The sequence below is a fragment of the Aptenodytes patagonicus genome, chromosome 1 (genome assembly GCF_965638725.1).
Source record: "Aptenodytes patagonicus chromosome 1, bAptPat1.pri.cur, whole genome shotgun sequence".
NCBI lineage: Eukaryota > Metazoa > Chordata > Aves > Sphenisciformes > Spheniscidae > Aptenodytes > Aptenodytes patagonicus.
The window spans coordinates 53288939-53410834 of record NC_134949.1 but is presented as its reverse complement, the minus strand read 5'-3'; the positions used below and the strand labels follow the sequence as shown (position 1 = coordinate 53410834).

General features: G+C 40.2%; 4 protein-coding genes, 1 long non-coding RNA gene and 4 other non-coding genes across 20 annotated transcripts; 2 read left to right on the top strand and 7 right to left on the bottom strand.

The window, feature by feature from the left end:
• Positions 1-311: 311 nt before the first annotated feature.
• Positions 312-42938, bottom strand: APAF1 (apoptotic peptidase activating factor 1). 3 transcript variants are annotated; one of them, XM_076335242.1, is made up of 28 exons: positions 42893-42938; positions 42602-42641; positions 40853-40994; positions 40373-40562; positions 38897-39094; positions 37683-37866; positions 33727-33839; positions 33059-33190; positions 32411-32649; positions 31692-31859; positions 30710-30841; positions 27080-27193; positions 26309-26487; positions 24286-24412; positions 22045-22170; positions 21288-21419; positions 19233-19358; positions 17969-18130; positions 17530-17658; positions 16624-16749; positions 15923-16042; positions 13360-13485; positions 12866-12991; positions 11091-11210; positions 10632-10757; positions 9722-9847; positions 9142-9288; positions 312-1946 (listed from the first exon to the last, which is right to left on the bottom strand). In XM_076335242.1, exons 3-28 carry the CDS (start codon positions 40988-40990, stop codon positions 1803-1805), a joined length of 3750 nt encoding a protein of 1249 aa, XP_076191357.1. In that variant the 5' UTR covers positions 40991-40994; positions 42602-42641; positions 42893-42938; the 3' UTR covers positions 312-1802. The 3 variants fall into 3 exon arrangements, with proteins under 3 accessions (XP_076191357.1, XP_076191365.1, XP_076191373.1); XM_076335250.1 differs by lacking the exon at positions 42602-42641 and having other exon boundaries at positions 42893-42931; XM_076335258.1 differs by lacking the exons at positions 312-1946; positions 9142-9288; positions 9722-9847; ... (7 more) ...; positions 17969-18130; positions 19233-19358 and having other exon boundaries at positions 21365-21419; positions 22045-22088.
• Positions 42939-43190: 252 nt separating this feature from the next.
• On the top strand, positions 43191-52873 carry IKBIP (IKBKB interacting protein). 4 transcript variants are annotated; one of them, XM_076335198.1, is made up of 4 exons: positions 43191-43257; positions 44956-45184; positions 46835-46952; positions 51511-52873. In XM_076335198.1, exons 2-4 carry the CDS (start codon positions 44991-44993, stop codon positions 52264-52266), a joined length of 1068 nt encoding a protein of 355 aa, XP_076191313.1. In that variant the 5' UTR covers positions 43191-43257; positions 44956-44990; the 3' UTR covers positions 52267-52873. The 4 variants fall into 4 exon arrangements, with proteins under 4 accessions (XP_076191313.1, XP_076191294.1, XP_076191304.1 ...); XM_076335179.1 differs by lacking the exon at positions 51511-52873 and adding an exon at positions 47878-51157; XM_076335189.1 differs by lacking the exons at positions 43191-43257; positions 51511-52873 and adding exons at positions 43313-43340; positions 47878-51157.
• Positions 52874-56938: 4065 nt separating this feature from the next.
• On the bottom strand, positions 56939-68044 carry SLC25A3 (solute carrier family 25 member 3). Of its 2 annotated transcripts, none has more exons than XM_076335230.1 (8): positions 67956-68044; positions 67638-67791; positions 63875-63996; positions 60741-60920; positions 60442-60623; positions 59533-59705; positions 58858-58968; positions 56939-58749 (listed from the first exon to the last, which is right to left on the bottom strand). In XM_076335230.1, exons 2-8 carry the CDS (start codon positions 67783-67785, stop codon positions 58589-58591), a joined length of 1077 nt encoding a protein of 358 aa, XP_076191345.1. In that variant the 5' UTR covers positions 67786-67791; positions 67956-68044; the 3' UTR covers positions 56939-58588. The 2 variants fall into 2 exon arrangements, with proteins under 2 accessions (XP_076191345.1, XP_076191335.1); XM_076335220.1 differs by lacking the exon at positions 63875-63996 and adding an exon at positions 63589-63710.
• Positions 60020-60259, bottom strand: LOC143155999 (small nucleolar RNA SNORA53). Its single transcript, XR_012994552.1, has one exon. It is a non-coding gene; the product is annotated as a small nucleolar RNA SNORA53 (small nucleolar RNA).
• A 5202-nt stretch (positions 68045-73246) lies between the features above and the next one.
• Positions 73247-97809, bottom strand: TMPO (thymopoietin). Of its 5 annotated transcripts, XM_076335141.1 has the most exons (11): positions 97457-97809; positions 87145-87271; positions 85292-85450; positions 83630-83730; positions 78677-78796; positions 78477-78572; positions 77805-77915; positions 76838-76927; positions 76691-76756; positions 76436-76530; positions 73247-75144 (listed from the first exon to the last, which is right to left on the bottom strand). In XM_076335141.1, exons 1-11 carry the CDS (start codon positions 97694-97696, stop codon positions 74853-74855), a joined length of 1497 nt encoding a protein of 498 aa, XP_076191256.1. In that variant the 5' UTR covers positions 97697-97809; the 3' UTR covers positions 73247-74852. The 5 variants fall into 5 exon arrangements, with proteins under 5 accessions (XP_076191256.1, XP_076191246.1, XP_076191273.1 ...); XM_076335131.1 differs by having other exon boundaries at positions 76691-76927; XM_076335158.1 differs by lacking the exons at positions 76691-76756; positions 76838-76927.
• A 3786-nt stretch (positions 97810-101595) lies between these two features.
• Positions 101596-104847, bottom strand: LOC143158750 (uncharacterized). 2 transcript variants are annotated; one of them, XR_012995057.1, is made up of 5 exons: positions 104727-104847; positions 103925-103983; positions 103545-103677; positions 102713-102793; positions 101596-101788 (listed from the first exon to the last, which is right to left on the bottom strand). It is a non-coding gene; the product is annotated as an uncharacterized LOC143158750 (long non-coding RNA). The 2 variants fall into 2 exon arrangements; XR_012995056.1 differs by having other exon boundaries at positions 103545-103983.
• Positions 104848-105307: 460 nt separating this feature from the next.
• On the bottom strand, positions 105308-105379 carry TRNAW-CCA (transfer RNA tryptophan (anticodon CCA)). The gene has a single exon. It is a non-coding gene; the product is annotated as a tRNA-Trp (tRNA).
• Positions 105380-105839: 460 nt separating this feature from the next.
• Positions 105840-105911, top strand: TRNAD-GUC (transfer RNA aspartic acid (anticodon GUC)). Its single transcript has one exon. It is a non-coding gene; the product is annotated as a tRNA-Asp (tRNA).
• Positions 105912-106094: 183 nt separating this feature from the next.
• On the bottom strand, positions 106095-106166 carry TRNAD-GUC (transfer RNA aspartic acid (anticodon GUC)). Its single transcript has one exon. It is a non-coding gene; the product is annotated as a tRNA-Asp (tRNA).
• Between the last annotated feature and the right edge of the window lie 15730 nt (positions 106167-121896).

The window sequence follows — 121896 nt, the reverse complement described above, 5'->3', positions numbered from 1 at the left end:
TCCTGCTCCTTGAATCTTCAGCTACTCAGGGAGGGTACCGATGAGGTCTGCACAAACTGGACAGTAGAAGCAACTCTGTCCTGAACATTGCAGGACATGTTCCAAGACTTCAGTTTCCCTTTGTTCACTTTTTCCTCCATCCTCATATTTAATGCTGTTGCTTACCTGTCAAAGTATTTTTGGTGTAGTTTGTAAAGCAGCATTATGTTTAGATTGAAAATAAAACCACAATAAAAGACAATAAAGGAGGCAGCACTCCCCCCCTCCCTCCTACCCTGTAAAACAAACCACTCAAGAATTCAAATTCATTTACAACTTTGGCCAATATTGCCTGGATTATCTTTATTGAATGCTGTACATACTTAGAATACAAAACATCACAGTTTTTTCTATTGATTTTCTTCTCTCTACATTTCTGCCAGCAGTACTGACCCGTATTCAATAGCACCTTAGAAATGGCGGAATTTCAAGTTAAAAAAGAGGAGAAACTGGTGATTGTCAAAAACAGGAAAATACTAAGAATGTATATCAAATCTTCTGAACTGCACACAAAAAAATACTAAAAGTGAGAATTTCATTATTCAGTATCAGTTGAGACACTTGCTAATGTACTTTTTACAATCAAGTACTTAGATGGAGTGTTCTACCGCCAACTACAAAAACATGAAAACCATGATATTAATGTTTGTGCAGTTGCTCATAGCAGTTGAGAGGCAATTTACTAGAACAAGACTTACTAGGTACCTAAGAAAAACTGTTATCTGATTATTCACAAAAGATATGTCAAGTATAATTAGTACAAAATGTCAAAAGTTCAACCTTATACTGAATCTATAAATATATTGTAAAAAAACCCCAAAAAAACAAACAGAAAATCACATATTACCAGGCAAGAGATCCCTGTGCATAGAATCCCATGTAAACAAAGCTGATGACAATAAAATGTCTCCATAGGATAAACTGAATGTTAATTCCAAAAGGAAAAATAACTAAAATTCACCCCTCCTTATAGTTTTCAATATATAGCTTTTAAACTATTTCCATTCTCAGTTTAGCTGGTTAGCTCTACTCATCCTTTGAAATGTGGCACAATCTCTTCCACTTCAATTGCAATATCCTTTCAGATCTTGCCTTGAGAAAACAAGACTCAAGATGTTCCCCTTCATAAGAATAGCTCATACGTGTCACAATGCACTTTATCTCCACAAGGTTAGAAGCATGAAGGTTCTTACCGTGAGCGGGACGCGCTGCTGCTGTAAACTAAACAGCTACTTGATTTGTTTTGAACGTCAAGCACCAAGATAGCTAGTTTCATTTTTCAAATTAACGATGTCCCTGACTCTTTCCATTCTGTACTAAATGAAAATCCTTGCATCGCAGTACAAAAAAAAATTTTTTTGCATCTTACACAGTTGAGTTCACGGCTAGAGAGCATTTAGCCATCAGCCTTAGCACAAAATACAATTTCAAAGTATTATATTCCTATTATTTCTTCACTGCTATTAATATTAATTTCAACTAATTTGAATAAATCTTAATATGATTTCCTTACAAAACTGGAAGCAACATACTTAAGATGCAAATCAAGACTTAAGGATTATAATAATGCTTATTAAAAACAAGATTAAATGCAAGTTCATTTGAAAAAACATGCATAAATGTACATAAATATACACGAAAACATCATGAATACAACAATGAAATATAATTCACAGCTTAATGAGTGTCAAACATTTAGCAAAATTTTGTTTCCAGCAGGAAAAAAAAAAAAAGAATTATCTTTGCAGTGTTCAGCACATTAATCACAACTTCTGTAATACATAAAGAATACCAAGATTATCAACAGTCACATACACTTTGAAATTAGGGGACACGTGTATTGACTTGAGGTTTGTTCCGTTTGTGTAGAAGGTTTGTAAGGATTCTCCAGTAGTTACATTCCACCACTATGAAAAAATAACAACACGCTTACGGTTAGTTGAAGGAAGCTTAGAATAAATTCTATAAACAGGCTTAGCATGGCAAGCCCAGTTGACTGCTTTCCCCAAAGAGGAAGAATTAAAAATAAAAATACAAGCAATCTTAAGTAGAAAAAGTTTAGGACCAGTTACTAGAGGTACAAGACTTCCAGATGAAAAGAAAATCTAAAAAGACTGAAGCTGTTCAATTTCAGGAAAGCATACAAAATAATAAAATTCAAGTACTGCCCCCTACCCCATCACAAAATGCAATCAATAGACATAAACTGTAACATGTCCTAAATTTAAAAGATTGTTTATTTTTATCTAACCAAATGAATACATGAAACACATTGCCAGTCAATATAATTGAAACTATAGCTGGATTAAGAAACTTAGGTGGACTCACAAGAGGATCAATCATGTACACAGTTGAAACCATTTGCAGTGTTGTTAGCAGGACAGACTTTTTTTCAGTGAGATTAGAATTTTTTTTTTTTAGAGAAACCTTCGACCATCAGTTTAGTCCATGACTGTAGACTGAAATCTCACATTTCTCAGAAAAACTGTAGACCAATGCAAAATTGAACCAAACGCAACCCAGCACAAAGCTGTTAATTGATTGTTCCAATAAGAAGTCTATCCTCTATTCTTGCAACATTGGAGTGCAGTAGCAGAATATCGAAACAGATTCAGCTTTCATCATCTATAAAAGCAAGTGGTATTACTATTTTTTAGCTTACTCATCTCATGAAATATGTAACATTATAGTTGTGTGCATAATACAGATTTGCAACTACACAACTATTATGTTCTGATTAAAAACACCTTTCCTAAAGTGTCTGTTATTTGATGGAGACCCAGGGGGGAAAAAAAAACAAAAAACCCACCCAGATCTTAACTAGCTCTTGAACCTTTGTTGGTGGATAAATGATCAGGTGCTGGGCCAGTGGGTAGCACTCACACAGCAAGTTCAACAGTACATAGATGGATGCACCTCATCTATGAATAAGATGACTCATTTGTTTAAAGGTATCTTCCATGTAACTCTACAATCCAACTCAGTCCAGTTTTTAGAGCTCCAAACTCCCAAAATGTTTTAGACTTTCACTGACTAGTATCCCTACAAAAAGGGTGCGTGTGTGCTTTCATAGACATCCATCTGTAGATCTTGAAAGAAAAGTAAAAATACAATACTTTGAGAAGACACGGTGATTGAATCTGGTCCCAATGACTGGAAAAAGGCAAATGCCATACCCATTTTCACAAAGGACAAACAAGATGCTGGGAACTACAGGCCAGTAATCTTCACTCCAGTGTCTGGGATTATTATGGAACAAGTTTTCTGGAAGCCGTTTCAAGTCATGTGAAGGACAAGAAGGTGATCATGAACAACTAGCACAGATTTATCAAAGGTAAATGACGCTGAACCACCCAATTGACTTCTACTGACAATAATGGCGGCTCTGCAAACAGCATGGCAAGAGCGGTGGATGTGATTAACCTTGACTTTAGCCAAGCCTTCAACATGGTCTCCCAGCGGCACAAAGGAACTGCCAGTAAGACAGCATCATCGAGGGCCCAACTTAAATGCCTCTATGCAAACGCACATAGCATGGGGAATAAACAAGAGGAGTTATAGATGTGCGCACACCTGCAGGGCTACGCCCTTACTGGCATCACGGAGTTGTGGTGGGATGGCTCCTATGACTGGAGTGTTGGGATGGAGGGATACAGGCTCTTTAGGAAGGACAGGCAGGGGAGACGAGGAGGGGGTGTTGCCCTCTATGTCAATGACCAGCTGGAGTGCATGGAGCTCTGCTGGGGATGGATGAGGAGCCGACCGAGAGCTTATGGGTCAGGATTAAAGGGAAGGCAGGGACAGGTGACATTATGGTGGGGGTCTGCTACAGGCCACCTGACCAGGAAGACCAAGCGGATGAGGCCCTCTGTAGACAGATAGGAGCAGCCTCACGCTCACAAGCCCTGGTCCTCATGGGGGACTTCAACCACCCCAATATCTGTTGGAGGGACAACACAACAGGGCACAAGCAATCCGGGAGGTTCCTGGAATGCGTCGGTGATAACTTCCTTCTCCAAGTGGTAGAGGAGCCAACGAGGAGAGGTGCTATGCTGGACCTTGTTCTCACCAACAAGGAGGGGCTGCTGGGGAATGTGAAGCTCAAGGGCAGCCTGGGCTGCAGGGACCACGAAATGGTGGAGTTCAAGATCCTGAGGGCACCGAGGAGGGCGCACAGCAAGCTCACTACCCTGGACTTCAGGAGAGCAGACTTTGGCCTCTTCAGGGATCTGCTTGGCAGAGTGCCGTGGGACAAAGCCCTGGAGGGAAGAAGGGCCCAAGAAAGCTGGGTAATATTCAAGGATCACCTCCTTCAAGCTCAGGAGCGATGCATCCCAGCAAAGAGGAAGTCAGGCAAAAACGCCAGGAGGCCTGCATGAATGAACAAGGAGCTCCTGGACAAACTCAAACACAAAAAGGAAGCCTACAGAGGGTGGAAGCAAGGACAGGTAGCCTGGGAGGAATACAGAGCAATTGTCCGAGCAGCCAGGGATCAGGTTAGGAAAGCTAAAACCCTGATAGAATTAAATCTGGCCAGGGACGTCAAGGGCAACAAGAGAAGATTCTATAGGTACGTCAGGGATAAAAGGAAGATGAGGGAAAATGTGGGCCCTCTCTGGAACGAAACGGGAGACCTGGTTACCCAGGACACGGAGAATGCGGAGGTACTCAATGACTTTTTTGCCTCGGTCTTCACCGGCAAGTGCTCGAGCCTCACCGCCCAAGCCACAGAAGGCAAAGGTGGGGACTGGGAGAATGAAGAGCCACCCACTGTGGGAGAACATCAGGTTCGAGACCATCTAAGGCACCTGAAGGTGCACAAGTCCATGGGACCCGATGAGATCCATCCGCGGGTCCTGAAGGAACTGGCAGATGAAGTTGCTAAGCCACTATCCATCGTATTTGAGATGTCGTGGCAGTCCGGTGAAGTTCCCACTGACTGGAAAAGGGGAAACATAACCCCCATTTTTAAAAAGGGAAAAAAGGAAGACCCGTGGAACTACAGGCCAGTCAGTCTCACCTCTGTGCCTGGGAAGATCATGGAACAGATCCTCCTGGAAGCTATGCTAAGGCACATGGAGGACAGCGAGGTGATTCGAGACAGCCAGCATGGCTTCACCAAGGGCAAGTCCTGCCTGACCAACCTAGTGGCCTTCTATGATGGAGTGACTACATCAGCGGACATGGGAAGGGCTACCGATGTCATCTATCTGGACCTCTGTAAGGCCTTTGACACGGTTCCCCCACAGCATCCTTCTCTCTAAACTGGAGAGGTATGGGTTTGATGGGTGGACTGTCCGGTGGGTGAGGAATTGGTTAGATGGTCGCACCCAGAGGGTAGTGGTCAATGGCTCAATGTCCAGATGGAGACTGGTGACGAGTGGCGTCCCACAGGGGTCCGTATTGGGACCGGTACTGTTTAATATCTTCATCAATGACATAGACAGAGGGATCGAGTGCACCCTCAGCAAGTTTGCAGATGACACCAAGCTGAGTGGTGCGGTCGACACACCAGAGGGACAGGATGCCATCCAGAGGGACCCGGACAAGCTCGAGAAGTGGGCCTGTGTGAACCTCATGAGGTTCAACAAGGCCAAGGGCAAGGTCCTACACCTGGGTCGGGGCAACCCCCGGTATCAATACAGGCTGGAGGATGAAGGGATTGAGAGCAGCCCTGCCAAGGAGGACTTGGGGTACTGGTGGATGAAAAGCTGGACATGAGCCAGCAACGTGCGCTCACAGCCCAGAAGGCCAATCGTATCCTGGGCTGCATCAAAAGAAGCGTGGCCAGCAGGTCGAGGGAGGCGATTCTGCCCCTCTACTCTGCCCTGGTGAGACCCCACCTGGAGTACTGCGTCCAGCTCTGGAGCCCTCAGCATAAGAAAGACACAGACCTGTTGGAGCAGGTCCAGAAGAGGGCCACGAAAATGATCAGGGGGGTGGAACACCTCTCCTATGGAGAAAGCCTGAGAGAGTTGGGGTTGTTCAGCCTAGAGAAGAGAAGGCCTTGGGGAGACCTTATTGCAGCCTCTCAGTACTTAAAGGGGGCTTATAGAAATGATGGTGGCAAACTTTTTAGCAGGGCCTGTTGTGACAGGACAAGGGGGAATGGCTTTAAACTAAAGGTTTTTTGGGGGTTCATTAGAGGCAGGTCCTGCTTGACCAACCTGATATCCTTCTATGACCAGGTGACCCGCCTAGTGGATAAGGGAAAGGCTGTGGATGTGGTCTACCTGGACTTCAGCAAGGCCTTTGACACTGTCTCCCACAGCATTCTCCTAGAGAAGCTGGCGGCTCACGGCTTAGACAGGTGGACTCTGCGCTGGGTAAAAAACTGGATGGACAGCCGGGCCCAGAGAGTTGTGGTGAATGGAGTCAAATCCAGTTGGCGGCCGGTCACGAGCGGTGTTCCCCAGGGCTCAGTTTTGGGGCCGGTCTTGTTCAATATCTTTGTCGATGATCTGGATGAGGGGATTGAGTGCTCCCTCAGTAAGTTTGCAGATGACACCAAGTTGGGTGGGAGTGTTGATCTGCTCGAGGGTAGGAAGGCTCTGCAGAGGGACCTGGACAGGCTGGATCGATGGGCCGAGGCCAACTGTATGAGGTTCAACAAGGCCAAGTGCCGGGTCCTGCATTTCGGCCACAACAACCCCATGCAGCGCTACAGGCTTGGGGAAGAGTGGCTGGAAAGCTGCCTGTCGGAAAAGGACCTGGGGGTGTTGGTTGACAGCCGGCTGAACATGAGCCGGCAGTGCGCCCAGGTGGCCAAGAAGGCCAATGGCATCCTGGCCTGTATCAGAAATAGTGTGGCCAGCAGGAGGAGGGAAGTGATCGTGCCCCTGTACTCGGCCCTGGTGAGGCCGCACCTCGAATACTGTGTTCAGTTTTGGGCCCCTCACTACAAGAAGGACATCGAGGTGCTGGAGCGTGTCCAGAGAAGGGCAACGAGGCTGGTGAGGGGTCTGGAGAACAAGTCTTATGAGGAGCGGCTGAGGGAACTGGGGTTGTTTAGCCTGCAGAAAAGGAGGCTCAGGGGAGACCTCATCGCTCTCTACAACTACCTGAAAGGAGGCTGTAGCGAGGTGGGTGTCGGTCTCTTCTCCCAAGTAACTAGTGATAGGACGAGAGGAAATGGCCTCAAGTTGCACCAGGGGAAGTTTAGGTTGGACGTGAGGAAAAACTTCTTTACTGCAAGAGTGGTTAAACATTATTCTATGAACAGGCTGCCCAGGGAAGTGGTTGAGTCACCATCCCTGGAAGTATTTAAAAGATGTGTAGATGTGGCGCTTAAGGACATGGTTTAGTGGGCATGGTGGTGTGGGTTGACGGTTGGACTCGATGATCTTAGAGGTCTCTTCCAACCTTAATGATTCTATGATTCTAAAGTGGGGTAGATATAGACTAGATATAAGGAAGAATTTTTTTTATGCTGAGGGTGGTGAAACACTGGCACAGGTTGCCCAGAGAGGTGGTGGATGCCCCATCCCTGGAAACATTCAAGGTCAGGTTGGACGGGGCTCTGAGCAACCTGATCTAGTTGAAGATGTCCCTGCCCACGGCAGGGGGGTTGGACTAGATGGCCTTTAGAGGTCCCTTCCAACCCAAACTATTCTATGATTCTATAGTGTCCCTATCGTCAAACTGGAGAGATAAAGACTGGATGGGTGGAATACAAGTTGGGCGATGAACTGGGTGGACTGCTAGATTCAAAAAGTAGTAGTCAGCAGTTCAGTCACTGTGTGTTGAGCCCCATCCTAGTACAAGAAAGCCACTAACAAACTAGAGCAAGTCCAGCACATGGTCATTGAGACGGCTGGATACCTAGAACAGGTGTCATAGAAGAGAGACAGAGTACTGAATTTGTTTAGCCTGAAGAGAAGGCGGCTAACTGCTGTCTTCAACTACCAAAAAGAGGGTTACAGATAACAGACTCTCCTCTCAGGGCCCAGAGGCACCCCTGTTGGGGTGGAGGACAAAATTTGATGGGGCAAGGCCCTAAGCAACTTTACCTAACTCTGCAAACTGCTTCTAGCAAGGGGCTGGACTAGATGAGTTCCAGAAGTCCCTAACATCCTAAACCATTCTATGACTCTAAGCAGCATCACAACACCATACTGCGCAACCACAAGACAAAATGGGAAGGAAGCTAGAAACAGGATGCATGTCTTGTTCTTTAATGTGAAATAAACATCAGAAAATATTTTCAATGCTAAATTACACAATTCAACGGTCTTTGTTAAATGGTTACTAACTGACTTCAAAGAATTAGTCTGGTAGCATGGTCAACAGCTAAACACTGACCAACAATCAACTAACCTCCAGCACTCTGCGAGATGAGAACTCCACAACCTGTCATTTCACATACACACACAGTTTCTACTAACAGGTATTAGCTATCGCATGGGGGGGGGGGGGGTGGAAAACAAACCCAAAAAACCAAACCTCATGAGAAATTTACAATTATGAAGAACTAATTCACAGACTGAAAGAAGGACCACCTCTTCTCCTTGCCATGCCCACTAGATGTCTGAACCAATGAAAGACTGATGAAAAGACCGATTCCCTCAGTTTCAACATGCCCTCTTCCAAAGATTACTTATAGAAAGTGTTTCAAGGCAGAAAATTATCACTTGAAATTCCTTCTGAATTTCTATTTATGAAAAAATTTAAAACTCAGTATCTTTGAGAAAAAAAAAAAAAAAGCCTGACATAGACCATTTTTCTGCTCATCATAAAGAACACAATTGCTGCTGAAATTGAGTGGATATTAAGGCAGACAAAAATTACTGGGACCTTTAATATTAAAGATGTTAATGAAGGATGTTGCTAATAAACATCTGAAGCTAATAGAAATGGAATATATGGAGTTCGAAAACAAACTCCAAGTCTGAAGTCTAAATTCTTAAGAGACCTTTTCAGGGAGCTTTCAGATTTGAGAAGAAAAGTAGTGAAAAGTGCTAGACAGTCATGAAAATGGAGCAGCTTTGCGTTAAGTAAAAACGTTTCAGGTTTCTTTGAATTAGTCTGCATTTTCCTCTAAATGGCAATACTCTGATAATTCTAATTAGGTATGTTAGGATATTTTATTATTTCAAGCCTTACCTTAAGATAGCCTCCAGATGACACAAGCATTTTACTGTCAGGAGAAAATGAGAGGTCTGTTACCCAACCACCATGCGTTGGTTCTCCTTCGTCTACAGTAACTGGGGAGCAGGAGTGAAGTAATGCACCTGTTAAAATGTGCCAAATCTAAAAGAGAGAGAAGATTATGTATATAAGTAAACTTAATGGGGAAAAAAACTCTCCAGTAAGGAAAGCTGAAATGTATTTTTCTATATTAGAGAAAAAAAAACCTTGTAAATAAGCATTCTACTTGAAGTGACAGAATGATCCAAAAAATGAATTCTCCTCTTAGAACTGTATCATATATGGAGGATTTAATCACACGTGCAATTCACAGTAGAATTGTTAGTAAATCATGTGAATCAGTTCCTCAGCATTCACAGAGCATAAATCTATCAATATGGTTACAAACTGTCTCGTGGCAAACTTTGCTATTTTCAACTCCCCAACGTTAACCACAATGCTAGTGAATTAGACATGCAGAACCAAACTATGAGAACTCTTCTGTCTGTGAACTATCAATTGAATTATAAAATAAACAGCAAGGTTAAAGCAGTACCCTTATTTCTCCTTTGTCATCTCCAGTGGCCAATAATTTGTTATTAGGAGAGAAAGTACAGCACCGCACACAGGCTTCATGACCTTTCAGCTCATGAAGAACAGATGAACTTTCAAAGCTCCATATCTAAATGGAAAACATTACAGTAGAGTGAAAAAGGTAAGTTAAAAAACAATTATGACTTCTTTCTAAAAAGGCATTAGTATTCAAAAGTACATAAGACTTTTTGTACATATGCATATGTGTGCGTGTTTATGTATGTATTACACTGTAGTCTGTTTTTATTATCTGAATCACACAAGAATGCATTTGCTACAAATTACTGAACTGACTGCGAGTGTATTTTTTTCCTTGGAATATACTCTTTAATGAAACTGATTCATTTACAAGAAAGTTTAAAGCTGTTCATAGAAAAAGGATTCATCAATCAATTTAAAGCTGTATTTTAAAAATCTAATGGGACACTTTAAAAATCTGATGGGACAGCCCCAGAATACTAAACAGTTCACTTCTTTTTGCACCTTGCTTCTGACCAGGAATACCAGAAACTATGGACAGCACTTTCACTGGAAGTTCCACAAATTTTTCTTAACTTAGGTTTCCAAATTAAGAATATTAGGCTATTAACAAATCAATACAGAGAACTAAACAAAGTGTTCTGCACAAACTTGTGCATTAAACATGCATTTTATTTGTACAGAAGCCACCAGGACAGCCTCAAATTATATTCAAGATTAATTGTGAATGACTGTAACAGCTTTAGAAACATGTTCACAGATATGGGAAATTTAATACTAGAAATACAACAGGATACCTTAAATAAACACTAGTTACCTCATAATAAAAAAATATAGCATAATTTCAGGACAAATAAGATACCATTTTTATCTTTGTACAGAAAGTTACCAACCTTTGCAGTTTTGTCAGCAGAAGTAGATGAAAATTTACTACCATCAGGTGAAACAGCACAGGAAAGGACAGCACCTCCATGGCAAGCAAAATCTTTTTCTGTGTTTCCAGTAGTGATATTCCAAACCTACCAAATATACAGGAAAAACGGGTTACTTTTGTAACACCGTAAAAAGGTTAAAAACCCTGCGTCTTACACAACAATATGTAGGAGATAAAAACTCAGCTACATGGTTCTAATACGGCCAACATTTTGCTATACTTACTGGTATAGTTAAAATACAACAAGAGTGTAAATCTTACAAGAAAAAAATGCAAAATTGTGTCTTAAAAGTCAGCTTACGCTTTAGGATCATTTCAATAAAATGTATGTCAACACAAAGTGCAGGAAATACCAAATGTTAGAAGAGACAGTAAAATGTATTTTATGCAATTTGTCAATACACGGCCTTTTATTTACCTTAACGGTTCCATCAAATGACCAAGAAAGAAGTTTTGAATTTTCCAGAAGTCTAAAATCCTTGATTGCTTCCTTGTGCCCTCTTAGAAACACACATTCGCTCAACTGCCAATTCCATACCTAATCATAAACATGAAATACTTTTTAAAAAAAATTGTAATGGCAAACAGTCACAGGAATAATAAAAAGTTCTTATGGCGGTGGCAACTAATTAAAAGGTTAGATATTGAAGATATCCATAGTAGAGATGCTGAAGATTGAGGATGCCGTAGTATTTAATAGTCAGCCTGTGAGAGAGTTCCCTATAATACACACATAATCTGATTTTCAAAGTGAATTTGATGCTTAAAACTCACTGGTAATTTAAAAAGAAAAAGCAAAACAATAATTTTCTATGCACCCCAGAGGTTTTGGGTTTTAAACCTTTGATTATTGCAAGAAACAGACTTCCGTCATCTGGCAGACCTCCTATTTTCCATACTTAAATTAACTTTTTTTGTATTTTTAAAGTGTATTTTTAATGAAATGCCATTTTGGTTTGCATTTTTATCACAAAATGATACTTTTATTTTTAATTCAACTATTCACTGAAAACTGAAGAAATGTAATTTTATTTTACAGAAGCTATTAAGCATCAATTTAAATGACAATGATTTAATAGTTTTCAAATTAATAGTTTTTCTGCTTCAGAGAAAGAACAGAAAGCAGGGGTGTTCAGATGACAATCCTGGAGGCTTAACTGAGGCACTGTCCACTACAGGGAGCTGAGGACCCAGAAGAATAACTAAGCACATTACACCTGAAAGAAGGATCCAAAAGCCGATAAACCGGCGAGCTGCCTGTACTGCTTAACTGACCACAGTGATGGCACTCAAGCTAGCTTCAGATCCACAAGTTCAATGCAGAGTTAGAGCAAAACAAACACCAAAGTGGGATGCAGCATAGGTTACATGTATATCAGCAAGTAGGTAGAACACTGAAGTTGGAACAGATTTGGTGGGCAAAACAGTGCTGAGGACCAGCACCCACATGTGCTTTGGAGGTTTTACTTCAAACCAGCTCAGGTTTGGTTGTGTGAACTGAATGCTTATTAGTAGCTGGAGCATAGTTAAGGAATCCTGTCAGCATGCCTGCAACTGCTCTGCAGTGCAAACTAAAGCACAGTAAGCATAAATGACCAGGACATTCACTTCAAAAGTGCATCCCTGAGGTGAGCTAAAATGCTAATACAGAGACACCAGAATGCTCCTCGGGAGCCAATCTACCTTGCTGAGAGGCAGAGCTTATTAATTTGAGACTACATTAGTGCAGCCATTCTATTTCTAGCTATTATCTGTATCCAGCACTGTACTGGACTAGGTGGACGCACCAGTCCGCTCAGAGACAGGTCTTTTTGCCTCATTCCTTCAGACAGTGTAAGCAAGCCCACTGACAGACCTACCACATATAGCCAGTTCTGGGTCGCATCCCAAACCCTTCACTTACACAATCAGAACTGTTGAGTTATCTTGTTTGAAAATTAATGTTCCTTTCACTCATCTTAAAGGAGTTGGTGCCTTTCTATCATCCACAGCATTAAAAACAGAAATTGTGTAATATTCATTATCACATAAGGTACAAATAGAGGCTACAGTTTCTACAGTCCCTTGCCCCAAGATGGAGCAATACAGAATACAGTAGTCATTTACTGAGTTCACATTATCTATAGTATAAAAGGTCTTTTAAAATAAATTGTAAGTAAGTTACAACATAATCTTTTTAAGTATCTTCCAAACCTGTATAACTGAATCATGAGCACTTGAAATGAGAGTCTGACAATCAGAGGTAAATCGACAATGCTGCACGGATGTCCTGTAAGCCTCCCGGGACTTCAGAACTTTCCCATCCAACAACTGTAATACCTTTACAATGAAGAATGCAATAATTATATTTTTTTTTACATACTTGAGGAAAAGGAGGAAAAGAACATGCAAATCCTTTTTTAAATAACACAAGATTGTAAATACATGATTCTCATCAGTCAATGGATTGGAACAACCAAAAATTCATATTAGCTTAGTCCTTGGTAAAACGAAATTCAGAGCTACGTTATTAGCATTACCTTTAAATTATTGTCATTTAGGCATCACTCACAAATGTAAAAACCTTAACGTACAACATTGAAGAATATTATTGTACAAAGTCATTCAAATGACATTTCTTTAAAAAGAAAAAGCACCAAGAAGAGTTTTTTCCTACTATTTTAAAAATCAAATCTAGGATTTAATACCTTTATTGTTCCACTTTCCTGTCCAAAAGCTGCAAATTTAAGATCTTCACTTAAGCAACAGCAGGAAATGGGGGATTCCTGAGCTGCTGTCTGCATATTAACATTGTCTGTATTTCCATTGATAAGCTGCAAGATAGGAAGTTAATTATTACAAGATTTTTAAATTTAAACTTAAATAAACTACAATACAGAGCTAAGAATGCTAAAGAGAACGGTGTACCAGTTTCAAACTTTGCATTATAAGGATCAGTTACTTTCATAAACCACTTGCTTTGAAGGTCAGTGTAGCTATCTTCAAAGAATGCACTCTGAACAGAACAACTTTGCAGAAGGAAACATATCTCAATATTAGAAGTTGGACTTTGAAGTTTGTCTGACTGTAGAAAACAGTAACTCAAAATGCTACTCCAAAATTTCAAAAGCCATTTAGTAAGCTCCACACTCAAATTTACCTTGCCAGCCAGATTCTACAGCTCATGCCAAATGGAGCATAAAATACTTCAAATGCATCCTGTAAGCATGACTTTAAACTTATTAGCACACACAATACACCGAATCTCAACTCAGTATCGCCCCAAAAATCAATTCCCCGGGTGGGGGGGGGATCTTTAGAATACAATGGTTTACAAAGTTTAAGTTTAGAAAGCTACCAGTGTGAAGTGTTTAAAAATGAGCATGCTACACATCAAAAGGTGACTAGGACCCCAATTCCGAGAGATTACAAATTACAAAGGGTAAAACATCATGGTTGCAAGAAAAACTACTTTTAGAGATGTGATAGCAGAGATAGACTGTTAAATTACAGTACACATGCTTAACTGTCTTTTCAGTCAATTTCTCTTCTTGCGCGACAGAAAAATCTTTTCTGTTTCTACAATGGAGTCTTCTCTCATGACTGCACCTTTACAGGATGTCAGAATATTGTATTTAGGGCAGAAAATCTAAGCACCATCCTTCTCTAGGAAATGGTTCAAGTAAAGTTACAATAGAAACATACTAAATCACAAATAAATAGATCAGGTCTACTAATTCAAATGAGAGCCAGACTACACCATTACATAGTAGTCGCTACAGATTTTACAAAAAGTAGTGATTATCCTAAACTGCTCCCCACACATAAAATAGGCATAACTCCATTCGCTGTGGTTTCTCCCATCTCTTCACTAAAACAGATGCAGCTTCTCTTTTCTCACATATTATTTGTTCACATAAATTTTAGTTTCAGCTTTGACCACTTTCTGTTGTCTCAAAGTCTGAAATCTTTTTATTGCCAAGGCCCCACTGGAGACACCTATTTCCACATCTATATTCCCCACTATTCAATTATCATCACCATTCCACTTAAGGTTTTTTTAATAGGATTTTTAGGTAGAATAAGGATGGGCTAATTTGTTGAGAAGACAGACAAATAACCAGGAAGAGACAAACACGAAGTACCGGGCAAACAAGAAGAAAAGTTTCTGCAAAGGAAGCTCTCATTCTAGTAGCAGCCTAGGAAAAGCTGAGCATCTCTTAGGACCAGAAGTAAAGGCAATGGTCATGCTGATTAGCCAGGATTACATAGCCTACATGTTTGCCTTCAGCCAAATTAGGAGAAAGGACATGACTCTACACAAAAAGATTATCTGCACAGTGTCCCTTAGCGCAGGGCAGCAGAATCTATTCCAACACTCACCTACCTATACATCCAGCAATAAGAATTCATTGCTTTCACAGTCCAGAACAAAGGTTCATTCCTGTTGAGATGCTGCTTTAGGCTAAACATCTGAAATAGCTACCTCATGGCCAAAGATATGGCGTTGCCCATTTTGTGGGTTAACACGCAATCGTTTTGTGTAAGCAGCATTCTGCAACAAATATGAAAGTGCTTCCGCTTTTAAACAGTTACAATCAAGTAGAAGCATAATCTGAATGAACTGTATTGCCTTCACTTCAAAGAAAATCCTACCAACTGACTTTATTTGATGTACTAAAGAATCATGATAAAAAAACGATAGCATGGAATGGAAAAATGTATTTTGGATGTTGGTGTACTTACTACTTGGTGGAGCAGTCCACAGTAATAAGAGTGTATTCACTACTAATATTTTCTTTAGGACATAAAAGATGCTTTCCTAAGGCTATAGGCAGACCTGGGCTCACACCTTTAATTCCCCAAATTTGAGATGATTCCTTCAGCTATTACACAGTAGTTCTGATGCATTACGTACATGTGCTGTGGAACACCCAGTCTATATGTGCTGCACACATTACACGTTGCTGTGCACAGCTAAGCCGCTTGGAGGGCCCACAGCCTCCCCAGTAGTGAAAAGAGTTTTGTTCCTCTGCATCCAGCTTCACTTTTGACATCAGTGTGGAGATCTCCCCTCAAACTTCATTTTTTGCTTACTAAACTAGGCAGAGTTTCTAGATATAAAAGTGTTATCATACATTAAGAGTCACCTGCTACAGGTTCAACTGTTGAAAGCCATGAACAAGCAGTTCTTTCAGTGCTTCCTCCGTTTCCTACTGAGATTTGCAGGTAACATTCAAATGTACTAACGTATTCAGAAATACAGCTTACTTGTAAATGCTTCTGATTGTAAATTGCTAAAATCATCACTTCACCATTGTGAAATACAACATCCAGTTCACTTTTTAGCACAGCATCAGAAGACTTGCACACCTTCTTTGTTTCCCAAATCTGTTAAAGAACATAGTATTTCATTAGTTTTATTAAAGGACAAGATATAAAACTTGCTGAGTAAGAGTACCTGTAAACCAAAGTCTCGCAAACTTGCAAGTAACACTGATTTTTTAAAATCAGTGAAAATTATGCTTGTGCTATTTTTATTTACTCAGGGAGGCTGTGCAATTACATGCAGATATATCTAACAATGAAAGTAATATCAAGTCTGCTAGGATCCTCAAAAAACTTCACAATTCCTGATTCAGATAAAATCTAAAACAAAATAGAAGGTTACAATTACTCTTGAACAGCCACTGGACTTAAAAAAGTCATATAGATAAACAGTATATTTAGATATACAGTAAACAAAGTAAAAAAGCCAGCTCATTTTACTGTATATCTAAATAACTTTATAATTTTATAAAAAATATTTAAATTTATATTGGCTATAAACACACATAAATACTAAATATATATCATATATAATATAAACATTATATATTATATAATTTTATAATAAACAATTCCTTAAATGAATAATTTGATAATACATATATAAATTCACATTTTTTCAAAAAAGAAAGATGTCATCTTACGCGTATTGTCTGGTCATCAGATGATGTCAGAAATAAAGATCCATCTGGCGAAAATGCCACACAGTGAACCCAGCTCATGTGTCCCCTGCAATATGCTACTTTTGATAAAGATTTAATATTCCATAACTACAACAAAAATATGAAAGAAGAACTCAAATGGATTTAGATTGCATTTACAGGGAAAATAGTGCAAAACAAGTAGTATACTTAATTACTATTTCTTCTAGTATTTTCTTACTTCTCACTCTGAAATCAGATGTAACAAGAATTGTGCCTGCTTATCACATTTTGATGGTCAGGGAAATTGAATCAGCAGCCTCTTTGACTGCTATAATTTTAAAAGATGAGGGGGAAAGAAAAAAGAAAAAACACACTCACAGTATATATATTAAAAAAACCATACAAGTTCAACTGACCATGTAGATTGCAAAACCAAAAAAACCCCCCAAACAACAAAAAAAAACTCAGCCCCAAAACTGATACTTGTACAGGCTTACTCTAGCTGTGCTAGTCCCAAAGTCATTCCAGCTGTTTTACTCCTTTTTAGTGAGTTGCCATGTTCTGTAGCAGCATATAGGAGAGGGGGTTTTGTTTGAGTTAGGCAATGGGAAGGCCTATACTCCTGAGTGACAACAGTAACTTTAAAGAAATTTAGGAGCCTAGTCTTTTTATATAAACGTGAGTTCTGTTGTCCAAAATGAACATATATCTTTAAAACGTTGTTTCCCAATTGATGTTTTACACTTCAGAAGCAAGCAAAGATTAAAAAGAATGAAGCACATTGAAAGCCTGCTAAAATAGCTACATTTGTTTTACCTCTGCATACAAGAACCTATTAAGACAAATGTAACATTTTATATTACAAGTAGTCTTCCCTGGTATACTGTAGCAAAGACAATCACTTACCTCAACAGAACAGTGAGACAAAGCAACTGCTACTAACTCATCACCAGGACAGAAGTCACAGTATTGGATTGTACTGTGATGACTTACAATGACTTGCGTTAACAAATCACACGTTTTAACATCAAAAAGCTGTGAACACATAATTACAACAGTTAGGACCCAGTTTGTATGACTTCACTATAGACAAATAGCTTATATGGTCAACAGTGTATCTTCTTGAATTTAGAAGGTATTTCTCTCAGTCAACAAGTTTGTTGCCCACATATTTTTACTTTACACACGCTTGAAACCATGCACCTTATATCTGAAACATCTTAATGACCTAGAATTTTATCTTTAATCATAATTTCTATCTAGATGATCTTTAAGGTCCCTTGCAACCCAAAACATTCTATGATTCTATACTACTTCAAGAAAATTATTAAAGTGAGGTACTTACCAAAAGCTTATTTTTGGCTACTACCAAAATCATGTCACCATTTCTGGACCAAGAGCAACATTTTACTAAAACCTCCACATCATCTGGTTGGTCATCTGCATTTTTGAAGAAATCTTTTATCTCGATACTTTTCAGTTCATTTGCTGAGCATGCTTCCCAAAGCTGCAAGAAAAAGTAAAGGAAACACACGAAACTTCTTTTTACTGATGTGGATACAGAATACAGCAGGGGAGAGCTAACTCCTAATCACTTCTAGGGAAGAAGGGAGGCAGGGGTAGAATACAAAAAAGCCTTTGCTACTTTCCCTGGTCAAGAAATAGCATTAGACTATTCACAAGCCCAGACAGCTTAGAACAAAACAAAAAACAAAACAAAACCAAAGAAAAAAAGACCCCCAAACAAAAAAAAAAACCAACAAAAAAAGAGGATTACACTGTAGCAGAACCCTCTCCCTGGGTTTTTTCCCCTCATCATTCCAACTACAAGACTGTCTCCTAACAAAAGAATAAAAACAAAAATATTATCTGCTCTGCAACTCTATTAAAAGTCACCCACCATGAGAAATCTGGTATACATCTAACTTTGCACCCTAATTTTATCGAGGCACCTGCCAAAAGTCTACTGAATATTTCTGTTCCCTCCACCACAATTTTACTTCTGAATGACAACAGCTACAGCGACCCTTCTTTCCTGATTTAGCAACTCTACAGAAAGATAACTGTTTTAAGAATTGCAATTCTGAAATAGCATAGTTCTGTTGCAACCAAAGGCAATAAAAAGAATACTTACATTCTGAGGAAAAGCAAAACATAAACCTCTCAATTCTCTTCTAGTGCATACATGAAAAATGGCACATAGAAATTCTTTTAACTTTTATGTCTACTGATACTCATTTTCAGAGATGACAGAACTTTCAATTAATTTAATAATTTATTACTTCTTTTTTAAAAAAAAAGTTTCACCTACCCCAAGTTTTCTTAAAGTACATTACGGAAAGAAAAAAAAAGATGATAAGTAAAGGATTCAAAATGAGGCTAGCTAGGATTTATTTACAACTACAGGCACCCAACTTTTTTTCCCCTGGTAGTGGACAAGCCATTTCAAAACCTTGCATTAAAAATGGGACCAATAATGAACTGCTTCAGGATTTAATTCATTAAAGCTGACCATGCAGACAAAAAGTTTTCTTATACATATTTTGCGTTTTATTAAAAAAAAAATCCATCATCAAAACAAACAGTTGATTTAAAAATACGCTGTGTACCTTTACTGTTCCATCTGTTGAGCAGCTAGCAACATATTCATCATTTGGTGAAAATCTACAGTGATTGACGGAATTTACATGACCCATCATCGTATTTCTACAATACTTTTTGTTCAAATCCCAAAGCTGCATTAGAAATAAACATATAAAAATAATAACATTCACGAATTATTCAAAGACAAATTGTTCATGTTCTTCTCAAAATCATGCACTGGCAACCAAAACCTCAATTTTTTTTTTCTTAGTTTTACCCCCATGCTCATGGACTTGATGCTATGCCCTGGGCTACCCCACAATTTACCTCCATCTGCTAACGTGCATGAAAACCATTAACATCAGAATTACATAGAACTAGTGAAACTTTCTGTACAGTGCAGACAAGGCCCTTGAACAGCATAAAGTTACTGAAAGTTTCCTCAGACTGAGGAAGAAGCTTCCTCTTGTCTCTCTCCCTTTCAACTTCGAAGTCCAGAATTATGTAGCTTACACATAATAACAAAAATGAAATCTCTCAGGTTAGTCGTGGACGTTCTGAATATCATCCTTGCCACATCACTACTAACAAAGTTCAAAGAACGTTCCATATGTTTTTTTGTTTAGGGCTCCTCCTCTCCACCCCTCTCACACTGTTTTCCAAGCCTATAGCCCACAATTCCTTTCTCCATTTCCAAATTTCTTCCCTTTCTCCTACATAAAAAAAACAAAACAAAAAAACCCCCCAAAAAACCCCCACATTTGACTGTTCAAGTGAGAGCTCAAAACAAGAACAGTCACTTCTATGGTGTTCTCTGAAAAAAAATCAGGCCCTTTTGATTATTGTGCATACTTCAGTTCTGTTATTCATTACTCAAGAAAGTGTCAAACTGTCTAAAATCTTAACCATATTTACAGTATAAAAATTGTCATTTTAAACAAGTCCCTTCTAAATCTATCTGTTCCAAGGTGTCAGTCTCAGACGGCAAATGTATCTCCTGAGACATCTTCTTTCCACCTTGATGTCAGATCGTAACTGTATTTTACCTCCAGTTTACACAAACAAGCTCTTGCAAGAACTCTTCAGATGAGGCTTCACATTATAATTAAAATACCTCACATCCTGCTAGCTGCAGCTGGAAGAGAGAGTTGTCCCCCCCACTAACAATCTCACTCCTGCTGTCTACTCCCAACAGTTCTCTTGCACTGGAACTGGGCAATGGAGCCACTACAGGGAACTAAACGAGCAGAAAACCAATCCCACCAAAAAGAGGTTTTTGCTGAGTTGGCTCCTTGAACCATACCACTGCAGAGTAAGATCAGCACATGCACTGCAACAAAGGCAAGAATATACAGCCAGGGCAGTAGGACCATCATCTTCAGTGCCAGTTAACTATATGATTTGCTTAGTTGTACTGTGAAATTGCACTCTTATTTGCCACAGTCTAGGTCTTACTTGATTCTTCCGTTTTCCCCCTTTCCTCAGATGCAGACTTCAGTTGCCCGGTTTCTGCTCTTCCTGTGTATACATACTGCCTCCCAATCTGAACAGTGCCAGCTGGTTAACCTGACAAACCTCTTGCTTTGATTACTGTCATTTTGTTGGCTTCTACCTTCATTTCTTTACTATGCCCAATCAATTTAATCAAAAAATGTACCTGCTACACTTCCATAATGCTTTTTTTTCCCCCCAATCTTTCAGCATCCAGTTTTTTTACATTATTAATGTTTTCAATCCTAAATTTCTGCCTTCATTTTTCTTATGCTGTTTGTAATCAGGTATTTCACTCCCATACTCTCCCATTCCCATCCCACACTTTAAAAGTCTTGCCAAAGCCCTCACCTTCATGCCCTACCAACAGAGGACTTGCCCATTCTCCTTCGCTGAACATAAACACTCCTGTTCTGCCTTGTTGAAATCAGTTTACAGAGCTGTAGTCAGTACTCTTAATCTGTCGCCATCTCTCTTCTACCACGCCCATTAAAAAAACCTTAATTTATAGTGTTTAAATGTATTTGTACATCAATGATTATCTTGTTATGATAAGCAGCATGAGAATAGTCTCAACCTTTTCCACTTACTTTGATGAAAGTGTCATTTGAGCAGGTAGCTAAGAGATACTGACCACTTCTGTTACTGAACTGGCAGCAATTGACCTGCTCCGAGTGTTCTTCATATACACACCTACACTGGCCTGTTCTTGAATTCCAGATCTAGACAGAATTGAAGGATGAAAAAGACTTTTAAATATATTTAAAGTACTTCATTTAAAAAAATCTGTAAACTATGCTGAAATACAGATAAAGCCCTAAAAGCCCTATTAAGAATTTAGTAACACCTCAAAAATGTTTTGAAGATAAAGGGAAAGCATATATATTTACAATTAGAAACAAGAAGTTATGGGGGAAAGGTCATAATTCAGATTAGCATCTGATAAATACTGGAATCTCACATAGGTTTTGCTACAATACTGAGGAATTAAAAATTCCAAATAATTCACATGTAACAAAAAAAAAACAGGAAAAAAAAATTATGGATACATTCATCTCATGTTATGGATAGGATAGGACTCACACATTATGTTCTACTTAAAAAGAATCATCTGATAATACAAATAAGGTAAGAGACAATTCTGTAAGTATGATGTTAACATTAAGCACCTTTTACGTTATGTAACAAGTGGGGCTTTTCTGTTTGTTAAGTAGTGAATTATCCATATAAGATTTAAGGCAGTTAAAAAAAACCTTTAGTCTTAAGAATCTGCTCTGCCCGAGTTGGTTAAAACTTAAATTAGAATTATTAATTTGAAAAAAAATTGCCTGCTCTCCATTTCCTTACCTTCACTTTTTTATCAGCTGAACAAGTTGCTACAAATTCACCATCTGCAGAGAAAGTGCAACAAAGTATTTCATCATCATGGGCACTTATCTCCACGAGTCTCTCTCCACTTTCTGCTTTAAACACCTAAAACAATAAACAATAAAATCTTAGAACTCGCATACAATTTTAAAACACAAATATAAGTTTGTTTTCTTTCAAACTGCTCTCTCTATATAAGCTCTTCATAAAATTGGTTTACTTTTGAAAGCATTTATAATTTCAGGTAAATTAACATAATAATTATAAAAATATTTAATTTGAGCTTCAATTTTGTAAAGATGATAGAAATTGTTAGGGAGAGAAATAGTGGAAACTGATTTTAAAAAAGATTTCTGTATGCAATGTGTGTTTCGTTAATGACTTTTCCCACCCTCACTCTTTAAGCCTCAATCCATGTCCTTTCTCAGTATTTTTTATAGTAATTGCAAAACACTGTATCTATTAACAAAATCTCAACTATTCATACAACTACACATTCCAGGTTTGGGTTTTTTTTTAATATATAGATATGATATCCTTCTGTGGAAAGTAAGAATTTCAGCAGCAATTGACAATTTGGGGAACAAACAAGAAAATAGTAGTAGTGAAAAGTCATACAGGATGACAAAAGTCTCAGTCTTGAGCTAGTCATAGGCAATAAAAGGAGAGTTGGGCAAAAGTGCCACATGTGAAACAATTTCCCAAAATTCTGGGATTTAACTTTACGGGGGGAGGGCGGAGGGGGAGGAGCCGGGGGCAGAAATCAGGTCTCCCTTTCCTCCTTAGGTTACATATTCTTCATTATTAAAACAAATCACAAGGTGTTCTTTACAGCAGCGTTCAGGATACTACAATTGTGAAGTCCCCGTTTTTTCCTTCACTTTTTCATTGAATGGGAATATCAATGACAATGAAATAGCTGGTATTTGTTCAAATAAGAACATAAATACTGAAGTAACAGGAAATCTACATTTACAGTAAATACTGCAGAGTATCTGTTCCTAATCTAGCAATCATTGTTTTTTTTATTTTACAGAACCAGTAGAAGTAGCCTTGAAAACTGAAAAGCTTAGGCCACTATTAGAATAAACATGAATAAGTTCAAAGTTAAACAATGAAAAAAATATTATTGCTAATTTTCCTATTACTTCTTCAACAAAAGTTTAGTTTAAATGCAACTGCAATCCACAGATCTTACTTTTTTGGGGTGGAAAATGAAGAGGAAAAATAAGCAATCTGCAGTCTCAATAATGAGGCCATTAAGTACAGAAGCCCAGCACAGTAACTTCAGCACAGCGTAAAAGGAGTACATCCACCAGGCATCTCCTTAAGTGGATGCCATGATCATAATATTGTAGAAGCCAGCAAATAAAATAAATAAATAAAAACACAATAACAACACATTAAGTAGCCAAATGAACAGCAACTAAGCACCACTAATATTATTACTTTAGTACTCAACTTATCAAGCATCCAAAACAATACCAAAGGCTTGCAGAAAAGTTGTTCTTTTCCCTTACCTTTGGCTGTCTGGAATATGGATACTTTACCAGGTTACTGGCTGGCTGATTGCTAGTTTTCTTGAGAGCTGGCTGGCTCCCCTCCAGGCAGACTGCTGGCAAATTTATATTAGTCACTTTCCTCTCTGTCTCCCCTAATCCACTTCCTAAGCACTTTGGGCCCATTTCCAATCTAATACTGTCCTCAACTTCAGGGGTTCATTTTTCTCCCCAGATTTATTTCTTTTGCATAAGACAATTTACTAATTAAGCACCAAAAGTAGCATAATGTCCATTACCATCCCATGGAAATAGTAAAGCTATAACTAAAATGTTTTACTGTTTCTCAGTTCTGTAGAAGGTCTACTGTGACTGGAAATAACATTTTTGCAAGCAAGTATTAAATATGCTGGGGTACATTACTTAGGCTGTGAGCTTTTCCATATCATCAAAAGGCATCTCACATTCATGTATTACACCGGTGAGGGTATAAACCCTAAAATCACACAGTTTAGCTTTTGAACTAGAAGATAATACTTACTATTCTAAACATGCAACTTGATGTTTGCGTGATAATACATCCTTCTAAATCATTTGTCTCCAATATGTTCTAGATCCCTAATATCTCCATATAACAGCAAAAGAAAAGCAACAGGACTATTAACAAATGTTATGAAAACAGTACACAGCATCTCTTTTCACTCATGCGTAGGTATCTTACCTGAAGCGTTTTATCAGCTCCACACGATGCTATTCTTTGTCTATCCTTAGAAAAGCAGGCATGGTAAACTGCGTCTCTATGTGGACGAACAACCAGACGGTAGAGGTTTTTCAAGGATTTTTTATTTCTACAGGGTAAGACAGTTGATTTTAGATGAGTAGCATTTCCTAGTGCCTTCTTATTATTCAAAATCCTCTATAAAAGATAACACTTTTTCACACATCTTGAGCAGCAAGCTTTATAACAAGCCAACCAACCAACCCACTATACCTCACCTCAGCCTTTACACTGAAGTAGTAAGGGAAACACAAATTCCAACATTCACTTTGAGATTTTTTCGCCCTCCAATATTACAGCTTAGAGATCAAGAAAGATAATATGTGCATGAGAAATTAACGTGATACTTCATGGGCAAGGCTGTTGCACTGCAAGACGCAGCCCTCCTCATGACATTTTTATGATCTGATACGCGCTATTTCCAAATACGAATTTCTTCCTGAGAATTCTTGTTCTCCTGCAGGCTCCTTTTCAAGCTTACTCAAAAACATTTGTAAATTTATTTAGATCTTAGTAACTTTACTTAATTTTTCCACAGCAATGACTCAACTCTTATCACTAGATATTTAAATAAAATCTATGACTATCACTGCATTTCAATCAGAGATTAAGTACAGAATCTAACACCTTAGATGACTCTTGCCTCACTTTAACAAAAACTTAGAATTAGTAGCAATCATAATCATCCTGTTTAGCCAGATCTTAATACAGAAAGCTGTCACTGTAATAAGATGATTTTTGGTGATGAATAGATTGTTACAAGATCAATTTTTTTCTAGAATCAAAATGAATCAATGTACTTCAAATTTTTATCATTAGCAGTTTCAATCTTCAGGCTTAGCATTTAAATAATGGGTAAAACATCTCAAACAAAGCAGCTACGCTTTTGCAGTGAAAAATTGCTTTCATTCTAAATACTGACTCATCTAAGCTAACATTAGGGTTTTTTTGCATATTTTAAGTAAGCTAAAATTGCTGGTCAAGAGAGCAGTGTATTCACCTACATATCCTACAAACCGTTTTTAGAACCTTGCCCTAGGATGGGAGACAAAAACATCTGTGTCTGTTCCGTTGATTTCAGTCGTGTTCTTCAGCATAAGTCTCCCACATCCAAGGTGAAAGTCCTGAACTACCGGAAGATTGACTATTCTGAATTGTGCAACTTCCAAGCGTTTTTGTTAGAATTCTGTTAGCTATGCAAAATGAAATAACCAAATATTCAAAGAGAAGACCTGAATTCAAGTATGCCTGGATTAACCTGCCTGTTTATTACCATAACTACCTGACATAGAGTGATTCTGGTTTTTAACTACCAAGTACTGCAGAACAGAAACATCAAACAGAAGAATCTAACAGAGACAGTTACATGGTCAGATGACTACTGGACTACACTGGAGAAATGTTTAGATATGTATACGTTTTCCTTAAACAACTTCCAAAAATATGAAAACCGCAACAAATTATTTAAATAGGAGAAATTTCAAGATTGGGTAGAGATCACAAAGCCTTTTAGGATTTCCCATCTCGCTACTTTCAAAAACTTTGCAACTTAACACAAATGCTCTCCTTTTTGAAGCGTACATTTTACTAGAAAACCTAAAAACATACTGTAACATACCCAATATTTGCACTAGAATTCTAACTTCTTTTTTTAAAAAAAGTATTTAGAGAAGTTTCAAAGTATCTTATTTTAATCTTTGTATAGTTATTTAAAAGGAATAGTCGTGTACAGAGGTAAATATATTCCTCTATTTATTTCTATGTAATTATTACTAATTTGTGGCCTTACATATCCAGAGTTCCCCTCCTCCCACAAGTTCTTGAAAATTATTTCACTTTCTTTCCCCAGAAAAAACAGAGCAGTTCTTAAACAGGTCCTTATATCAGACATACATTGTATTGTACATTAAATTATTTTCTTAGATCAAGGGATCAGCCTATCAGCAGATGGACTGCAGCTACTTACATCCATTCCAAATAAAATGCTCCTGTTTCTCTTTGAGCATGTAGCTTGGCTTGTTGATACACCTCTGATGTCTCTGGTTGGCAAAGACCCAGCTGTATAATGTCAGGAAATGGTTGCCGTCCAAGAAGGTGCCCATTTAAAGACAGAAATTCCTGGAAGTTCTCACGTACTGTGCCATTCTATGTACAGAGCAGATAATATTTGATAAGAAATAAATCCACTTTTTATGTTAAGTGCCCTTTGCTTTTTAAAATTTCTATACAGCTAACATTCTTACAGAAACACTTAGTTCTATTTTGCTATTTAGTTCTATTAGCAAGTACATACGATAGCCTGAAATATTTCATTATCCTATTCAGAAAAGCATATTATCCTTAATTTTCAAATAAAGGATACTGGCAACAGTGATTTACTTAATAAGCAGTCAGTGTAGAATATCAGAAAGACTATTCCAAGCGGCCAACAAAATTCTACTCCTCCTCAAAAGCAGAGTACCATAGGTACCCACCATTAGTTATTGTTGTTCACCTCAGTTAATTGAGTTCCATGGTCAATTACTTGGGCACACACTGAAGTTACAACTAAAACTGAAACTGAAAACTAAGTTTTCTTCATTTTTCTCTTCTTCAAGTTAAACTTAGTACTGTTTTTATGTTTCAGTTTTCTAAGCTTTCTACATATCTCTCATATATGCATACATCCAACAAAATGCAATTAAACATGGAAAAATATATTTGGAACGGACTGATCGTTTACCTTTTAGTATCATACCTTTTGATCCAGGATTGAACTATATTCTACATATTCATGAATCAGATGAGCAGGCCCTACCAATTCTGTTTTAGCTTTAATCCAATCTAGAGAAAACATAAGATCATGGAGTTCCTACAAGAAATACAAATTTAAGTTCAGAGCATGAGTTCCACAACAGAGTCTACTTAAGGGGAAAAAGAAAAGCACAGGAAATACATTAGGTGTTTAATATGCTTCGGTACAATTGTCTCCAGTTAAAAACTTAGGCAATTTCCTGCTTCCTGCATCTTACTCGATCAGGTATGAAAATTCTGGGTATAGAAGGCTAAGCTTGTTGTTTTAATGCAAAGGACTGCTCTTTGATACAGCTAGTCAGAGAAGGGATGGGGGTACAAAGCAAATCTTGACTTTTGTAGCACACAAGACCTGGTTTAAGATATAATTCTGAAAAAGCTTCTTCTAGTCCAGTCTGGCAAAGATCACTCTGCTAATAGTGATCTGTTGTTCTTCCTAAGAGATGCTGAATTTGACTGAAAGAAAAATAGTCTGTTATAGTTGCATTTAACTTAAAAATGAGAAAGCTGCTTAAAAGGCAATCAGAAACTGCAAATAGAATTATTAGAATAGAAGACACTATTTCAGTTGGAAGGGACCTACAACGATCATCTAGTCCAATTGCCTGACCACTTCAGGGCTGACCAAAAGCTAAAGCATGTTATAAAGGGCATTGTCCAAATACCTCACTGACAGGCTTGGGGCATCGATGACCTCTGTAGGAAGCCCATTCCAGTGTTTGACCACCCTCTCGGTAAAGAAACGCTTCCTAATGTCCAGTCTAAACCTCCCCTGGCGCAGCTTTGAACCATTGCCACACGTCCTATCACTGGATACCAGGGAGAAGAGATCAGCACCTCCCTCTCCAGTTCTCCTCCTCAGGAAGCTGTAGAGAGCAATGAGGTCACCCCTCAGCCTCCTTTTCTCCAGACTAGACAAACCCACAGTCCTTAGTCACTCCTCATAGGACATGCCTTCCAGCTCTTTCACCAGCTTTGTTGCCCTCCTCTGAACGCATTCAAGGACCTTCACATCCATCTTAAATTGTGGGGCCCAGAACTGCACACCGCACTCAAGGTGAGGCCGCACCAATGCTGAACACAGCGGGATAATCACCTCTTTTGACCGGCTGGTTATACTGTGCTTGATGCACCCCAGGATGCGGTTTGCCATCCTGGCTGCCAGGGCACGCTGCTGACTCATACTGAGCCTGCTGTCAACCAGCACCCCCAGGTCCCTTTCTGCAGGGCTGCTCTCGTCAGTCACTCGTCTCCCAGTTTCTACTTGTGCCCAGTGTTACCCCGTCCTAGGTACAGAATCTGGCATTTGGACTTAGAATCATAGAATCATAGAATCATTGAGGTTGGAAAAGACTTGTTAAATTTCATCCCATTAATCATTGCCCAATGCTCCAATCTATCTAGATCCCTCTGCAAGGCCTCTTGTCCCTCAAGAGGGTTGACAGCATCTCCCAGTTTGGTATCATCAGCAAACTTGCTAATGGTGCATTCAACTCCTGTATCCAAATCGTTGATAAATATATTGAACAGAACTGGCCCTAGAATTGAACCCTGAGGAACACCGCTTGTGACTGGTCACCAGCCAGATGTAGCCCCCTTTGCTACAACCCCTTGAGCCCTGCTGTTCAGCCAGTTCTTCACCCTGCGCACCATGTACCTGCTCATCTCACAGTTGGACAACTTGTCCAGAAGGATGCTGTGAGGGACAGTATCAAAAGCCTTACTAAAATCCAGAAAAACTACATCCGCCGCCTTCCCTTCATCCACTAGGCGGGTGAACTTATCATGGAAGGGTATCAAATTAGTTAAATGGGACTTGCCCTTTGGGACCCCATGTTGACTGTGCCTGATGATTGCATTATTCTTTAAATGACTTTCAGTAGTACCCACTATAACCTTCTCCATAATTTTTCCAGGAACTGAGGTTAGACTAACAGGTCTGTAGTTCCCTGGGTCTTCCCTCACACCCTTCTTGTAAATTGTAATAACATTGGCTAGTTTCCAGTCAGCAGGGACCTCCCCAGACTCCCAAGACCTTTGGTAGATGATCGAGAGGGGTCCTGCCATAACATCCACTAGCTCCTTCAGTACTCTGGGATGAATCCCATTAGGCCCCATGAACTTGTGAACATTTAGCTGATACAGCTGGTCCCTTACAATTTCAGTGTCCACAGTTCCCACACTCGTGGTCCTCTGACTCAGGGGACCGGGCAGCCCAAGGTCCATCGGTATTATTAAAGACTGAGGCAAAAAAAAGCATTGAATGCCTCTGCTTTTTCTTCATCCCTGTTAGACAGGTGGCCATCTTCAACAAGTATCGGTCCAATGTTTTCTTTAGACTGCCTCTTGCTATTAACGTACTTAAAAAAGCTCTTCTTCTTAAAAAAAACATACTTGCTAGGATCAGAAAAACTGCTTAGAGACAACACTGCACAGGCTCAAAGTACATTCCAATTTAAAATCAGTAAATACCACAAGGATTAAAAGATTACATGGTTAAACAAAGAAAAAGAATACCTCCTATCTTTATTAGCCTTCCAACAAACAGAAATCATGTCTAAATAATGAGAAATAAGTAATATAAAGCATCTAAACTCTGGAAGCATACAGTCATAATGAGACAGGCTAAAGAATTCTGAGAAGCTAATTCTATAAAATGTAGAAAGGCTAATAATAAAAACATTTTTTCAATACGTTGAAATTAAAGGGATTGAGATAATGAAATAAGTATGATCCAAAAGACCATAGATTTGTAGCCCACATTAATTATGAAGGTTCCTATAAGATATAAATACACAAAGTGTATTTTGTACGATGAGTCAGATGAACCATCTCAAAAGAGGTTCAACTGAAAAGGTTTGAGTACATGTGAAATAAAGCAATTAGCAGCCAGGACCAAATGCTATTCAAGGCAAGAATTCTAAAGACGTTCAAGTGAAACTACTGCAGTATTAATCTTGCTGCATGATTTGCATCTTATACTAGCTCAGTACCTAAAGAACAGTAGGTGGCAAAAATGACAGCAATTTTTTAAAGGTGCCAAGGCAATCCTGGGAACAAGAGGTTTGCCCATCTAACTCTTACTAGATTTTTTTATGGCTGTTGAAATCTGGTAATACAGAGAATGAACTTTTACACATAAATCAGTATGACATAAGAGGGAAAAACTAACAAGACTTCTGTAGAAAAAAGTAACTAATCCAACCAAATTCTCTGAAGAAATCAACTTACCTGTATTATCATACAATAAAGTGAGCCTGGGTTTTCAAAAAAGTTTAGAGAAGATTTCTTATCAAAAACTTCTTCAAAAGGAAAAGAAAAAACACAAGCTATTATGATACAAAATAAGAAAACTTCTCAAGAACTGGTTGAAAAGACAAGACACAAAGGATAGAAATAAAGTAGTTTTCATAACAGTGATTATCAGTGGAGTCCCTAAAGGACTCTATGTTGAGTGTTTACCTATCTGCACAAAAGCCTGGGAGAAGAGAAGTTCAAGTGGGAAAAAGCCTGGGGAAAGGCAGGGGTAAGGGCGGATCGAGAAGGGAAATGGAGGACACTAATCAGAACTCACCTTCTGCATGTTGGCACCAGCCATGTGGTAAGCTAGAAAGTTATACCAGTACATGCAATCCTCTTGAGATGGAACAGGCGTATTAAGTTTGTAATATTTCTTGTATTGATTTACTATGTTTTTATGTAGCTCCTGCAATGTGAATCAAAACACACTTTCAGTTAATACTATACCAAGGTATGGACTGGTTTCAGTTTTGAGGAATTATAATTATTAACAATATTATATTTTATATAGTATTGAAGAATATTATTATTAATTATCATTATTATTTCTCAATCATTGTATGTCAACAAATTAAATAAGAAAAGCTTACCTTCCAAAACTGCACACTTAACCTAATTTATTGCTTAAAACTTCCCCAGAAATATTCTCTGGATATTAAAAGACAGAAAAGCAAGCTGTTAACCTTCCTTCTTAGGTTGAGAACAGCTATCAAATCACTCTTCACATTAAATGTGGGTAGCCAACAAAAAAAGACCCTTACATAGGTAGATCTAAAGCAAGTCTAAAAACTTGCCTTTTCTTCCTATCTACTCTTTCTGCCCGGTCCTTCAGAACTGATAAATTTATTGGGCCCAACTTACAGGTCTTCTCCCTCCAAGTATTGCCTTAAATTGAAAAAAAGGAGTAAAAAGCACTCCTCTGTATTAAAGAAGAAACTTCCTATTCTGGTAGGGTCTTGATGCCTTTGGAATCATTGGTGAAACATTCCATCTCCTGCTGGAAATGTCTTTGACAGAGACATAATGGATACAGTCTTCTCTCAGTTTAGTTTTTCAGCTCCAAATGGAACCATCATGAAAATCACTCCACAGTTTCAAGTTGAAAATAAATGTTTTTAATTAGTCAGCATTAACTTTAACAGCATTGTGGACCTATTTTATGAAGCTACTCTGGATACTATTTAACAGAGGAGTATTTTCTGAAGAATGCCCAGCTTTGGAGAGTAAAATTAAAAGTATATTAGTCAATGCCATACCTGAAGCTGGTTGCGATTCTTCTCTGTAAGGAAGTCAAGTTGAAGATCATGTAAATAATAATGGAATGACTTCCCATTACGATCACAGAACAATAGCGATTTGTTAACAAATTCCTGTAGTATATCTTCAACTTCTTCAGTTTCCATATCCCAAAGAATACAGAGAACCTAAAAAAGCACATTAAGACAAAAAAGAATCAGAACTAAGGGGTAATATGACTTGTATAAATATCATAAAAGGCTACCAATTAACTGACAACAAAATACATGCTAACAAATATACACATATTACAAATGGTAATAAATTCAGTAAGTTACCAATTCTTCCATACCAAACTATAGGACAGATAATATAAGTTATCCCATCTTTTGTCTACTTGGGCTGATTTATGGTGATCGTATCTTTTTCTTAAAGGAGACAAATTTCACATAACAGTTTTTAAGCCTTCAGAGAGCTCAATTACAATCTAATTAAAGAACTATATACGGAATGCATATTAAACTAACATGAATACATTTATTCAGTTACAATTTTTTAGTTTCACTACTGGCCATAAAAGTGATGATACAATAATGGACCTGACCTACCCAATCTAGCAATTACTATTAAGTTACATGCAGCATAAGTTATACACAACAGTTATAACTTTTATGAATTCTTCAAAGTTATTGTTTGTATCTCACTAAAAACTATGAGATTTCTGCATTGCTGTTATTACCTTAGTAGGTACTTTAACATCTTTTGGGAGGATAGAGAGGTCTTTGTAGTAGTCTTTATAATTGTCATTCAGTTGCTCAACACTTATGGACATTGCTTCATCAAGGGCTTCATAATCATAAGAAGAAGATTTTCTTATTCTTTTAAACTGCTTATTCTGCAGCTGTTTGAGATAGTATTCCCAACGACTAGGGAAGTCCCGTAATAATGCACCTATCAAGGATATCACAAGAGGAGAACCTGAAGGAAAAGATTAATTTAATGTTAGAGGTTTTCAAGGAACACAATCCAATAGTTTAGTCAAGTGGTTGAATAAACCAGGTAATTTTCCCAATACATTGATTAAATTCTTGAGGTGTGGAGAACAGACAAACAAAACATGTCATCCATGTAAACATCTGCAAACTCACCAAATTTAAGTGTAATAGGGGGGCAGGGGGAAGATACACTGAAGAAAACTACTCAAAAATCAACATGAGACACTTATTTAGTTTAAAAAAAAAAAACAAAAAGCATTTAACAAACACTTGTGTTTTACTTAAGGCATACAGTATTAAAGAATGTTCCCTCCTCTTTCTAGGTCAAAACCTAGAAGAAAAAAAAAAATACATTCGGTGATAAATGGTATGTTAAAGAGCAGCAAGTATACCTTTGCATTCCCTTACAAGGCAGTTAGCTTGTTCTGGCAGTTCTGATATTTTCATATTCACAAACAGGGATAAAATCTCCAGTCCTTTCTCATGTGCTAGTCCACTTTCCACATGAACCTCATATTTATTGCCTAGACATAGAAACATGGAAAAAATTTAAAAGAATGTAAAAAATCCTATGGAAATTGAGAGTATTTTTGAAGCAGAATCTGGAGCAAAGGACCTGGCTCATGATTTTATGCGTAGCATTTTATATGCTTAGTACTAAGAAGAGTATAAATTCTACTTATCAGAATCAAGTTTGCATTAGAGAGACAAAAAAATTAGACTATAACCTAATAATTACAAATGCATTATGGGCATGTCGTAGCAGTGACTGCTTAATAGCGTAGAGATGATCAGTCTAACAGCAGCGGTGTCACACAGGTTAATTTATCCTGTTGAGAATCATTGCACTCTTCAGTGTAGACATGTAACTTTCAGGATAACATATAACATCTATTTCATGAAGAGCATAAAGTCTTACAGAGCAGAATTCTAAAACTTTGCCACTTGTGCACAAGTTAATAGACATAGATACTATCAAGTTCTTTTAAAAGTTCACAAAAACAAATTGCATACATATACACACACAATCTGTGGTGCAGGAGAGGAAACTGTTCCTTACCAGCCACAGCATCTGTTACACTCCTGTCCCTGCTGGTGATAAGAACCTGACATTGATTATCAAATGCTTTTAATACCCAGGAATCCCAAATGTCATCCAGGATCAAAAGAGATCTAGTGCAAGAAGAAATATTGCAGATTTCAGATCAACTATTAATGCTAAGATACAGTATTTCATTTTAATAATGAAAGAACATTTTCAGAATTTACAACGTATCACTGCATAATTTTTATATTAATATGTAAAATATCTTAAGAGGGCATTAAATACTGTGCAAGAAAGCTGAACGCAAGTACCTAAAAAAATAAGTTTTTAACATTTACTGCTGTATAGCTACAATTGAAGTGTAAACAATTAAGTTTTGAGCAATATTTCCATTAGTAGATGCCAGAAAAAACAGAAATATTTATTCTGTTTTTCATGTCATCAGATACCATAAATGAAGAAAAAAGTTGTATAGGACTAGATAACAACTCTGCTTGACACAGGCTAGTGATAAGCTTTGTGGGAGAAACCATTTCAGTTTCCTTTTGACTGGAGAGTTTTCAGTTTTGTTCTTGTGTCTTTGGAAAGCTGTATGAGACTAATCCTCTTGTGAAGGAATTGTCTTGGATGATGAGGCTTTTTTTACATAAACAACATTTTATAGTGACTACCTATTCAAATCCTATGGCTAGTCACATTTGTAGGTTACTACATGGAATCTCACCAGAATAATGTATAGTAGACTTCCCTACACCTGCCTATATCTGACAAACAAGTTACTGAAAACTGTTTTTAATAGGTTGGTTCCAAGGGAGCAAGAAGACAAAAAGATTGGCTGGCAAGTAGATTTATGAAAAGAAATACGAGTTGTTTGCATTCTGTGTGTTTTGTGGAGGAAAGTAAGTTATTGAAACCCAATCCTGTAGATTGTTTACATTTACTGCCTTTTTTTTAAAGGGATAGCGTTTTCAGCTACACTAATCAATTCCCACTGAAGCATGCCAAGACTTCCCGCATTTTTCTTCAGCTAAATGACACTTATGCTATCAATGCCTAAAATAAGGATTTTATCCTTCATAAACAAGTGCATACACATTATACCACATTTTCAAAGTTGCATATAAGTATTGGATACCCATATTTCATTTTTATACAATTCCTCTGTTAACACTCCTTTGATAAATCAGAACGTTTACAAGAATACTATCATAGCCATAAATAATTAATTTTGTGGTACTTTCACATTTGAAAATATGTTGGACAGTATGAATTACAACCTGCTTTTATGTTTTTAATTAATCTGAGAACTTCAAAGTCCTCCCAATCTTTTGGTACCAGTGACTTTCTTCTCCAACCACACCAACAAATCTTAATACTAATTAGGACTACTAAAAAAACCAACCAACCAAAGAAAAAAGCCCAAAACACTGTGATAACAATCACAGGAGATTCAAATCTGAAATTTCTTACTTTAAAGAATATCATAGCTTCAATTTCTTCAACTATAATCCAACAAAATACATTATGCCATTTTGCTCTGAAAGTTTTCATTTGACTAATACTTTAATCCCAAGAAATGTGCTGGATTCACAATTGGAATCCTTTGACTAATACTTTATGCCCAAGAAATGTACTGGGTTGACTATCTGAATCCAAAAATAGCTGAAATGACTTTTTGTCACCAAAGAGAATTCCAGTACAGAACAAGCTCCACAAGCTGCAGAATTTGCGAAGCTTGGTTTCCAATACACTTGCACCATATGAACCTCACTCTCCAGTACATTCCCCTCTACCTCATCCCACGCCCACTATGATTTCCCAGATAACCCATCATTGGCAAGACTTTCAGTTTGTTCTTACAACATTCTCACATATACCTAAGTGGGCAGGATGCAGCACAGGTTGTAGCCTGTTCCCAGCTCATGTATTCAAGCTGGCCAATTAGCAAGACAACAAAGTACGTTTCCCTTCAATTCATTCTGTGTACTCCTTTTCGCCACTGAAGGCACCTACTTGGATTTCTCTTCTTTATCCAACTGTCAATTTTCTTAAACTTACAGAATTTTCAAAGATACAAAGTTCCTACCTTTACAGTCAATTTTGGCAATATGCTCAAAGCATTTAGGATAGAGGAGGAGAAGGGAAAGGATAAACAGGACTAAGATGAACAGTGTGATCATGTTAATATGGTTTTGAAATGATGAAAAGCAGTCAGACTAGTAAAGTTTTACAATAAATTCTTGTCCCTTTCCTTGAGATGCAGTCATTCTCTGCAATGCTCCTATCTAACATCTGTTACTTTATCTTGAAACAGATTAATGAACATTGCCAGGTCAACAGCATCCTACATGAGATATCTGGCAGTCTATAAGGAAGACACTGCCACAGCTGGCATTGAAATGCCCTCAAATAAAACCAAGTGCCTAATTGTTTCCAAAGCTGGTATTTTCTCTTTTCCCCTTAGTTTCCTCGGCATACAGGTGCTCTTTTGACAAAACACAAGTAGTACCTCTTAAATTACTCACTTTGCGCACTACAAACAATATAGCATAGCACAGTATATTAACCATGTTAGGTTGTCATGTTACTTGGCTATACAGTAGCTGCCAACTTCTGGAACAGTTCATGATGCCATAGGGATACATCTTAAAAGAAAATAGCACACAGTTCTCCCTTCTACTCAGAAGAGACTGTAAGGTTGTGCATGAATTAAACATCCAAATTCTTCTGTATTGAAGAGTTTTGTTAATGAACAAAAAATAACAAGAATTGTGTCAATGAAGACAACCACTCAACATACTTCAGGGAAACCTGCAATTTCAGTTGAAAGTGTTTTGTTTGCACTTTTCATATAAGACTTCCACAAAAAATGAGATTTCTTGTGAAGGACCTGGCAGTGTTTTTCAAATCTTTTCTTTGCAAGAAAGATTTCCCCCACCACCACGCCGTACAAAAATGCCAGTATTCCTCTACTCTATGTCATCTATAAAGATCACAAGGTTGGAGTATTATTCCTGAGATATCTCGCTCAGGTGCAGGCTTGTTTAGTTTAGTACAGATTTTACCAGAGAGTAATGAAATCCTCAACAAATAACAAAAACTATTGCTCAAAGATGAAAAAAGCCATGCAGTGACTGAGATGCTGCTTGATTAAATCAAGTCACTTTTCCTGAAGTTTGAAAGCAATTGGTTTCTTGGCGATAATTGATCATATCACGAAAACCTGCTTTCACTTTGATAACTCTAGACCAAACACTTTAAAAAGACATCACCTGTTCCGGAAAGGAAAATTTTTCTGCAGTGATACACATCCTTTTACTGCTGTATGATCCTCACACATCAGTGAAGCATTCTACGTACACAATGAGAACACTGAAAGTTAGAGCAATTCTTATTTCCAGCTGTTTGTTCCCAACCTTCAACAACTAATAATTTTTCAAGCGAATATGACTCCTGCACAGATGGTTAACATATTTTGTTAGCAGAAGCCTTACTAGCCTACTAAATATATTCATATCCAGGATAAGCCTACAACGTGTCCCTTAAGTTACTCCATTAAAAAACCCCAACTAAACAGGGACAGAGTTATACTATGTATATTACACACCTGCCTCTAGCAACTGTTTACCCTTCAGCTTTGGTACACTTATCTGAACTTATTTATTCTTTTATCATATGCAAGTCAGTAATTTAGAAAATTTTACCAGGAATCCCTACACAAGAATCAAAATTCTAGAAGTATTGTTAACTTCACCTTGAATAACACTTCCCAATTATCTACAGTAAAACAGGAAAAGGGAAAGCAAAAAGTGGAAGAGTTAGGAAGTTGGTTTAAAAAAAACCAAACAAACCAACACAAACACACCACAGAGACATATAACCACAACACAGACACCGTAGCCGATTAGACCAAAGTTACTCTGCGAAGTTTTATCAGTTAAAAGAACAGTGTTTCATTTTACTGACATCACCTGGGATATTTGCGTAGCATCAGCAAACGAAGACGATCTTTAGCCTCCTCAATGTTAAGTGGTGGCCTTTGTGAAATAGTAGAGTCATTTTCTAATCTACTCCAGAGATTCTGAAGTTTTATTAGGAGCCCTGCTTTGTCCTGTTTTCCCACAGAGACCCAGTGAACTCCTCCTGGAAAGTAATCTAACAAGAAAAGCAATATTATGCCATACATTTTAAATCAGAAATATTTAATAGCAGCTTACAATAGCAATCAATAACTCAATTTCAAATAAATATGAAACTTTAAAGTCTATTGCAAGTCAACCTTGCAACTCTACCATTAACACAGAAGGATGGTTCTACAAGACCACTATTTTTTTTTTATTTTTAAAGGAACAGGCTCTGTAGGGCAAGTTCCCACAGAGAATTCATACTGCCACTGATGCTGTCGTCCCTCCCCTCTATGTGCCTTCCTGCCTGTCCCTCGACAACCCCTTCTGCGTCCATCTTCCTGCTAGTCTGACTTGGCACTTACTTTTTTCACCCTGTACTACTGCAGGAGTTCAGAGGCTGGAATGTGAAAATTATCCCAAAACAGTGAACAAGAAGGCATCTAGAAGCGTCAGCTGCAGCAGAGGATGCTGTAGTTTCTATCCCTACATCATGTTTTCTAATGCCTAAGTCCCACTTTCGCCTCCAAGTGTCTTATGTGGGGAGGGGGGGGAAATAATTAAATGGTTTCATTTATGGTCTGCTTTAAGCTAAAGTGATACTAGTGTAAATCACTCCACAAATGCCTGCCTTTATTATAATACATGCAAAAGTTAGAGCAAGATTTTTTTAAACTCACATAGCAAGGGGAAGAGTCTGAGCATTTAACAAGAAATGACCAAAAGAAATATAAACTAAATATTATTATTTTGCACTAACAGAAGTAACAATTTCAAGTTAATTAAGGATGTATCTACTTTCATAAACCGAAGCAGATTCCAAAGTGAAAAGCTATTCAGAATCTTTTCCCGTAAATTAGTAAGATATTTAGTGGTCCTAGAGCACTAAATGGTTATGAAAGCTGTAAGTTGCAAGCAAATATTTCAGAAGCACCTAAGGAATTTAGAAACCTAAATCCTAAATTACTTTCAAGATGACATAAGATACTTGGCCACGTATGTCCAATATGCGTATACCTGTAGTGATTTTTATAAAAATATAGATGTTTTTCTAAGAGTACCTTCCAAGAGCTGATGATCCCTTAAAGCTTCTGCTGTTAAAACAGTCTTCCCACAACCTGCCATTCCATAAACTGTGACCCAGCCTGGATCGCTTCCCAAGCAGCACAGTTTCTGTTTAATAGCATCTACCAGTTTTGGCCGAGTGACAAACACAACCGGTCTCTGTGGTACGCCTCCTTCGCAGAGAATTGTCTTAACTAAAGTTAAAAACAAGAAATGTGAAAATAAAAAGTAATTTCTAAACGTGATGCCTCTTCAAACCAAACAAGTCCCCACCCCAAATAACTAGTGGGCTCCCCCCCCAAACTTGTGTCCCATACAAATGCTCTAAAAACTACTGGGCTCACAATACCAAATACTGAAAAAAGATGGCTTTTTGGAAATAAATTACTTAACAGGTAACTAGCTTCCCACCTAAAATAGTGTCCCAATTAATAACTACATTATCTGCAAGCTAGTTACATCAATTCCTAGAAGTGAAAAGATAATTTACAGCTCCAGTAGAAACTGTGGCAAACAAACAAACACAGGAGCTCAACATTACTATACCCAACTGCCAAGTCACTTTCTCAGCCAGAAGTTACTGCCCCATTGGATGCAGCAGAAAAGAAAACCACAAAATAAAAGCCTTACACAGCATGCTAACCGCACAGCACTGTGGTCCAAGCAAGACTTCCTTTGATTTAAGCTAAGATAGCACGACTTGCAATAGAGCAGGTAAAGCATAGCAGGAAAGGAAATATGCGCTTTATCTGTTCACTGCTGGCCACAAAGTGGCCATATGCAGTGCCATATTATACTGATAAGCTTTAGGAAATCTTAGTCAAGTAATCAAAATTCCACGTGTCTAGGACATTTCTTAAAATGTAGAGTGACAGTAAACATGGCATTTAGTCATATGCAGTTAGAAGGTATTGCCCATTAGAAACTACCAGTTTATTTCATGTCAATCAAAAATGATACTGATGACAATGTATGTAAAAGTTAGGAACTCTGTAGGGTAACTGAAAGATCTGGTGGAGAGAATTAAGCAACCTAGATCAGCTATTAGAATGTAGGCTGAGAGATTACAGATCACTGTTCAAGAGAAATGTCAGAATTTTGGAGGCTACAACTTTTTATGTTAGATTCAACTTCTTTAATATATACAAACAAGAGTCTTTCTTTCACATACAACAAAAACGTTACAATTTAGAGAAATCTGTGAGAGCTTCAGGTTTCCTGTCTTTTAAAATAAACATTACTAAATATGAACATTTTCAAGATGACCTACAAAAGTCATAATTGTTGTAACTCTCCTGCCATATTAAATACATGAAATACAGAAATACTGACTACTACACTACCAAAACAAGTGAATGCACCAACTACTCCTTTTCCATTGGAACAGCTATTATAGATAGTCACTTAGCAAGGAATAAAAAATACAATTTCTCTTTACTTTCAAGCACAGGGATTGCTCAAGTTATACTGACCGTACGAAGTCATTCCATCCATTGAACTCTTTCTATTACCAGAGGAGATGGCAGGGATGCCATCCTGAAGAAGCGCAGCAAGATCTCTGTACCCTTCATGAAGTAGTGCATTATAAAAGGATCTATATGAATTATTATCTTTTGTAAGAATAATGTTTATTAGCATAGCTGCTCGCTCCTTCTGTGTATTCTAGAAAAAACATTAAAAGAGATGTTATAAAAAACTAAGAGACCTTAGAAATTATCTAATCTATGACTGTCAATCATAGACTGTGTTTATAGCCTTCAACTATGAAATAGCCTTCAACTTAACCAAGCTCTTAACTCAACCTTATGAAGTGTGATAAAAACTGCATGCTAGGCATATGCTTAAGAATTTGCTGAATCCAGGAATGAGATAGACAGAAAGTATTATTATTAAAAAGAAAGATAAAACATGCGAGCAGACTAGGAAGATAAAAAACAGTGAGACAATTCTACCTGTTGTTTCACTTTCTCCTCCTCCTGTAACGTCAGTACTTCATCAGAAATCATGCGATCCATAATATAAGAGGTCTTGATATCTTTTTCCAGTGCTTGGCGATTCATAAGTAAGTAATTTCTACTCTTCACATCCATATTTCTTCAGCGTTTAAAAAAAAAAAAAAGTCAAGGCAGAATCAGAACATAACTTACAAGTACAAGGAAAAGAGTTTTAAAATGGCTTATGAATTTTGGTTTTAAAGTCAGAAAAAGTAGCAGAGCAGCTGCATTAGTGCAAAATACAGTGAAGTTTCAGGCAAGTTCATACTACAAACTGCAGAAAGCTAAAAAATTTAGGTGTCTTTTTTGTTTGGGTTTTTTTTTCTTTCTGTCTTGATAAAGAGACTTTCATACTATTGTTATATGAATTTAATTACACTGTTTATGACCCACTAGTCCAGCTTGGCTGGACGGTACAGCATCATCAAGAAAACACTGGGAAAATCTAATATCATTCCTTTTCAACAGAGTAAAAAAAGGCATATTAATAGCACACAAGCTACTGTGAATATGCATAGTATTTTTAAATATTATTTAGATGCCATATGCTATTATGTTTAATAAAAACATCCAGCTGAGCATTATTGCAATTAATCTGACTACAGTATTTCTCTGACTCCTCCACTTGGAGGCATATAAAGCAGGTATAAAAAGAATTTCAAACTCTAACAACTAATTAGACTCATAGTAAAACTCTTGTGCTCACTACGTGATTGGAAGTTTTCATTAAAAAAGCAGATATGTACCGCTGATTTGTGGAGGGAAAAAAAAAATCTGAGTCTTTTCCACATTTCTATTAATTTCTGCTTATGAACACTTGCAGAACTAAAGAATCACAGTCTGTACAAGCTTCTCACATACTAGGAACTTGCTAAATGTCTCTGTGAAAAGTTTTCTCCCCTCCCAGTACACCCCTCAAATTTTTGAAACCCTTGGATCATGTGATTGGGACAACAGGATGCGAAAGAGGGCTCATCTTGTGGCTGAGAGCACTGGACAGAATTACAACAGAAAATAAACTCCCTGTGTACCAAATCCGATGAGATAAACTCAATTTTGTCTCCAACTCCAGGACTCCATACAAGTACACTTGGATCTCGACACACAATGGAAGATGGAGCACCCAACAGAGCCAATGACTGAGCTATACCTTCCTTTGTCAGCATCTGATACACAACTATAAATTTTCATTCTTCCTCTGCCATAAAAAAAAAATTGCCTGAAGATGATATAAGGTGAAAACTGTTGTCTACCATGCAAAGGCTTTTCAGTACTGATCAGCTGCCCCTGAGACCCCCTAATGATCAAAACGATCTCCCTGATCACACTCCTGCGCAACAACCAAAGATTGCAAGCTCCTTCACAGAGCAACTCTGCAGCTGCCTGCAGAAGTGTTCACCTTTTCCTTCACCTCCTTCAGGAGCCAGGCAGATGCAGAACAGCTGCCTTTGGATAAGCCCGCGATGGAGTGCCTCTTCCACCGCACTGACAGAATTTCCTGTTTTCACTGAAAATTACGTGGTTAGGAAAGTCTTCTATCCTACCTTTACCCCACCGCACCGCTTACGAAGGGGACGTGAAAGCTCTTTGCTACTCCCAGTGGAAAACCGTCCACGTTAAAAATAATAAATAAATAATAACGCTACTACACAGGTAAAGCAACTGCAAAAGGAAAACAAGCCCCAAACACACAAAACAAAGGATTACCTCACACCCAGACACGCCTCACCGGAGCCGCCGTTACCAGCTGCAGGGAAAACGAAACAGAAACCGGAGGGCTCAGACCAGGCGCCCGCCGCCGACCCCCACCCCGCCGGGCCGGGGGGGTCTGCCCGGCCACCACCGCAACTTTCCCCCCAAGGCGGGGGATGCAAGCCGCCTCCGCTGCGGAGGGCTCCGGAGCCCCGGGCTGGAGTCAGCCTCAGGGGAGCCGCGGCGAAACCGCCCGGGCACGGCCCTTCCTCGTCCCCTGCCCCCGTCTCCGCCACGGCCGCTCACCTGGCGGGCAGCGCGGGGCCGTCAGGAGCCGCCGGCAACAAGTTCTCGCCTCGCCCCGAGGAGAAGTCGCTACCCCTCACTGGGGAAGCAGCGCACCGCGAGCACTTCCTCCTTCCGGGCCCGGGGGTGGGAGAAGGGCCGGCCCGGCCCGCTGCCCTCCCCGTTGGCCGGCAGCAGCCCGGCCCCCGCCTGCCCCGCGCGGAACAAAGCCCGGCACTCCCGCGCCGGCGCAGAGCCGCGGAGGCTCGGCTGCCTCGGCGGAGCGGCGGCAGCGCGCCTGACGTGGCGCGCGGCGAGCTGAGGGAGCGGCAGCGGCTGCCAACGGCTGCAGCGGGCGAGGCGCTAGGCGCTGGCCCGGGCCAGAGGTGGGGCTCCGGGGCGTGTAAACGTGGTAACAGCCCTCCCCGCCCCCTCCGCCTTGCAGCTGAGGCCGGAGGAAGCGCCGAGGGTACGGAGGGTGGCCCGGCGGAGGAGCGTGGCAGCAGCTGGAAGGGGTGCCGGGCTGCCGAGGGAGGGGGAAAGGCGGCCCGAAGCGCTGGGGCTCGGCGGCACCGCGGGCGGCCGCTGGAGCGGAGCGACGGGGCCGCGGGAGAAAGGGTGTCGCCAGGACCGGGTGGCGTCCCGCAGGCCTGCTCCGAGGGCGGGCGGGGGGCTCCTGGGCTGGGGGAGTTTCCTGGGAGCCCCGAGGGCGGAGGGGGTGTGGAAGTGCCCCGGAGGGGAGGGGGCGGTCGGTCACTTTCGGTGCCCCGGGCCGAGCGCAGGCAGGGCTGTCCCGGGGGCGAGGAAGGGCGTGGGAGGCTCGGGAGGGTCTCTGTGGGGGGCTGCAGCTCGTTCCTCTGTACTGCGCGGCGTTGCGCTCCGAAGTTGTCCGTGTTAAAGCTGAGTCGTTGTTCCTGTATTAAACCATTTCCCTACCATTCAGGCCAATTTTTTTAATTTTAACTTCATAATATACGCTCTCAATCATAAAGGTGTTTTAAAAGTTACAAAATAGCATTTTTGCCTTTTTTTTTTTGAGTGTTTTTTTCCTACGTGCTTCAGACTCAGAGCATGCTTCCTAATACTGTGACTCACAAGCAGCTCTAAGCTTCATGCTCGTGACAGATTTAGATTTTAAACAATGCCTTTTATGCATGTATGTGACTATGTAAGTATCTCAAATATTTAAATATTAATATTTTTGACATGTGACTAAGCAGCAATACTGCAAAATGAATCCAGAAAGAAGCACAACATTTTTGTCTCAAATTGTGCTAAACTGAATCCGTCAAGGATCTGGTCTATTTTGAGGAGTATGGTGGAAAATTTTAGGCTTAAAAATTCCACTCTGTACTTCCGCTTGGTTAGAATATGAGCTTTTGTAGTCTTCAAAACCGGAGAGTCATATTGCCTGAGTCTATTTGGCAAATTTTAGCAAAGAGGAAATTACAGCTTTTTCTTTTACCTAGATGCATTATTTCATTAATCTTCTGTATTTTTCTATTAATGGCTTTCTATTAACTGATGTCTGTGGCTTTACAGATGACATGAAATCATTACAACAGAACTATTTCTAAATTAAATCTTGATCTGCAATCCCATTTTTAAAAAAGAGAAAATTAATTTTCCCCTTTAATGTGGAATAGGTAATAATTTTTTAAAAATAAATCTACCAGTAAAACAGGATAGTGAAATTGCTGATGAAATTGTGACAGTAATCAATTATAAAAAGAAATATCATGCTTTCAAGTCCTTGTGATTTTAAATATATCTTCAAAATGACCTATTATACAACAGATGAAATATTTCTGGGAAGGTGAAATTAGCTAAAGTTTGAAAAGTCAGTTCAGTTTGAGAAAATACGAAAGCAGTGCTCTATAGTAAACAAATTTTCACAAAGTCTTATGAAAGTATTATGATACTTTACAAAAGTTCACATAACTAGAAAACATAGTAAACACTGAAGGAAACATTTTTGGGCGTGTATTTCTGTAACTAAAGGGCAAAAGGTTATATTTGGGGATGCTTAGAAATAACTAGTCCTTTTTCGTTTGTGTTTGTTGTGGTTTTTTTTTTCCCCCTAGCTCTCTCCTTTGCTTCTGCTTATTAAAAACACAAAATGTCTGAAGTTAAGCAGAGGAAAAAAGGTATTTCTTCATCCAAGACCAGTGAAAGTTCACAAAAGGTTGAGAAGCACAGTAATTGTGGGAAGCTGCCAAGTCCCGGGACCAGCAATGATCGGAGTTCCTTTTGGATGGACTCAAGGACCAGCTTGAGCATAATTTCCCTCGCTGTTTGCTTGGTGCTGACCTGGTAGGTAAGCCTCTAAAGTGGATTTTAATATTTTCTTTTGTAGTCTATACTGTATTCAGTCACGGGCAATATGATTAGTTACGCTTGAATATAGTGTTTGGGTTAAGTGACTGTAGAAACTTGTTAAAGCTAGAAGGATCAAGAAAAGAATAGCAGTACTCACACGTGTGGAAACATTGGCATATAGTGAGGGATTATAGAAGCTCGATCTGTTCTATCATGTTGAAACTTTAAAAGGTGCCTTGCTCATGAATTGTAAATACCTGCTTTGGAGACTACATCTAACTGTGAAGAGCAATTTAATCTGACAATAAGTACAACAAGGCTCATTTGGCAGGTAATAAATAAATCAACAGTAGAAGTGAAGTAGAGTTTTCTGTAAATAATTTGCTCAGCAGTGTGGTAAATTGTTCATTATGTGGAGTCTTCAAGTAAAGGTCAAATATCTTTGTAAAAGATGTTTTAGAATATCTTAGCAGCATCAGTACCTTAGTTCCATCAGAAACTGAGCTTCTTGCAGAAATGATACGATGAAATTCTCAGAACTCTAGTGCAAGAAATTAGTCTGGATTATTACACTCCAGACATCAATCTGAAAATTGAGGTAAAATTTGTTCTTATTTTAACATCACCCAGATTTCATTATCTAAATCTTTGAGAAACAGAACGACATAGTAGAATAAAACGATTAGTGATGCTTCCGCTTACTGTTTTATGTATATGTTTCTCTCTGATTTGCATGTATCTATCTATAGCTAGCATTTTAGTTTTTATTGCCTGACTTAATCTGTATAGACTATTATAGATCTTTTGAAACTTCTAATTGCTATGCAATATACTAATAAATATCAATTTATGAAAGCACAAGTATTTTAAATAAACTCTGTTCTAGATAAAATTGTTCTTACTACTGGGAGGACCCCTGCTTAGTCTACAATAAACCTTGTTTTAGGATTAATAAACATCCAGCAAAATTTAGGGTTCTTGCTTGGTTGTCTCATTTCCTTTTTAACTGTATAAAGTGCTTACAGTTCAGAAAGCTCCCAAGTTCACAGTAAATGAATCTAGAATGTATATAAAGTACAGGATTGACATCTCCACTGTTTGTTCACAAAGCTAGCATCATCACAACAGTAGCTATACAAGCTTTGCCACAATGCACCATATGTTCTTGAATGGTTACAATTAAACAACATTAGAGTTGACCAGCCTTTCTAAATCCAAAGGCTTCTACGCATGATTTTGTGATGCTTTGCAAGAAAGTACAATTTTTTTGTGTGTTTTATTTCCACTGGTTAAATACTTTATCCATAAAATATATCGTAAGGCAATGCATTACAAGCATATAATGGCTTCCCTATGTCAGCAGTCTTATCAGACATTTTTCCTGTTTGAATGGCATACAATGTAAAAACAAAGCACATCTATGGATGTTTCCTTATTTTTCCAGCTCTGTTGGAAGATAACTCCAGTATGAAGACAGAGCAACTTCATTAAATCCTGATTTTTTTTTTCTTTCATGTATTGATCTAGCAAATTCTGTGAACACAAATCCCTGCCGTAACAGATTGCTGTGAATCAGGTCCCAGAACACTTAATATATGCTAATTATCTCATTATGTTTACTATTTATTTACTTGCAATTTGTAGGTTCCTATTTCAGCAGTCAGGTCAATTTGCTGATATGGAAAAAAAGTACAATTTCTTACAGCAAGAAGCTGAAAAATTCCTGGACATGGAAAATAAAGTTAACTTAATTTCTGAAAAGGTAATCATTAACATCTTAATTGGATAATCTCTGGTGAACATGTGCCATTGTTTTACTTTGTTGTCATTTAGTAAAATTTAACTGACTGTTTTAAAATAAATTTTCATAATGTATTCTACTTGCCTGTGAATAGGCCTTTGGAGAATATTTCATGTGACTAAACGTGTCAATCCATACCATTGTTCGAGTATGTGAATATAGTGGTTGTATCTCAGTATTATTTTTTAGACACTAAACTATTTTTAAAAACTTACAATTACGCACATACTTCATTCTACCAGTATTGTTCTGTGTGTAAGTCTAATATACATTGATTTGAAGAAAATTTGTAGGCATTTTTATGTAGTAGATCTGTTCTAATAATATGAACGACATAATGAAGTGATAGTAAAAATTTTTCATTGCTATTTTATTTTCTTATCTATGTGTGACATTATCAAGTAGAAAACTTGGGCTGGCTGCCGAATTATCCCTTATATTTTACAGATAATGATGGGAGTACAGCATGGCTTATGCCAGTGATGTCATTTTAGCACTGATCTCATAATGATGTCATTTATACATGATGTAATTTGGATATTTATATACTACACTTCAGATTGCAAAATATTGCATGGCATTCAGGTAGTGTGATATATTTTACAAAAAAAACCAAACAAACCCACCATGGAAAATAAGGAATTGACAACAAAGAAAATTGCATGCATGCTCTAGAAACTCAACAACAAACATACCCTTTTCTGTGACTTTTTCATGCTAGCTTAATCAACAATATTTTAAAGATGAAATATGGAAACAAATCATTTAGGAGCTTTGTAACAAGTGGCTTCTAAGGGACTTTATTCTCTGTTAAATAAATGCAAGTGGTCTTCTATTCTTACTTTTGTTAAGTAGACATGGACATTGTTTTGTGTTATAAATGCAGCTTGAGTCTTCTGAAAGTATCCTACAAGAAGCTGCCTCATCCACCTCTGTGATGACTGAGTTTGAGCAGGAAATATCTTCTCTTCATAACATCATAAATGATATTCAGAACAATGAACAGACTCTCTCTGTAAAGATGCAGAGCATTAATGAGAAGTTCCAAAATGTTACAGATTCCTGGAGAAGAAGCTTGGATGAAATGAACACAAACACTAGTGGTTTAAAATCTGAAGCGAAGTTCATACATACAGAAGTTACTTCCCAAATTAATGAAGTTGACCAAAGAATTAAATCCCTTTCAGAAAAAGTAAGAGATTTGGAAGACAGTACAGCCAGAAATATTAAAACACTAAAAAGGCAAGAAGATGATGAGTTCTCTAGAGTTGAACAAAAGTTGGACTTAAATGCAAAGGCAGTTGAAAAGCTAGAAGAACAACAGAATAGTTTGGTAGCCAAGGACACGGACCTGAATCAGAAACTTGCGAACTATGAACCTAAAATTGAGGAGTGCAAGACCCATTTGCCAACAATTGAAAATGCTATTCACTCTATTCTTAGATTATCAAGTGAATTGCTAAGTATGGAGAAAAAGATAGAGGACTTGACAACACAGCTATATACTGTGGAGAATGATATGTTGAAAACTGTTTCTGATACAGTGGCAATGCGAAAGGTTCTTGAAGGCATGCAGTACAATGACAGCATATTGAAAGTGCAAAATGAAGTAGTGGTTTTAGAAGAAGTAGTGCATGACATAGAAGTATCTTCGAAAGTAAAAGACATAACTTCAGAAAGCTATAATTTAGAAAATGACCAGAATGGGGATAAGTGAATTTGGACTTAGGGTTTTCATTGATGAAAGAGCACTTTAATTTTTAATACAATAATGTGACCTCAACATATGTTAAGGATAGCTGAAATACTGTCATCAATTTAAAGAGGCATTGGATCAGCCTGAAAGGCAAACTTGTAATAAAGAGGACAGAGAGCAAGAAATATTGTGTTGGAGGGAGCAAGGAGTAATTTCTTAAATTTAGGATTATTTTCAGCTTATTTATTAAAAGATCGTTTTTATTAAAATGGAATTTGAAGCAAAGTATTTAGATTTAAGAAAAAAAATGAAAACCGGAGATGACAGATTAAAATTTATATTTAGTTCTCACTGCTTTTTTATATTTTCACTTTTTGTATTATATTCTATGGACTTGTAACACAATGAACAATTAAGTTCATACTTCTAGGCAGATATACATGTACCTCACTTTTAACGTATTATATACCACAATGTTTTTGTGCTTACAGTACAGACTTCTTAATGTCAGAGTTGTTAGTGGGATCTACATATTTTATTATGTGCAGGAAAGCCAAAGTACATTTTTAACAGCTGAAGCTTATATACAACAGCATTACAGAAAACACTAGTAAAGCACCCCTTACCAAGAACCTTCCCTTCTACTGGTATTTATATGCAGGGGGTTTCACAGCAGCTGGTGTCATCTTTTATTTCTTTGATCCCATGCAAATAGCCTCCTTAGACCTCATTTCCAGCCTTTTCAAACTTTCTAAAATCACTGGCATAGTTTTGTTGTGCCATTGACGTCATTGGACTACATATAGACTGACGTTCTTCTTCACAGATATTCCTGTTAGATTCTTCCATCATTTAATTTGCAAGTTTGGTGTGATCAGTCACTGTATTAGTTTGGGGGTTTTTTTGGTGGGTTTTTTCGTTTGTTTGTTATGGTGCTGACAGAAACAAGTTTTTACCTTTTCTTCTGTAGAATGTTCTCTGTTAGGCATTACATGACACGTCTGGTATTGCTTTGCATTTCAAAGTGAAAAAAACTTAACAGTGTCACTGACATTGTTTCCTAAAGTTTGGTGAAGCAAGAGCTACAAAAGTAATCAATGAAAGCTATGGAGATACGTACTTGGGGCCAGGGAATATCTAATTTATCCATAGACTTAATAGATCTACTTGCACAGGATGTAGTACTACCTAATAGGCCTGGTAGCTGCTCATTGAAATCTGGGTCTCGGGACCACCATAAATTTGTGGCTACAGACTCATGTCTTGATAATTTCCCATTCCTGATTTCTGAACTCAGGAAAGGAGATTGCTTAGTAGACAGTATGAACCCACCACACTTATGACTTAATCAGGCTTAAGTTAAATTATTCTGGTTTTGTACATTCATTTATCTAGAACTCTACTGAAATCTTCACTAAACAGTTAATGCTGCCCATTCAAGAGACTATTTAACCAGCATTTCTCAATGTTATGAAGTCTTTCATATATTTATTACTTATGTATAGATTTGTATCTGTTTACAGTCATATTCAATAAAAATATATTATAGTGGATTGCCCTGTCCTGGTGCATGATCTAGTTCAAAATAAATTGCTCTTCCAGAAAGGGTACAGAATAAATACTGTAGTGTTCCATTAAGAAATACTATTCTATACGGAAATGTTTTTTAAATACTTTTCACAAGCATGTTCCAGTGTGTTTCTAACTTCATATATTTTTGGGGAAAGGTGGCTAAATTACCAGTGGTATGCTCCCCAATTTAATGTCTTTCATCAACCTCAGCCCTATTGAAAGCTGAACATACACGAGATTGAACAGGAAATCCTCATCCTTAGAGGGCATTACCTAGGAAACCAGCACAGCTCTCCACGACCTAAATTTTGGTATTTTGTTTTTAAGCGAACAGTGCTAGTGAGGAATGACCAACACTATCAAAAAGTTAAAAATATTTGTTTCTTTGGTGATATTTTTACTACTAGCATCAAGAAAAGGATTAGTATGAAACTAATTATAGGCTCTTAGAATGTGTTTCAGTTTGCCCATTTGGTGTTTTTTTTCTCTCCAAGTTTTACACTGACTTATTGGGGATTGAACAGGATAGTATCACTTAGGTATTTTCCTTTCTTCCTCTCAAATTTGAAAACCAAGAACCAACCATTAAAACCCCCCCAAAAAAAGTAAACTAGCAAATTCCACCAGAAATCCAACAGTAGCATGAGTGTTCCCTCATTAACGTAGCTTTTATGGAGGCAGGCTGTTTTAAGTAATGTTTTTCCTGTGAAGTATTTTGGTGGCTATTTAAACCATGCCTAATTCCTTTGGCTTTTTCTTCTGTGAACACCGTGTTCAAAATATGTATTATGATTACCAAAATAAAAATGCATCAGTTAATTATGGTCCATGATTTTTGGATAAGAGAATTTTAAAGTAGGCATCTTTCTAAAATGTTTCTGAGTATCTTTCTACATGTGTCTTTCTGGATCACGCAGGTTAGAGGCTTAATACAAACATTTCTGTAAATCAGAAGAAGATTGCATTTGATGACTTGTGTTTTCAGAGGTCACGCTGGAAAGTCATATAGCACCTTCCTGTAATTTTTGTTACAATAGAAAAAGTAGTAACATTTGAATTTGTTATGTATACTGAAAGGAAAAAACTGAAATTTTTGGTTCTGTTGCAACAGAAGTTTATTTCCTAAAGACAGGGTTTGTGCTCAATTTCAGTATCAGTATAGTAAGATATTTCATTAGAATATAGCTTTAATTTTTATGTGAGGTGTTAAACTAGAAATCTTGTCAAATATTTCTATTTGTATCCCTCTAGTGTGAAAAGACTTGGAACTTAATGGAACAGATGGAAGACCTTCAAATGATTTCTCACATTAAACATGTGCAGGAAGATATTTATACAATGAAAACATGGTCTAGCAGCATAATTAAAAAACAAGAAGAACTGCAGAAGAATTTAACAACTCTTTTTCATGCAGTTTCAAGTGTTGAACAGAATGCAGCTTCTGTAGCAAAAAACGTAACTTTGACGATCGCGACAGTAAAAACTGACATAAGGCGCATTTCAGGCCTAGTCTCAGATATGACTGCATTGACAGATTCTTTGCAAACACTAGAAGATAAAGTAGAAAAAGGTGAAAAGACAACGGTAAAAAATATAGGTGACCTGCTTACCAGTAGCATCGACCGAAGTACAAAACTACAGAGCTTAGCATCCAGTAACGCAAGAAAAATTGAGCAAATTAAGACAGCATTATCTGAGTTAAGGAGTGATTTTAACAAGCATTCGGATAGACTTTTGAATCTCGAAGGTGACAGAGCAAAAGTTCTGAAGACGGTTACATTTGCAAATGATTTAAAACCCAAGATGTACAAACTTAAAAAGGATTTTACCATCTTGGAGCCATTAATAAATGACCTAACACTGAGAATAGGAAGATTAGTAGAGGAGGTATTACGACGGGAGAAGGAAATTGCTTTACTGAATGAGAAATTGGCCAATCTAACAAGAGTTCAAACTGAGATCAAAGATATGAAAGATGAAATAACCAAGATTTCAGACATGAACTGATCACTGTGAAATGTCACTGCCTAAAGAATACTAGTTCGAGGAGCGTTAACCCCATCACGTGTAGTACTAAGAAGACAGACAATATTTAAAGGCTTCATTGAGAAGCACACCGAAACTTAACTAGAGATTTGTCCTCTTCCTTTGAAAAGGACAGAAAAAAAGTCATACTGAATTCAAGGGACAAGCTATAATGTGAGCAAAAAACATGTCTCTGTGCATGTATTTGTCTTTCTGAAGGATGACAGATGCTATATTTAATAAATTGCTTGTTTTCTACAATAAAACAGTGTTAAAGCATAAAATGTTCTTACCTTTAGAGTTTGCTTTCATGAAGGAAGCAGGACCCAAGACTGACAGATCTTCAGCTTTCCTTTCCTGCTCCAAAGGAAGGAGCAAAATTGTTGTTTCCAGATAGAGTTAAACAAGAGTTAGTCAAACTGCAGTAGCAATTTAATATTTGTCTCAATATACTCACTCTATGATTTTTGTAAACTTTTGCACTTTTTTTTTAAATAGTCAATATTTAAAGAGGTAAATGCAGTGAAGCAAGCAACGCCCAGAAGTATTGCCGATGCCTCGCAAAAAGTTTGTCACACATTTAGATGGAATAATTTGTATAAGGTTTTCTGTGAGGCTTTATAATTTTAAATTATAATTACCATGCAGCACTGTTATGTCTTTAAAACACAGAACTCTATATGGGGACAGTGTTTTGAAAGACTGACTAGCCCTACTGATGGCTTTCTCCCAGCGTCACGGTATCTGTTCAGGAATCCTAACAGTGTTATTCATTCATTGTTTCTTAGCCCACAAAATACTACAGTGAGCAGCAGAATTAGCAAAGAGAAGCTACTTAGGTCCCAAAAGGTTAGACTGATAGGAGCCACTGGCAGTATTTCTGTGGTTATTCTGTGGTTAGCAAGAGTTTAAGAGATCTGAGACATCTGAAAATGCAGTAGACTGAAGTAACAAGATAATGGGTTTAGCAGAGGATAGGGGGAAAAGTGCATTAAATAGGAATAAAAATGACTATAAAAACCAATTAGGAGAGGTACAGCAATTAAGAAAATCCCTATAAATGAAATTATATCACGAAGTATAAGCATACAGTAAGGCCCTTATAACTTCTCAATTTTTTAGTTGGTCATACCTGAACATCTTGCAGCTACTAGGCTCTTGACTGTATGGAAGATACAACCATTCCACTCTCTCACTGTTCTCATCCTCACTCAGCATTCTGTATCTTTTGGCCTGCTTCACGTTGCTGGTCTTCCGTACCCTGCTTGCTTCATTGCCCTCAGTCAACCTCAAACATACTGTTTCATCAAGTTTTCCTCTTTTTGGTAGAGGTCCATTCCTACTTCCCAATTTTCTCTTACCCCTTCCCAGTCCACCTGACAGACTGCAAGGATAAACCTGTCAAAAGACAAGTTTTCCTAGAAAGCATCCACAGATACTATTTACCAACCGGTGTCCCTTTGGCTCTTTCACACAATTCTTAAGCAAGCCCCTGAAAATAACCAAATGGCATTTGAAGGAGACAGAAAAATTAAAGAACATCCGGAATGATCAGCCATGCTAAAGCATGCGTTGTGTATCATACCTGAAAATATATATATATACATGCACATACATACGCCACAAGAGTTTGGGATTTATGTAATAAATATATCTCATTTGTATATTAAAGCCGGATGTTCACTGAATCCACCAATCCTGGGTTGGTTTTTTTGTGTGCAAGCTCTTGTTAGTGCCGTCAAGGAGAGCACTTGGCACAATAGACATGGCTACCAAAAGAACATTGATAGAGCTGTGTGAGAAATCTATCTTAAGCGCCTTTCGCTACGGCCCATATGATGCGGTTAACAGTTACCAGTGGATTAACTGTCATGGGCTATAGCAATTTTATTTATTTTGTTTTCAACTTTATGAATGCATCATTTGTGGTCAGTAGCCAGTAAAAATCTGGAGAGGCAGAACTGGAGAGCCAGTAGGACACTATCTACACAAGTGAAGAGAAGTGGAAAATAGGCTCCAGCTGCATGGTTAATCAGAGAAGTCTTGACGCAGCAATGAGTTCTTTCTGGATGAAAAGAGCATGCTTGCTCTTTGGAACAGTAACCAGAAAATAAGCCAGGATAAACAGCTGTTGATTTCACTTTCAACCCCCAAATCAATAACCTCCAAATCTTAGAACACATCTACCAGTGAAAAGCTGAGTATACAGTCCTGTTCATGGTCTCCATGGGAAGTCAAGTATGCAAAAAATGTTACCGAACCATTAATTTATCTAGAGACATATGCAGACCACCCACCCTTCCTTCCCAGGAAGTGCAGGTCCAAAGCATTATGATCCTTTCAGAAATTTTGTTGCTACAAGCAAGAGAGAAAAAGTTTAAGTCACAGAGAAAGTCTACTTGGGAAAAAAAAAAAATCTGGATCTGAAGTTTACACACCCACTGTATTGTCCTCAGAAATAAGGTGAGTGATCAGTAATTCCCCATAATCTCTTGCACAGGTATTGCAAATCTTCATTTGCCTTTCAAGCACACACCTCTGCTATACTAAAAAATTAAATGCGAGTTTTAGAGTTGCTTTGTAATTACAGTGGTCTAAGGACAGAGGCAAAGCTCTTTCTACAGTGGAAAAGATGAGGCAGAGTGTGAGGTATTTTTCATAAATTTAAAGCAGACTACTAACCTCGCCTCCTTGGTTTAGTACTCAGCGGTGGGGAGAGTATACTGTAGCCCAGTAAAACTACAACCCCTTACTTAGTCCATTTTCTAGGGGCACTCAACGGTACTCTCTACAATTTTATTAAGTGATTGAGAGATTGAGGTAATAATGAAAATTACAGCTATGCTACTTAAAAGGTATCATCCCATGCAGCCCAACCTGTAGCTATACTCAGGACATCTTTGCTTTTAACTTAGTATGCAGGCATAGAACTGGCCAATTATATTCTTGCCAACAACTCACAAGGAAAAAAAAACAAACCAAACCCAAACAAAACAGTAACAGCATTAAGTGATGAACACTGAAAAACGACACGAGCAAAGTAATCCCAACACACTAAAATCTACTTTGAGACACCAGAACATCAGCTCAGCCAAGAAGTTTCTGCTAGCGACATCCTTCTCCCACATCACTCGAGTTACAAAAATCACATCCTGTAACAAGGCCACGTACCTACTAAGCTCAGCTATCCAAGGTACTCATATTTGCTATAAAAAAAAGCAGGATGTTTATTGTTTTCACTGTGAACTACATCATTTCTATGTAGAAATGCAAATGAATTACAACTATTTGTATCATTACATCCCATTTTAAAATGATATGTAACAAGCATTTCAGCAAGTATCGGCAACATCAGCACGTTTGACTTGCAGTACAATCTGATATAAACACAGGGTGTGAATGGAGCTGTTATTCCAAATTTAGATAGACAGTACGCTTTAAACCAGAAAGCTGACCTCAGCTCCAGTAATAGCAAGAAAGGATGTGTTCCCCTTCATAAAACAATATACACAAGCAGCATATACATAACCCATATTTTACAAAGCACTTTTGGGTTTAGTGACTGCTCTGGAGCTAAGTTATACTTGGTTCAAAACGGAGTGCTCCTTTTCGATACAGGACTTTCCTGGCAATGAAAGCACAAGCCCATCTGAAGCACCGCGGCTCCCCTGCCCCGTGTTCTCAACTTTCAGAAAACGTACCACGCGTTACGCTACAAAGCACGGTTATCGATGACAAAGTTGACCTATTAAATGCATTATACTACTACAGTTTTCCCACTGGAGCTTATTTAAAATACCAGTGGGAGACCCTTTAAGCAACAGCATTTTATATGTCAAACCCCTTCATCTCAAGCATCCGAACAAGCCTATGCCTGAACATCAGTGCAGTCAGCAGCTGCAAGGCAATTCTCTACCCCTCTCGGGTTTTCCACTGAAACACAACACTGGAAGTAGCACTAAGTGTATTTTCCCTTTCTCAGTTACAAAAGAACAGAACAGCTAGCTGCCCCTTGTAGTCTTATCCCAGATTTACCTCAATAAAGTTATCCGAGCATCTTTAAGATAGTTTCAGGTCTACCCTTGAGCAGTAAGAAAATGGATTTAAGATTCTCTTATTACTTACTGCACACATTTAAAACTGCTGCACAAAGGTGACCCAATTCTAGAGAAAAATTGCGTGATTTTGCTCCACACACAGAATGACAAGAAACAGCCTTGAGAAATTTAGCTTATCATTGGATTACTTGACAATTGGGCTACTTCACTGCACACACCAAGTTTGTCTCATTCTTCTGCCAGCCTTAAAAGTTGGCAAAAGCGCTTCACTTTCCCAGGATTAGAAGGAACTCGAGATGTTTTCCAGCAAACAGTCTACTGAGTTAAAGTGCACCTTTAAAGAAACTATGATATTCAGTACACAAAAGTGACACTACCTTTTCTAACAAGTTGAACCACATACAAAAGTTAACTTCAATAGCTGATGTAACATCAGTGGTCTTGATACAAGATCAAGTCATAGTTAATGCTCTTCTCCGAGGAAGCTCTTAGGAACATTTAATGATTCGTTAAATAATTTCAAAGCTTCCCACTCACGATGGGGCAACAAGATGTACATACTTATATAATGAAATATATTTAATTCAACACCAAAGTACTTGTACAAATGCTTTATTTACACTTACGGAATTTGACTTTGCTGTATAACGCAGTTAAGATGCCAACCGCTCTAAGAATGTGTTTAGTGTCACGGTGACAGGGAAATAGAGCAGTTTTAGATTTTACTCCATGTTTTGAAAAGGCGGCAACTCAAAATAAGGCTCAGCTTGTTTAGCACAACCATCCAAAAATCTCGGAATGCGGAGGGTTTTCCCAGGGGGTGAGAAGCTCAGCGCTATGTAAATTGGTAGCAGGAACATCAGACTCCAGCAAGATGCAGCAGTCAGTATATTTATGCTACTCCAATGGCGCCTGCTTTAATTGTCCTTTTGACTCTAAAGGACACAAGTAAGGAGGAAGGAGCAGTACAACATACGTGAATGCCAAGCCAAGTTTGGCATCATCAGCTCACATGCTGAAAGGCAGCACATCCAAACAGTTTTGCACAGACACTTACGCTCCAGCTCTTAACAAAGTAGTAGTGGATACGGTGAAGCCTTTATATCCTATTAGGCATTTTCTGGATTTGGATTTTTCTCAATGCGATTATCAACTGTGGGTTTCTTGAACAGGCAAAACACTGAAGGCAGCATGCTTATCTTTCTGTAAAAGACTGAAAAAACCAAATTCTTTGCCTTAACAAAAACATTGTGTGTGTCTCCTCTTGTATGCCTAGGAGACTAGATTTTTCTCTTCACATCAAGTAAGGTCCAAAAAAAAAAAAAAAAGTACGGCTTCTTGCACTGCAGAAGTGCATGGTTCAACCAAAACTCAGCATTACAGTTAAACTAATTCAGAAAACAAAAACCAAAAACAAACTAGGGAAAAGCTGGCAAGTTTGTCAAACTCCACAGTAAGAGGCAAGCCATTTTTATTTTACTGTAAAGCTGTAGTAAGCTTTTAGTGGTCGGGTATCTTTTGAGAATCTTTATTAACATCAGCTTTTCTTTTGTTAAAAGTAGCAGCTACTGTTTAATTCCACAGTACAACCAAAAGGACTGAATTCTTTGGTGCGGTTCAAAGCCAACAGAAGCAGAAATTAGTCACGTAAGCGTAAGTTAGTTACGTTGGGATGACCACCCAAAGCAGAAATGGCTCTATTACGTATATAAGGTTCCTTTTATCTCTGTGGAGAACACCGATACTACGAGCAGGGTGCCCTATCAGACTGCAGTCTCACCTCAGCCATTCAGGAGTTAGCTATTCTACAGTAACAGCTTATTGTAGGCAAATAAAACAGTGGACTCAAAGTGCATAGAACTGCAGTTAGTGTCTGCAGTTCTGCAAGGATAGGTCCTTGGCACTTCTCTGGAAACAGTGAAAGTCTGGTTTTGTTACAATTGTTTCATAATTTTCTAGTTCCTAAAGTGTAGGACAGGTTAATTTTTTTATTATTGGCGGGGTGGGGAGTATTTGAGGTATTTGCTGCTATGAAATGAAGCTTACATATGCAGTAGTAAACAGACGCTAAGCACTATTTCTCATTTATTTCAGGCAATGACAGTGGTAGAATTGAAACCCTCATGCGGGCTGAGGGCACAGCCAATAATGACATCATATAGAGTTTGTTTTCTACATAGTCAAATATATAAAAGTTTCATGAAACTCATCACTGGGACAGCCAGCATAGTCAGTCCATGAGTTGTCTATTCAGTTAGACCAAGCTTCTTCTTCAGAGATTCTGGCATTTCAGGTGGAGGCGGACGAGGAAGTCTGAAATAAACCTTCACAGAATCATAGATGAACCACTGCAGTGCAGTCAGGGTACCAATCATAATGATACGAGCAAACAGACCTTTCCATACACCTATAGAGCAAAACATAAAGCATGAGTAGCACAAGAAGCCAGAAAAAAAGAAATCCTCCCCAAAACACCACAAACACTCAATCCAAAATACATGAAATAAGAATGTACCTTTGAATCCAAGCCTCATAAGAACCTGTGAAGCAGAACTGCCCTTTTCTTTGTTCAACACAGACACCACGGAGTCAGCAGGATGGGAAACAATTGCACAGAACACACCAGCTGAAAGAATAATTTGACATTAGTTCTGTGGTGTTTTAGCTGTACCATTACTGTGTACATTAAGTACAACCAACTGAAACCACACCTTCTAATAAATTGCACAGAAGTTATGTCAAGCCTCCTGGTATCCTAAAAGGACAGCAGGTACATACTTATAATGTGACACGAATATTAGACAACACCTCGGTTCTGCTCTTGCAGCACCTCTTCTGCTAAAACAAAACTCCTTCTGAATCTTTGGATACTGAAAATCCCCCTTCCATCCAGATTTCTCTCCCCTTCCTTCAACCTCCCCCCAGTCTAGCAAAGATGCAAGTTTTTTCACTTAAATCAGCTGCAGTTTCTAAACTTGGACATTAACATTGGTAATACACAGGAACAATTAAGAGTATCGTCCTACTGAAGACCCATTTTCCACTTACATATTGAATATAGTTTTTTCCCCTGCACATTTTAAAGTAAATTCTCCCATTCTAGTTACATCAATTTGATATTCTGAAAAGGGATAGGCTTCTAGAGTTGCAGTAGTCCATTAATGAAGTGTAGGACTTAAAGATTCCTTACCAATATAGCCTGCAATAAATGTGACTACCAGTTGTTCTCCTTTTGTACATTCACTTCGTGGCTTGGGAACGACGTACTTGTAGAGAGCTTCAACAGTACGTTCAAAGCAGGCAAATTTCATCATTGTGTATGGAATCTGTCTCATCCATAGTGGAGCAACACCTTTATAGAAACTTAACCAAAGAAGAGACAAACTCAGTTTCATTTTCTCCAGTATTTAAAGGACATTTCTAATTTGAAAAAAAAATAGTTAGCTTATTGTTGCTATCGGAATACAACTTCTAAATACTGACACTGTAAGGCTTAAGTGTCTCAATACCTACAGAACAGAAATTTAACTTTTATTAGTTCCCGAGTACTAACTTAAAACAGCAACACAAATTAGAATTTACCTGATCCCTATGCTGCACAGCTGTTTTTGTAGTCACTTTTCAGATTACAGTACACTACAGTAATGCTGTACTGATGCTACAAGTGCAGTAAGGCTCATGTCTGCATACCAGCCAAGTCCCGATAGTGATAAATGACTTGTATATTTACAGCCACTTCTATCAGAACAGAAAGCTAACATGCAGTTATATTACTCTTACATGCCAATGACTCAAGCATCTTTGACTGTACAACCAAAAAGTTGCTGAATATCTCTGACTGGAACTGCTAGAAACTGAAGTTATCCAGCAGAACTCAGCACAAAGATACTCACAAAGATGGATCTAAGGAGCATGTGGGATTAACAGCCAGTTCAGCAGATTCCTTGAAGTATGTTAAGTTGTTAGCTTGAAATACAAAGACCAAAAAGTATTATAAGCTAAAGCCACAATTAGTTTTAGCAACAGTCTTTCATTAGGAAAAAATATTCAACATCAAGAACCTGAATAAAAATAACGAATAAAATCAAGAGATACTTACGCCCAGATGCCTTCTTCTGCAAACATTTTAGGCACAGCCTGCCGCAGAGTGTTAGCATATCCAGGCTGTGTCTGAATACGAACTTTAGCAGCTTCCATTGGAGCCAGAGCAATGTCGGCAAAAAACTCTGCACTGGCAGATGCAGCTAAATATAGCGAAGTACGCCACAAATATGCGTTTTCCTGAAATGAATTTAAACACACGTTTTTATTAACGAATCACGCTTTTGTGATTACTCTGTGCTACTAATGCTATTATGTTGCAGATATATAGCCTCATATAAACCACTTAAGGCTTACCTCTCCCAGCATGTTGCCATATAGGATTTTGAAAACTTCATAGAAACCAAATTTACAAAGCCCCTGCATGGAATATCCAATAAAGGTTGGAGCCCATCCCTTAGCCAAGCCACGAACGCCATCTTCTTTGACTGTCACTGAAAATCCATTGAAGATGCTCTTGTATTTTTGTGGATCAACCTAAACAGAACAAGTAGTTAATCGCTTGATATAGCTTACGACTTCCCTTCTCACACCCTGATCCGAAATACAGAATTCTTAAATTCCTCATACAGCTGGCTTCCTAAAGGTTCCCTGGACAGATGAAGTACTCACCACGAGGTTACACTAATATAACTGTAATGGTTACTTGCTAGTCTCAAATCCTAACTTATTTTAACAGCCAGTATGTTCCTCAATACTCAGGAAAACCACCAAACTGTCTGAATTTTGCTTTACATTTTATTCTCCAAATCAACAGCGTGACTTTCTGTATTGAAAAGATTTACTGAAATCACTATTCTAACACTGTCAGTAGTATACTGGTATAATTATGTTTAGATCAGATTCTTTAAAAATTGACAGCTTCCGTCAGCAATCTCATCCACTCTACACATCACACCTATGTACACTCAAGCATCGCCACAAACCAAACCTGACAATTCACCTGATTCTTAATCAGAAAAGGTTATTTGTCGACTGTTAGTCTGATCCCTCCACACAGTCAGACTAAGACAGATGGAGCAAAGCAGATCAAAGAGTACTCAAGAACTTCTACACTTGTACTTCGACTTCACAGTGAAGGCTACATACAAAGTATTTCCTGCACATAAAACTTTGAGTGAGATTTCATTAATAACTTACCAGAAATTAAAAAAAGACCAACTTGAATAATTTTTTTTCATGTGAAAGGAAACCATTTAACAGAAATTCTTAAACAGGTCATTCTGACAAATTTTAAGTCACATCTCACTGTTACTTTTCATATTTGACATCATCCAACATTTCCTCAGAGGGATAAGAAGGAAGATATCAAATTAGAAGTCAACCAAAGCTTTCAGAAAGAGCTATGGGACATGCATGCCAACCTGCAGTGACTGATATTTTGTCTTGCAGTCTGGCAAACAACCTACTTGAGAACTACTTCCCCTAAACACGTCAATTTTAGAAGATTCAGAACTTCAGAAGACTGACTATTTAACTGGGCATTGTAAAATGAGACTATGTTCATGTCAGAACCATGCTTAATTATCGCCTATGTAAAAGGTGACCTCTTCTTAAAAAGACATCAGAGGTCAGGCAACGGGTTTCTTCCTGGACAATCTAGGAAGGATTAGTAACATGCTCTGTACTGGATCTGTAAAGAGATAAATGCTGACAGGTTTTACAAGGTCACACCTGGAATCCACATGGAACCCTCCTTTTGCACCTTCCTCTAAGTGCTGGAGAAGGAAGGGGAAGTATCACCACCCTCATCACGTAGGGAGTCCAGGACTGGCAGCCCAAGCCAAACATACCTACCAAGCAATTGAAGCCTGGGAAGTACGAGGCCTTGCTCCCAGTTGTATATGCATAATTGTATAGCTCTCAGGCCTTCTGCCCATTAACCCAATTTGCAATCAGATTAAGAACTGTTTGAGATGCTACATCCTCTTTACCCATCATCAGTCTCCTTCCCAGGAAACTCACCCTTAGGCACGGGTAGTCAAGTTACCAATACTGGATTTTGAAGTCCATAACAATAGAAAACTGCACTTAAGATACATTTTCAGAAATAAAACACATACTTAGCTACAGCTATTCCCTACTAGTAGAAATAGGGAATTCCTACACTATTAGCCTGGTGTCAATGCAAATTTTGTAGAAAGCAGCACGTTGCCCTCATTTGATGCACCCTGTGTCTGCCTGATGTTACAGAATTACTAGTTTAAGACCAGAATTTCAAGTTTGAGACTTGTCAAGTGTTCTCAAGTATGCGAAAAAGCCTCTCATGTAAAGAATGCTAAATAAAGGCCTTCCAGAAGAACACAATTTTAAAGAATATCACATGCAGTACTCCTGGCGTGACTAGTAGGTCTGACTAATTAGTAGTTCCCTCCTAATTTCAGGAGTTCTATCATTACAAAATCTCCACTTTTATAATCAGCATCAGCCTAGGCAACAGAGAAGTCATTAGCTACTTTATTTCCAGAAATTTCAAAGTGTGCTTTAATTTGCTTCATTCTTGAGGCACAGGTTTGCCTGAATAAATCCATTAGTATGTTTTTATCCATGGCTGTTCACTAGATGATTTTAATGCGGAAGCTGGTATCACAAATTAAGTGCAATGTGACGACAATCCTTTCAGTTCAATCAAGAACCACTTCAGGGAAACTAGCCACAAGCACTGACAGCCTTACCAATACCATTCCAGGTTTTACCCATCATTAGAAACTATCTAATCCATAAGCCATGCATTGATATCCACAATGTTAATGGATCACATTATACATGCATGTCACTCCAGGCTAAAAACCGTAGATCTTCAAAACACCAAAGATACTATTTCCTTCCTCCAAAACAGCACACGAATAGTGCTAGACAGCCTACCAGACAGCAAAGAGTAACATTGTGGTGGGTGCCTTTTAGCAAATATAGTCAAGTTAAACGTGCCTTAAATATAGTCAAAAATAATTCATCCAGATTAGCCTAAATGCCTCTGCTTCTCTTGAAAGTGGTATTTTGTTAGTCTCACAGCAGTAGACTTGATACAGTAGCATTCAAGTTTACTCACTTCCTGTCATCCAGAAAAGATTGTCCCCCTACTGTAACTCTTAATATGCTGGCTACATAGAGAAAAAGTTTAATAAATGTTTAAGTTAATACAAACCTGCATACGACATTTCACTAAATCCAGAGGTACAACAGCAGTGTGTGTCAGGCCACAACTTAGGACCCCACCAACGCCACAGAGAGCATAAAACTTGAGCGAGCCATATTCACAACTGTATTCTGCAGCAAAAAATAAAGACACACCATGCTTTTACATAAACTCCATGCACTGTTGGACTATGATGTCCAAGGGATAGTTTATGCCTCCAATTCATTAGTAGATTAATTATACCACACTAAACATGCTTTGTCAATATCACCACATACCAACATGCAGAACAAACCTGTATTCTGCATTTAACCAGGTCTAGAGGAACCAGTGCTGTATGTGTTGTTCCACAGCTAATAATCCCACCAAGGCCACAAAGCATAAAGAATCTGCCTGAGCCATATGCACAGCTGTATTCTAGTTAATTGGAAAAAAAATTACATATATATGATCAATCATAAATACTAACAAAGATCAGAAAAGAAACAAAATTGGCTGAGCACTACCTTCTCAAAAGTATTAAACTGAAATAATCTCCCATGCTGTATTCCCCAACTGTAGTGTTACACTCAAAAATAATCCCATTGCTTTAAATTAACACCTTTTGGACTGACAAGACTTGACTCTAGGCCTTCCAAATTGAGTTTGTTCCTTTAAAAAAAGCAAGGGAAGAAAGTCAAGTTTTAGCTCACAGCACATTTAAACCATAGAAATTAATCCCAGAAGCTGCTAGTAGAAATTATGACTTGATGTTGCAATATCCAACGTTTTCTTGTATCAGGGAATTAAGCAAACAGAGTGCCTCCCTTGTATTCTGGAGACAAAGCTTCTTTGGTTCAATATTCTGCGATAGTGCAACTTCTGTATTTAAGTAGAGACCATACAGATCTACAAGATCATTGAGATCAAAAAGCGTTGGATTTTTCTTTATACAGATATATTTTCAGATCTTTTTCAGATTCTTTATACAGATTTTTACTTTCTTTCAAATACAGAATCTCAGATTTATACAGCTTCTGTTTAATGAAATTGCAGAATTTTATTAATCATCACATTCAATGCTCATGAACAAAGTTCGTTAAAGACTCTTTCAGATCACATTTAATCAAGGGATATTTCATTTGCACTGTTCCATACAGTACTCTGTATAAAACCATCCAGTCTTAAAAGAGCAAGTTATTTTCACAAATTCCAATAGAGCAAAGTTACTGGAGCTGAAAAACAAGAATCAGTTTCCCTCTTCCATTTTTGAGGAAGCTACAGAGGGTATGATTATGTGCAACCAGAAAACACTTAAGTTTACAATTAACAGTACAAATTAAGCATAAGGTAGCAGCACAGTTCTGCTACTATGCTTAGCATTTTAAATATATAAGCAGAAGTAAAACTAATATACTGAATAAGCATATAGAAAACAATACACTATATAGAAAATATTCCCCAGAGTAGAAAGGGATAATCTAGATTCTTTTGCTATTAGATCTAGTGGTGTTACTCCAATATAACGGAAGAGACACTAAAGTGTTACACCAACTTAATAAGAACTATCTCCAGAGAAACACTAATGAAAATCAAAAGATGGCAAAAACCTATCTTATTCAGAGCTTCTTCGCCCTGTCTTTTTGCTTCTGAAATAAATTCCTTTATGAACATCAAGAAAAATTTACAATTACATTCAACAGCATCTACAGAGCACCAGTTAACACTAGCAGGCTTATCCAGCTCATAACTTCGCTATTATAAGGGAACTTCTTCCACAAAACGTTCCAGATTTACACCGCTTTTTATATTCACGTTTCTCACCTTACTCTTTAAAATTAATCACCAAGACAATAAAAATGTCATTTTTTCTTTATTCTAAAATAACAAATACCAAATCATAGACACCATATTAAGCCCTAAACTTAAAGCGAGGAATCAGTTAACAGTCAGAACAATGCATAACCTATGAGAATTTTTTTAATTGAGATACTGCTCAAGACTGTAAATATGCTGGTCTGGGACTTACATGTACCTCTGAATAGTTTGGTTATGCTAGCAGATTTGCAGACAGCAGTAATATTGCATTTACAACTTGCCAGAATGACTGGATAAACAGACACAAACAAGACTTTCTATGCAGGTGTAATCACAGAACAGTCTCTGGGTCTGTATTATGGGGCAGCTTTGTCTAACTGCATCTTTGGCCTGCAGCACAACAGTACTGCAGTAGTTACCATGCTGCCCAGATACCAGAAGTGTTTGTTCACACTACCTTTTTCACAACAATTTACTGTTAGAAGTCATACTCCTCAAATGACAGAGACAGACATTTGTGGAAGCCACAGAAAAGTAGAATTTTATGTATCTGTTTTATTACAATGGTATTCAGACTGACCTGTCAGCTAGGTGTTCAAAAACAGTAATTAAGAAAAGTAAGCCAGTATCAATTAGGCTTGAGCTCTTTAGAGGTACCTAAGTTTGCAGTTGTGTAGCAGTATTAGGAAAAAAGCCATAGTAGATACCAGACTTTCTATTTCAGAAGTAGAGTCAAATTTCCTAAAAACTGTTACCTGAAAAAGAGAACCAACTAAACATGTAGTACAGAGAGCAAGAAAGTTATTTTAACATACCTAGACACTGACTTAAGACAAACACCCTGAAGCTACTCAAATATAAATATACAGCACAAAAACATGTCTACTCTGTTAAAACAGCTACATCATAACTATTTCATTTCTTTGCTTCTGATCTGACACGTTAACAAGGACAAATTCCAAGAGCTGATCATAAAACACTTTGTCTCTGAGCTGTGTTATGGTTAATGCCCTGAGCTGAACTCAAAAAGTCTTGTGGTTTGTACTGACTTTGTATGACCTTGCATAAGCTCAGATATCTTCTGCAACGTGTTACTCTCCCAACACAAAGGCCAGAGAACCAACTGGTATGTGAAATAATGAACACAGCAGAAAAGACTACAAAGACTAGGAAACTCTGGTCACCTTTGACTGCATCTGCCTACAAACGGGATGAAGATTAAACATAATGCTTTTAAGAAATAAGTGCACCTACTGAATATATTTAGCATACCGAAGAGCGATTTAGCAACAAGATTACTACACTGAAAGCCAGAAGTACTTTCTTGAAAACTTAATAAAATCCAACACCCGGGTCTGTCTCTTTCACATGTTATATGAATGTCCATACAAGAGCACTAACATACTTCAATAATCATAGTACTTCAGGAGAGGTATCTTGCTGAAAGCACTACTTTTTTTTTTTTAAAGGCAGAGAGATGCTTTTAAGTCATTAACAGCTTAAAAGAATTAGAATTTCAATGTCTACATCCACTATTAGGAGTATCACCAAGGTCTGACCTTTGGAAGTCATGACAGCGATCAGGAAACATACAGAAAGCACTTGCACTTAAATCTAAAATGCATCACTTAGACAGCAGAGCTACCTGGTGTATGACCCACAACTACAAAGAAGAAAAAAAAAGAAAACCAGAACAGCTGCAGGAATCTCTAATGTGTCTGGATGGTCACATGTCCAGCTGTGAATGTACAGGAGAAAGAAGAAAAAAAAAAAAAAAAAGAGACAAAAGGATGGGAGAGAGAGTCTTTCAAATCCATCCAGATTCACATGCTGCTCTTCACCACGGAAGAAATAAATACGGGCCTACAGCCTCAGTTCCCGAGGCTGCAGGCCCAGCAGAGCCAGAAAAAGCACTCTCTTACCCCCAAGACAGACTCCATCGGGGGTCTCTATAATTACCCTGAACTAGAACCCTCCTGTGCCCTTCCTGCACCGGATCCTTGCTGCCACTCAGCACACACCGCACGGGGAGCGGAAGAGGCTGCCAGCGCCTCCCCCGCCCGTGCCCTTCCTCGTCCTCCAAGCGGGCGCATAGGCCCAGCGCCAGCTCCTCCCCGGCCCGGCCGAGCCTCGCTGAGCGCTAACCTTCCCTCCGCCACCCCGACGGGCACAGGCCCGCACCAGCGGAGGCAGCGCGGGCACCGGCGCCTCCACCGCCCGCAGCCCTCGCCTCCGCCGCGACCCCTCCCTCCCGCTCTCACCTTCAGCGGCGGACGCGGCCGCCAAGCTCCGCCGCGTGGTAGGCGCCCCCGCTGGCTCCGCGCGCTTCCTCACCCCGTCCTGGACCAGCTGGAAGTGCGGCGCGTAGAAGGGGTTGAGCCGGGCGAGCGGCGCGATGGACGAGAACATGGCGACCTGAGGCGGGCGAGAAGAGCAGAGCGGCATAGGATGGGGAGGCCCTGCATAGGATGGGGAGGCCCGCCACGGGCCCGGCAGGGTGGCCCCGCACCCGCGAGGCGGCCCGTCGCCCCGTGGCGAGCAGCGAGTCCCGCCGGGCGGGCGCCCCCGCCCCGACTCACCTTCTAAGATGGCGGCAGCGCGCGGACCCGCTGCTCGGGCGGCGGCTCGGCGCAAAGGCTGACCGCGGGCCCGGCTCCGTCACTTTGTCCTTCGCCGACGCAAGGGGCGGAGCCACAGCCCAAGAAACTGCCGGGCGATTGGCGGAGGCGCTCCGCGAACCGGTACTACCGCGCACGCGCAGCCGAGGCCAACGCCCTTCCCCCCACGCCTGCGCGCCGCGCCCCTCGCCCCCGCGACGGGGGGGACGCGGGACGCGGCCACCCGCGGCTGCGACAAGGCCTGGGGGACGCGGCGACTTCTGGCTGAAGGCCCGCCGGCCCGGAGACGGTTCTTCTCGGGGTGTCAGGGGTGCGCCACGGCACCCTCCCTGCGTTCAACCCTGCGCCTGCGCTTCCCGTCCTTCCTTCTTACTGGGTGCTTGCCAGTGAGTCCCCGTCCTTCCTTCCAGCCTTCGGGCAGCGGTGTTACCCGGGCAATGTCAAACCAGAGGCGCTCCTGCTCCACACGCACCTTACCCCCGTGGCAGCAGCCTGCTTCTGGCAGCGGCAGGCTAGCCTTGATTCGCGCCCTGCAGCACCTGTACGTTGAATCACAGCCAGTTTTTAAGAGGAGTTTAAAGAAGTCCTCCGTATCGTCCCAGATTCCAGTTCTGTTTACCAGCATCTAGCAATGCTGTCTCTCCACAGTCTGGTACAAGACTCTGCCCTCTTAACAAAAGGTTCACCCCCCATCAGCAGGCTCCTACCGCAGCGCAAGACCACGCGTGGTCAGGAGGTAGGCCACCAAATGCGCGGGCTGCAGCCTCTGCAGCTGCACGTCACCTTTGGAGGACAAGCTTGCAAGGCAGCTTGACACGGCCTATGCTACAACGGCTGCAGCCCCTTACACAAGAATTGCCAGTTACTGGTTTGTCACAAGTAGAATGTTATTTAACATAGCACCCATGCTTGGCCTTAACTACCTTAAAACTATGCCTTTTCTAATACAGTGCAATTTCACTCAGTCAATTTACATAGTACAAAACTGGCGCAGCACAGTTCAGCTCTCCAGTTACAGAAGAGGCAAGAACTCCAAGTTTTCATCATCTTCATCATATCCCTTCCATTATAGTGCTCCATAACAACATAAGCACGTAAGACAGCAGCGCAGAAGGCACATACTGAATATCCCAGGTATTACTTCTGGGCACGGAGCCATAATGCAGCCGATAGCACACCTGCACCACCACGCCGAAGAAACACCCCTTCGGTCAGCTCAACGGCTCCTGTCGAACCTCCCTGGAGGATGACCTGCTACACCAACCCTAGGGCTTGGCTCTAGTTGCTGTATTTCACAACAAAGTTGATCCAGGCGGACTGTCATACACAGGCAAAAATAACACATGCCTAATAGCACTGTCACAGAAGTCTAGGTTGGCTAAGTCCCTCCTGAGTAAACAAGACTCCAGCTGCCGAGTAGGAAAACGGTCAGCTGAAACTTGCATTCTTTAAATACTTCATTTAGCAACCATCCGAGAGCCTGAAGCGCTGTTCACTTCACTTCATCTTCAGCAAGGAAGACAGGCCAGAACTGTTCATTCTGCCATCACTTGTTCTGCTCTACAAACTTGCATCTGAACAATTGTTGCTAGCAATGTTTTATCTAAATGCCAAACACCGATACTTGTCTTGAATTAGCTAATAGCCTCTAAACGTGACTGAGACTTGGGCTCTCATCTTGAATTTACATATAAATGATTGTAATTCTTGCAGACTTTTCTGATTTTTAACATACAGAAAACCTCTGCTCCTTCCAATTACAAAGGATGAACATGTGACTATATTTATATACATCTAATGGCAATTTGTGTGCACAACTAGTACTGACACTTAGAGTTACAGTCTGTGGAACAATCTGTTTCTTTGGTTTTAGCTGACAATTAACTTCTAACAGCTGTACTATTAACAAGTAGTATTAAACAGCAGAGTCTAACATATCCCCGTGAAAATACAGGGATAATATGTTCCTGCTGAGTGCATATCATTTTACATAGAAAATCTCTTCAACTTTTCCCAGATGTGAAAGAATAAAACAGCAACAGCGTGTAATTCAAACCATCTAGATTAATCTGATTTCTGACACACACTGAAGGTAGTCACAGATGAAGACTTGAAAGACGTTACCTTTTGGTGTCCACCTCTGTCATTCGCAGTAAAAAGAGCTATTGTAAATTAAATCCATCTTTTTAATCAGTAGCTTTTCAAATTTTGGGAGTTTAAGAAAGCATCAGTTTGGCAACTCCAAAGTCTTCCTAATTACATCTCTCCTTCTGCTATTAACACCCACCACATACCCCCTCCATCCCTCCCCGCCTGCAAGCAGCATACAATCAAGAAATTGCTAGACTAGTTCCTGTCTTATAATAACTTTTCACAATTCTAACATTTTGGCGAAGCCTGTAAGTAAAAATCAAAGCTCTTACAAGCTTGTTCTCCAGGTAACTTACTAGTTTTAAAAGATATACAACGAGATAGTGAAACAACCATCCACACCTTTGTTAATCAGGTTAGCACAAGTAGCATCTGCTCCTGTTGTAAGCATGTATTTTACGTACTCATTCATTGTATCAACGCCAGAACTACTAGACTGTGATTCTAGAATCAGTAACAGATCAGTGCAAGCCGTAAGTAGGTTTCACAGCCCAAGGGAAGCCTTAACACTGCAGCATCTCCTTCAAGAGGATCCAAACTAGCTAGGTCGAACTACAGCAGTCACATCCTCTGAACACAGGAAGCAGTGAAACCTCTCCTATTCTTATTAGTCACTGCCATAAATGCCCTCGTCCGATAATCTTTTCTAATCTAAATTCTCCCCAGACATTACATGTTTTTCCTTCATAAAACATCACTTCCCCCCCCCCCTAAATAACAAATAAAGAAGGCAATGCAGATACACTTTTTCACCACAAACTACCAATGCAGACAAAGAATTTCAAAGTGAGGTGGGCCAGAAGATCTGAGGAATTATTCTTTTAGATATCAATATATACATAGTACTTATAAGCAAATATGCCACCTTAGGACTACTGGACAAGTTGAATTAACTTGTAGACCCTATGCTGTATGAACACATGTAGGTATGCATACATCTGTTGTAGCTTGCTGCAGCTTGCTGTTGCACTGGTGCAAAGCAGCCCGGTATACTCCCTATGGAAAAAGAAAAGCAAGAGTCATAGGGAAGTTTTAGACAAACATAGGTAGATTTACCAAACATGCAGTAAAAGTATATTAACAGGCAATGAAGGGTATGCTGAAACGCCTAAGTTTGTAAACACAAGATTTAAAATTATTTATCACAACCCACCCCGTACCTATTTTGATGTCAGATGAAGCTTTTAAATATTTTTTTTTTAAAGCTTTTCAGCCCAATGTGCAACTTCAGCCATATCAAAGCAAGACAAAAATACCATGCACAAGACATGCCACACCATTTTACACGCTTCATTTGCAATTACACATTTTTTTTCCTGCTGAACAGCCTCCTTTTGGAGCTGTATTATTTAAAGGCATTCTTTTTGTACTCAGCTTTTCCAATTTAACTCTGCACAAACTAGTTAACACTTTTTTTTTTTTTAAGGATATTTTGTCCACAGAGCCATCTGAGAAGGTAGTTAGCAGGAACTGAGGATTTTAATACCATAAAGATTTTCGTAAGTTGTGCCACAAGAAACACAAACCAAAACACACATAGATCAAGCCTAGGAGAGACCTGAAAGTATTCTTTACAGCAGTACTGAGCATACTCCTAGCAAGTAAACTTGGAGAAGAAAAAGTTCCTTCACACTGTTTCCTACTTAAATACAAATCAAAGTTTCAAAACACACACAGAATTTAAATTTAAGACCATCCTTGAGAGTTTCTTGTCTCAGACACTACGTAAGCTCTCATAGCCTTACCATGGATCAGGTGCCATAAAATTAAGTCTCAACACTGCAAGTGATACCCTCCAGTGATTCGCAGCTGGATACCAGACTCCTGAGACTGGGTTCACATTAAAAGATTAGCACACAATTAAAAGGGAAAAGTGCAAGCTCTGTGTTAGAAAGCTCTAATTCAGACAGGAAAATCAAGACCTGCCACGTTTTCAGTGCAGCGTTCTAAGCAGTATGACCAATCATGAGAACAAAACCCACCAAAACCAAAAGATGTTGTCATGCCTATTAACTTACACAGGCCTTTTTCCAGACTTTTTGCAGCCCTTGCCCTAAAAGTGACTTATGCAGTATTTACTATGTCAGAACTCAACTAATTTTTGCAACTGGAATTTGGATGCTAATATCAGTCCATGAAATTGCTCTATTTTGTGATTGGTTCTGAAAGACTAACCTGGCTCTCTCTCGAAGCCAAGATAAGCTAACAGAACAAAAGTGAGATTATTAAAAAAAAAAAAAAAACAACCCACAACACAAAAACGAGTTCCTATCGCTTCAGCACTTTGATACGACTACAGCATACTTCAGTGTAACTTACACAGCAGTATTCAGAAGGCTTTCAGCACATGCAACTATTCAGCTAGTAGCACTATTACTACTGTGTTACTCTTAGAATAACATGAATAGCTTTAGGAATGCTGGTAAAACCATATTTGGGGCTGGGGGAGGAAGGAAGAAAGGGAATAAAGAAGGAAGAGATTATTCTCAGGGCTATCTCACACCATTAAATGCCTCAAGTTAAGAAGCTCATTCATTTTTTGAAAATGCATTGTCTTCCAACTACAACTGAGCTACATGTAGGTCACTTTGAGGACTTACGTAGAAAAGTCTTTACCTTCTGTGAAGTAACACTGAAGTTGAAAGGATTCTCCAAAACAGTGCATAAATGAAGGAATGATGACATTTAATTGCATTGCAGTTCAGTTTGGGGTTTGTTTGTTTTGGGTTTGTTTTTTTTTTTTTATGATGCTAATAGTATCCCTGAAGGAGGTCAACTGAAAGTAATTCACGTAACTAGAACAGAAAGATGTATTTCACATTAAAACATATAGCAAAGTGGGGCGAAAGATAATTTAAAGTGAAAAGGAAGTTCCTTAAGCATTGAAAAGCAAATGAAGACTAGTTCTCCTCCCATCCAAATTAAAGGCCTAACATAGCCTAAAGGATTATGGTGTAAAACTTATTATAGTGCAAGTATGATGAATATTCCTCCCACCAAGTGTTGACATGAACTGCTCTGGTTTTGCTAATCAGAGTTGGTTTTTTTTTTTTAAACATGGAAGACTGTAGCAGCACAAAATGACACCACTGATACATCAGTTGTCTTGCTTTTGCTGCTTTTCAGCAATGCATTTATTTTGATAAGGAAAATCCACACACATTAAAATCATTTTTATTTTTCCGCATTTTGACACCAAAAGTGAATGTCTTCTGTTACAATTTTCTATAGTATGGACACAAGTTTAGCTATTTGGAGTACTCAAAAAAGCAGATTAAATGGAAAAAAATTAATCTTAACAGGAAAAAAAACCACACTATTGCTTTGCTACAAATTACCATGTTTGTCCTAAATTATTCAGAAAGTAAAGCTTCCCATAGCTATAGTCTGCACAATAACTGTACCTAGAGTAAAAAGATATTGACTATTAACTAATGTTCGCAGCTTTTTATAAGTAGCACTTTAAGAATAAGTAGTATGATTTATTGCGATTTTGTACCAAGCAATAAGACTGAACATCTGTATGCTGCAGATTTAAGCACACCAAAATGTATACATTCACTTTAAAAAAATTGTTGCTTATCACTCTCCATTGGTATTAGTGAAGTCAGCTGCCTGCTCAACTAAGTTACACAATATAGAGTGTTTCAGCATGCTTCCACTGAGAAAAATATTCAACCGCATGAAAGTAGTAAATCTCACCTTAGAAGATGAAACTGTAGCAGAAAATGCAGCAATGCCCTCTTCATACAAGAATAAAACTTCATATGGAATTTTCACGCTTTGAGAATATTTCTCTACATGAATATTCAAAGATAATCACAGAAAGCTGTATTGGAAAGACCTCGCTTTTTTTAAAAAGAAGAAAAAAGACCACTGCTGAAGTCAGAATTTAGACTACTTCAGATAACAACCTTGACCCAAAAAAGTATTTTAGTTGCAAATTATATTGATGCAATTTTTATTTTCCACACATATTACTAATAAATAAGTTTCTCTAAGACATCTCTTGCCAATTAGATTTGTATTCAGCTCCTACAACACTGTAAGCACTAAAATGAAGGGATACATTTAAATGATGTTACGCTTAAACGGAGTTACTAATATGATACTAAGACTTTTACAGAAATGCAAACAGGTTTACAGTTACGTTTACTAAAAAGTTACAGTAATCTACAGAAAAGGTTGTCGTACTCTCCCTACATCCTAAAAGATCAAATTCAGTTACATTGTTACTGAAAAAAATGCATACAAAAATGCATTTCCCTTTATCACCTGTGTTAAAATCCTCCTCCACAATAATCTATAGAGACAAAAGTACAACTTCTTTTCTGTACAAAGGAAAAGTTTTAAAAACACAGCTTCACATTTTACTACATTTTTGCCCTTCTCAGCTTCCAAGTTCTTGCAAAAACAAATATACAGTTTCTCAAAAACGAATTTAAAGGATGTCCACATTAAAAAAATAAAGCCTACAAAAAGTTCAAAGATCTAAAAAAATGTTACTCCTATGGCAAAGTGATCTCCTACTAGTCCAAAGTCCAGAAAGTTACCGATGTCCATTTAATATTATCTTGCTTCATTTATCCAATTTATCAGGTTCCAATCACATTATTTGTAAGAAGTCCTTGAGCCGATAAGAGGGCAGAAGAGTTCTCTAGAATTAAAAACAGGAGATCAAATCAGGTGTGCCTTTCAGAAAGATACTCATTTGGCACTGGCCTCAGAGACAGTATTCGTATACTTAGAGAAAGGATTTCCTTGATTAGTTTCCATAGACTGATAAACCAAAGCCAAGAAGACCGAAACAACAACAACGAGAAGAATTTTTATCCACAGGGGAATGGAGCGTTCTTTTTTTGTTGGTGGTTTCTCTGACTTCATGTCAGTTGAGGTACCATATTTTGGAGCATACTTAGAGAAACTGTCTTCCATTCTGAAGTCACTGTGCTCTATAGGCCGGCTAGCAGCTCCTTTGATCGGTCTACGGCAGCTAGCACTGTCAATTAAAAAAAAAAATTAAAATATTGCATATTTAAAAGAGCAATCTAATATATACAGGAAAATTCTAGTATAATTGAAGAACTAAAAATTATTTCTAGTGAATGCAGTACCTGAAACATCTGCCTCTTGAACTCTAGCATGGCTATCATTACTATTTTTAAAGTTAGTTCAGTGTTCAAACAAACACCCCTTAAAAAACCTCAAATGCCACTTTACTTCACCCTATCCACATAATCAATGGATCATAACTGGCAGTAAAACTCCAGGAAGTATCTCTCTCTGTCTGCATCTTTAATGATCACTTATGCAGCCCCACTGGGATTTCTAAACCTAAGATTGTCCCTGGCCATTAAAATATCTACTGATGGCTAAGCCAATACACAGAGCCAGAAGACAAAGCAGTAAGGGCTAAAAAACCCACATACGTTGCCAAGTCCTTATATACAAGGAGTACACGTGCATGATTTATTTAAATAAAAGTGGTATAGGTTTAACTAGACTGATAAACCTCAAAACAAGAGAGAACAAAGCTGAGTGGTGAGCAGATATGCCACAGTAGTAGTAACTGGTACCATATATTCTCCTTATGGTAAGACTTTATGCAATTGCAGTTTAAATTGAAGCTATAATTAACATGTTGGAAACACAGGAGTTGATTTCACATCTTAACACAGGGAAACTTTTTCTCATATTCTCTAAATAGGACAAAGTTTTGTGAATTGCTTAATTATCCAGAGGGTTGTTTCAATTTTTGTTTAAATACAAAGTTGCAAAGAAAAATGTAATAGCCCTTCCTAAATGCCATGCTTATTCATGCTAAGAGTAATCTTTGACTACAACAGGACTGCTACTTAAAGGAAAAAAAATAGGGTGTGTGAAAATTCTTTTTTGCTTTCAAAAAGAAAGCTCAAACCTATGCTGGGAGATCTTTCCTTAATTTAACAGCAGGCCTAAAGCAGCTGCATCTAGCCAAAAACTTCAATATTGTGAGCCATTACCACAGAGAAGCCCTTTCCATTTAACCTCCAGCATCCAGAAGTTCCAGTAATAATTCCTGCTACAGTACTATCCTGTCCTCCCACCCCCAATTTAAATAAAGAAGAGACTGTTTTGGCTAACAAAACCATGTATGTAGAACAGAAAAGATAGGTGATCATCTCAACTGTCATTGAGCCAGAGTGCAAAAACTGTTTCTCAGAAATCCAGCAATATAATCAAAAGATGCTTCTCACCTTAAATAGGTTTACAAGAACTGAGAAATAACCCCCCATAAACATTAGTAATACCTAATTCCTGTAGGTGTTGATACTTCATAAGGGAACATTTCCTTAAGAATATCCCTTTCTACTCTTCGTTCTTCTGTATGAGTTCTCTCCAGCACCTAGGAAACCAAAAACAGTTATAGGCCTAACAGACCACAAAACAAAAAGCTCCTGCATAGCTATCTCGGTGACCATAACCACGTGCAATTTGTAAGAATGAACAAGTCACCCAGTGACATTCAAGAAGTTTACTTCTTGGGTTTTAGAAGTTAGTTTAACCTTTGTTAGTGGCAGCTGTCTGGTCACTTTTGGTGTCTTAAAGCATTCAGTGCTCTCCTCAGTTTCCTTTAAGATAAAGAATACATTGTATAAATATAATACACCTGCCAGCCAATGATGCAGATGATCAAAAAACTTAACCATCACCTCTATCATGGCTGTGTTGAGCAGATCACAGGACTGGTTGTGGCCAACATGATTAAAAAAGCATTGATGTGGGCAGTCTGTCTCTTCTTGCTGTAATAAACAATGCCACAGTACAGTAGAATACTAACTGAAAAAATTTTAGGCAGTCTGAAACAGAATATCAAGTCTTCCCACAACCTTCTATTTGACAACTAAGTCTACATTGCAGTCACATTATAAACAAATAAAGCAGCCCATTTCAGAAGTCTCAGACCCACTGGTAGCATAGGCTTCACAAGTGTTGATACAAGTTTTATCTACAGTAACTACATAAAACAATGAACTCCATTTAAATTCAGCCAAGCATTATCTTGTCATGTGAATTTCCACAATATTACAGTACTAAATTAATACATTACATATACTTGCAAGTGCTTTAGACAGTTCTCCAAAAGGTATATAATTCTGACAGCTTTAATAGGTTAACAGAACATAATTCTTTTACTTTCTTAATAACTGACAGGAATCTACAGATGCTTTTTAAATTCAGGCTTTTGGTCTAAAGTAATCCTACTCTTTGATTCCCTACATTAAGGCACATTGTGGTTTTTCAGGATAGGCTGATTTACAAGATCAAAGATAGATAACCCACAATTTTTTTCTGTCTTTGAGTTATTCAAGGAAATTAAGAGAAAAAAACCCCTACATTTTGTACAGAAAAACAGCAGCACAAGTAGAAATAACAAACCAAAACATATGGGGGGAGGGGGAGAAAAGCAGGATCTCCACACACACACCCAAACACCCAAATCTGAAAAGGGGAGATAAAGGTTAGTTTATATTCTCTCTTTTATACTAGTCTATTTTGACTAGTGCCACCTGGGCAGTGACATCCTCCACCCCTTCTGTACTAATGAGTAAGCACATACACACAAGAATCTTGTTCACAGAGAATAAGCAATAGCAATCTAAGTTTTAATTTATTTACTTCAGCTGTCATCAATGGTTTCTTTGGTGTTCTTCTGGGCATGTCTGAGAGTTCACTGATTGACAGTGTAGGAGCTGCATGCTTGAAATTTCCAGGCACCCTATTGACAACCTGCCGAGATTCAAAATTGTTCAAACTCAGAATCAGCCAAAATACAAAATAAAAGCGAGAAGGGGGCAGAACCAAACAACAAAACCTTTATGTGCACTGCATATATGCATGTTAGGAGTTAACTCAAGAAGGTTACGTAACAGATACTCTGAAATAAGCACAGGAAACACATTGCTTATCATTCCAAGTAGTTTCTTTTAAGCTATTTAGAAACATAAAGGCTATTTAGTTCGCAAGAAAAGCCAAACTTAAAAGCAGATATTCTGCATGTACTTAAATAAATTAAGAAAAGATCTGAGCTTTTAAAGTGGTTCTACTCAACCCTCCCCCCCAAAAGACATTAGATGGAACCTAGGTGTCTACCTAGTCCCATCTCAAAGTGAACAGCATTAGGTACTAATTCAGATACTGAATACGTGGTTTCAAAGACTACTGAATAGAAGACTGTTTTAAGGAAAGTAAGACTATCTGTTCAAAACAGAATGATTCTGTCAGTAAAGATATATTACAGAAGAATACCACTTCCATGATTTATTAAACATATTTACTAAGCATATTTACTAGGGTCTCGTTGCTTGCAGTCAATATAGTTTCAGCTATGGGAGTACTCTCTGTTATTACAGCATCATCTACAGGCAACTGTGCTGTAGCTTCCACCTGTTTGTTTAAAACAAACAAAAGAAAACAATTGAATAAAATAGCCACTGGGACCCTAATAGTGAGAAAAAAAAGCTTGTCTATTATAATAAGCCTCTCATCACCCTTTTCCTTGGTGTTCTTCTTGACACTCTTGTAGACTCCCTAGAAAATGCCTGCAGAGGTCCACTTTTTGAAGATCCACTTGTCCAGACAGTCTCAGTAACTCCATCTTGAGAATAGGTCTATTCAAGCATCAAACACATGATCAAATACGTGAAAGCCAGCTCTCAACATTGGATACCCACAACCAAAAGCCAGAATAGCATGCATACTCCCAGAAGCAGTGTGTCTACAATCGAAAACAAATTTGGATCCTAATACATTCAATAATGAATAGCTAGCTAGATTAGTAGTGTTGAACACAATACTTATGTCAGAGCACATTATTTTTCAAATACAGAACTGACTAGATAATGCCCAACAGTAAAAACTGATAATCTGCTCACTGCAATAGCGTGAAACAACTAATGCTACAAGTAGTTACATCAAGTCATGGACAGCAGATACGCTACCTTTCAGGCCCATTATGTCACCTGCCTACACAAAAAAAATTAATCTATGAGCATAAGCAGAAAGCATCGCCTTGTTTTCTACCCAGATTGGGGTCTATTCTCTCAAGCAGAGATGGGAATGGTTTAGGCACAGCCACCTATATTTCAACAGGAACTAAATCTCCAGCCACAGGGGGCAGGGGGAGATGTGTTATAATCTTAAAAGTTTCCACATACAGAGATGAAACTCACACAATTTTCACATAACAGTGGGTTTAAATGATCAAGTCTGACACAGTTCTTTACAAATGTAAGTAACAACATGAAGTGCCAAACTTTCATAGCCATTAAGAAACACACATCATTCCTGATGCCTCATTGCAAGTTTCATGCTCAAAGAAAAAAATCCTCCTCAAAATTAATTCCAAACATAGACCTAGAGGGAAAGGGAGACGGGGGCCTGCTTCTTCTAGATTATATACAATATTTTCCTTTTTATTTGGTTAAGTTTAAAAATAAAAATTATTACTTTGTTAATACTGAAATCTTTGCACATTAACACCTCATGCATTGATGTATTACCAAGTTACACTCGGTGCTGATGGAAGTTATACAGACTGGTGCAACTGTCAATGACAGGTCTAACAGCAGAAATAACTGCACTGGAACAGTATTAGCTCCAAAACAATGTGTTAAGAGAGCAGGCTGGAAAGTACTTATTTATCAAGAGAGGAGAAAGAAAAAAAAAAGTCTAACAATGCTCTTATCCATTTCCCACTTGTATCTTCAAAGTTACTCCAGTGAAACTAGAAGCTGAGCAGCTTTATGATTCTTAATGTAAGGTCTGTATTACAGCTGCTACATATCCAGCAGAGGGAGCACAAGTGTTTTGCTTTACTCCAAAGTCACTGAAATACTTTGAAAACCAAATGATGTATATTTATGATGTTTATTTATGCACAAGCCTCAAGTGCAAACAGAGTCAGATGTTTTGTATAGAATTGTAGATTTCAGCCTAAGTCTCCAATATTCTTTTCAATTTAAACAGACTTCTGATGAAAGATCTCCCAACCCCTCTTTATATATTCACCAGACACTGGCTTCTCTTCCCTATTAAGAAAAGCTTAACCTGCAACCTTCAATCATGGCTCCCCACCTCACCCCCAAACACTTTCTATTTGAGAGGTGTTCTTCTTTAGAAGCTTAGAGAAAAACACTAATTTCAGAGTGATTCCACTCAAGAAAGCAGTAAGGCAACTCTCTCCTCCTGCTAATGGAGAGCTCCCCTGCCCCAGGCTGTTTGACTAGGAACTAGTTTTCTTCTAATGAAAAGTTAAAAGTACTTCAGTAAATAACAGTCTCTCTCCTTAGTTCTTAAGACACATGACTGACAAGCATCTGAAGTACCAAGTTTTTTCTTGCATGAAAGTCTAGGAAAAAAACAGTCTACTGCGTTAAGACCCATCCAGACTTCAGCAGAGCATATTCAACAGACAAAATTAAAAAAAAAAGTTGTCTACAGTTATAGTTATCGTTACTGTCAATTGAGCAGGCCTTGTCTGCTTATCCCACAAATATCTGAACTAAATAAACCTTGTTAGAATGTAATACTCATGTTTAGGTACACCAATACCCTGTATATAACCAGAGAAATTTACAATGGTGTATTACACAAGTACTATTCCACATGTGCTTTTAACTGTCATATCACTCACGAGCAGTGAAGCTATAGATTATGAGTTTACCTCAGCTATCACTTACGAAGTTTTTTATTGAGTGTATGGCACATGAAATTTGTATGCCAGCAGCTGCAATGCTGTTTGTTTTATTTTTAAGAAGCCCAGCTATACAGGTAGCCAAAAAAATGCAGGGAGGAGTAGGAGAACACAGCACACACAGAATGTCACTATACAAAGTCTCAAGGAGAGAGAGTAGCTCTACGTTGCTAGGACTCCTTAACACTTAAGTTGTGTAGCCCGCCTCTTTCTGTCCAGTGCCATCTACTGTGAGGCCTTCGGCTCAGTTTTGAACTCTAACTCTATATTCACATACCTGATTGGAAGGGGGCATTCAAATTCGGGTTTTCTTCCAACTTTTCCAGTTCACTATGAGGAGGCAATTAAGCACAAACAGCAGAGCTCAAATTCATCTAGCCCTCCACTGCTAACTGACTGGTAAGACCCATAAGCCTGCTCAACCTCCCCACCCAATTTCTTTTGCACCAACCTGCTTAAAGACTGTTTGCACTCTTTTCTTAAGAGAACAGCAACATCCATCCATGCCAAATGACAATCCTTTCAGCTACATACATCTGGACTAAGATTAGTGCTGGACAGGACCTAGAAGTGACTAACAAGTCTGCTCAGACCACACTACCAACCAATTCAGCCCCACCACTCTTCAGAGCCTCATAATCTTTGAGCCAATGCCACACAGTGCATGACAGTTGCATATAGTTCTGCAGAATGAGTACGGTCACTTGATACATCAGCTGCAAACTTAAGATCCAATTTCACAGGAAGAGGAAAAGAAAAAGAAGATAACATCTTCCCTGTCTTCCACTTTTATTCTCAGCAAAATATATGACCACACATTTGCTAGCCAAAAACACTGTTGTTCTTGGATTCAAGCAGCTGTAAATTTTTGCTGGTGGTGGTTTGTTTTTTGGGGTTTTTTTTGGTTTTTTTTTTAAACACAGCAGTCAGGAATTGAAAGGTAAAAGGTTTAACAAACTATAGAGTTAAGTGTTTCTGAAGAATTTGGCATCGGTTTGAAATTAGATCATTTTTTGATTAATCTAAGTGATATTCCTTTGATTAACTACTGGTAATTAAAATATGCAAGTCACAAAATATTGCATCTATACTGCACATGTAAAAGATTGCAAGACAAAACACAGTAATGACCTAATGCTATTACAGTGAAAGTGGATGACAAAAAAATTGAGTAAACACTCATCACTTGAAAATGCCACAAAAATACATCACTGTATCTCTTCCCTTTTATTCTGTAAGTGGGTTCCTGAAAACTAGGAAGCTTTGTTTGTTGATAGCTGAATTAAATACCTCTATTATACTGAGGCTGGCAGGGATTTCTGGGTGAATAGCAATTCAAAAAAAAGTAATCCTTAAAATACAAGAACCTCAAGATTCAGATTCCCATTATAAAGACCATCATGAGCAGAAGTTGCCTGAATAAATTAAGGAATACTTTGTGTGTTGAACTGTGTGTTTTGATTTGTAGAAGTGAAATGTGTTCATCTTAAATCCAATTAAAAATAAGCAGAACTAGTTATGGATCTCCATAACTGTGTTGTATTACCCAAAGCTCACATAGCAGCGTGTTACCTGCTTTAAGAGACACCCATAGCAAAAGCATGTTTATACATACATACTTCCTATTTAGATAGTGTGTATCTGGCATTTACCATACTATAAAGGAGTGAGAAAAGTCACTGATCTGCTAAAATACATCAAAGCTATTAACAGGTCAGATTTTGAGTCACTGAACGTTTTCTATACAAGTCCTTTACTGTAGCACAAGTCCACTACTTCTTGGTCAGATGAATAACACTGTAAAGATCTTAAGTAACTTAAGCTGGGGAACAGGGTATTTAGTGACACTGTCACATCACAAGGACGGATCAGCCACCAACTACTGAATCCAGTATTCAGCCAGCAGTGTGAAAACCTGAGGTGCTTCTGTAAAATCCCTCTTTCACCGAGACAACAGAACTAGTATTATTTAAAGGTAAAGGACAAGTGGTACATACAGCGAGATTTAAACTTGTTATTTATTATTTTTCTTCTTAAGAGAAGCTTTCCAACAAATTAATGTCTGCTCTAGTACTGCTGCTACAAGCATAGTTGAGGAAAAAATATTATATGAATAGCTAGTGCATGTGTGTACACACACAGTTCTATATATATAAATATAGGCATATACAGAAGAACATTACTTCATGTATTGTATTTAAATCACAGTCATTACACATGTATTTAAATGCATACATGCATCTATAGATATCAAACCAGATAGAAATATGATGTATATGTATTTAAAAACATTTCCAAAAAAAACAAACAAAAAAACCCCAACCGTTTTCTAAACTTTTTTTTTTTTTTTTTTTTTAAGAAACAGCTTCTTTTATTGAATCAAGTTGTTTACAAACATCCAACAGGATGATATCAGCCCATCTGACTTAAAAACCTGTCAGGTTTCCAAAACTAAACATGTTAAGGTTGCCTATTATTTCTCTCTAGTAGGTGCTACAGCAGCTGGCAAGTCAGACAAACAGCTTTTAGCAGACCATAATTTTAAATGTTATCAGACAGGCTAAAACCAGCAGCTATAGTTAATTCACAAGACTTTCATGCTGTATTAGTACAGGCTTTCTGAAAGAACTTTTAAAAAACTAGCATAGCTCAATTAGTCAAATGTGATTATGTTAGAAGTAGTAAGGTATTTAGTGAGCACATCACCTGCAGTTAGTAGCCATTCCAGATGCCACTAAATTAAACATACCTGGTTGTGTTCAACAACTCTTCTTTGTTTGAGTGCTACTGGAGTCTTTGTCCTGGCTTTCAATGGTTCTCTCTTCTCAAGCCTCAGCTCAGTCTTCGGATCTGTAACCAGTTTTAATATAACTAGTTTCTATAATACTACTGGTTGTTGTACTAGTTTAAACCAATTGTATTTTAATAAAAATTCATTTTAAGAGGCAACATAACTCTGTTATGAGTTACCATTTTCTTAAAAAGTTGCAAGATACAGGCAAGTTTCTCCATTGAATGTAGAAGAACAAAGACTTTTGAACAATAACCTTAAAAATTATTTTAAAACACTGACCCTAGTATTTCAGTTTTGTCCTAAAACCCCTACATTTCAGATAAGCTTTGACCAATCCAGCAGTTCCATTTAGAAACTGGTATCAAGTTGCAATTACTTTAACCAAAGTACCATTATACTACTGATTGTAGTAAGGGTATTGAAGCTTTTCAACATTGTTTAGGCTGTTAGTTTCATTTCCTTTAAAATAGATCCTTTTATATAAAACTCCTTTTTGATGCAGAAGAAGGGTGAGTGGTTAGCAGTCATTTTACCAGTAAGAGGATGTATTATTTCCAACCCCTTTCTAAAATTCTAATAGCATTATACCAACATATTTAGAGTTTATTTATAGAAAACTTTTTTTTGCTGGGGGGGTGGGATGTGTTTGGTTTTGGTCCCCCCCCCCAGTGTTTGAACAGTTTGGTAATTAGATGAAGCATATGTAAGTATAAGGAGATAGCTGTCAGTTGTGACTGGGCTCTTGGCTGTCCTAAAAATAAATAACGAAATAACTAAATAAATCTAACATCCCCCTCCCCGCCTGAAAGTGCAAGAGATTAAAGTTCAAAAAAAAGCCCAAATATGCAAGGGAGATCCATCGAGTTCCTACTTGTATTTCAACCCTTTCTGTCCTGTCTCCATGGAAGTTCCTGTAAAAAAAAAAAAAACAAACCACCCCACCCCCAAAACCAAACCACACAAAATAAGCATATTCTAACATTCCATTCAAGACACTCTTCAAAGCCTACACTTTTTTTACTTTTTGTAAGATGTATGACGGTGTGTTTTAGGTTCCACTTCCCCCACTCCTACACTTTTTGGATATAAACTTGATATTAAAACTGCAAAAACCACACCCAAGACCAATCAATCAACCCACCCCAAACTAAGTCCGTAAGGAACAGAGCATAAGAGGGATTGAGTCATACATGAGACATTAAACAATATTAAAAAAGTACAGCAGTTTATTAAACAAACATTCATACACTATCCCATAGCAAAGATAACTACAGTAAGCACCGTAAGACAAAATTGCGCTTGCACTTAAAGATGAAGTGCAAACAGCACTGAACACTTCATACGCAGTTCTCCTACCTATCAGATTTACAGGCTCCAATCTGGGGAAAATGGACAAAAGGAAACAGTTTAGTAGCAAAAAGTTTCTTTTCCCAGAACAGGCACCTGGATAACTGTACTAGTACTGCATGATCAAGTACATGACTCACATGGTCTACAGCAGTATCTTAAAGCCTCACCTAACAGCAAGATCATGCCCTCCTTAGATATTTCTTCTACTGCAAGTATTGCTGATGTATAATTTGAATAGTTCACATGCAAGTTCCACTTAAGTCTTACCTTCTTCATTGTCACTGTACTGGTCAGAATCATTACTTCCATTCTGTCTGGTGTTCTCAGCAGTTGAAGAAATTGCTGGGAGAGGCACAGGTGCCTTCAGTTCTGGACCTTGCTCCATCAGTTTCAACAGTTTTTTCTCATAAAGTTTCCTAGTAGTAGCTATAACAAGGAAGGATACAAGCTAAAGATACAGTTTTCATCTTTCCTGACTTGATTGCTAGAACTTGCCTGTTATATATTCCTTGGGAATCTCTGAACGCATGTTTTTTTATTTTTAATCTATCTGTATGGCCCAAAGCATATACCTCTAGGTATATAACTATGTCTAAGGCTTCTAACTTTTTGGTTTAAGGGAATTCTTAAGATAGACTTAGACCTGTTAGTACACTGAAAGTTACAAGCATTTCTCTATGGAAAGGGAACTTACCAGCTTCTTAGATGTTTTGTTTCATGTGCTGCAATACACAAGGAGTTATGCCGTCACAAAAAAATGTAGTGAGACTGATATTGCAAGGGCAACAGTTTCCATGCAGATTCCACCATTATCCTCTTAATCCCTTCACCCTGGAATTAGCACCCCTTCCCACTTAGTTTAACCTTTGCCCTGTTGGCAAATTCATTCCAATAAGCATCAGAGGTGTTGCAAGTAAGCAGCAACAACAGAACTTCTGTTTGCTGCATCTAGCCATCAGGCTGGCACACTTGATCTAAGAGGACAGCTGTTTAAAAGGTATCAAGTCTAGCACATACTTCCATGTCGGGACTGTGCTGGCAAAAATCTGCAGAGGTGACTGGTGCCTGAGCTGTTAGCTGCAGAAAACTCTAACCTTAGAAGATTTCAGGTAAGAGGAAGCCACCCTCAAAAAGAAGTGGCAGACTCTCACAAGAAACAGAATCCATACCCTGTAAGAACTAAGGCCAAACTTAGACCAAATTTGAACATCTTTCCAGTGAACTGCATTGGTACTTGAATTTTTCAGAAGACTTGAGCACTATCCAAGAAGAATAGGTTGAATGGGAAGGCATACAGAAACAGCTAATGGAAAATACTATGCATAAGACTTTAAATAGACACAGGACTCCAGGTTCTATCACTGACACTTCTATCCACCCAGGATTTCAAGAACATTCCACAGAAGGCTCAGCACACTACAGGCGACCATATTTTTTTGAAGAGCTGTGAAATCAAAGTCCCTTGCCATTAGGCTAGTGCACAATCTGAAAGGCAAGGAGCTTTGATTACACATCACACATGAGTGCCCAAGGCAGGAGATTAAGCTGGGGTCAGGACTTCTCCTGATGTAGGTTAGCATGCAGGATAAAACACTAGGTTCAAGGGGCTGGGTCCTGGTTTATATCCCAGCCAAAACCAGGACAGGCCAGAAAAAAAATTAGCAAAGGAAAACATTACTGCACAATGCAGTGAGTAGGAAATGCTCTAGGGAAGGGGAAGTTCCATGTTCTCATTCTGCTCTCAATGCTATTAGCTTATTATGTAAGATGTATTTTCTATTTAAGCAGGCCCCAGATCTCAACCTCTGTATCAGAAGACCTAATTACCCCAGCACTGAACTTTAACTAACAGTTACACAGCTTCAAAACAGAAGTTGAAACATCTCCAGCTGGCCTAGAACACAAGAGGAACAAACTGTGGACTCGCCTACACTGCAATGCTTTGAGTCTTCTCAATGTAAATAGTTCAATGAAAACATCTTAAGTGGGAAGTAGGATTGTAACAGTATTGGTACCAAACATAATAAGCAACTGTATCAGAGAAGCTTAGAGTACTCAGAACTGAGGTTCAGTGAGAAATATGTTGAACGGATGAATATTTGCTAGTCCAGTTGACCTACCTACAATCGGGCCAGGATTTAGTCCATATTTCACAAGTTGCTCTTGAAGATCTTCATTACTCATCTCTGTTACATCTAGGTCATCCTTCTCCTCTGGCCTGGGTTTGTCAGTTTTCTTCGTGGCCTTCTGTGAGTGTGCAAGGAATAAACAAGAGACAGCATTTCCAGTTAATACAGAACAATCTTTTTCTTCTAAGGGAACAGGAAGATATGCGAGTCCTAAACGTACAAAACGAGAAAAGTAATTATATTGTCCCCATCCCTCCCACAGTAAGGCCTATGTGAAACACTTCAAACATTTACAACTACTAAACAAACATGCACAAGTTTCCTACTTACATAAGGAAATACCCATTACAAGCCTCCTCTATATTTAAAAAAAAAAATCTTGCTCATTATTCTGATCCTGTGTTTTAATTTGAAGTTCAAGTATAAAACAGGAGAGGATTTCTTGCCTATCACTGGAGAGGTAAGCTTCTAGCTGTTCCACCATCACTACTCTAAGCTACAAATATGTAGGTTCCATTGGCATTTCTTCACATTATTCTTCTACCTAGTAGGTCAATACTTCTTCCTCTAATGACATGGAACAAGTTCTTCAGTACCCACGCTCTCTGAACCAAGTTCCCAAAACCCCCATTCCTACTTATCCTGGTGTTCTCTGTAAGATTACATGATGTTACAAAGGGAGTGCAGGAAAGGCAAAACCGGAAACACCCTTACATTTTCAAAATCCTGCCTGTCTGCTCAGGCCGCTGCTACTGTAACTCTAACAAATCCTAAACCCAACTCTGGCAACACTACTTGAACAGTTGGCAACACACCACTACCACATACAGATGGTTATCAAAATAATCTGCCAAGACACTACTCCCAAATTAGCAGTTTCCGCTATATCCAAACAGAGTGATCATAACATTTGTTCAACTTGGGAAGCCTTTGTTACTACAATAGGCATTTCAAGCTCCAAGATCTGCAAGAGAGTGAGAAGGTAAGACAGAAAAAATATGCTTAGGATCTGCTTGCTCTCAACTAAGAAAGACCTTGATACTGCTTTGAAATAAGTCATATTTGTATCTCAAAGTTGTAGGATATAAACAGATACAACTTCTACACTTAACATGTTTCTCAACTTGGTTGCCCAGAGGGCCTATCTGGGTTTTCTGGTACTTACCAAAGACTAGAATTCCAAATACAAGTATGCTATAACACTCAGGCACAATTAAGAGGTTTTTTTTCTTATTGTCTTTAGTAAGATAGCACTAAGATGACTGACATGAGTCAACAGTATCTAGCTAGCTATTAATGCCAGTTCAATATTGGTTTGCAGGCAAGCTTGGTCTTGCCTCAAGATATTTAAAAGCCATAGAGGGACTGTATGAGGATTTCTCAAATATAACTGACTCCCTAATTAAATTAGATTTTCCTCTAACTCCTGGATTGTGAAAAACCCAGCATGAAGAACTTAAAATCAGCTGTTGAAAAGCAACAGAATCTCCAAGAACTCATGCTGTTTCTTAATTCTAAGAAATAGACTCCGAGCAGTCTGAAGAAAGGATAGGATCACTAAAGTGGCAGATTTGACTAATGACAGATTTACCACTCATTTTATCAATCATTCCATTCCTTTATCACATAAAAATCTAATCAGTTTGTGAATCAACTGAGCCTACTTATCTAGTACACAGAAAACAACAACCTGCAGCTATAGGAGGCTTGTATTTACTTTTGAATGTGTTGGTCATAACACTGTTTCAAGTTAAGTATCACATTAACAAGAACTTTATATTCAGTGCATTTTTTTCTGGACTACTGAACTGTCCAAACAGTGGAAAAGAGTTCCAAAACACATGCTGGGTTTTCTTGTTGGGATCTGTTTAGACTATTGACAGCTTTGGTGTTTGCATGCATCACCAAGCAGATAACCAAGATGCTGCTTTCATATTTCAGAAGAAAACAACTACCATGGTGCAGGAAATCAACATTCCAATGGCACTTTAAAGAAACCGGAAACTTAATTTAATGTATCTCTGCCTTTGTATCACTTAGAGGCCACAGAAGAAACTATAACAATATATACCAGAAGAACTACTCAGCATTCCACTAGACATTTTACCAAAATCTTAACTACCAGAAATCTAACTGCAACTAATGAGTAACACAGTCCTCTAATGCAAGTAGACTCACATATCTCATAGTATCTTTGGTATTTTTTTTTCTTCCAAATACCATTTCACTTTTTCCTGGAGTATTACCACACATTGAGACCATCAGAATAGTCAGTTTCAGCAAAAGGGCAGGGAGGGGATGAAAAGTTGAAGGTAATCTGTCATCTTCAATAATATGGCCAGATGCATTGATTACCTTGTGTTCAGTGAGGTCAACTTTTACTTTTGAATACCTATATCTGTCATCTTCAATAATATGGCCAGATGCATTGATTACCTTGTGTTCAGTGAGGTCAACTTTTACTTTTGAATACCTATTCTCCTTAAAGCAGAAGCAAATGACTTCACTCATACAAGTAGAAAGCTGCTATTTAACTACTCACTGGACCATAAGATCAGTCCCTAGAAGCATAAGGCAGGAAAGAAGAATTTCTCTTGTACCTTGGCTGTGGTATGGCAGCATTAACCTCAGCAACAACATTAGCTTTAATTACCACTCCTATTATAGTATAAAGCACCACTGCACTTTCTGTGCATCATCACAACTTATCCATGGGACTACCCTGTGAGACAGATCAAAAGAGCTAGCTTTAAAATTTATATTTGCAAATCAAAACAAAAAAAAACCCACACCCACATTTCCTGGTCTGGTGACTATTAGTAAAATTAAAGTTGTCTTACTGTGGTGCAGAGGTGAAGTGCATAAAATGAAACTGTGGCAAACTCCAGGATTTGCTGAAGTAAGGCAGTGCAGCTGACCACTTGAGTGTAATGTAAATATTCTTGCAAGCTACATCCAGACCAATAAATCCTTATCTGAAGACCTTCTAATTCCATCCAGAGCTAGCACCATTAAAAAAATATTTCTAGTCATTGCCATTCTCTAGAAAACAGAAGATGGAAGAGGATTTGCATACTTCAGAGAGTTGTTCACACCAAAGAGTGTGACAGATACTGCCAATTTGGTAGTGGTATCTGTCAGGCTCAGTTTCAGATTAACTAGGACTCAACCCTTCAAACAAGTACTGAAGTGAACTATAAGCATGGGGATCCCACACAGCATTCTCAGTTCTAGGGCCACAGGAAAACAAGAGCATAAGAGAAGTTCACCTTCTCAGAGTGTCACCTCTCCACAGCAAAAAGCTTTCACCTTCTTTCACGAATGAGAGGAGACAAAAATGCAAGTGATAAGAATTCAGGCGTGGAAGCTATCCCGTACCTCATCTTTGTCATTTCTGCTGAATAGAAATCCAACAGCCACAGACTAGTTTCAGACAAACCTTATGGCTACCTTTACTAGTTCTAGCACTACTCCAAACGCAAGCATAAGTAACATCTTAAATAATATAACAGACAACTATGAGACACCACCAAGAGAAGCATTTTCAAATCTCAAGTTAAATGGCACCTACATTAGGATATTCAAGGACTCTAATCCCAGACAGGTGCAGCTTCATCACTAGAAGCAGAAAGGCTCAGGGCTTCTTTACTATTTCTCTGAATGAGGTTAAGACAGGCTAAGAAAGCCCAAATCACACCAACAGAACACTCTTTAATTCTCCAGTTTGTACAGCGTCCTCTCTGGTAACAAGTAACTGTATTTCTCTTAGGGGAGGAGAAGATAAGGAACTGCACATGACAAGTCTCAATAATAGACAGACTATGAAATACAGAGGTCTCTCTTCCTCTTGCACTTTTTATTCTACCAAAAACATTTCCTGCAGTAGAGGTTTAGGTTTTTTTGAAAACCAAGTCCTACTGAACTTTTTAACCTCAAACACCTCAAGACGATATTTACCAAAAGCTACAGGACAGAAAAAATAAACAATGGAAAGGAAATTATGCAGCAGTAATTCAGAGATACTGATACACTCAACTTTAAGAATTCTCTACCTTTTAACCTTAGTTAGTAAATGCCAGACTTAGAATTTCCAAGCCTATGTATGGTAACAGTCCTAAATTATAAGATTAGGGACTACTTAGCCCTTCCACCCCCTCCTCCCCCCAGACACTAAATTCCATGTTAGTCAGTGAAGGGAATGTACCCACTCTGAAAACAGATGAATGCTGCATAATGAAGAGTTGTTTCCAGAGAACCTAAGTGAAAGTAAAAATTCACAACAAAAAACAACTCAAGAAACCAGACTAACAGATGGTCTCACGGCTCAATCAACTGAATGCTGACCTGGAGATCTGGCTTGTGTATGTGCCCCTGCTGAACAACTGACATGCACTGCTAGACAAAAATTACTTCAACAGGATTATTTTATTTAAATATAACCGCTGTTATTACACCAGCACTCTAACAAGCATGTCTCCCTAGTTCATGAGTCTAGAACTGCAGAAAGTCTGAAGGTGCCAAACAGCATGGCAGGACCTCACTGCAGCGGGAATTACTCAGCCACCTCACCCCTACTGCCCACAGCTGTCACTCAGATAGCAGATGAGTGCCATTTAAAAGGCCCCAAAGGTGTTAATCTGTATTCTGGGTCACATTTGTACAGCACATCATAATTAAGAGATACAGCCACACAGGAAACACTGAATAGATTCTCTTCCTTCACTGGGTAGCATATATGCTTTACATTTTCTTACCTATCCGGGCATGCAGTTTCACCTTCCACACTCCTGATCTTCATAAACTACCAGTTTTACTATTACCTTCCCTTTTCCAACAGGGAAGGGGTTGAAACCATACAGTTACCTCAGCTACAGATATTATCGCTACCACACCATTCTGACCATAGAGAGCTGAAACTAGCTCTTAATTTACTTGGCTACTTCATTAAAACAAAAAACATCTTTACCAAATAGGTCTCTCCTATAACCTTTCAAAGGTTATAGAAGTTAGGTTATAGGTGTTCAAAGGACACATTTCAAACAGGCCCTTCAGGTCCAGATGCTCTCATTATACCTTCATTAACAGAAGTGAGGATACATCTGACTGATTTTTTTCAAATTACGACTTTAAAGGTAAAAAATATCACTCGGTGTTTTAAGAGATTCTTCCAGGACATGAAATGCACCAATAAGCTAAGTCATAAAAACCTACACATTCTGCGCTCTGAACAGCTCCTGTTTGGCAACAGTGTCAAGATGATATTTTTGGTATGTGCTTTAAAACAATGTTCCTAAAGAGGCAAAAATGCCATTTCATACTTATTTTTCCTTTGAGCTATCTGTCCTGATATTCAGCCCATAACTAACCAGGACCAGGAGCATCCAGATGCAGATGGTTCCCCCTACAGCGAAAAGGTGTCTCACATACCAGCCACTGTCCTCACATACCACTATGCTAAACAGGCTTAGGGAAAAAAAAAAAAAAAAAAAAAAAAAAAGTTGCTCTACTAATGTTTTTGAGCTTGAGAAGCTGGCTCCTCCAGACAATATTATCTGACTGAGACCCAAACAAGCATGATTTTAAAAGCTTTTCCTCTCCTGGTAAGAGTATATAGCCAAATGAGCCCTCCCCCCCCCCCAAAAAAAAAAAAAAAAAAGTATTACATCTAGAGAATTGGCCATATTTAAAATGATACTTTCAAATATTTCACAGGAAAGCTCTTTTAAAAAAAATTTCACTAACATTTAATCTTACTTTGATTTAGTGAATTTTATGTATTTGACAGTATTTGAAGTCATCTTCTACAAAGCAGACTGCACTTCATGCAATAGGAGGGGGTTTTGCTGCATCAAATTACAAAGCATAAAAATGCTGTCTGAGTTTCACTGAGGGGAGACAAGATCTTACTACAGTAAAATAGTTTAGTTTTTAACTTTAGGTGCCAAAAAACTGCTAACTACCTAAAGAGTTTGCTGTTCCAAAGCATGATGGTTTCAGGGCCTGAAAACAATGCGGTCAGAACAAAACCCCTGTAAGTTTTGATCTGCTCATACATGCATCTTAATCATCTGTATGTTCACTCCTGTATCAGAATAAGAGACAGGTCAAAATAAACCCACATGAATATAAATGAAACAGCAGCAGCATCACTATGGATGCATGAGACTTGTCTCACAATACATCAACTTTACATCACTAGCACATTAAGGTTTTTATTTGTTCTGAGAGATGTATAGGTTGGATGTAGTATTGATAGAGCTGTGCTGGAAGAGTGATGGATTTAAAAGACATAATTTGTAGTAGAATTAAAACTATGGGGTTTTGTCTCATTGCTGCACAGCTTTTATCAATAGCAAATGTGCACCTAAATGCATTATCAAATGCCCAGAACTTAGAAAAAAGAACACTAAAATGACAGTGTAGACAGTTTATAATTACTAATGACTACAGCAATGTCAAAACATTAACTGTCAGTATCAAGAGACCTGGTTTAGCTTTTCTGCCTTTTCAATGACTGCGACATGGATATTCAGCGTATACTCCTTTGAACTTGTTTCTCATACCCATTTTAAGAAAAACACTGCTCTCCCTCCCCTTCAGCATCCGTAAGTCAGCTGACGGATGGAGTAAAGTACCGATTCAAACACAACAGGAGTACCCGCCAGTCTTCCCCCCCAAATCGAGACCCCCAACCGTACCCGCCCCCCCCCCCGAGGGTGCCGAGGCAGCAGAGCCTCCGCGGGGAGGCTGCTCCGGAGCGCCCCCTGGCGGCCAGCCCTGCCCGCCCCGCCGGCAGCCCTGCCCCTCACCCCGGCAGCAGGGCCGTACCCGCTCTCCCGCGCTGCTCCAAGCCCCGGCCACCTCTACGCAGACACAAGCGCTCTAACTCCCACCGGCTGCAGGCTGAGAGAGGGTTATAACTCTTTGCACTTACTAAAGGGAAGTGCAGCGGACCCAGAGTGGGACGGGCGCTCAGTGACCAGCAAAATCCCTCCAGTGACTGACAAGTCGGGACCACCTTCATTCAGGCCGACGTGGTATCCCGATTACAATCAATTTTTCACGCTAAAAGCCATATTAAACTATACATTTTGTACATCTTTGATAGCCTATGCCCATAAAGTAAGGGCAGACTGCTTTTTGACTGTGATCCCGATCCTTTCAGAGGACTTGAGCAACCGAGACGATTGCTCACTGAGGGCATTTGGACTTCAGCAGGCAGGCACACAAAAAAGTTAAGCACTCACAACTGTTGTGTCGGTACTGCTAACGAACAAGCACAAACTTAAGAAGGAGATTACACCTCTCACTTGTGTTGCTCTTCTCTATTCACAAGTACCCATTTCTTTGCTCCAAGAGTGATTCTGGCCCTTTTCTACCTCTCCCTCTATGCATCCAGCATGCATTCATTCATCCCAGCAGTGGGAGTGAGTCTTCATTCCCAAATCATTCCCCCCAAAATGTGTTGGTTTTTTTTAAAGGCTCGTATCATATTAAGCTATATAAAAAAAAAAAAGGAATAGCAGAAAGCACAGTGGGACAGAACCCTCCAAAATGCAAACCTATTTAAGTGCTCTTTCAAATGTTTTTACAAGTTAATACTAGCCTTGACTGAGTCACCTGGATTGAAGAGACTTTTTGCAATTTTCAAGTTAAGCAGTATTCAAGTTTTTAGAGTGATACAGGGAACACAAAATAAAGCAGTCCAAATTTTTTAATCCCATAGAAGATACCTTTGTAATATAGTAAGGTATTTTGGTGTTCTAGAAACATTAAGCAGTTGATTGCCTAACAGTTTGAAACAGGCTGGTTTACACCCCCCCAGTGTACACAAACTAATACTACAATTTCTAAGACCTGTAATATACATTAAAACAGAATTAATAAAGCATTGCAATTTTGTTACTCAGATCTCCACCCAACAACAGAAAAGACCCATGTTATTACACCAGTACATGTTATAAAGTACTTTTATTCACCCAGTGCAAATTGTTTTCTGGTCCTTTTAAACACACACATAAAAGAAATACTTAAGATAAAACAATGAAGTTACACAGAGGAGTAAAAGACAGAGGTTGCTGAATCCACCTTTGTTTCCGGAGCCTACAAAGTGACTTACAGGAAATACGGGATTCCTTTATTTTATTCCTCCTTTACCTAATGCCTTGCAGTCCCAGCTTCCTCCCTTTGCCCCTTATTTCTAGTTTCTTCTCTTTCAGAGGTTTGAGTGCTTTCCCTCCTACCACCTCTTAATCTTACCAAGATATTTCGCTTTGTTTCCATACCAGAATCCCACTCCTCTGGACGTCAGACTTCCTTCACTCTGCCTCTCCTTTCCAACTGTTTTGGTGGCAAGTCACTCTGGAGACCTGTGCATTACTCTTTTGGAAGGAGAGCAGATCAGACAAGCACCCTTATGCCAGAAGACACTAACAGGGACAACAGCAACTCAAGCTACAAGCAGTTTCAGAACTACCTAAGCTGTACTAAGCAGACAACAAGCATACAAGTCAACCGAGCTTTTTTTTTTTTGGGGGGGGGGGGGGGGGGGGGGGGGCTGGGTGGGGTGGGTGGGGTGGGGTGGAGGTGGGGTGGGGATGGGGGGAGAAGCATGACAGACCCAAGTCCAAGCACCTGTCACTAGAATATTCGCTCAAGTTTTGGAAGTTATGATGATACACTGCCCTGGTATTAACATACAGGACTAGCAGAAATAGCCCAGAGCCTTCCAGACATTGTTAACAAAAGCGTAACAGTACCACCCATTCTGTAAACATCAAAAGAGTCACCCATAATTGTTTAAGCTTAAGCACTGGGGAAGGGAAAGGAAAAATCAGATCTAGGAACTTCAGCAGACTTTCCCTCTCCTACAAGCGTGAAACACGTCAGATTCAAGCTCATCCTGTTTTACTCAAAAGCACTTTACGAATGCTACAGGCAGACCATTATAAGTCAGAGAAGTGTCTAGTTCACTGTAAAGTTTCTCTAGTGAATGCCAGTTAAGTATTTGAATTAGACGTTAAAAAGAGGTAAATAATTTGGTTAGAAATCTCTTCCTCTTTTACTTGCAGTTTTCAACTTCTTAATTCAAGAACTCTTTGTTGCGTTTTTTTAAAGATCAAAGTATTAAAGACCTTCAGAGGAATCCTCTTCTCCGCACTCTCTTTACAAGTGAGCTTTTAAAGATAGTATTTCAGATACTATCATTAAATACTTGTAATATCACACACATTACAACTCCAGTAGCTGGCGATCATTGTACAAGCCTTTACACGAGACCAGACAGCTTAGAATTACGAATGAAAAGATTGCTTTCTCAATATACGCAAATTTACAGACCACTTATTAAAAATGAAAAAGGAAATCACATTTTCCGAAAGGGAAAAATTCCAAGTGGCATCAGCTCCCCCCCATTTCCTTACATGATAAAAGAAAGTATGTGTAAGAAAGCAAGTAACAGTGGACCAACTGAACACGCAGCAGAGGCACTCTACTGTAAAACATGTGCTTAGAGGTATGAGAGAAACAGCTACATTAAGCAGACCCTCTTAACACTAATCAGTCCACTTCGTTAAACAAAACAAACACGCTGTTCCTTCACAGCTTCATCCTTTCATCTGGAGGTATTTACACAGAGTAGCGCTGCTTCAGCACAGCTGAGACAGCTGATGGGAGTCTTCTTTCCAAAGTTGCAGCCTCGTGCAGGGTTTCTCTTGCTTTATTCCTCCAACTCCTAAGTATTTTACTTACGAGACCGCCCGCCAAGTCAAAGTAAAGGCTTCCCAGCTTACAGTCGGAGGGGGATGTCTCACGCTCCACACGCGATCGCGCGGCCCCTCCCCTGCTGGAGGGGCCCCCCCGCCCGGCGCGCCCCGCGGACGAGCCGCTCCGGAGCCGCCGCCACCGAGAAGCGCACACGCGGGACGCGACCTGGAGGCGAAGCCGGCGGCTGCCCAGCGCCGACACCGCGGGTCCCAGTTCGCCTCCCGGGGCGGACGCCTGGCAGCGCGCCCCTGCCCCTCTGCCCCAGGCGAGAGGGACCGTCCCCGCCGGGCAAGATCGCGCCCTCAGCCGAGCCGAGCCGGGCCGCGCCTCAAGTAAGGCGAGGCGGAGCCGTCCCCGGCCCCACGCGGGAGGAGGTGCGGGGAGCCGCGGCGCCTCACGCCGGTCTCCGCGCCGCGGCCGGCGGCCGGGGTCGGACGGACCCATTCGGGCGGGAAAGCGGGCCCGAGGCCGCCGGGAAGCCGAGGGAGCGCGGGCGGGAGCCAGGATCCTGGCGCGGGAGAGGGACGGCGGTACTCACCCGCCCGGCGGCAGCGCCGCGGTTCCTGGCACCGAGAGGCGTGGGCTCCCGCTCCTCGTCGCTGGAGAAGTCGGGCTGCGCGGCGGCGGGCGGGTTGCGGGCGGTGAGGTGCTGCAGGTAGAGCTGCACATACACGTCCTTGCGCTGCTCGCCGCCCGGCAGGCTCACATTGTTAGCGATCAGCTCGCTCTTCAGCTTCTCTTTGGTCAGCACCGACGGATCCGCCAGGAACTCGGGCATCGCCGCCGGCCGCCGCCGCCCTCCCGGGAGAGGCACCAACAAAGCGCGGGGAGAAGGGGCGGGGGATGGGGAGGACTCGCCTGCCCCGCGCCAGGGACCCAGCTCCACAGCGGGCGGGCGCGCACACCGAGCGCTTCTCCCAGTCAGCAACAAACCGCGCCCCGATTGGCGGAGAAGAGAACGAAGCGGCCCTACTATTGGCTGCCGGGCGGAAAAGGGGAGCGGCGCGCGGGACCCACTAGCGTTAGTGCTTTGCGCGAGGGAGAGTAACGCAGTTTAAATTCGGCTCAGGCGGGAGAGGCGAGGGGGGCGGCGCTCGCGCGGGGGGGCGGGAGGGGGCGCTGCCTCAGGCGGCGGCCTCTCGCAACAGCGCTTCTCCCTTTAGCGCTACCGCCACCGCCAGGGTCTTCTCGCGGTCTCCCCGCCGCCCGTCCTAGCGATGAGGAAGCGGCAGGCTGTTTTCCTCCGGCGGGAGAAGGGGCGGGAGCACCCCACTGGGGTGGCGGTTCAGGCCCGGCGCGGCGCCTGTCGTGAGGCGGCGGCGGTTAAGGAGATCCCTGTAACCTGCTGTGGTCCCTGCGACCTGCTGTGATATCTGCCACCGGCTCTGTCCCCGCCGCTGCTCCTCAGGCACCGGCTTCCCTGGCGCGATCAGCTCGCAGAGCTTGCCGTGGGCTTTTCTTAAGTTTGCTGAGGCGACTGCCTCGCGAATACACTCACAGGAGTTTTCTCCCCGGGTAACCGAACTTGCGGCTATCGCCAGCCAAGTGCTTAGCTTCACGTAACAAGTTAGCTATCGGGCTTCAGAAGAAATCCAGCCGGGAAATTGGTAGCTAATCTGTTAGAGTAACTGCTGCCGGTGTGATGACTTACATGTTAAAAAAAATTGAATCGCTTCTATAGTATTGCAAAATTTGAAAGGCGCATAGTCGTTTTATTGAGCTGACTTCAAAAATTTCACAAGTGTGTCCCTGCTGGGGAAATACGACTGAGTTTAAGATGGCACGGTCTTTAAACAAGCGAGTTAAATCTCTCTCTGTCTACCCGCTGCTTGCTGGGAACATACACTGCTCTAAATTTTCCTGTATTTTGTGATGGGAACAGTTTAATATATAGATCGGACTATTTATCCTATGCTTTTGAGAACTGTGTTACAGTATCAGAGATATGAGTTGAAATGTGAATATTTTAATTTGCCCACCAATCATGGACATGAAACAGGACTGTTAGTGTTTGCACCCGCTCCTCTTCATGTTCCAAAAAGAGTTTTAAACTGCTGTTGAGGCAAAGAATTTCCTCTGTTTTGATTTGCTCCATCACTAAATATGGTGGCTGTCATTCCTGTTTACCTAGCCATTACCACAGTAACAGCTTGATGAAGGTGTTAAGGGTTATTTTTGTGGAAGGTAATTTCGAGGCAAATCAAGGACCCACCCACAAGAAGCCTGATGCTTCCAACTGAGGAATTGGTGTGGTGTGACAAATTAATTAATGCACGGGAGAAGCTTAGCTTGGGGAATTTAATTTATCTTGTAGTGCAAGTAGTGATACGAGGTGGCCATCATCTGCAGTTCATTATAATTTATATCTGAAAGTATTTGGTTCTTGGTGCTGTATATACTTTAGCTGTTCAGTTTGTTAGACAATGAGGCTGAACGGTGGGTAGAAACGTCTTCCTTCCATTGATAGCATACGCATACAAAGCAAATATTCATATACCAATGTGGATTGACTACCACTTGTAAGCCCAAATAGAACAAATTAGATGGTTCTGTTTATTTTTCAGCATATCTTGCCCAAACTCTTTCCTGGAACATGGGTATCACGACAAGTGTTTTGGGAATGTTTAAAGGAAATTGAATTCCTTTCCAAATTTGATAGTAATAATTTAAAGTGTAGATAGTATGTTTCACCTTGAAAAGCCTCTGGGTGCCTTGGAAAACAGATCCTTCCCCCACCTTTAAGAATTCACATCTTATTTGGATAGGAAACCAGTTGCAGACAGACACAGCGTATGTCAGAAGGGCAGCAGCAGGGAGATTCTTCCGCTATCGTACTAATGCGGAAACTAACAACCTCCATTCGTATCAAGTAAAAAATGTTCTAAAGCAGTATAAGGGGGAACTGGGTCTGGGAAATTTTAACCAAAGTTAACAGCGGAAATGCAATCTAAAAAACTGGTGCAGGCACCATCTAACATCCCCACAGACAATAATGACACTATACTTTAGGCCTGAAGCTTGTTTTCTGACACTGCTTCTTAGAGGAGTGCAGCCGCCATTTGCAACTCATTGTACTGTTCACAATATGGAGTACAGTTGGTGCTCGCTTTTCTTGTGAGTGACCCTGAGGAGTGGAAGGAACAAAAACTGTTGAGTTTGAAGTCAGTTTACACCTTTGAATCTAAGTACGTTGATGGTAAGTCTGGTTTTAATGCATTAAGTGTAGCATAAAAAATGCAACAGCAATACGGTATGAAGTAGTAAATCACCACAAAGTTACACTCCCAGTTCAGCTTTGGTCGTAACAAATGGATGGATTAACTGGCTTTATCTTGGATCTGTATTTTTTGTCTTTTTGCTGTCAGGCAAAACTGGCATAGAAGCATAAAGACAGCAGAAGCTCAGCATCATATGTTTTGGCTAATTGTTCAAAATCCAGTACCGTGGTTGTGGAGCCACAGCCTCAGATTGACATTACTTACAGTTCATATTTACAGTCCATTTATGTTTTGAGAGTTATTTCCCCAACTATAGAAATATGTATTATCTTTCCTGAATGATTTTCTCAGTTACATTGTTACACTGACATAACTCCCTTGCATGGATGCTGGGCTCTTACTGGCTTACCTTTAGCTGCTTCCAAAGTGACAAAAGCTTAAAAAAGCATCGTGTAACACTTTAGCGTCACCCTGTTTCAGAGCAGTAGAGTTCTCTGGGAAGCAAAGTCCATAAAAAATCCTTGGCACAAAACTGTCCTTTATTCCCTGGCTCTACGCTTTTCATTGTCGCTCCTTGGGAACAACAGGCATTCTCCAGGCAAAGTAGAGACAGGGAAAGTAACACGAGGAAGTGCCAAAATGTGCACATACATAATGATTAACACTGGAACCTGCAAACCTGCAACTGTCACCACAATCAGACCTTAATACAGCTGAGGATCTGCACCTTTATTGTTTCGGTTGAAGGAAAGAAAGCTTGCATTTTGTAGCCTAAGGCAGCAGTCAAAGGGGATAAGGGAACGAGTTCATTATGAACAAGCTCAAAAGATCTTTCTAATGTTTTTACAGGGGAAAAAACCCCATGAGGTGGTCCATACGCCTATTAGATGATTTACGTCTTAAAGGTTGGAGTACAAAACTGTTTTTTTGCCATGCCTTCTGTGAAGCATTCCAGTACTTAAATGTTTATCCCCAACAGCAAGTTCTGGTTTCCAAAGACCAGAATACCTGCTTCTACCTGAGGAACAGGTAGTCACATTTTACCTCTTGTCAGTATAAATGGTGACAAAAGGAAAGTTTAGGGAAAAAGTGCAAATGGTGTGAGACTATGGCCATTTTCAGTGGCTGAAAAACTGCTGTAAGCTTGCCTAAAAATGTGAAATATGCTGAAAGTAGAAGCCAAAAATCCTTCCTTTGTAGGACCCTCCCAAATGTCTGGAATTTGTTAGCTTTCCTTAAGCGTGAGAAAGAGATTTTCAGTCATACCGTCTTCTTTGACATGAAAACACTGAATGCCTTCTAAATTATCTCAGATTTCTAGCTCTGATGTTCCCCAAATTTATGATTCCTGACTTCTAATGCCACCCATAAAAATAAGACAGGTAGTTCATGTTGTGCTACACTGAAAAAATGAATTTTCTATATCTGTGTTCAAAAAAGTGTCCTAAATTCAGCGGAGGGTTTGGATAACATTTAATCCATAATGAAGTATAGATGTATAATTTGCATTCACATATAGTATTTGCCTCATAACATATTTACTTCATAAGTAAAACTATGAAGGCTATAAATCCATTCATGGCAAAGGCATTTAAGGAAGTGCTACAGACATGTCCTTGTCGTAGACTGAGCTGATACGGAAATCTTCTTAGCTAAAGGAAATGTAAAAAACCTATATGAAGTATCAATTCAGTCTTGGCGCACAGTGAGTTTCACATTGAAAATAATACTCCCTCCCAGAAAGGCAACAGAAATTGGAAAGCATTACTATAAATAAAATACGCAGTTGCCTGATCGTTATGGCACAGTGTAACTATACTTTCTAGAACTACCCATTTCTTCTCCACGTTCTTGATTAATTTAGGTGGCTTTTTAACAGCTCTAGCTTATCAGAAATGTCTTTAAGCATAATCCAAGTAGAAATGGCAAAGCGATAAGAAAAAAGCATGCCTTACTATAACGGGGCATATCACTTCTAGAGCAATTCTCTTACAGAAAAAATCGCATCTCCTGCTGGATTTGCCAGCGGGTGTAGTTATACCAGGGGGACAGGCGAGGTGACTGCGCTCTCACTGGCACCCGCTGGGGAATGCTGCTGTATCTGTGTCGTCTGTACCACCCCGTCCCCAGGCAGGGAAAGAAATGTGTACAACTGAGTGGTGTAACCGTTTTAAAACTACTTACTGCTGACACTGTGATAGACAAAGGCCTGTACCAACAAGGACTGAAAACAGAAGTATCAGCTCCTACTTAACTACACTGACAGAAATGAAAAGGACAATTTACAGGGCAGTTTCCCACACTGAATCGTTTCCAAACAAGAATTATTTGGATATCTATTTTTATCATACACAGACAGAGATAGTGCAGAAGCTATATTTACCATATATAAGCTATTACTTCAGCTCCAAGATTTCTGAACCTTATGTGGATTTAAGTTATTGTCTATATTTAGCTAGTAACAATTTCATAAGAAAAAAAGTCTGTGTTAAGAGACCAGTCTTAACTCTCTAACCAGGTTACAAAATGAAGTATTTAAAAGTTAGAAAGGAACAAAAGCACAGAAGCACACCTACTGTAGAAATGCTGGTGAGAGACAAATACCCATCAGTGTAGTCGAGTGCCTCAGAATTAATGGACTCAACTTGACAAAACAGCTGTGAGATTGAAGAGAATTATTATGCCCATTCTACCGATGGGAAATTGAGATGGAGAGTTTGCACATAGCTAAGGCGCATTTAATTCTTTCATTTAGTTTTGAAACGTCACTAGATTATTTTGATTTGGGGACAGTAGGCTCTCCTTCCAAAGAACAACTGACAGAAAATTTAAGCGAACCATTGGCAGTTGTGGTTGTTGTTGAAAGGGATGATCCTGCTCTCTATCCTGTCCCAGGCCATGCACTCCTGACACTTTCCTTGTGTTGGATCTAGTAGTTGTGCCGCCAGATCTGCATGTGGAGCCAGCAGCTGCTGCCGCACAATTGCAAGGCGTGATCCAAGTGGAACGGGGGAAACACGCAGGCAGGGGCGGACAGGGCAGAGCGAGACTGTTTTGTGACAACCTGCACTCAACGTTACGTTAGGTATATTAGTGTGAAACCACACCCTGGAAACTGCGACCCCTACTAATAGATCTTCTGTGTTGTCGTTCGATGAACCCCTTACTGCAAGCCAGGGATATTGTCTGGCAACAATCTGGAACGCTTAGAGCAGCGCACCTGCTTTGGCAGCGGTACAGGAACGCAAGCAGATTGCCACCACTTCTTACATCCAGCCCTCTGATGTAAGGCAGAGACACAGGATATTTTGTGGGACCAGGGAAACATCTAACAGATTATGCACCCAGTAACAAATGCATCCATCTAACAGATTATGCATCAGGAAAAAAAAAAAAAAAAGGACTAACCACATAAATGGAAGTCCAGTCAGCATAGCACGTGAGGCAGTCCTCCTCTTCTATTCAGACCTGGTAAAATCTGAGTCAGCTGAAATACTGTGACCAGTTCTGGGCACCTAAAAATGCAGCTCATTTGGAAAGGCTGCAGAGGCAAGCGATACAAATAATCAGAGGCCCAGCAAACGCGGTCTATTACTCTAGAACAGCTATGGAGAGGCATAACGAATTTCAAATATGGAAGAAGTACCTATAAAAAGGGAATAACCTGTTCTCCAGTGCAATAACATGAGGACTGGATTTAAGCTATGGCAAAAGAGACGTCAGGGTTAAACTACAAATAGTCACTTCGTAACAGTAAGGATAGCAAAGCACTGGAACAGAGCACTTACCTTAAGTGCAGAATTTCTGTATTTGAAAAGTTTTAAGGGTATGTGGAACAAATACTAGCCTGTAAAAACAAAGTATCTTAAAAAAACCCACATAATTTGATGACTCTGCTGAGTCTGGTTTCTAAAACTCCTGCATTCTCTTAATTTTCTGCCATGGTTTACAACACTAATAATCAACTCTTACAAACTTGGAATTGTATCTCTGGCACGTTTCTCTCTGTCCCTCAAATTCAGGCCCTTGACAAACTATTCTGTTTCCCTCCTAATTAAATTTCATTAAGTGTCAAACTTTCCAGTCCATCCAAATCACTAAAGTATTACTTCTAGGTCTCGCTATCTCGTATCTCGATCAAAATTAAGTACTGTGCCTTTCTGCCTCTGGCACCTCAGCGTGTGGAAATGGCTACTCTGAGAAAACTCTCCTGTTCCACGGCCTAAACCCATCACCCTCTGAAGCACCTCCCCTGGCACCCCGCTCCCCTCTCCCTCCCCAGCAGGGTTTTGCTCCCTTCAGGGTTCTTAACGCAGCACCTGTCCCAGCTCTGGGCTCGTCCGGGCCGCTTGCTTCCCCTGCCTTCACCTCCACTCCTTTTCGTGTGGACTTCTGTACTGAAATCAGGGTCTCCCTGCCGTTTTGGGGGCCTCTGTCCCATTTAAAACTTAAAGTTACTCTTTCTATACACCCTTCTGACTTTTTCTCATCATTTCCACACAGCGGGCTGTCTTTGTAAAACTTGAGTAGGTCTTTGACACGTTCTTGCCTTTTGTGTTTAAGCGTGGTATTAGGAAGACCTGTACACACCAACACCGTAGGCACAGGCGCGTCCGTTTTATCCAGCGGGGCCTTTACGGTGACGCTGACGCGGCGGCAACCCTGCGCCATGACTCCCGGTCAGCCCCGCGCACGCTCCTCTCCAGCGGAGGACCCCGCGCCGCGCTGCCGGCGGAGCGGCGCTGCCCCGGGCCCCGGGCCCCGGGCCCCGTCCGCGCAGGCGGGCGGGCCCCGGCCCCTCTCGCCCTCCGCCTCCCCGGCGCGGGGCGGCGCGCGCTGCAGGCAGCTGCGGTGCCAGCGGCGGGGAGGGAAAGCCGCGTCCTCGTTTGCTGTCCCCTCGCGGCACTGCTTCGCCCCAGCACTTCCCCCAAACCGCCGCCGCCGTCGAAATCTGCGAGCCAGATGCTTTCCAAACACCCGTTTCTTGTGTTTCTCTCCGCAGGCTGCCTCGTCGCTGGCGCTGTTCAGACGGCCCTCGTTTCGTACTTCTGCTTTCCCCCTCAGGCTCAAGAAAACAGACGAGACCCTGAGCTTGGGGGGGGAATTAACGTCCCTCCGTTTCCTCCGAGATGAAGGCGGTGAAAGCCGACAGCAGAAAGTTAAAAAGGAAGTGACCCCGACGTGATTCGAACACGCAGCCTTCTGATCTGGAGTCAGACGCGCTACCGTTGCGCCACGAGGTCCTGCTGAGCACCATCACGCAGAGCTTTAGAACTCGCCCACCACGGGCGGCCCCCGCCCCCGGAGGGACGAGGGCCGGGGGCGGTTGGGGCGGCGCGGGCGAGGACCCTTCTCAGCCGCTACGGCGACCGCACCGATTAAAACCGCGCCCCCCGCGCCGGCCCCCCCTCCTCCGCCACTGCTTCGTTTCCCGCCTTCCCGCGCAAGTACGTTAGCTCTCCCCACCCACACACCCACTGCTGGCCCCTAGCAGCAAGGGCCTCCCGCCCCCCCCCCCCGGTGGTGCCGAGCTCGCCTCTCGCAGCATTGCCGCCGTAGGCAGGCTCGTGGGTCCCGCATCCCGCCGCTCGGGGACGGCCCCTCCTGCCCTTCTGCCGGAACCCCTCCGTCGCCGCTGCCCGCCGACACGGTGCGTGGCTTTGCGCATAAAGGCAGCGCCGCCAAAACTCGCGCCAAGGCAGTTCCTCGTTAGTATAGTGGTGAGTATCCCCGCCTGTCACGCGGGAGACCGGGGTTCGATTCCCCGACGGGGAGATGGCGCAGAACGTTTTTCCTCTCCGCGCAGGGCGGAAGGGCGCGCGCCGCCTGGGGCCGGCGCCTTGAAGGGCGCGCGCCGCCTGGGGCCGGCGCCTTTTGCCGCCCGGGGGCCAACGGCCGGCCCGAGCGCTACTCGCGCCGAGGATGGCGGGAAAACAAAAAGCGCGCGCGAGCGCATCTCTCCCCGTCGGGGAATCGAACCCCGGTCTCCCGCGTGACAGGCGGGGATACTCACCACTATACTAACGAGGAGCCGCGGGATGCCTCGGCCCCTGCGCAGCCGCTCCGCGGGGAAGGGGGGTGGCGCCGGTCCGGGTCTGCCCGGAGGCCCCCGGGGGGCACCGCAGCCCCCCACGCCCTCCTGCCCCCCCCCGACCTCGGGAAGGCTGCAGCTGGGCAGGAGCGCCGGGGCGAGCAGAGCGCACGATGGGCAGGAGCCCAACGCCATGCGCCGTGTGCTGCGGGCCCGGCGAGGGGAAGGGGCTGTGCCGGTCGCTGCGGGTGTCCTACAGCTTGTCCAGCACGGGGAGGCGGCGGGGAGAGGGCGGGGGGAGGAGAGAGGCTCCCACGTGGCTCGTGTTTGTCTGGATTCTTCAGGACTTTGCGTGCTGGCAAGGAGAGGGATCGCGTGCGGAGGGAGAGGGATCGTGGGCCCCCACCCGTAGCTCTGGTCTCCCCTCCCGCCCCGCGGCGGGGCGATCTGGGGACCTACGTGCACGGATCCGTGAAAATGGCAGTGCAGGGAAACTGCCCGACTGGAGGCGGTGAGGAGCAAAGCAGCAGCTCGGATGTCTTTGCGTTTGTATTTTTGCATCTCGTTCACGCAGGCAATCTCTTTTTACGGGAACCTGAGAAGCTCTGGAGTCAGCAGTCCTTGGGGCGAAGGGACTCGAGCACCTGCTTCTTACCTACCTAAAAAGGGAACGAGAGAAATGGAAACCGATTACTTTGAGATTTGAGAGTAAAAGGCAGAAGTACACCTACTGACCGTATGGCATGATACTGACTCCGTCAGCAGTAACACAGTTGTAAGTTTGTATCTCAGTGACATTAGACAGGAAGCTAATTTGCTAGCTTGTTAGATGAAGAATTAATGCCATATAATAAACAAGTGATGGGAACAACCAGCGTTCTCTTTTGATGGTCTCTGCTACTGCTAATATTTCTTTGGATAAAAAGACCCCAGCTTAGCTTTTTCAGACAAGCATAGCTAAAGAACAAACAGCAATCTATACGTAGACATCTAAACGTAAGTGACCTGTAAACGAAGCATTTCTAAAAATTGGCCTACTCATTTAAGCATTTGAATGTAAACATGTTGCTCAGTGGATGCAACAGATTCAAATTTTGTCCTGGCAAGTGAAAAATAACAACTGAAGTCTCATAGTAATTTAATTACTTTAGAGGTAGTGTAATGAGATGAACTGGTAGGGTTGTGATCAGGTGATAGGCTTTAAACCTCCCAGAGCAAGATCAAAACCAGCATTGCTAGGCTGGTCTAAACCTGCTGTGCAGGTTCAAATTTTATTCAGAAGATGTTGATGGTTAACTTTAAGCTGGGAGACTTTCTGGTGGATCAAACATTGCCTGTTTGCATTTTGTGGGACCACTCACACTTAGCTAGTTTAGACCTTTTTGCCAGTCACGTCTCAGTTCCTCCTGTTCCTTGATCCCTGCGGTCAGGTAGCTGAGATGTGACCACTTGTGTAAGTGGTGGTGCTTGCTGCAGTCAGATCTTCCTTAGCTGCTGCTCTCTGCCTCAGAGCTGGTATTGCCTCAGGCTCCTGCACAGACCTCTCCTTGGGCTGTCTTCTCTTAGAACAGGACTTCTGCTATCTCCGTAACATCTCTTGCAAATTTTTGGCATTGCTAAGCACTTTCAGAAAACCAGAGCCAGGCTCACAACAAATTGTGTAGACCTTTTGTCGTGTTCTTCACTTTGTTCATGAGGGCAAAAGCAGATCTGGCTGGGAGTTCTGGACCTGCTGGAGATACGGGGAAAGCCTACAGTGTGACAGACTCTTGAAGCACCATTTTCAATAGCTGAGTACATCGCTAAGTGTGTTTTTATCAGAAAGCTGCTAATTTAGAAATGAGAGTCCTTGGTCATGCCTCAACTCACTGCTCTGCTTCTGCACACCCACTCCCATTCTGGGACAGCTATTTCTGACTGCATCAGCCATCTTGTACGTTCTCCACACCTTCTTCCAATCAGGGCAACCCTGAACCAAAAATGCCAGTCAATATGCCAGCTCATGCTCTTGCACAACCTCCTCACACTCCCCATTTGGCAGGAAGAGGAAGCGTATCTACTAAAAATACCTACTATTACCTGAGCTGGTGATGGCAATTCTTAAACAACCCTGAAGAAGGGGTAACCAACTGTCCTGCTATGCTGAAAACAATGGCCACCTGTGTTTTCTCAGTGAAGCCTGTATGCACTTCTGAAGCCAGACTTTCAAAGACATCCTTGTGTACCCCAACCAAGATGACACTTATCCAAAGCTGTCTAAGAAGGGGAGCAAGAAGAGACATTGAGGTATGAGTCAGCGCAGCAGAAGTGCTGTTTTGAAGTGGATGGACTATCATAAGGCTGCAATGACTCGCAGTTACAGAGCAAATGCATTCCCTGTTGATTTGCCACAGAGACATGTAAGCACAAAGCAGACCAGGTACGAGGAACTAGTATCAATGTTCCAAAGTCTGTGAAGCATCTGCCTTCTCCTCAGCGTCTGCATACTACTATTCCACGTATCCAGTCCCAACAATCTTGTTCCATGCTTTCCTCATCGTTGCACCAGCTTTGTGTTCAGCAGCCACTAGAGACCTGCTCCCTGGAGCAACAGCCATCTGCAGGAGGCCCTTTACGACCATAAGCAGGAGTAGGGCTGGGATCTAGTGCATCATGGTAACTGGAAGCTAGTTACCTCCCCTTCAGATTGTTTAGCTGAAGCTCAGCTTGCAACTTGTCCAGTTGAGTTTTGCATACCATCATGGATGGGAGATTCCACAATCTCTTTGCCACAACAGGTTGTCCACCCTCACTGAGAAAAATTCCACCACCCACCCACCCCACCCCCCTTATATCTACTTGGAATTTGCCATGTTGCAACTTGATCAGTTGCCTTTTGTCATCTTGCTGTGCACCTCCAAGGAGAGTCTGGCTCCATCTTCTCTATTCCCTCCCACTGGGTAGCTGAAGACAACAATTAGATTGTCCTGTAGCCTTCTCTTCTTCAGGCTGAACAAACCTAGCTCTCTCAGTGTCTCCTTGTTTGTCACGTGCTCCAGCTCCCTATTCTTTTGGTGACCCTCCCTTGGACTCCTTCTAGTTTGTCGATACTTTTCTTGTATCACAGTGCCCCAGACTGTGCACAGTACTCCATAGGCAGTCTCACAAGTGCCAGATGGGGGTGGGGGCAGTAATCATTTCCCTTGATCTGCTGGCTCTGTTGTTACTAATGCAGCCCAGTATATGATTAGCTTTTGTTGCTATGAGAGCAGTTGCTCACTCAGGCCCATCCTTGTTGTTCGCTGGGACCCCCAGGACCTTTTCTGCAAAGCTGCCCTTTACCCAGTCAGCTCCTGGCTGTTGTACGGGTTTATTATATCCAAGGTGCAGGACTTTACATTTGCCTTCATTGAACTGGAAGACATTCATGTTGGCCCATTCCTCCAGCCTTTCAAAGTCCTGCTGAATGACAGCCCTGCCCTTGAGTGTATCAGTGGCTCCCCTCAATTTGATGTCATCCACCTGTGTCACCTGCTGATACTTATTTGCCTTGACAAGGAACATATATTGTTATTGGCATGTTGAGGTTCAGCACAGCTGATATCATCCTTGGCAGTGTGATCTGGGTTGGATCCATGCTATGGCAGCTGCTCGTACTTCTCCTGCCATGTAGAACTACCCCTGCTTTTAGCACTATGGTTGCCCAGATGCGATGCTGAGACCGTGGTTTCCTTTTGCAGATCTGAGATGCAAACTGTGAAGTGCAGCAGTGCTGCCTTGGAGGCACTGCCTGGTCCCCCAGGCAGAAGGCTGGGCTGCACAAAACATCCTCACAGTGCAGCTGCACTGGCATCCCAGAGTCCATAAACAGTGGATTTGACACAGTGCAATGCAGGATACCAGCAATGTGCTCATGGGTAACACTGGTACAAGGTACTATCTCTAATTTGAAGTAGCCACTTAAAATTTGGCCATGTAACAGTGTCTTGAACTAGATCAAGCCTCTTACAGCAGGGCATCTCTCAGTATAAACTGCTTGTTGAACCATATTTTGAACATGATGCCTTCTATTAAATATGTTAAGCTTTCTGTTTCACATAAACAACTGTGCTGATGACCATATTTTATACAAATAGGAAGCTATTTGATATTGCGATTACTTTCCGTAATTTCTTGAGGTAGCTTTTGGTTAGTTTAAAATATATTCATGCTTAAAAATATATCTGCTTCAGATTAGTCAAGGTGAGTACTGAGTGACACCTGCTCAGCGTCACCTCCAAAGCACTACAACCTTCTGGAGAACTGCCCTGATACAGAAGAGTTGTCTTCTGGGTTTTTGAAACCAGAGTCCATGAAGGAAGCTAGGAAAAGCAAACCAGTTGTCATTGGGTTTAGATTTGTTGTACAGAGGTCTATAACCCCAACAGAAAAATGTTAGGGGTCCAAACTGAGGAAAATTTAAAAAGCTACAGAAATGGTCTTGCCCCTTCAGCAGTTTATGGAGTGATCTGGAAAGTGTCAGTAGGGGGAATGTGCTAAGTGTAGGATGAAATGTTGTTAGGCAGCTCCTTGCACCAGCAGTTCCCTCCTAGCTGTAGTTGCCACAATGATCCAGGTGGTCTGAAAGAAATGAGGAGAGTCCTCAGAACCAGCAGTTGCCGACAGATAAGTTTTGTGAGCAGTAAGTCAGGCCCTCATCTCCTTGCCAGACTCTTCATAGCTATTTTGTACACTCTTATTGCTGCCCATTCACACATATCCAACACTCTTTGTGTTCTATTTTCCATTTAATTTTTGTCTGTACCCTCACCCTGTGAAGTTTGCAGCACAGGATTTAATGAGCTTTTCAGTAAGAATGTATAAGTCATCAAACGGCATATTAAGTTACAGGACTTCTTTCTGTATAGTTTTTGGCCTTATACAATTTCTGTCCAGTGTAATGGATTTGTTGTGCAGTCTGTATGACTTAGTGATCTCTTTCTGTGCTAATGGATTTTGATCAAGCTAAAACGAAGTTTTAGAAGTTATTAGAAAAATCAATTTACATCACTTAAGGGAATGTGTGATCAGACATCCCATGCAAAATCAACAGCTGAAGAGCTGAAGAAATTCAAGGTAAAGGGGACTGTGACATTGTATGTCAGTGCCTGGTGGATTAGTGGGAGGAGGGACTTAAGGGGCTTTCCCCTATTAGCATGCCTGGTATAGTTTATACAGTACTAAATGCAGCCACACAGCTGGGCAGCTTCCTCTCCATGTTACATCATGTGAACTGTCTAATAAATGGAGCCTTTTAAAAACTTGTTGGAGGAATCTCAGGGCTTGAAAATTTATGTCCTAAGAATTGTGAAATAAAACAGACAAGGAGTGCCCACGCAGAACTGCATTTTCTGTTTAGGTAAAAAGCACTCTGAAATAAAAGTTGAATAGCTGAATCTAGCCATTTCTATTCCCATAGCATGGTTTAAATCCATTGGATACTCCCAATAAGAATAAACTCCTTCTCGGAGGGAATCTGCATTCTGATCACTTTTCCCCTCAAAAGGGATTGCCAAGCAAATGTACTGAAGAGATACCATAAAAACCTGGGAAATTCAAACCAGGAAAAGTGGAGGCTGGCTGGTTTTAATGAATAATTTCAACTTTAGAATAGCAGAAACTGAGAGATGTCCTGCTTAGAAATCAGAGGATAGGACTCAGTAATTAAAAGGAAGACGATTGATCAAGTTTGTATGTGGAATACACCTCTTTTGGTGTATGAGATGTATTGTTTCGGAGTAATCTCAAAAAAGTGTTTATGCAGCAAAGCCTTTAGAGACATATCAGGACACTCCAAAACCCAAATAGATTGTGTACTAACATAAGTATTCCTGTGTAATGCAGTTCTGGATGCTAGAATATGCCTACCAGATGACTACAAGAATAGTCATAACTTTCTAGCTGTGATGAAAGACTGCAGTGGACCCAAACAATTTCACCATTGGTCTGACTTGGTCTGAAATATGGCATTCTTAGAATCTTGAAATTGTCAATAATTTGCTTCAAAATAGACCAATCATGTAGTGCCTAAGAAGGAAAATTCTAGAGACTAACGTGAAAAAAATCAAATACTGTCATATACAGCTATAATATGACTATCAGGCCTTACTCTCGCATCGTATCAGTTCTAGGAGTAAACAACTGTCATTAAAAAAAAAGGAATCATGAACTTAATAAAGCAAAATGAAGTGTAGAGACGGGAAAAACATGGGATAGCAAAACCCACAGAAAGTAATACAGGAAAAAGCACCATAGACTGAAGTTGGGTATCCAAAGCAAAGATGTCATGAGATAAAGGCATCACACAAAGAAATTAATTATACTGTAAAGAGCATGGGGAGATATTTAAAGGTATTGGTTTTACAAAAGTATAAATGAGGGAATATGCAATGAATTTAACTTCATCTTAGAAAGCTGATCATCACAAACTTCTTTTATCCATTCCGATGCTCACTCAATATAGACATCATGGACAAGTGCAGGCCAAGTAATTACAATGGGGAAACCAGACATCGAAACCAAAGATGAGCATACGGAGGAGGTGCTATTAAAACCAAAACCTCTGTGCTTGCTTAAGGTATGAAATTAGAAATACACAAAAGATCCTGCAGAAGACTTGAAAAAAAATTGTATGCTCCCACATCAGAACTCATTAATGCCCCAGACCTTGAATAGTGCTTGCTGTTCTCTAAGTTTGACAGATTGTACTGCTGTAGTGCTGAAAAATCAGTGGGTAAAAAAAAAGTCAGTGTGCTGAGCCAAGAATGAATAGAAGTCAGTTTAGTTTTTATCTAGTAGTTAACACAAGGGAAACTGACCTTACCTTGAAAACACTATCAGGATGTGTCATGGAAGTATAAAGGGAAATTTATGTATGCTTTGCTGCTTTTGTGAAAGTTTTGAGAAGTTTCAGCATGACAGACAGATAGGCATTACTGGAAAAGGTATTGATGACTCACAAAATCCAGAGTTTAGAAAACACTGTAGCTGAGAGAGAAAGCAGCATTGTGAGCAGATGTTGAAACATCATAGTGCATCATCAAGGTACATTTTGTCTGTGAAAGCATTTGTCATTAAGTAGAAAGCATAACAAATGACAGTTTGGAATCTTCTAAATGGCATCTGAGTTAATGGAGCTTATATGAACAATATAATGTCTCTTAGCAATCTTTCTCTAAGAGTTCGATTAGAGAAGACCTTCAGAGCTTGATGAATGGTTTGAAAAAAGATTATGATAAATGTTAAAAAAACAAAAGTGCTAAGAATAGTCTCAGCAAAAGACAAAGTTGACAACTCAGTTATTTTAACAACCAAACGCTAGATCAAACCTACCAGCACTCTAGCAATTTATTGCAGTGCTGGCTTCACTGTGTGTTCCTGGTCCTCCAGTCGCCACCATTTACTACTTCATTGTGTTGTGCATGGGCAATAAAAGAATAGCTCCCTTTCTAGACAAAACTATGGCTTGATGGGGTAATAGTTTCCTCCCTTCTCCTTTCCTTAGGATACAAGGGCCACATGGCATGGAAAACACATTCTTCTTTTCCTTACTCAGGGGTGTACTCCAATGATTGCAATAATCCATATGCACAGGGAAACCTTGAGAAACCCCAAGTGGTCCTCATGACTAATAAAAACCAGTGAGGATTAATTCTCATTTCAGCAGTTGGTTTTTATCCTTGCCATGTGTTGTACTGTTACTCCTACTTCTGGCTTCTCCACTCTGCAATCTTTTTGTCTTCCTTTTCGCTATTCTTCCTCCCCTCCTCCCCTTTTTTTTGTTTTACTCTTTCTCCTTAAGAAAAAACAGGATGCCCCATGTCTTGTCCAAGTCGTGGGAGTGCAAAAGAGCGACCTGAAGGCTGGAGGAAACTGCTGGTCCTGTTCAGCCGTGCCAGGAGAAGATCCTGGGATTGGCTTCTTTTAATTCTGGCACAATTTCCAGTGGGTGGACGAGCAATGGAGAGGAAGTGGATAGGTTTTTAGATTTAGCAGATGGAAGAAGGAAGATGGTATAAAATGAAACATTAAAAAGCCCTTACAGAAATTAATTGCCTTTTGCAAAGTTATTCATGATAGAGAAAAGCAAATGTGCACATTCACCAGAGATTGTTCAAGATGTGATGGATGGTTAACCATCTTGCTCAATTGTAAAAGCCTGACACTTAAAAAAAGATGCAGAAATGAATCACAGTGCACTTCTAATTTGAAACAAGAGATGGATATTTAAAGTCAGTTGAATAGCCAAAACCACAAATGAGGAACTGTTCAGAATGATGGGCTTAGAGCACAGCTGCTTGAAGTAAGAGTTAACACTACTGTGCATCTGCAATACATTGCCTGACAATCACCGAATTACTCTTAATGCTAGTAAAATCAAAGAAAAAGCAGCAAGAGAAAAAAAATCAGACGCATTGCTAGGTAGAGTCAGATTCAGAGAACACAGGACATTTTACAGCTTTCACACAGCTGATAAGGATGTGAGATGGTGATCTGCGATCACTGGTTTGGAGATGTCAGTTTAAAGAGATGAGAAAAAGGCTGAGGAATTGCTGTGGGGCAAAATGTGAAGGCAGACATTGTCAAGGTGACAATAAACAATTAAAATAAAGGGTTATTAAAGTGTAGTGCAATGCAAAATAATGCATTTATTCCTGGGAAAAAAATATAAGCAAGGGGTTTTTTTTTTTTTTTTCATTTACATTAGTGTTCCTCATTATGTGTGATTGGAATGTGGAGATTTTTACTTCAAAAGGCACAAACACTGTGCTTCAGAAGAATAATCTTTATTTCTTTGCTGTCTGCTATTTTGCAGGATAATGATCTTTCCGTCAGTTTTTTTTTCAAAAGGACTAGAATTTCAAGTTTGCAATTGCATTGGCTCCCTCTGGTGGCACTCTGAAATGCTCTACTTTATAGTCCAGTAAAATTACTGCTTCAAAATTAGTTTGACAGCAGAAATTTGAGGTTACTATTTTATGTAATTGTTATATTAAAAATAGGAGAAACAAATAATCATATCTCTTAAATCCAATTCGGCTTACACAAAATCAGCTCATAAAATCAAATTCTAGCAATCTGGGTCAAAATGGCTGGAAAAAACATCATTCATTTCCCCTCCCTCACATTCTCTTAACTGAATTCATGAATAGCATTTTGCTAGTATTTGTTTGGAAAGGAGAGGAGTTACAACAATGCCTTAAATACGGGACTGGCTTGTTTCACTTGACAGAAAAAAATCAATCAGTCTCTTACAGAAAGTTTTAATAGGAGAATTTCCATTTTGAAATCAAGGCGCTTGGCAGCTGTTGCCACTTGCATCCTGAGAGTTCTTGCCAGAGCTGAACCAGATGTGCAGTTAATGCCTGTTTTTTTCCATTTGTTATTAATAATGAATACAGAAAAGAGAGGAAAGAAAGGAAGAAGAGGAGCAGGAAATGGGGAAGCAGTTAGATCATTTCCCCTGTTTATGCATGTGGGAAGGACCCACGTTTTGGGGATTTTGCAAAAGATGAAACTAACCCTTTCGCCTAGAGTTGGGTAACTGCAGTTGCCCATTCTCAGTGTAGCAAGACTCACCGAGAGGAAGAAGATGATTAAAGTCTCATCATCACTGCATCCCAGTCCCCTATCTCTGCAGCGTAAGTCCTCATTACCGAACGTGGTAGGTTTCCCAAATGCATGAATGCTCCTGCCCCTTCTTTTACTTAGTAATAACAGAAAGTTCAAGGACTATTGCCTGGAACCAGAGAGAGAGAGTATTTTTTGGTCAATTTGAGTCTGCTGTGTGAACATTCTTGGGTTGATACACTAGTATACTTTTAATTATAGCACTTTAGAAACTGAAAAGAAGAAGACAGGAAAAAGTCAAGTTTTTCTGTAGATTAACTACTCATATTGGAAGAAATTGTGTAGGCTCTTCTGTTTTGAACAATGCCTTCTTGTTTTTAAAATGAATTGAACCAGTAATAAGTTACTAATTTTTAAACAAAGCTAGCTTCTGAGCCAAGAAAGAATATAAGAAATTTCAGCTGTGAAGGCAAAAATGATTGAAACTGTGCGTTAAGAATGGCAAATCATTCATAACTCTACCTCATATGATTAAAAGCTGACCTTGACTATTTATGGCTAAGCACTGTCAAGAGCAATATGTGTTGATGAGAGAACCTGACTGTTAGTACATTCCTAGATTAGGTGCATGTTAATGAGGCGTGTAAAGTGCAAGAAAAGGGATGAAGAGTGAAGATAATATTTAGAAGCTGGAAAACATGTTTAAATTGCTTAGATAGACAAAATTGTAAAATCAGAGGCAAAAGGAGCTAAAGTAGGTAAAATTTTCACTTTCTAACTATTCGTAAAGCAACTCTGCTTCCTATAGAGACTTAAAATGTTGACTCATAATGCTTTAAAAATTTACATCTAACAAATAATTATATTAATATTTTTAATAGTAGTTAATTACTACTAATAAATAACCCCTCTGTTAAATAAATAATGATTTAGAGCGTACATTTTCCTGAAGGCATTTTTTTAAACAAAGGAGAGAAAGCAAACACTTTGCAGAGGGACTTCATTCCAATACAATACTGAAACCAAGATTTTTAGTTTTGCTTCTGTCTTAATCTGGGTTATATTAAGGATAATTTCAGGACAATTGGCAAGCACCAAGGCATTTGACTTTTAGGGGTGTGTCAATCCTTAAACATGGGTACAGAATAATTTTTACAGTGCCCATCATCTGGTACAATTCCCTAGAAGATTTCAAAGTTGATGGGATGCAGCTTTGCGAGACTACTTAGATCAGTCTGGGAATCTGACCAAAAGATGTATATTCGCAGCCGAAGATATATCAGAAGATAGATTGATGGATTAATCGATCAATCTTCTGGTCATCACTTTTATTCAGAAAAAAATTCTTAGTATGCACGGGAGAGAGTTCCTAAAGTCTGACCGTCCCTGTAGAATAACATTGTATTTTCATAGGATGAAAGATTAAAATACCAAAATGATACAGTTTTTTTAAGTAAATGAACCGTGGATATCCTATTACAACATGCATTCTTATCATATGCTACTGCAGAGTGTAGCAATCTGTTTTCCCCATATTTGGAAGTGAAAGAACAACTGTACTCAAAAATGGGCACTACAGGGCCAATTAATAATATCCCTGTTCTCTTAACTAGAGACATGTTTGTGTGTAAAGTTTAGATCTAGATCTGAGTTTGCCTACAATTTAGGGAGGGACAGAAGAGCATTTCAGTTCTGCAGACCGGATGCAGAACTTCAGCTGAGATATCTGGGAGAAGGATGTTGTGGATAGATACATATCTCAGATTCGAATACCTTTGTGTTTCAGGATGCATTCAGAATTTGGGTGTTACCTTGTGCTAGTTCCATATTTAAACTTCCTCTGTGGTAAAACAATTACTTAGTTTGAGATTTTGATGAGTGAAATAAGGAGGATTCATGGCTTTTGAAAAGACAGGGTAGTGAAAGCTATTTTTATAGAGAGGAAAATATGCACAGAACTGATGGAAAGAGGATATGAAATTTGGAAGGCTGCGACTACAGTTTCTGCAGCCCATAAACCACAACATTTCCTTCATGTGTTCAAATGATACAGCCAAGAGATGGTCATTGTGCAGTGTGCTCTCTCCCTTTCCCAGGTCACTTTCTGAAAGGGAGAACAGCATGAAGTTACGCATCAAGAACGGCAGTTTCATGGCCAGTCCTAAATGGCTGGATATGGTACAAAGAAAGGATGGGGATGGGTGATGGTATCAGGGCAGTCCAACAACAGCAGGCGTGCCATGCACATTGTCAAAAATTTACTGGTCAGAGATCTCAGCAGCTCGGCAGGCTCTTGTGCCTACATTCATCTTCTCACTCTGCATGCACACAATGGCAATGCCCAAATTGCGATCACTTACCTCCTAGCTCCTAACTGCAATACTTAATGAGAATACTGTGAACACTTCCTCCCTATATAGTCAGTTGTACTGGTTTGGGCTGGGATAGAATTAATTTTCTTCACAGTAGCTAGTATGGGGCTGTGTTTTGGATTTGTGCTGAAAACAGTGTTGATAACACAGGGATGTTTTAGTTACTGCTGAGCAGTGCTCACACAGAGTCAAGGCCTTTTCTGCTTCTCACCCCACCCCACCAGCGAGTAGGCTGGGGGTGCACATGAAGTTGGGAGGGGACACAGCTGGGACAGCTGACCTCGACTGACCAAAGGGATATTCCGTACCATATGATGTCACGCTCAGCATATAAAGCTGGGGGAAGAAGAAGGAAGGGGGGGACGTTCGGAGTGATGGCGTTTGTCTTCCCAAGTAACTGTTATGCATGATGGAGCCCTGCTTTCCTGGAGATGGCTGAACACCTGCCTGCCGATGGGAAGTAGTGAATAAATTCCTTGTTTTGCTTTGCTTGCGCACGCGGCTTTTGCTTTACCTGTTAAACTGTCTTTATCTCAACCCATGAGTTTTTTCATTTTTCCTCTTCCAATTTTCTCCCCCATCCCACTGGGGGTGGGGAGTGAATGAGCGGCTGTGTGGTGCTTAGTTGCAAGCTGGGGTTAAACCACAACACAGTAGAAAGACTGCCCTGGTTTTGGCTGGAATAGAGTTAATTTCCTTCCTAGTAGCTGGTACAGTGCTGTGTTTTGGATTTAGGATGAGAACAATGTTGATAACACACTGATGTTTTAGTTGTTGCTAAGTAGTGCTTACACTAGTCAAGGACTTTTCAGCTCCCCATGCTCTACCGACTGAGAAGGCTGGAGGGGCACAAGAAGCTGGGAGGGGGCACAGCCAGGACAGCTGACCCAAACTGGCCAAAGGGACATTCCATACCATGTGACGTCATGCTCAGTACATAAACTGGGGAAAGCTGGCCGGGGGGGCCGCTGCTCAGGGTCTGGCTGGGCATCGGTCGGTGGGTGGTGAGCAATTGCATTGTGCATCACTTCCTTGGTATATTGTAGTATTATTATTATTACTACTATTTTACTTTATTTTGTTTCCATTATTAAACTGTTCTTATCTCAACCCATGAGTTTTCTCGCTTCTACTCTTCCGATTCTCTCCCCCATCCCACCAGGCGGGGCGGGGAGTGAGCAAGCGGCTGTGTGGTGCTCAGTTGCCAGCTGGGGTTAAACCACGACAGTCCTTCTTGGCACCCAATGTGGGGCATGAAGGGTTTGAGATAATAACAGATTAACCAGGGCGTATTAAGGGATTTATATCTGTTAACAGCTGTGGGTCACAATATTGATTCATCTGTTCTTGATATTAGTTTATCTGACCTGCACCATGCTCTTTTTTTTGCTGTACATGTTAAAGATTGGTGTTGGTTTTTGCAGTTTGCTATGGTCTGCAGTGATTAGTGATGTTTTGCCTGGGAGACTTGTTAAAACAGTGGCCTTGAGCTTAATCTGGTATTTGAGCTTTGTACTGAAACCATTACTGTACTTCAGGTACTACCTCGTGGAGAAAATTAGCAATTATAGTTCTTCCTCTGAGAGGTTTTTTATGGAGGACATACAGAATGGCACCTTTGCTACCTTCTTCTATGATGTTTCCTCCTTCATTACAGTAACTTTTCAGTATCTGGAACATCGTTGGGTAGTTAAGATACTTCTATTGGTATTTCTTGGAAATATTGTTTCGGTTTTGTCTAAGGTTAATAAGCAATTTAAGAATATCATCTAGAGATCTGCCCCAAGGCTGGATAGTTATGAGTGGCAGGGCGTGTGGGATAGCATGGGCAAGTACCTAGGCCCATGGGCACCCTCAGTGTTTTGGAACTTCACCCCTGAACAAGTGCAGAATCCTGAAAAATTAGTAGAATATTTGGAAAAAGTATGCTGTCACCCTGGCAACTCCAGAGAGATGCAGATCATTGCAACGTGCTGGGGCCTGGCCCATGCCTACCGAGCCCTGTTCAACACTATTCAGTACCCTCAAAGGGAAGAGAAGGTCTCTGGATCTGACGACAAAATGATAGGCCATGCGGCTACTCCAACCCCGGCAACAGGCCCTGCAGCTGAACCAGAGAACCAACCCGTGCTGGTATCAGTCATCCCTATACATAAGAAGAAATCTTGGAAGCGAAAGTCAGCTCATTTAGTAAAGGATGATGAAAAAGCAGGGCCATCACGAAGAGAGGAGGAGGAAGAGGAAGAACTCATAAATGAGACGGTAACCACCCGGTCCCTATCCCTGAGCGAGCTGCGAGATATGTGAAAAGATTTCAGCCGTCATCCAGGCAAGCATATTGTCACCTGGCTGCTCTGATGCTGGGATAACGGGACCAGTAGCCTGGAATTAGAGGGTAGGGAAGCCAAGCAGCTGGGATCCCTTTCTAGGGAAGGGGGCATTGACAAAGCGATTGGAAAAGGGGCACAAGCCCTCAGTCTCTGGAGGCAACTCCTGTCAGGCGTGAAGGAAAGGTGTCCCTTCAAGGAAGATGTCATATGTCACCCAGGCAAGTGGACCACCGTGGAGAGAGGTATCCAGTACCTGAGGGAATTAGCTGTGCTGGAGGTGATTTATGATGACCTGAACAATGAACAGCTATCCAAAGATCCAGATGAAGTCAGGTGCACACGACCCATGTGGCAGAAGTTTGTAAGGAGTGCACCATTGTCATATGCCAACTCATTGGCAGTGATGACCTGGAAAGATGGAGAGGAACAAATGGTGGATGAATTGGCCAGTCAACTCTGGCAATATGAAGAAAGTCTCTCTTCCTCCCTATGGGCCTGCATCTTGGCTGTGGATAAACTGTCCCTGGAGCTCCAGCAACTCAAAGAGGATATGTCCTACTCCCCACCTGTACAGACCAGTATCTCAGCTATTAGGAGTCAGCGTCCCTCTGCTCAAGAGAGAGGATATAGTGGATATACACCACGGGCCACCCTGTGTTTTTACCTGCATGACCACGGAGAAGACATGAGGAAGTGGGATGGAAAATCTACCTCGACCCTACAGGCACGGGTACGTGAGTTGCAAGGAAAAACAATCACAAAAGGGGGTTCTTCCAGGAAAATTGCTGCTCCAGTCTCCAGTGGGCAGTTCCTCAGACAGAGTAGAAGAGCTGATCTTACTTCTGATCTTAATGAAGAGACTTCTGACTCGTATTTACAGGAAGTGAGTAACGAATACTATAACCAGGACTAGAGGGGCCCTGCCTCCAGCCAGGGGGAGGAAAGGGACAACCGGGTTTACTTGACTGTGTGGATTCGGTGGCCTGGCACATCAGACCCACTGGAGTATAAGGCTCTAGTAGACACTGGTGCACAGTGTACCCTAATGCCATCAAGCTATAAAGGGGCAGAACCCATCTGTATTTCTGGAGTGATAGGGGGATCCCAACACCTAACTGTATTGAAGGCTGAAGTAAGTCTGACTGGGAATGAGTGGCAGAAGCACCCCATTGTGACTGGCCCAGATGCTCCGTGCATCCTTGGCATAGACTGCCTCAGGAAAGGGTATTTCAAGGACCCAAAAGGGTACCGGTGGGCTTTTGGTATAGCTGCCTCGGAGACGGAGGAAATTAAACAGCTGTCTACCTTACCCGGTCTCTTGGAGGACCCTTCTGTTGTGGGGCTGCTGAGGGTTGAAGAACAACAGGTGCTGATCACCACCACCACAGTGCACCGGCGGCAATATCGCACCAACCGAGACTCCCTGATTCCCATCCACG

Coding starts and splice junctions, on each gene's coding strand:
- APAF1 (XM_076335242.1), bottom strand. CDS start 40,990: ATGGATGTGAAGAGTAGAAATTACTTACTTATGAATCGCCAAGCACTG. Junction 17,659..17,968: donor TAGCCAAAAATAAGCTTTTG/GTAAGTACCTCA, acceptor ATGTGTTCACAG/CTTTTTGATGTTAAAACGTG. Junction 16,043..16,623: donor CTGATGACCAGACAATACGC/GTAAGATGACAT, acceptor GTTCTTTAACAG/ATTTGGGAAACAAAGAAGGT.
- TMPO (XM_076335131.1), bottom strand. CDS start 97,696: ATGCCCGAGTTCCTGGCGGATCCGTCGGTGCTGACCAAAGAGAAGCTG. Junction 78,797..83,629: donor GAGTTGTTGAACACAACCAG/GTATGTTTAATT, acceptor ATGCTTGAATAG/ACCTATTCTCAAGATGGAGT. Junction 76,531..76,690: donor GACAGCTGCCACTAACAAAG/GTTAAACTAACT, acceptor TTGGTTTCCTAG/GTGCTGGAGAGAACTCATAC.
- IKBIP (XM_076335179.1), top strand. CDS start 44,991: ATGTCTGAAGTTAAGCAGAGGAAAAAAGGTATTTCTTCATCCAAGACC. Junction 45,185..46,834: donor GTTTGCTTGGTGCTGACCTG/GTAGGTAAGCCT, acceptor TGCAATTTGTAG/GTTCCTATTTCAGCAGTCAG. Junction 46,953..47,877: donor TTAACTTAATTTCTGAAAAG/GTAATCATTAAC, acceptor TTATAAATGCAG/CTTGAGTCTTCTGAAAGTAT.
- SLC25A3 (XM_076335230.1), bottom strand. CDS start 67,785: ATGTTCTCGTCCATCGCGCCGCTCGCCCGGCTCAACCCCTTCTACGCG. Junction 60,921..63,874: donor TGGTTAAATGCAGAATACAG/GTTTGTTCTGCA, acceptor TGTTCTGTTTAG/GTTGATCCACAAAAATACAA. Junction 59,706..60,441: donor GCAGAAGAAGGCATCTGGGC/GTAAGTATCTCT, acceptor TCTTTGGTTAAG/TTTCTATAAAGGTGTTGCTC.